The following is a 109,828-nucleotide window of genomic DNA, read 5'->3' on the forward strand; positions in this document are numbered from 1 at the left end:
AATAACCTCCTAAAATAACCAAGTGGCAAGACAATAGCATCTTAGCTACAAACCCCCTTCATCTGCACCTGGAGAAGAAAAAGCAGGTTGGCGAGGGCATGAAGAACGTGTGGAGCAGATTTCCTGCAAAAGAGAGGACAAACTCATACAGCTGTGCTCGGTGCCACACCCAAGTGGCCTTCAGCTTCCATTGCCCTGCCCCCATAGCACAGATACTGTGCCCAAGCAACAGGACAATTATCTCCAATGGCATGCCTGAAGGAAGAGTCAGCCTTCCCACCAGACAGAAAAGCATGAGACTGGCAAGGTTTTCCAGTCATAGCATATCCAAGCTGCAGTTAGTAACCAGCATCAAGGTGTCTTGTGACCAGGAGCCTCACTTTGGCCTTAGCCTTGCAATGGCCACACATCAGTACAAGCTGCAGTACTTGATGGCTGTATGCGACGTGGCTGCCCAGCATTTCCTGCAGCGTCAGGGCAGGAAAGGTTCTCCCCATCTAACCTTTGACAATGGCTTTAGATTTTAAAGGAATTTTATATAGCATAGATAAGTAACACCCAAGGCTTTGGTGGACACTGATTAAATTGTTCAGCTTCACTGAGTGGACCTGGTGAACTGCAAACTTGGAGCTGGATGTTACCTTCATAGGAATATTACAAGCTCTTTTTTTTTTTCCTGCTGACAGCCTCACTGGCATGCTGAAGGAAGGAAGACAAAATGGAGCCTAGCAGAGCCACCCACCAGAAACCCCCTGGGCACAAGAAGCAATTGAGGCTGCTCAGAAAGCAGCCGATTAAGGGGAAAGAAACACATCCAGCAGCTTGTAGGCCCTAAGGAAGTCACCTGGTGGTCAAGAGCCCCTCGAATTCAGAAAAGATTTTAAAATACGAGTATGCATCTATTTGGTCAATAGGAGGCACTTCACACTTTTATCAGGGTAAGCTGCTTACCGCTCCTGAAAAGGGCTTGGATGAGGACCATGCACGTTAGGCTGCAGGAGCCTGTAACCAGAACAGAGGAGGACCTTGCCACAGCTTCTGCAGGTTGGGGTTGGTTGTGAGATGCGCCTTCTATCTTCTGCTCTAGTACACCTCCAACAACCTCACTTCTGAAGACAACATGAAGTTTGCTTTTAAATACGCACTGGCAGAACAGTCCTCTATGTATTTCTGATCATATAATGCATGCAATTCGACCTGCAAGATACACGGATTGTAACACTTTTATAAAACAGCATTTTACACAGCACCTCCTGCTCCTGGGAGCTAGCCTTCTCTTCAGAGCTGACAATTCCCAACATCATTGTTTTCAAGCCCTGAAATAGTGTGACAGCAATCAACTGAGTTAGAACGTATATCTGAAAATAACTATACAAATACTGCACAGTGCATCCAAAGCTGCTTTGTGAAATAGTCAGGAATTAAAATCTTGATGTATTAGCAAAAATAACTAGACCTTTAAAGCCAAGAATCCCTTAGGCTGTAGTGAAAAATCATTGAAAAGCATCTGCATTTTGATGATGGTGCAATCACACAAAGGAGAAAAACTAAAGTCGTAAACTTGTTTGTCTTTTCCTGCAGACAAAAAATAAAAGCTTTTTTACACCAGCTGCATGAAATTCTTCCTAATGAAGCATTTGCATTTTAACTTTCAGGTATTAGTGAATCAATTTCACGTCTCTGTGAAACTGCCCTGTTCCTCGCAGACGAAATAGTCGTCAGGAAGGGGGGGGGGGAAGAAAAAATAAAAAGAAAAAAGACCAACAACAAAAAGGCCGAGTCCTCGCTAGGAAGGATCTGGCAGCCTGAGAGGATGGCTTCTTTTCCAGACGGCTCGGCTAACCCGGGGTAAGGCAGCAGCCGAGACTCCACGGAGCGGCGAGGGCTCTGCCTGCCCAGCACAGCGCGGAGGCCGGCGGGGCCGGGCGGCTGCTCACCTGCATGCCAGTGGAGGGGCAGGCGAGGGCGGGGGGCCGAAGAAGGGAGAGGACCTCTTCTGGAGTTGCTGCTTGGGAGTATTGCCATCGCTTTCTCCCCCTTTTCTTTCCAGGAAAGCAGTCAACGAAGCCAGAAGCTAGGGTGTGCGCGTTGCTCCCGGAGCACCGGGGTGCTTCCCTGCCCTGCTCCCTCTGGAACGGACACACTGTCCTTCGGCGTGGGACCACCAACCGGGCGGCAGCACCCAACCCGAGAGCCCCCGCGGAATGGTGCGGGGGTCCGCAGCACCGCCGCCCTCCCCAGACTTTTTTTTTTTTTTTAATAATATTAGCAATGCACTGGGCGGTATCACTAAAATTAAAATATTTTTAATGGTAAAGGTTCACAGAGATTAAAGCCCGCCGGCGACGGCAGCTGCACGGCGGCAGCGGAGAGTATCGCCAGCGCCGCCGCACCGCCAGCCTCATCGCAGGCTGTCGGGGTTATATTCGCGGCCATTCGAGTTGCCAGTCCAGACCAAATAAAGAGAGAGAAATTTTATATATATATATATACACACACATATATAATTAGCAAACCTCCTTAGCAGGTTGCGGGGGGACAGGGAGTCGCGCAGGGCGGCGATAAGAGCCTCAGTACCGAGCCGGCGGGGGAGCCTCTCCTCAGCCGTGGGAAAGGGCTCGGCCGGGTGGAACGGGGTGGGCAGATGGTTGAGGACCGGGACGCAGTCCTCCGCATCAGCGGACAGGGCAGGGGTAGGTACTTACGGTGCGGCGGCCGGCCCTGCTGGGGGACGGGGAGCAGGCGCAGGCACCACCGTGGCGCGGATCCGCCGACACCTTCGTGCGGGAACGGCGCCCCCTGGCGGCCACAAGCTTAGCCGCTGCGCGCGCCCCCGCCACGTCCGTGCCCGGTGAGGCGGGATCGGTGGCAACGGCCCGAGTCCCGGCGTCCTTTTGGTGGCCGTCATTTGTGCTGCCCTATCCTTGGGCTAAAACGATCAATTAGCGCCGCGAAGGCAACTGCCTCACGTCGCGGCACGGCTGTCCCGTGCCCGCAGGAGGCGCGACTGCCTGCCTGGCTCCCCGGTCCCGGCTCCACTGCCCAGCCACCGCGACCAGCTCTGCCCGCCTGCCCCAGCACAGCTCGATGCGACTCTGCCCGAGCAGGGAGCCGTCCGCTGCACACACACGTACGCACCACACCACTCATCCCCACTTCCCCCCCCCCATCTGGAATCTGCAATCAAGAGCCCAATTTTGTCATTTGGAAACACTAATTATCTAATCACGCCACGCTGCAGAGCGTACTTGTCTGCCCAATTAGCTAGGACAATTATTAAAATTCGGAGGCCTAATTATGTCTCAATTTAATGCTGGCAAACTCGCGCACGGAGCAGTAATTAAAATCCTCTCCTTGCCTCTGCCTTTAGGGCAGCGGTTGATTAGGACCTGTCAGGGGCTGCGCTGCACCAAACCAGCCAAGCGGATTGTGCAACATGACCCCGCATTGTTAAGTGTGTCAACATATTAACCTGAATTCCCTTCAGCCCCCATAATCACATTTGGTAGGAGGAAGAAAAGGGGCTAAAACATGAAGCATTTTATTAAAAAAACATAAATTCTTTTTAATTAATGCTGTAAGAGATCTGACGAGGCTTGAGTTACCAAGTGCTGCGAGTCATATAAGGCTGGTGCTTCTAATTACCAGTAAAGGAAGGTTTGCTCTTCTCTGTTAAAAAGACTTCCCTCTCCTCTCATTTAAAGAAAATGATCTTTCTTTTGGCTAGTGTATTTTTTTAAACCCAGCTAGTTGGCTTCCAGTGATAAAGTTGATTACCAGTTTTTTGTTTGATGATGGAACACAAGTGAATATTGACTTCTGCGAGAATCAAACAGACGACCGGAGGCGTAAATAAAACGGTCAGGATTTAACACTTGAAAGAAGTTAATAAAGTTGAAAATTAAAAATCATAATATTGAGATAGTTTCTAAATATTTATTTTTGCTCAGCTCACAAGTTTGATAGGAAGTCAGCATTAAAACATGGACAGACAAGAACTGGAGTTAACCGTGTTGCATTCCTGCCTGGTGTAGCAGTCTTCTGACATGGACAAGAAGCCCCCAAGCCCAGAACTCCCCAGCAATGGCCACCAGAGACAGAAAGCAGACTAGTCCTGCTGGCCTTGCAGCCAGGAGCATTCCCCTTTATCACATGCCTTTTGGGTTGGAAAAACACAGTGCCATGAAAGGTGGTTTCTTCATCTCCAGTCAGTGAATTCTCAGGGGTGTGGGGCAATGGAAACAAACCTCAGCTTCCTGAGCAGGGAAGGCCTGCCTGCTGCGCAGGAGGGAGGGGCCCTCTGTGCATGCCCCACATCTTGGAAACAGCCCTGCTTCCCGCCTCCTCGGACAGCAAAATGAAGAGCAAATCTGTGTTCTGGCTTGTTCCAGTGGCTGTCAGGGTGTTTTCCTCTTGTCAGCAGCAATTGACTGGTCAGGCTCACCCTTGTACAGCGATTGTAACAGCTCATTGACAGACCAGTGACCCAGCCGGACCCGATAATGGAAAACTATTGATTTCTGTGGGCTCAGCAGATCTAAAATGAATGCCCAATATAATGTCATCAGCTGTCTTGGACTATGATAAAGAGGCAAAGTATTAAAGACATGCTGCCTGTTCTGACAATTTACTTGTTAAAAACTGCTGTGTACAAACAAAGAATGAAGTGGTCTCTTTCTGTTTTCCACTAATAGGCAATGAGCAATCAACTCCTGGGTAAACCAGGATGAAGACTTCAACTGCCCCTTTAACCCAGGAGGCTCATGACACCCCCTCCAGGTTTTAAACACTCTCCACAACAGAATAAGTATGTAGGTGAGTAACACCAAACTCTAAACGGATCTGCTAGCCTCCAGAGAGCAAGTCGTGGAGGAGGCAGAAAGGCTGCCAGGAGCTGTAACCCAACAGGAGCCATGATTAACTCCTATCTCCAGGAAAGCAAAAAAAGTGTGAACAAGCCCACGATGATTGAACTAATCACACCCCCCTCCTGTGTCAAAACAGATGCTCTGGGCTGAGGAAGATATTAGATAGTAATGAAAAATCTTAGTAAAAATTTGGTAATGCAGGGTGAAATTTTGCATTTGTACAGCAGCCCTCATGCAGTTGAGGTGTTCATGGATATAAAAGTACTGCAAGGCCAATTGAAAATTTGGGAGGGGAGAGATATTTACTGATTTGCAGAATGGTTATAAATCATACCCAAAAGGGAAGAGACACAAGCATGGCAGCCTTCTTGGTAAATGCTCAGCTTCGGGGGAAAAAGCAATAGCTCAAGGATCATTTTCTTTTCTTAGGGAGCCAAAGCATGGCCTGTCCTTCCCTAGTAGATCATTCCACTCAGAAGCAGCATCTGTTGCTTCCATATCCCTGTGGATGGCTGGAGAAGCTCAAACCTCACTGGTACTTAGGCACCTCAGGAAGTCAATGGGACATTCACCTTTGCAATGTCTGTGGGAAAAAGGATCAGACAGATGCTGTCTTTCTGTGGCATACCAAGTACTTCCAAGAGTTGTTTCACTGCTTCCCAAACTCCTCTGTAGGGTTTGGACCCTCCCAGAACTTAACTCCTTTCAGATTAACCAAGTTTCACATAAGATGTGGGTGGAGAAAACAGAGATACTTACCCTGACAGATGCCAGCATACATTTAATCCAAGATCTAATACCAGTGGAGATGAGAACAGCTTTGTGATTCCAGTGAAAAAAAAAAAATTCAAGTGACCTTAGGGAACCATTTATTTTAATTATGAACAACTGGTCAGTTTTATCACCACCTCTTCCTGAATGTTTTGGGTTTTTTTTCATCTTTTTTAGCCTTCTCTCAGTGGCATCTCCCCATATGTGCATCACACCCCTCGTACCATTGTTCTGTCCAAGACATGCACACATGTATGTATTGCCTTTACCTTCCCCTGACAACAGGCCCAGCCCTGTGATGTGCTACATACACTTATCAAGAGGAAATGACTGCACAGATTACATTAACATGACTGCAGCTGAATACATTTTGGTTTCCACACACTTCATTTTCTACACACTTCCCACTGTGTAGCCTTGGCTCCGTCTCTTGCAGACAACTCCCAGACCCATTTACCTCCACTCAAGCTCTTACTTCGTGTTCAATTTCCATATGTTGCTGTCAAGCATTTCTCTCTTTGGCATAACCTCAGGGCCTGATCCTGTGAGATTAAATGTGCTGCACCTGAGAAGCGTTAAGCAAGGCTGTGCAAATTGCTGACCGTGCTTTAGGTTTTGCTTTTTAATGATGATTTTGAATTAAATAAAATGTAAACTCTTGCAGCTTACTGTTTTGTTTATCCAAAGCAAAACGTGCTGTACAGGAAGTTATTTTGACTGAGGATCACAGTCCACCAGTATGGGCTGAGATTTTGTAGGCAACTGTCCTCCAATGAAGCCCAAACTGTGGTTTTTAACATGCACAAATAGGTTTGTGCAAATAAGTGATTCTGAGGTAAAGAAACCATGTAATCTAACCAAACCAAAACCCCTGAGCATGTTCCATTAGCTAGAATGAGGAACTGAAGTCCCTCCTACCTATCTCAGAGTTTTCCAGAATACCAGAACCTCATGGGTGATGCTCAAATCCACATATATTGTCCCTGGACAGTTTTCAGCTCTTATTCCTGCTCATTTTTTGGGCCCCCAAATCTCATATTAAGCCAACTGCAGATAACATCTACACTATTCCCTCCCTAAGTACAAGTGAACATATTCAGGGCTTTGGATAGCAAGCTCCTGAGGCTGGGATTATGCTCTGTTGTATTACTGTTGTCATATTTTCCCCATTGTAATGTTCCATGTACATTTATGTCATTTATCAAATACGATTAACAGACATATTGGAACCCACAATGTCCCAAAGAAGGGAATAATAGAAGTGGAGTAACTATGTACTTTTTCTTCCTACAACTATACTGGCTGTGATGACCCACTCAAAACCAGCAGATGAGCAGTAAAAATGAAAACAATCCTGAACATTTCAAATGTATGGTGAAGCCATCTATAGTTCATTTAGTTTAGCAGAGACTTCACAATAGGATTCAGCTTCTCCAGCTTCTCTCTGACTGAAGATGTTGACCCCCTTTGGCTTTACAGTGCACCTCACCTCTTTCAAGTGAATACCACAAAGTATGGCACTGTTATGACCTGCTGGCTCATCCAGCCACCCAGAAAGTATCCAAATATGGTCCTTCAAAATGAGCTACTGGAAGGCTTGTACCTTGCTGCTGTCCTTTCCTGAGAAGAGTCACTCTGACTTGTACCTAACTGCACCTTCCAAATAAATTCTTTAGGGGACCACCTGACCCTTGTTTACAGTGAAAAAGCATCAATGGAATATAGACTGCCATTTCTTAACTGAAGTTTCTAAATCAGGGTAAATATATGTTTTATAGTGTTTGATATTTCAATAGTATGTACACATGCCTGTCTACTCTCAGGTCTGAGCCTATCACAGCACCTCAGTGACCTCTGCCCTCCTGGGAGTTATTTTCACTGAGGATCACAGTCCACCAGCATGGACTGAGACTTTTGTAGGTAACTGTCCTCCAACAAAGCCCAAATTGTGTTTTTTAACATTTACAAATAGGTTTGTGCAAATAACAGATTCTGCTGTAAAGCGACTGAATGAAATAAAAATTAACAAAACCCCCTTCATGTTCAGATCAATCTGAATTAATACTTGCTATTTTTTTTCCCTCAAAGAAAACAAACCCCATAAATTTTGCAGTGGGGAAGATGCTTCCTTTCACCCAAAATGTTTAATTTCAGCCACTTGCAATAGGAAAAAAATGCAAAACACAAAGGAAATAAGAGGCTAGATTTGCCACAGCTGCTGTCATTCCATTTTTATCCACTAAGCCAGTAATTAGGGCAGTGACCCAGGATGTGGAAGATCCATGTTCAATCCTTTCTCTGCCCGAAGGGATTTGAATCTCCATCTCTCATCTCTGAGGAAAGCGCAAGAGCTGTGGTGCCGGGGGGGCTCCTTCTCTGCTGTCTCCTTTTGCTTGCTCCCTGCTGGACAGGTGCTTCACATTGGCTGGACACCCCATGCAGCTTGCATGCCCCATCTCACCCAGGCACAGCTCAACTCCCAGAGTCCAGAGACACTTCTCTACCTTTGCCCTGCAGCTTGGTGAGTGCAGAGGTGCTGTGTGCCAGATGAAGGACTTTCAGTATGTAAGATGACTCTCAGATACACTATACCAAAATGTGTCCATCACTGAGGTAACTCCCAATCTGGGTACTGATCTCATGAGGCAGAACACGAGTTGTCCTCCCTAGATACACATCATAATGCCATGGCTTTTCCCCAGCAAATAAGCAATTGCCAGGAGAACACCAAAAACCAAACCAAACCCCCAAAACAAACCAAGCAACCACAACCCCCCAAAAGTCTCTTTCAGATAAGTATTGTATGTCTCTAAGCCTAAATCTCTTCGAGCTTTTCTAACCACTCCCCTAATAAAGTTCTGTCAGTTATTGTAAAATTCCTGTGGTATTAGGAAGCATTGATGTTAAGAAGGGTTTCCTAAAACAAACCTATTACTTTTCTTTTTCTTACCTTTTTACCATAGCTAGTTTTATAAGCAGCCCAGGAACCATATAATATTGAGTATAGAAGTGAACATGTCAAATGTCCAGCCTTATGTATAGTTTTGCAGGGTTGCTTTGCACAGGCTTTTTTTATTCACCAATAAGATTGCCTGAAGTCCTTTTTTAATTACAAATATTCGTCACCTTAACGTTACGTTTCTCCCAACTTAAAAACTGCCTTTACTGATTTAATAATGCTATTTAAAATTGTTTTATAGTACGTATTTCTATTGAAAAGAATATACTTCACTCAAGTTTTACTCTACTGTCTGTAGAAGGTAAATAAACTATCTGGCACCTCTGATGAGCAGACTTTGATTACTGAGAAGTTCATAATTTCTTGGTATTTGAAAACCTTTTATTAGGGCTGACCTCCGGGGACTTTGCAGACAAGTGGCCACACGAAGTCACAGTTGGAGATGGGGCTTCACCCATCCAAGTGTGAGAAGGACTCCTCTGTAATGAACATTACAAAAATGAAAATCCTCCGCTCTCATTGTTCTGTATGAGCCGCTAGCACAGCGTATTGACAGAATAATAAAACAGAACTTCAGAACTTCTCATACAGGAGTAACAGGATTCTCATATCACGCTTAGATGCTCTGTACACGACATAATTTACTATATCTTGCTTGTAGCTAACATTCTCAAATATACTAAATAAAATAAACTTTCTGATACTGTTCTCATGCGATAATTAAATCATGACACAAAACTGTCCTTGTGACAATTTTTGCCCTCTCCTCTTCCCATGCATTAAACCAGTCTCAGCCTGGCATGCTGCCTGGGTGGTTCATTTGTTGTTGCCTAGTACAAATCATCATTCTGATGGTTACTAATTAATACCACGAAGAAAATGCCAGTGAAATCCCTAGTACCAAAAAGCTATGCAGATGCAAAACTAGGATGCTTTCCTGCTCAAAGAACTAATACTCTGAACACACAGGAGCTGGGAAGAAGGCACAGGGTATTTGCCAGCATAGTTATCGCGGAGCTGACTGCATGTGCAGATGGAGGGAAACCACTGCTTCCAGAATTAACTTTATCTTTTCCTTGCACTGATTTTAGAAATGATTAAAGAACTGTGAAATCACAAGATAGAGAGAAAAACAGTGACTGAATGGTTTGTTCTGGGGAATAACATGAATTACAATCCATCATAGTAACTTCAGACCTTCATCTCAGAAGTAATAAATATCTGGGATTTTTATACCCACTGAAGTTGGTGAGAAAATGCTACTGTAAATTATCTGCATTTCTTATGCATGTGTGAATGGATGTGTAAGTGTGTATATGCGTGCATATATATATGGATGTGTGTATATACATACTCCTTGTTTAATCTAATTTTTCTATCGATCAAAAATACATTACGTGGTATAGAAAAAGTTACAGCCTTTGATTGTTTGTTTTGTTTTTTCCCATGGTACTTTTAATCTAAAATTGTGCAAGAGAAATAAAAACCCAAAGATTTGAGCTATTTTGAATTGTAAAGTTAAGTGGGGGTTTTGTGATGAAGGTTCACAGTGAGTGCAAACCCTGCAGGAAGGCAGCACAGCTCAGGTGCCCTGAAGCCCAGAGATGCAGCAATAGCCTGCAGATGCCTAAAGCCTGGTACAAGGAGATGCACACCCTTCTTTAGTCTGCAACACCACGATATTACATCTGGTTCTTGTGAGTCCTCTTTGGTAAGGAGAAACACAGGTGCTGAGGAGTCATGGTGCATATTCAACCATGTCCTGCTGCCTGTGCTGGCCTGTGCCCACCCTTGGCCCAGCTAACACCAAGCAGGGTTGTTGCAGCAGCACTAGTACTGCATTGGAAGCTGTCTTCACAAACACATCCAGAAAGGAAGGAAAGTCCCACTCATCCTGCTTCCTTACACTCTTATCAGTTAGCCCAAATGTGATTTTGACATGATCCAGAATCATGGCTTGAAAACCTATCTCCAGAGTCACCAGCAGTGCATTAGTGTGATCCTACTGGCATCCTGCTTTGAAACGAGGTGTAAAACATGAATGATTTCATTGCCCAGCAACAATCCCTGCCAAGAACTTACCTGCTCCTAACCACATATGGGGTACTCTTAATTTAGTTTCACTTGGAGGACCAGATGCCCTAATTACATCATCCGGATCTCCTACAAAGTGTACTAGATGAACAAATGTTACATCTGTAACAGTGACAAGTACTATTTTTAATTGCATCCATGATGGTTTCATTTCAGAGCTCAAGAATCCTCTGTAGCAGGCCCATTTTACGTTTTTACATGACCCAAGAGCCTCAGTGAGGAATTCTTCAGATACATTCACTTGTATCTGTTTACCAAAAGTTGCAGGCACATAAGGCCATGAACATTTCTTGCCCATCTGCTCCATAAATTTTTTCTGTTAAGGCTTATTGTGGAACACAGTAAATGAGTTATAGGTGTTCAGCTGTTGCTTTCCAGTTTTGCCACAGTTGTTACTCAGTATGCTACAGATAGAACCCATATCTATCTTAGCCTGCTTGATACGATCTCTGTCCCAATGACACTGTTAGATCCAGCATCCAAATCACTATATCTGCATCACTCTTAAGAATTCTTTTATCCTGCTTATATATAGGTGCTAGCCAGGTCTTTGAGGTCTGCAAATTATTTTATTGGAACATTATAGAAAAGGGATGTTTTACTCTTAATCCTGATGACACATTTAACTGTATCTTGGGACAATTAGAAATCCAATGCCTTGGAGACTGATTATCAATCACTGACAATTTTTCATATTATCAACTGTAAGAATACAAAAAGGATATTTGTATCACTGCTTGCCTCCATCCTCTCAGAGTATAAAGAAAACTCCTGAAAAGCAGTTCTCTACCAACTTTAAGAATGGCCTCTACCAACTTTAAGAACAGCAGCAGTAACATCCAACACCATGAGTGACTGTTGAGAAATAACCCTAAGCTGCGTGTACATAGAGAGACAGAAAGCCACTATCTCCATCAGCTAGGACACACAGCTCTAACACACTCAGTGTCAGTGCTCTCATTTACTCCAGGTCACGTAGGGTAGAACTTAAAGAGCTAGACTGTTTCCTCTCTTGATGCTTCTCATTTCAGAGTATTCGTTATGCTTGAAAATCAACATACAAAACCAGTGAAACACAGGTTAAAGGGAGAAGCACAACCTAACATGAGGAAAACAAGTTCAGCTCTGAGCCATAAGCAGAGACACCCATTAAACTTCTACCAGTCTCCACAGAATAGTTCATTTCACAAACATGATTTGCGGCAAACAAAAGAAGGACAAACACCACAGTGTACCTTCTGCTCTGTAAGCATTGCCAGTTTTGCAGAATTTCAGGTCCTTTTCTTCACTCTACCTATTGTTATCTTAGCACATAGGTAGCTCTCAGTGTAGGCACTACTTAGTCTTTTGACCATTGATCCTGTCTGACCAATTAACTTTCCAAATTTCTTTATCATTGGAATATCATCTGTGACCATGACTTCAGGAATTTCACACGGTGAGAGCTTTTGCTGCATCATCCCAAGTTGCCTTGTTTGTGCTCTGAAGGAAGCTTAAGACACAAGTCAAAAGTATTTGGCTGGAATAACCCTTTGTGGTACTGAGTGTTCACAGCAGAGCTGAGAATGTGTTTCTAGAGAGCTCCAACATTAGTTAACACCTGCTTTACCAATGTATTTGTAATTTTCACTAATGGAATCATTTGGCCCAAATGAAGCCTTTCAAATGCAAGCAATAAAATATTACAATCATAATTTTGGTTGAAAAAGACTTTCAAGATCACTGAGTCTAACTATTACCTAACTCTGCCAAGTCTGGTGCTAAACCATGTCCCTTAGTATCATATCTACACATCTTTTAAACACCTTCAGGGCTTTCAATTACCTCACTGGAAAGCCTACTCCAGTGTTTGATAACCCTTCCAGTGAAGAAGTTTAAGCCTACCCTAATGCAGTTTGAGGCCATTTCCTCTCAACCTATCACTTTTTATTAGCGGGGAGAGACTGACACCCACCTGGCTCCAACCTCCTTTCAGTACAGACTGAGAAGGTCTCTCCTGAGCCTCCTTTTCTTCAGACTAAAGAAGGCATTTCCCATAGCTGCTCATAAGACCTGCTCTCCAGACCTTTCACCAGCTTTGTTGCCCTTCTCTGAACCTCCTCCAGCACCTCAATGTCTTTCTTGTAGTGAGGGCCCTGAAACTGAGCACAATACTGAAGGTGTAGTCTCACCAGTTCTGAGTACAGGTTCTGCTTGTCATGCTACTCTTGATACAGGCCAGGATGCTGTTTGCTGCCAAAGCCACCTGAGCACACTGCTGGCTCATCTTCAACAACCCTTTTCTGCTGGGCAGCTTTCCAGCCACTCTCCCCAAAGCCTGTAGCATTTCATGGGGTTGTTGTGACCCAAGTGCGGGACCTAGCACTTGGCCTTGTTGAAGTTCATACAATTGGCCTTGGCCTATTGATCCAGCCTGACTGAGGCAAGAAAGGTGCTGAGTACCTAAGCCTTGTCCTCATCCTTGACCTCTATGTTCTTCCCTGCATTCAATAAAGAATAGAAATTCTCCTTAGTCCTCCTTTTGTTGCTAATGAAAGCTATGGAGAAATAGAGCCAAATTCACTTGCCTTTGCCACTACTGCTCTTCTGTAACTGCGGATATGTGTTACACCTCTGCCTACTTTCTTGAGCAAGAGTTTGATGCTTCTCCACAGCTCCATGCTGCCCAGAACATTCCTCACTGATTGTGCTTGTGAACAACAAAAATACATGCAGAAGATTTATAGGCGCGTGCCCAAAATACACCGTCTCTTCGTTTTTAATCGCTTTTGAATGACGTACTCCCACACGAGGTAAAATCAGGGCCATATTCAAGCTTTTGTTGTGAGAAGATGCTGCGTCTATGTTAAAGCAAATTTGGTGTGTCCCATTGGGTTATGTGTCCCTTGCTGTGCCACAGCCCGGCAGCCGAGCCAGATGGCTGATGCAGAAGCCTCTTGCAGGAACTCATCTCTATAGAGGAGGATGTCGCACCGTACTGAGTGACCAGGCTGTCCCTGAATGCAGCTCCGTCATGGTATTTAAATCACATTAAAGCTTCCTTTTATTACATACCCCCTTGTGATTTTGCCTGGCTACATTCTAATTACCAGTCTTGCTGCAGCACACGCTGGTTCCACAGCTCACTCCCCTGCTAATTTATGGGAAATTATTTATCTTGCGCAATCCTAATGCACATACTGTGGTGAGATAACTCTCTCCTTTTCATGTTGCATTTCCCATTCTATAGCAGAAGTTGGGGTTTGGGTGGGAGAGAGACAACAAAATGGTAAGGTTTACATATGCTTTTAAAAACAGCAGATACATCTCTTACGGGTCCCTGACGTACTTCAATAATTTTTGCTTTTTTCCTACATGATACTTGCTCTTGAAATACCAATATATGTTTCCATGTCAGATGCACAGGTTTTTCAAAGATACTACATTCTGAATTCCTCACTCTTTGCCTGTTAACTGCTCAAATAGAAGATCTTGAAGGAGATTAATTTCACTAACTTTTGATGGCTTATTGTTATCTGCCTTTTTTGTTTGTTTAAGCAGCAGACACAATCCCTCTCTCCTATCCAGTTAGTTTCCAGCACTAATCAAGTCAGAAATCATGTGAACCTTAATGAAGAACTTCATGAAAGCTTAAGGACTAGGACATCACTTCATTTGGTGTGTTCACAGCAACATCACTTCCATGGCTTTGCCATTCTCCATTTTCCAGTTACAGCACTAACCAGACCTAAACACCATGATGATTTCACACCACCTTATTATTTTCACAGCTTCCCTGTTGAGTAAGATCAAAGTAATTTTGACTGTTAATCAAGGCAAAGTACTAACATGGTGAAAGGCTACATTTATGCTTATTTAGTTTGGTACAGAACTAGAGTTGGGCCTTGTTAACCTCTGCAGGCTGAGATCAACTTTGGGTAGGGAAATAGTTCAGATCTGCAGAGTGAAGAGGGTTAAGAAATCTCACCTTTGCAAGTCTGCCAGAAGTAACATGGACTTCTACCAAGACTTTCTCTAGTTAAAAATGACACAACTAACACCCTCCCAAGGGCAGAGGAAAGTGCCTGAGAGAGAAAAGTACACGCAGAGAAAATAGAAGCGCTCAGATATTCTCTTGATAATAAATAAGCTTTCAGTGACAGCAGCAAATACCAGTGCTGGTCTGTGGGCAGTACGTACTGCCATTTGCTGGCAGCTGGACTATGAAGCAACTGCTCAGTTTTTGTTATCCCAACAGGGTCAGCGCTCTCTCTCCATGCACAGTACTAACAGCAGAACAGATTTGTCAGCTTCAGTCAAATTCCCAGAGACAGAAAACTAAAATAAAGCACTCAAATGCAAAACCAGCCTCACTGTTTGAGGATGGAGATCTCTCACTGGCTGCTCAGATACCTGTCCAACACCAGGACACTAGCTGACTGCTGAGCACTAGAGAGCCAGGATTAACATTTTCAGTCTGTTAAGGTAGGAAAGGCAAGATAAATACCTCCAGCTTCAAAACAAAAATAATGAAGTATGCCTCCACTATAAATCTTACTCCTACAGCAGCAGGTATCACACACATCTAGTCTATAGACACACCTGTATAACATACCTGTTTCTTTCAATTGCTAAGGTAACATGAAGCAAACAGAGTCTGGACCATCACACAACTTCCACAGCCCAGCAAACATATGTTGCAGCAGGAGCAACTGAAAAACGAGGCTTTCCTTGCCTCTCCTCACTCTTTATGAAATTCTATGCCAGCTGCTGCATATTGCAGGAAATTACAGAAACCTGCAGGGTGCCTATTTTGTTTGCTGCTGGCAGTGGAGGGGGCTGCTTACTCAGTCTTGGTGCATTTCTATATCTAAATCTGAAATCACAATTTAATTTCCAAAGACTTTCATGTTATCACATTCATCATCTGCTAGTAAATGGGCAGAGATCCTTATCTCCAATGTTTTCTACCAGTTTGTAATAGATATCCTTGTTTTACTTTGCTCAAAGCAGCTAACCAGCTGCTCACCTGCAACAATCATCCAAGCAAATAGCACTAAATACTTCTAAGGTTTCAGAAAGGCTACAATGGAAAAAAAAAAGAAGGGGGGTGGTGATGTGGGGGTGTGGAGAGGAAGGAGGAAAATTGAGAGAAAGGCCACTGGATACCCTTTATTCAAATGAAACAGAAAGATTGAACAAAATGCTCATGCTACGTAAGGTAACTCATGAGAAAAGAGTTCAACTCCCAACAGCAGAGATTTCAAACCCAAAGTTCTGGGCTGGTACCAAATGTATAGCTTGTGATTTTTGTGTAATTCCTCTTCCAAAGTGGCTCTAAAATCTAAACATCTCCTTCTCCCCCCCCCACTTATTTACAGACAGCTACTGCCTTCATATAAAATGAATCAGAAATCAGGCCATGAGCTATGCTTTTAAGAACACTAAGCAGCACTCTATTTTCACAGTGATATAGCTTACAAGACTTTCCCCCCAAAAAAGCTTCATTGCTGGTAGCCAATGGTAAAATAAAGTCATAAAGAACAAGGGAGATTAAAAATGAAGAATAAAAAGCAAATGTGGATATAAGCAACAAATGAGGAAAAGGAAAGCAAACCAAGCTAGGAATGAAGATAATGAAAGCAGTCAGGTTAGTAGCCCAGTGAGATGCAGCTAAGTACTGTCCCCAGATGGGAACCTGGGCCTGAGGGCAAAGAAATGAGTTTGGGATCCTGGAAGAACACTCACGTTCTGGGTCAGGGTCTTTAGTAATTTATTAGCAGGCATGGTCAGCTGCAGTCAGAGAACACTGGGGTTTGTAGTGGGAGCTATTTTAATGAGAAGAGAATGTTATAAAAATATGGGTGCCAAACAGCAATGGAGATTTTATTTTTTTTTTTTTAACTTTTTTTGAGGCAGCAGAATGATACTTGAACAGAATCTGGAGAATTCAGATTTCAGTGTGAATTTTGTGACTGAGACCATGTATGGGAAGTGCAGCTCACGTTCCCTCATGACTGGACCAAGTGTCTATGGATTTCTATGCAGCACTTAAAAAGCATCATTAAATGTTCTCCAGATGGCAAAGGGAATGGGTATAGTCGATTTTCAAAACAAGAATTAAACCCTCTTTACCCTGTCACTGTCTATTTCTTTAACAATTTGGGTTTGGAACTTATTCTTTGGCTGTTCAGCTAAGGATAATATTTGCCCTAACCTCCTCTGTGCCAGGAACCCAAATACACCCCTGAAGACTTGGAAGCTTCGCAAATGCAGCCATCAGCTGGATTTCAGGGGCTACAAAACAAGTGTCAACCTCAGGCTTATACTGTCTTCTTCTGTTTAGTTTTTGTTTCAACCTATGGGGTTTTTGTTTGCTTGTTTTTTACAATACTTCCCCCCTCTTCCCCACCCCCCTGCTTCTTTATTCAAATAAAGCTATTTTCTTCCTCCTACTTTCACACAATTGTTAGGTGTGGGTGGGGTTTTGTTTGTTTGTTTTTGTTTTCTTTCCTTTTTTCCAGGGAGGAGACAGATGAAAGAATTACTTCTTGTCAGTGAGACTTTTACCTGGGTGACATGTAATTCCTTATTTGGTTAAAACACAGGTTAATGGTGTTAACTTGCATTCTGTTGTATCAGTCACTTCCTTTCTGAAGCTACTTCAAAAGGCACAATGGGATTCAGAGCTTCAGCATTTGTTGCTTCACAAATCAGGATGGATTTGGATGAGTTTCACATGATGAAATGTTTAAGCTTTGTTAAAGGCTAAAAAAGATGTTAAATGTTAAACTGGTTTCCAGTTTCCAATAATCAGAGGGTTTTAAAAGTGGTAGATTATATTTAGGAACACTAAGCAGGAGCATCATGCAAGTATGTCTCATGTTGGAGGTCTCTGACAGAAAACCAGAGTATTATCATCAGCAACTTGGTATGCAAACCCCAGATCTTGAGTTAGAAGGGTACTTTTAAGTGAAAATGTAAGATAGAAAGGCCAGCTGCACTGTAATTTATATATGTAGAATATAAGCATCTTGGAAACCGTGAGAAAGCTGGAAGGCTCTCTTTGCTCTGCTGCTCCACAGTAAGAGTTGTAATTTTGAGGTCTCTTGGGTACACAGTTACCAGGGATGTCACTTGTTTTACTCATCATAGAATCAATAAGGTTGGAAAAGACCTCAAAGGCCATCAAGTCCAACCTGTCACTCAACAGCTCATGACTACTAAACCATGGCTTCCAAAAAGAGTGGGCAGAGCGTGCAGGAGGAAGCAGCAGAACAAACTTTGCTTCCAGCTAAAGAGTATAGAGACACATTTATTCTGATTCTTATTTCTAGCCAAAACATCACGTCAGTCTTCAGGCAACATGTGCAAACCAGCTTTGTAACCAGGAGCACACCACAGACCCCTCCACCACCTGTTTGAGCTTGCTGGAACTACCTGCATTTAAGCTAAAGCAGCCAAAATCACTTCCCCAAAGGGAAAGCATTGCAGCCACACCACTGCAACCAGACACCAGCTACTTGGACCACAAGGTTTTTCTATTTTATACTTTACTCAAGTGCATCAAATTAAGTTTTATAAGGTTTTATAAAAAGATTGTTAGCTGGCTTATGTTAAAGTCTTAATATGGGAGGTAAGGCACTGAAGTTAGAGTGACTTTGTGGTTTGCTTTTACATATAGAAAGTTCATAAATACAAGTCCACAGTGCAAATAAGAAGGACCAGTGCCAGAGTATCCACTCCAGCAAAACATCACAGAGGGAACTCCCACTTCAGCTTTAGTTTAAAAAAACCCAACCAAACTCCCCAACAATCTTTTATGTTATCTTTGATCAATCTCTGCATTTTTATCGTGTTTTTGTAAATGGTTGTGATATGGTACTGGATCCTTTCATGATGCAGCAAGAGACTGCAGGGAATTGCAGAGTGATAGATAGGCAGCCTGAGTTTTCCAGAGTGCTCTGGGTCCGGGTGCATGTGGAAGCTGCTGTGCAACTAGTGCTGAAAGGAAGAACTGCTTCCAACTGGGAAAGAACGCATCAGTGAAACTAGATTGTGTGATAACTGGGAGAACACAACACAGAAGAGAGCTGTTACTTGTGATTGGCTTCAGATTTGCACTCCTGGCTATGGCAATGCTCCCTCCACCACCAAACTTCATTGCTGGTCTTCAGTGCTGCAATGCAAATAACCTCCCCATACCTCATCTCCCTGAATTTTCTGAAGGCTACAAATTTTTAGAAGCCAGCAAACCTGCCCTCTTTGCCTCACATGCAACTATTTGGTTTAGGGTGGGAGTCCTTGGTTTAAGCGACACATTCCATGCAGCTCATCTCCAAGAGGAAGAACACAAAGAAGCCTTTAGTGTTAAAAAGGAACATTTTATTGCAAGAGATTACAGACCTGGCACTATGGCCAAAAGTTTCCATTACATCAAAATTGCTAGCCATGTATCAGGCAACAGCACCTACAAAGCATGGTGGATTGAAATATCTGAAATCAAAATGTAAAGAGCTTTTAAAGTACCATCCTAAAAAGGTTTTTTAAAAAGACAATCCAAAACTATATAAACCATTATTTTTTGTTTTTAACCATGAAACTGGTGTTAGGTATCCACACATTACCTACAGTGATAAAAAGTGGAAGTCTATTAACCATAGTGCTCAACTAAACAGGCTTTCCTCGCAGCCCTTACCATTCAGTCAAAAGCTAGTGCTTGTTATTCACTGTTAAATCTTTCCATACTTGTTCAGCCAACATTTATCTCCTGTAGGTTTCCAGAATCAAGTACAGATGTAGATTTAATTAATAACCCCTCTATAAAGCACTAGTGACATGCAGGAAATCTGGTCCAGAAAAAACACTGAAGTCAAAATAGCTTTGCAGGAACAGATCTCCCCATCTCAGTTCCATGATGCTGACCTTTCGAAACTTTGGATGGATGCACATCTCTGAGCCCCAGATCATGACTTGCAATCCTCCTGTGATCTACTTACCTCACAGAGCTTGGTGATTTCCCTGAGTGTGGCTGAAAAGGCAGGACTCTGAATGGCACACAGCTCAAACATGAAGTCTGGCCCAGTACAAAAAACCCATCTGCAGCATTTCCCATCACTGGTGAACTAGGTACTTAATTTCCCTCCCCAAAGCCTACTGTCAGGTATTATCTGGCCTATGCCTTTTCTCCCATTGAGGGGTCTGCAGCTCATATCCTGACATCACTGGCTGGGGTAAGGTAAGACCAGACAAAGCTCAGATCTGTGAACAAAGCTAGACCACCTTGGCTTGTGGGACTAGTCCACCCAATATGACTCACAATCCACATGAAGCAGTATACAACAAACAGCAGTAAATGCCCAGGGATCTTTGTGAGCTGGAAGTTGTCATGTGCTTGTCTCAGCTCCCATTTTCCATCCATGCAGCCTGAAGACACTACCACTTGGCAGCAGCTACCACAGGCACTTTAAAAATCACCTTTTCAGGGTCCCACAGAAACATCATTTCAAGGAACTCAAACAGTATATTTTTTTTAAGATGCTTTTGAAATACCACTGGGACCAGGGAATATAGGCAAATCACCTTCTAAAGCATGAGGGGTGGTCCTCTACAATTTCCCAGGCTTCTCTAGCATGCTGATAATTCCTTTTTCCAAAGGCTGCTAGTTAAGAGACCTTTACCAGAAACTAGGGCAACTCCAGAAACACATAAGATTGTGATAGGGAACCAAAATCAATACAACAAAAATCACTATGCCACCGCAACCTTTACCCCAAAGCAATCTAGCTAATGAGAACAGACTAACCACTTGTGTTTGCATGTGCAATTCAGGAAGCCCAGCTCCTTCGCACAGACTTCCATAGAACCTACCAAAGCCATGCATCCCAAAACATGAGATTCATGTAATAAAGTGACTGACTTCATTAACTCTCTTCTACTAGATTATTTAGAACCTCTGTAACTCTGGAAAGGGGGATGTGACAGAAGATCTGGACTTCCAAGCAGTAGAAACCAAGAAAAATAGTAACTCCACTTGAGGACAAGATGCTAAAGAAAGCTTAAGGGTACTCAATAGTTATTTTTATGTTAAAAAAAATAATAAAATCTTCAGCCCACCTCAACCACATATGCAATTAATTTGATCAGAAGAGTTCTAGAACTTTTATATGTATTTCATACTATATAGTCAAGGATTGGATGCAAGCAGGGCGCAGAGCTCCAGTGCCCACCTGCTCAGAAAGCATGCTGCTGAAAACTTCTGCTCCTCATCAAAAGAATCTCATTTTGGAAACTATGAGGCCTAGAGCTCTCCACTCTTCAAACAAAACCTTGCATTTTAGTGTTACACAAAGCAGCTCACGATCGGGGTTTAATGACTTCAATAGAATTAACTAGGCTTTTATTATTATGAACCTAATAGAGTTTTTTGCTACTGCTAAATTTCACACAGTATGGCTTTACCTTACAGGCATTCTTAACAATACTAGATAAATATCATTTGCACTTAACTGATTTTCTTTTTCATCTGTTAAACAGCCACAAAATATGGCGCTCTCACAAGCACCTTTTTTTGGTGATAAGGGTAAACAAGCACTCTATTAAAGCATTATAAACATTCAAGATAACTTGAATATTTCCCTCTATTCTGTTTCAACACATTGATGTATATCTTCCATTTTCACAGCATATAGAAAATAAAGAGTCCCACAAACATCCACTTAGAAATTTGTTAGCCTGCATATACGTAAGTTGTCTGCACTACACTTCAAGATTCCAGATATCTTTCCTAAAATCTCTTCTTTCTTCAGCCTTTGAATGTACTGATGCAGACCCTCCAGTTAAAAATTTAAGAAAAGGGGAAAAGAAAAAAGGAACAAATGCTGACAAAGCTAAAGTCGTCTGTAGTAACTTGTACAGTATAACACCTGTAGCACTTACTTAACTAAAACCATGGCAGAGCTAGGATGGCCTTGTCTCAGGACTCTGTGCATTTTTAACCCACCTATTTCATCAGAACGTTATCAAGCCTTGTGTCTTAACTCTGAACTGCACACATACAGGAAGACAGACACTTGCTTGTATTTTCCACCAATCAAATGTAATGCGCCTGTGAACAAGTCAGTTTATTGCAAGTAAATGTACTTTCACTTAAGATCATGAGAAGATTCTAATCTCAAGCAAGACAAATCAGTTTCACAAACTTAATTCACACAATGCAAATAAATGCTTCACATTATAGACATTTAGATTTTCTTTAAACCTTTTTATTTAGAGATTTTTCTGGTAAGGAGATATACCATAGGAAAGCAATTTCACTGGCAGTGAGGTATGTATATACTCTACCAAAATACTCCTCTTGTTTGAGCTGCTTTTAACTTTATTTACATATAAAGAAAATATCAATGCATATCCTTGGCTTAACTACAGTATCTGTTACCCTATTTGAGCAAAATGAAATGTTACTTGCATACAAAATTGATTTGTAGAGGAACTGGATTTGATTTAAACAAAAACGTTCTGAAGACAGTTTAAATGAACAAACACAATTCAGCATGACCAAGACACCTGCACCATATTTCCATCCTCACAGCACATTTATTTCAGTAATTCTGTAAGTAGGTCCTTAGCATGAGCATAGTGTTACAGTTTTCATACATATAATCACATCCAAAACAAGCTCTAAATTTTACGTTGTAAACATTCTCTTCATATGTGGAAATATTTTATGTTCAAATTTTCTAAAATGATCAATCTTTTAAACAGAATTATAAATGAAGAGTCTACTCTAACCGTGTAGTGAGCAATGCTTATTAGTACATTTCTACAGTGTTAAATAAAAAAGTAGAGAGGCAAACTTCTGTAAGCAAGTCTGACTTTAAGTAAATCATCATAGAGAAACAAACTTCTTAACAAAAAGATGCTCTGTAATAAAGGAAGTTGGGTTGAATCTACTATGATACAAAAACATAAGGGTAAATATGATCTTTGTTGACAAGTTGGAGGTAGCATGGATCCACCACTTTATTGTCAGTGAGAAATGCAACTGAAGTAAAGAATATTTCCTTACCACAAATTTCCAGTATTATGTACATGTGTCTCTTAGAAATTTGTTTAAACAAGTTTCCCTCCACTTTTTAGTACAAAAAGCCTCATGTGGTTTTAAAAAAAACACTTACACACCTAGATAGAATAGTACTAATTGCCCTATTTGAATGAAACAGTCTCTTGAACTATGAAGTACATGGTATTTAATGCCCTAAGTTGAGTAAATTGTATTAGCAGTTCTTGGTATTATACAAAACACTACATACATACAAACAAAATAGAATAGTATCTTATTTTACTATGTAATTCTTTTTGGAATAAACAGAGCCTTGATTTGGGTAACACTGAAGAGAACGTGGGGTCGTTTGTTTTGTTTTATTAAAATTTGTCTTTTAAGTACCCATGTGCAACAATTTAAAAAATGGCTGCCATACATGTAATGGTCTGGTATTGATAGTGAACACAGTAACTGACAAAAACATAATAAACCTTAAAAACACATCTTCCACTCTATATAAAATATAAAGACTACTTACTGTAACTTAAGTATTCAGTTTATTTTGATGTTACTGTAATCCACTGCCTCTATTTTTCTGTCCTTAGCATTTATAAACATAATTTAGTGTAGCAATTTATTTTTAAAAAATGACAAAGTTATTTCAAATTTACACCCAATTAAAATTGAAAATGTTGCCTTGTTCTATGATGCTGCCTCTGCCATCAGTAGAGAAAATGAAGTTTCAGTAATTGAAGCAGGCTTTTTAAGTAGTGACGTGACTTCGACCATGCCAGCTCCAGTCCGTGGAAGATTTGCGTTAACAATGTGTCGCTGCAAGTGCTTTATCCAGTCTTCTTGAACAGACAAAGGTCCCCGAAAGACCAGACCACAAAACCTATGCAAATATTAAAAGTATTCCATCAAAATAGAATTTTTCAGTACAGTTAGATATAAAAATATTATGTGGAAAGTCGTATTTTTCTTACAAGTTTGTTTCTACCTTAGCAGAGACTTAGTTCTAAACAAGTTTGTTTAAAACCTTAGTAATTTGAGTTAATTTATAGCAACCCTCTCCAAAAATACTCTGCAGTTTATGCTACTTACACTCTTATATTTTTAACACTGGTAATAGCAATCTGTTGATCTTACAAAGGGTTCCTTTTGAAGGACATGACCAAAGATTATAGCTAGAGAAACAGTTGGCAACCTGAGTATGACCAATTCAAATCCTCTTGTTCAAATTAATTCAAATAGGCTACTGCTTCTCTCCTCTTATTACTCAATTTAATCACAAATCCATTTACAGGATAGAATCTTAAATCTTCTTCTGACTAAAATTAGCAAGTTTCTTACGAATATGTTATTTCAATAAAAAATCCTACGTACCTGCATCTGAGTATGTAAACTTCATCAGCACTATGAGGTAATTGCAGCATTTTTTTCTTGCTTCCAGATCTTGACCTTGACTTCTTTTGCTTACAGTCTAAAGCTAAGAAGAGAGAAATTTTGATATGTGAAAGTGATACTTCAATGAGTGTTAACCACACAGAGATATTTAATAAACATCCCCTATAGCAATAGTGAAAAGCGATCTACTTCCTTGTTATTTTACATTTAATTATAATGTAAATCCAAAACAATTACAGCATGCTCAAAGAAATGCAAAACACATGAAGCTTTTTTTCAGTGTAGCAGTGCTTGTTCTTTAAAAGACTAAATAATTGACACTCAGCATTAAACTGTTCTTTGAGTATCAGCAAACACCTACCAACCTACTGCAGAAGTATACAGAAGCAAAGCACCACTGGAAATTCCCTTTCATGCATGGAATGCTGTCAAAATCCTCGAACTTGTTTTGTAGTTGAAGTATCATCAGGTAAGACCACTCATGTTCAACCAGTTACAACTTCAAAAAGTTGTAGCTTTCAGCTAATACAATCAAGAGTTTCTAGTTTGAATAAAACACCTGCAATTTGTTTTCAACATAAAGCAAAAGTTTGCCCTTTTAAGAATGGCAAAATAAGTTTTCCCCTTGTTCCTGTCTGAATTCTAATGCATCTTACCACTAATTATGCATTAATCCTTGGCAGTGGGAGCTGGTTTTAGGACAACCAACAGGAATGGCAAGGCCACTTTTAAAACTGAGTTTTAGCATTTGAAACTACATATGAATATAATGTGTGGGAAAAGAAACACACAGCAAATGAATTCAGATAGCACGAGGTCTGTACTTCCCATAATAGATCTAATAGTAATCTGTAACAAAACTGGTAGATTCTAAGAAGCAGAGTTGGGGGATGAGGGGATTAAACTGAGTTAATATTGTTATGATGAAAACAGCTGATAAAGCTCAAGAAAACAATCAAGAACTTTGTGACCGCTTGAACTGAGAAGTGTATTTAGCTACAGTCTAGTCGAAAAAACAAGACACTGACACTAGAACTCCACAGAAACCTGAAGGATGGTAACAAGTGGTGCTGTTGATACCAAAAGGCACAATGCAATGCTAACAGTAAAACTGGGGGGGGGGGGGGGGGGGGGGGGGAATGGTTACACTTCTCTATGTTCTGACTCCTGTAATACAAACCAGAAGAATAAATCATAGTATTCTGAAGCAGAAGACATCATCTCATGAGGTAAAACATGCTGTTTTAGAGAACACACACTTTTAATTGCATTCTTCATTTTTCTTGCTTCCTCCAAATGAGCAGTTCTCAAGGCTTTTAACATGTACCCAAACTTTTAACTTGTAAATACATCAGACATTTCCCAGTTCCATTCCCAAATTTAAAGATCCCTACAGTATCTAAAAAACTCAGAATGAATTTCTGGGGTTTGAAGGTACCAGAGAACTAGTCAAACAAGTAGAAAGCAGATACCAACCTAATGAGACTTCCTTCAGACCCTGGGTCAAGCCATCTTTAGGAAGATGAGGCTAGACAGCACTTTTTTCTGATAGGAACAAGGAAAGTAGTCTGGATATAAAAGTGTAACTCAAGGTAGCAGGTGAGAGACAGAAATGGACAAGAGAACCTCTGGAAAAGTGAAGAGGTAAGCGGTTCTTAATGCTTTTATGCTCTCATTAAAAGTATAATCTTCATATAACTAGGAAGAAAAAAAAGCTATCTTTCAGGCTACAGGAACTACCAAGTAGTATAAATATTTTACACACCAAAACATCAGTAACATCATCATCAGAAATGTAAGGAGATAAAACACTGAACCTAGACACCCATTCTCTGAAGAGAAAGAAGCATTTGCATGAGGGCCAACCTCATGTCTGGCACAGTTACTACAGCAAAAGCTTTGCAGAATTTCACAGGAAGGAGGGGAATGAAGTCAGTATTATCCAAATATAAACACATCCATGAGTTGCATCTGATGTCAGTTAGTTGATGCCCGTTGACATGAGTTTAAAAACAAACAAACAATGCAGCAGTAGACAGCAGGCTCCTTCTAGAAAAGCCTACACACATTTGAAACAAGAACTAGCTTATTTCCTTCATGTTGGCAAACATCAAGAAATTTGATTCTTACTCACGTAGGTTCCAAGCATTTCAGAGAGCTTTCACTTTCTTTCTGGAACCGACTCAGTGTTCTGCAACAGAATTCCTGAAGCCTAACGGTTTTGTGTATGCACAGGTGTGTAATCTTGGATGAACAACCCCCCCCCCCCAAACCCCCACAACTACTGCAATCAAATAGGCAGCAACACCCAGAGAAAACTGCCACAGCATAGCAAGAGAGGTAGTTTCTTCTTCCTTGAAAGGTACCTTTTCCAAGAACGAGAAAACAAAAGAGTGGGCATCCTCTCTGAGCCATCTCATGGAGGCTCTAGGAAAGAGAAACCACAAAACAAAGAGCAGCAAATATCACGGTAGAAGACATGAAGAAAAAAAATTCAGATAGCTCAGTACATTCTGAGTACTTTAGCTATGACTAGAAGTAGATTTGCCTAAGGCAAGAAGCTGTTACAAAAGACAGAAAATACTAAGAATACTATGAAACCTGTGTTCTGTAAGGAGTATTTTTTGTTCCCTTTGTCATTTAACCTAGTCCTTCCCATTTTGGAAAGCACAAAGCACGTTTTGAAGTTAATCCAATGAACTCCAAAGACGCAGGAAAGCAGAGTGTCAACATCTACCTAGAGCTGACTGAAAACCGCATTTCCAGCACCAGCTATCAGAGACACTGTTAACTGTCACATTAATTTCATTTTCATCTATCCAGACAGTAGCAAATTTAAAGTCACATGCACACACTTACATACTCCACTGATATGACGCTTACAAGTGCTTGCAAGTACCAAGACAAACCATTGCCTTATCTGTAATAAAACGTAGCTATGTTCTGATTAGAATTGTTACTGCCTTTACTGTGAAGAAGCGTGACCTCCTCGGCAAGTACTCAGTTTTGGGAAGAAACCAAGATTATTTAGGTCTAGCAATCTGAATGGCAATTGCAGCTAAGTGCCAGGGAGAGGCAGGAACTACCTACCATTAGCGCCTACTTTGTGGCTATGGCAACTCTCAAGCTACCATCCCTCATTCTCCATAAAGGCCCAATTCTTTTTGGAAAAAGCCTCCTTCCTTTAAGTTCGGCCACTTGGTGTTTCCTGGTTGCCATTCCAAAAACTTTTTGAAAACGACTACCTACACCACTACATCAAACCTGAAACAGCATGACAAGGAAACAACCCTTTTAAAACAAAAGGCAATCAAACTTCGAAAGAATCTCCCTGAGGCACTCAAATTAATTATCAGAACACACTATTCAGAAAAATAAATACTAGGTTAAAAAAGGTGGCATATAAAAAAAACTTCTGTGACTACTCATCAAAACAGACTACAAGTGGAAGGAGACAGGAGGCCAAAATGAGCATGCCTAAACCAACATGAATTAGGGACATCACAATCAGAGGTCCTTCATGCCATCACATTTGACCTGAGGTTCAAAATTAAAAGCACATCTATGCTAACTGGCATGCTCTGTTTCTTGATGCCCCCCCGACACAGAATACTCACTTCAGGAAGTCTGAATTCAGACTTTATTCAGACTTCATGACTTTTGTCACAGCATACCTAAGGTAATACAAGTTGAATAATTACACACACAAACGGATCCAATTTATCACTTAAGCCTGCTGCCAATTAAAACGTAAAGAATCATCTTTCTTGTGTACTTATTCACTAATATTTCAAATTCAATCATTTGCTACCTATCCTCATCACTGCTGCATAGTAAAATGCATTAAAGAAAGGCCTCTAGTAGTTTGCTCCCTGAAAGATTTTATAGGATACTAATAATTATCACATTGTGACACTGGATCAGTTTTAAGTATAACAGCACAGTGGACCTCAAATTTCTGCTCTAGCTGCATATAATTCCTCAGTAAGCTTTCTGAAGCTGTAACTTTGACCATGCAATATTAGAAATTATTTGGCAGCATAATGGTCACAAGAACTGCTACCTCAGTCATACTGTTGGCCCAAAGGCCCAACTCCTTGGCTTGGTATTTTATTGTTCTCTCCCAAATTCCTGAAAAAGCAGTTTCCATCTACAGAAACAAAGATTAAAGAAGAGAGTGGTGATTCCCAGAAGATGATAGCAGGTAAGACAGTATGTGAGAACAGTCCTCAAAGAGAAAATGTAGAAAGTCAGGGTTCAAGAGAGTATTGAGAGACTTTGGGGAGAAAGAGAGGCCTAGAGAGGAGAAAAAGAAGGAAGGAAGGAAGAACCGCAGCAAGAAGAGTGAGATGCACTTGGAGGATGTTGCACAGGTCTATGTAATGCTCTTATTAGAAGAAAGAACTAAGTTACTCATGTGCTCTGAGAAACACCTATGTGTTGGCTATTAATTGAAACAGGTACAAATAGGAAATCTACTCAAAATGAGTGACCAAATCATTGGAGTGTTCAAAATGGGCCTGCATAACAGAAAATAAATTCACGTTCTAGTCAGACACTTGGAGACCATCATGTAAGTACTAACACAGAAAAGCAAGAGAATATCCAAAAGAACCCAAACACGGGTTTGCTATGCAGCGGATCCAAACGGCATTAACTTTACACACAAATTAAGTTTAACAAACACCAACTTTGAACAGCCACCATTCTAGAAAATTTCACTTCTAGAATGCTTTTCTTGAGTCCATTCTCAGTATTTGTCATTATGCTTAACTATGGTTGTTATACTGCTAAAACTATCAAGTTGCATTAAAAAAAAACCAAACAGAACTAAATGCAGTCACATTACTAACTGAAGTGGGGCATCTGTTAGGAAAGCAATACAATAGTATTATCAAAAACATGCAAACCAAAAGCCTGAGCAGAAAACTAGCACACAAGGTAATGTAGTACTAGCAAAGGTCTCACTTTAGTGGCATGCAGGGATTACATATTTCTCTTACTGAACAGTAATGCCTAGATAGTTCTCATAAAAAATGCTGAATGAAAGAATTACAGCATTCGTGTTTACACACAATTACTTAATTACAGCAAGAAACTGAGAGAAATATTCAACCACCATTTCTGTAGTTATGTTTTCTTTAGAAGGCATTAAGGCTTCATGAAAACACATTACAGAACCTGTATAAGTATATCCTTATTGTCTCCATACAGGTTTGAGGCTGAAGCAAAATTGCACACATCTTTAGATTGCTCTCAATGGTAGCCATTTTTTAATACAAAAAACCTGAGATGTCCTGTAGAACAACAATCACAGCACAATTTAAAATTCATGTGTGAGAGCTTAGTCTTGCAATAAAATAATCCTCTTCCCAAAGCTTTTTAAGTGGGATATCAAATAAAACCACTGTTTAAAAGTATATTTTCTGGTCTACAAGCCTTGCACAGAGCTTACTCTGTTACCAAGCACACATTTCAAACTTTGCAGAGTGACAATGTTTCTGATGGTAATGACTCAGTTAATAGAGATATACATGGGTTGCATAAAGTTGTAGCTACAACTTAAGCCTAACTCAGTGGTTTAAGTGGAAGACCTTTATCCACACATTGCAAGCTATTTATCTGGCTCAGCTCCAGACTCTGAAATTAAAGATTTTTGTTTGTTTGTTTAAAGGTGGGGTGGTTTTTTTGGTTGGTTGGGTTTTCCCTAAAGCTTTGCTTCTAACTTTATTTTGTTTCTAACCTAATTTTAAACAAATGTCTAGCTCTAGTGACACAAGATTCAGGAGTTGTCTTTCAGATCTCTTAAAGAAAGTGACAACTGCTCTGACAAGTATGGTGCTACTTCAGTAGCAAAATACATTTCTTAAAGAAAACAAAAATCCCTGAAAAAACCTTAACAAGCTAGATCCACTCTTCCCATTTAGCAAAACGGAAGCTGAGGTACAAGGAGCTTGTCCAGAATCCAATATTTAAGTACTACCCTGTTTGCCAAAGTGTCTCCTCTGTTGAATTACTGTTAGGATTTCAATGTGCAATTTAAATAGCTAGATATTGAAAAATATGTCATGAGTAGGTGTACGAGCAAAGTAACTCACTACAGGGCTAATATCAAATCATAGCAGTGGTAAAGGAAGTCCACTGTTATTTTTCTACCAAGTAAACATGAAAACTTTTAGAATCACTACCTAAAGGCACATACTCCTACATATTGGATATTACTCTGACTTCCTGCTAAATCCATTTTGTTATAGCATTAACTTAGCGTATCCTATGTCCTGGCAGTCACAGGCCCAGTTGGTAAAAATATTTTTTTATCTTTCTGCAGAGAAATCTGAATCTCAATTGGTCATTCCTAGCATAACAACTTATCTGCAGATAAAAAGAATGATCCACTTTTCCAAAGAACTATATGCAAGTCTGTGCTTATTGACACAGAAAGCTGGTGGATGCCCTTCTTAACTGAATACTCCAAACTTCCTATCTCCAAATTTTCTTCACTATGTACCACCTCCGCTCCCTAATTTGCTGATGATCATACAAAGTCTCACAAATGTCAGTCATAATCCAAGAAAGTAAAAAATTGCCTACAGCCAAGTAAACTGCAGGTCTGTGGAAATAAGTAAAAACATGGAAAAGCAGATGAAATTAAAAATTAAATGTATTTTAATATGGAAACATTAGCATCACTGCCAAATGCTGTACTACACTCACTCCATGACAGACCAGGCAGTTTTTGGGTTGTGAGCCAAACAAGAAATGAAACCAACTACATACAATATGTTGCTATAAATAAACTGTAGAATCACTTGCTTTTCCTATTATAACTACAGTATTCTTAATAATTATATGTACTAGGTTGCAAAAACTATTTGTGGGGCTTGAATTTTCTTTTGTCCTGCTCTCATTTTTGTGATGCTTTTAAATACTTCATTAGAAGGTCATCTAGCTAGTTTGTAATTTGCAATACTGTAGGAGAATGAATTTAAGAGACCATCTCTTAGTTTTGCTTACATACCTTAAGTGTTGGATTCAAAATAAATGAGTAAGAATGAAAATCAGACATGAGAGTGGACAACAGCAACATACCTTTTCTTACAGGTTGCTGAAGTTTTATGGCAAATAAATTGCTTATTATAAGAAGCTTCAAAATTATTTTGAATTAACATATGCTTTTGTCCAGTCTGATGAAGAAAATGTATCATAGACAGACTTGCTTTTACATCTGTAACAAAACATACCTGTCCCAGTCAAAAGTCCAGCACTCTTCTTTCGTGCATAAGCGCGTAAGTGGTTGGACAGGCTAACAGCACTTGTAAACGTCGTATTGCAATGCACACACGTTCTAAGCTTCACAGGCATACCTATCATTCAAAAGAAAACTATAATCCAGTTCTCTCTTCAAAAAATGAAATTCTCAAAGCGTTGTAAAAAGTTTTCTGCAATAAAGATGCTTTAAAATATATTCACTGCATTGATGCCATTGCTTAGTATATTAGAAGGATCCAAGTTAACCGCCATTAGTTCTCCAGGTAGTGCTTTAAGCCAAACCATGTTATTTGAAAAAGAACAGAAAGAAGGCAACTTGAGCCCATTAGGCTACTCTGCTTTTAATACCTACTATCAAGTTCCTACAGATCTCCACATTATGAAAGCTCTAATCCCAAAATACAATCCTGCAATTTGAATAGTACAATTCTCTTGAGAAATTTCAGAGCTTGCAACATTGCCAATAAAGACAATTTGAAAAGTCTAGTTGACAAAGCAGTAATTAAAAGTGTGTTACCCATAAGACCGAAGAGCTTGATACTAAATTAGGCTGCTGTTGAAGGCTCAGAGAAAAAGGTGGTAAACACACCACTGAACAGCTGTTAGACAAAACATTGTTCAGTGCATTTTCTGTTCATTACTTTAGATGCGCAATTGATAATGAAAGTTAATGATTTGAAGTTTTTTGCTAAAATCTTTGTGCTAAATAAATGATCAACAAAGCAACATGCTATTTATCACAGGAAAACAGTGAAACAATACTGAACTCCTCACTTACCAGACAAAGACACCATTATAACTTATTCTCTACTCCACCATAAAGTTTTCCCTTCATTTTACAGAGACAGATTGTTTTGGTCCACTAATATTTCAAGTTTTCTTCTAATAAATGAGACTAAATCAAAAAGCTAAAACTACTCAGCTAGAAAGCCTCTGTTTGCAGGAAAGAGAGAACGCTATTCTACAGCATCCCACAGAAGACATGCTGTTTTTTCAGGCAAGTTACAGAAGAATATCTGATTGGTAAAAAAATTTAAAAAAACCAAACCCCAAACACCAGAATTAGAACCGTTTGCCTTTTTAGGAAAAACGGAAGAATTTCAACTTGATGGTAAATATTTTCTTATTAAGTCAATTGGCACAGTGCATTAGTTGTCAAATTCCGCTCCCTCAGCCACAGACTTACAGAGGCCCATCCATAACGGTTAGTACTATGCAAGCAAATGTTTATTTTCACCTGGTTGTTCATCACAACCCAACAGGTGCTACCTAGTATACAGCAGCAAACACCAGAAAGCAACACACAACATCAGGTTTGGCAAGCTATTCCGTATCATTTTCGTATCATTATGCCTGTCAAAGATATGCTTCCTTTATTAAGCAATCTCCTGCCTTAAAGGACAACCACAGATATCCAGAACACACTAAATGTAATTCTGTTCCACTTCTATCGTGTCATTTTAGAAAGCCACCTTTGTTAAGAAATTAATTGCCACACTTTTGTAGTCCCCTGAAAGAACTTCTGAGCACACTGGATTGTTGTTGTTTTTATTTGTTTAAAGGAAGACAAGAATACAAGTGAAAAAAGTACTAGGCACTGCCAGTTTTACTAACCTGCACTGGCTAATAACAAGAAAATCGACAGAACCAAATAAAGTCGGGGTATAAAATTAAGAACCTGCTCCTCAATCTAAAGAATCCTGCAGCATCATAAGGTGGTGTCCAAACAAGAAATGGGTAAATGAAAGCTCTACATTCACATTAAAAAGAATGTTGTAAGAATCTCCCAAGACTAGACATAGCAGTTATGTGACAAGTAGGTTAAAAAATATCACTCTAAGCCCCTGCTCTACTAGTATATACAGTATCTGGGAAGCTGATTAAGAATTGTTTCATTAGCACAATTGTCAGTGGAGGGGCAATTTCTGTCCATGCCGGTCAGGGGTTGTACATTAGAAACCAACTGACTACAACTGTATTCCAACAAAGCTTGAACTAGTACGGGTCTTCACTCAGGACAGACAGGCCCTAAGCAAGCATTTCTCACAGCAGCCACAATTTTGAAACAAACAAGAATTAATCTATATTGTAAGAGTACATTTGCCTAAAAACATCACAATCAGTTGACAGTGATCCACCAGTTTGGAATATTATGCATTTGTAATAGTATCAACAGTTCTGTTAGTTTGAGTAAATGCTACTCTGCACAAACCTCAAAGATTTAAATGAAGCACGTCCCAAAACCAGGGTTTATAAGCCCAAACATTTCAGAACTGTTAGACTACCAAGTATACATGGACATTTAAATTCATTACAGTAGCATGTGTCTTCTTCCTTACTGAAGCTTATTTTGTGTTTGCTTTGGATTTGTATGCCCAAGCATATGCAGAACGGGAATGATGCTCCATGCAAAAAAAACCCTCAGTTTTGTTTTGTTTTTTTCACATTAGGAAAAACATGTTAGAGAAATTTGATGTGCTACTTCTTGCAGTCAGTGTCCTCTGGAAATGAAACAAGAATTAAATGAACCCCAAATAAAATACTCTACATTTGTATGAATTAAATGATTCTTTGGACATGTTGTCAAGACAGCTAGAAACATCATCTTACCTGACTGCATAGTCAAGTCCATTTTTTGTGGTTGATACATCAATGGACTGTCTTCATTTAATGGAAGAACACATTTCTGAACAAACCTCTTTCTTGCAGTTTGATTATGAATCTTTTGAGGAGAAATAATAGGATTCCTTTCTTCTCCTAACCTCTTATTTTTCAGGAGTTCTATCAGTGTAAGTGACTGATTTTTTTTTCTTGAATGTAGTACTGCTTTTGTTGCATCACATTCATTTAGGAAACTCAGCCCTTCTTCCTCTGATGCAGACACAGATGCATCTTCAGTCTTTAGGCCATTATGGTATGCTTCAAGAGGTATAACATTCTGAGACAAAAAGTCATCATTTGATGCAAATTTCTGAGCAACAAACGGTCTGGGAATAATGCGACGACTGTTCAAAGCCTTTAGGATTTTTTCATACTTCTCCTCGTTTTGCATCATCTCATTCAGAACACAGATCGGAGACTTGTGTGCATCCCACTTGGTTTTGCCAAGCCTCTTCAGGTGTCCTCGCACATGATTAGACAATCCAATTTTAGTATCAAACCAGCCTCCACAGAGCTGACATGTGTGCTCAGAGGAAGTTTCAGATTTCTCAATTGCTACAAAGAAAATAATGATCACATCTTTAGACAATTATATACAGCTACACATAACAACACTGTATCACAAGAAGAGAGTCTTTACAAGATAGAGCAAGTCTTATTTAGTGCCCAGTAAATCCCTTCATCCCCATTACTTTATACCCCCATTAAAAAACAGAAACAAACCGTAACAGAAAAAACACCTTACCTTTTCTAACACGTTTAACAGGAGTTCCTGTTCCAGTTCTTTTAAAATGTTGCATTTTGTCACTTGTTGCTATCTGTTCTGGTGAAACAACATGACGGGCTTCATAGCTTAGTCCAGCTCTGTGAAGATGTCCTCTGACATGATTGGACAATCCAACACCTGTTTCAAAGGTTGCTGGACAGTATGGGCAGGACTTCTTTTCAAGTGACAAATCAGTCCAATGGAAAACTGAATTATGCTTTGGCAATGCTGATCCTACATTTTCCAAATTCTGAGGATCATGCAAATCATGCAGGAAGTTACTACCCTCAGCATCTTCATAATACTCAAAATAAAAGCCATCATTCTGCTCATAACTAAGTGAAGATTTATCACCAGCTTCATGATCTTCCATTTTACCTTTGAATATAGGGAATAGGTTTAGATGCTCCTGATTAATATCACTGTAAGATTCATCCTCCATAGACTGTGTAGTGTAATCACATAGTTCAACATTATCCCATGAACTTTCATCCTCTGTTTCGTAGCTGTCTTTTTTTTCAGCAGAGTTTAGTTTCTGTAAAACAACAATAGTCATTTTATGCAGAAAATCTGGATAGCAATCCAAATAATCTCCTGTTACCAGAGCCTTCCCTCCTGGATTCTTTAACCACTCTTTTTACAGCTATAAGCCTACGATCTTTACAGCCTTCTGCCCTTTTGCAACCATTATTTGAATCAATGTGAAAACAATTATTATGGGGACTAATGATGAAGAAAACAAATGTAAAGAACTGACAGATTTGGACTCTTCCTTTTTTAAATGCAAAGGGTAAGAGTCACTAGATTTATTTTTTTAATCACACTATAGCTTTAATATTTGTGTATATATAAAAATTTACTGCTTTTTTTTTGACACTAGCCTTCTGTTTTGCTGCTTGATGAAAATATTAAGGCTTCTGGTCAATGTTATTTCTAATTAAAAGAGTCTTGTTTGTAGAATTTAGACTGCATACACTTACAGATGACTGTGAAACGCTTTTCCGAGCCTTCTGTATCCTGTAGGGTCTCTTGTGAAGTTTTGCGAAGCTACTGGACTGCGAAGTAGAGCCAAACGATCTTTTTACATCCTGCTTTAAAACAGAGTTCTTTGGAAAAGTAGAAGATTGTTTCATCAACTGTTTTGTCCTGCTACCAAATTCTAAAGAGTCTTCTATCATCCTGCTTTTTCTTTTTTCTAGTCTAAGATGGCTACCAAAGGGATCGATGCATGATGCTGGGTGCAAATATTCCATGTGTTTTTTTAAAATGCTTCTTGCTGAAGTAGTAAAGGGACACATCTTACACATATACGTTGATGACTTTTTGGAGGATCCTAAATATGGATTTTTCAAGGATGCTTTTTTCTGTGTTTTCCTCTGGGACATGTCGCCACCAAGAATTGAACATTTGACTACTGCTCCATGAGCAATCCCTCGATGGCATTCCAGTTCATTTTCTGTCACAGCCATGAAATTGCACTCCTCACAGCAATAATATCTTTTATCTTTTTCGTGGGTCTTTGCATGCTGCACAAACGTTTTGGGACAATTGGTACCAAATACACATTGTGGGCACTGTAACCGTGCACTCCTACCCTCATCCTGAAGTTCTTTCAGCTCACGTATTTCTTCCATCAGTTTCTGCCTTCTTTCTTGGTGAATTATCATATGTTTAAGAAGTGAATTACGATCTCGAAATGTCCTTCCACATTCCCTACATGCATAGGGCCTGGGGACATTAAGATGTCGGAAATGACTGTTTCCATCCAAATGGTACATCATATGCCTATGCAGATGTTTCTTCTCCCTAAAATTCACATTGCACTTTGTACAGGGATAAAATGATGGTTCATCAGTACTAAAAGTAGATGGTGATTCAGAATCATTCTGTTCACATTTGTTTTTTAAAGTGTTGGAAAGAAAAGTGCTAGTGTGAACAGGGGAAGTATCTTCTGCACAGTTACTATTAGGACTATAAATGAGCTGCTGGATGGCATCAACAGCTTCCAGCTCCTCATCTGCAGATTCAGGCTTCACTTTACTCAGTGAGTATTTTTGTGGTTCTATTTGTAGGTCCTCATTCTGCTCTAGGAAGTCAACATTTAGTAGTTTTGATTTACAACTGCTATCATCAAAACAGTCCTCAGTATAGCGTGTAATTTTACTGACATCCATTTTCCTTTTTCGCTTTTTTTCTGAGCCTACTTTACAGTGAACGGGAGACTTCTCTACTGTTTCCTCATTTGTCATAAGGAACTGGATGAACTCTTTTTGTCTATCCCAGCTGGGATCACATCCTGATCTGAAACCACCTGTACCTGAGGAAATGCCTGTTAATGTATCGACACAATCGTCTTTTACTAGCAAATTTTTGTCATCCTCACAGACTTCTACAGGGCCTACTAAAGTGCTATCTACACTAGTTCCTACTGATTTCTGTGAATCACAACCAACTGAAGAAGAGGTAGGTAGATTTTTAATGGAATGAGTCAGGCTCTTAGCATGTGCTACATCGGGTAACAAAAATAAAACTTGGTGCTGATTTGATTTCTGTGTTGTACTCTTTGCAGGCAGCTGAAGATCATGAACCACTGTTAAAGTTGAGCAGGAATCTGTGTGATGACCTACAGTCTGTCCGGTAGTTAATGAAATACTGCCTTTACTCATAATGGAAGTCTTAGTTGAGGTGGAGTGTGAAACTGGTCCATTAACAGCAGTTCCTCTAGACGAGACAAAGTCTTCGCTAGAAACAGTAGGAGCACCAGTGTGTATAAATAGAGAAGTCTGGCCTCCACTTAAAGCTTTTTCAGATCTGTCCCTTGATAGCTCCTCAGGCAGAGTCAATGTATTGTTTGTCTGAAATGACGCATCGCTCTCTTGTGGTTTAGGAATGCCACCTTCTTCCTCAGATACGAAATTGTCATCACAAAGGATTTCCTCCTCTTCTTTAGCACCAGTGACTTCAGTATTTCTCTCTATATCATCCATATTGCTGGTCTGTCCATTAAGTACATTTATACTGAAAAGAAAACAAGAAAATGATCAGGTGATCACAGAAATAATGGCAATTTGAATTCACAACTTTCTTCAAAATCACCCTTCACACAGGAATCTAAACCCAGATTTTTAACAAGTTCAAAACCTGTTTAATCGATGAAGCAATTTTACAATCTATGCTATTTTGCTATGCTATAATAATACAGCAAAAAAACCCAGTATCTCAATTCAAAAAAAGCCTGACAACCTACACGCAAGCTAGATGGGAGAAATGAGATCGTTAAAACCTGTGCAAATGCATTCTACATACACATAAACAGAGTTTCCTCTTGGTTGTTTTCTAGAAGTGAAACAAGTCAGGAATAAAGGCTACTGAGACACCTTGCTAGTCATTTAGTGTTTGTTGCTGTCCCTGTTTGTTTCAAAGGGAAAAAAAAAACAACCAACTAAGCCAGCAACCATATTTTCCTTTAAGCAGCTAGGAAACTAAAATAATCTTTACCTATCTCAAGGTAGCACTTCTTTCAGAGTGTTTGTATACAACTGACCTGATGCTACACAAAAGCCTGCAGAAGTGTTTATATTGGTATTAAAGGAGAAGACACATCATCTGATAGACATAGCAATGATTCAAATTCATTGAAAAAATTAAATGTCTTCTTACAAAAGGACTCTCCTTGCTTTAAAATAAATAAATCAGATCATGCTTATAAGTTTATCATAAATAATGAGCAAATAATGTAGCACCTTCTCAAAAATGGAAAAAGTCTTCCCATTAGGAAAAAACCCATCAGGATTTACCTACCAGAGGAAATCACCATGTTGAATCCAGAACATAACAATAATAGTATCTACTAGTACAGAGAACTACTAGATATCAATTGCTTCTGGGAGGCCTTGTGTACATAAGCGTCTTTCTACAAATGACTTTCATTCATACACAAAAATCACACCCAGTCATACTTAGTAAGCACGACAAGAAGTTGCCTACACATGAAAATTGGTGTGTAATAAACAGGAGTGTGAACTTAAGTCCCCTTGGCATTTACTTCTTATATAGGTCCTCACAAGACAGTAAGCACAAGGCATTAAAATACCCATCCCAGCCAGAAATATCTATGTATTTTACAGAAATCACATATTATGCCCTTAAAGAGTACTATTCACTTTGATCTTCCAGGGGATTTGATTTGTACCATCATATGCTTAGTTTCACTAACTAATTAACACTTTGATTAGACTTAAAAGGAATCATTACTTAGACTCTTTGAATTAAGATGTTTTAACTCACAACTAATATCCATGGCTCCCTGCAATGGCCCTTCATCGAAATCAAGAAAGACCACTCCTGACATTCTTTTTTCCTAAGAAGAGAGAACAACCTGGTTAAACAACACTCCTGTCATCTTTATGCATTACACTCTAAAGTGAGTCCAGCATTTCTACTAGTTTTTCAATTCAATATTTTGACAGCTATCCACACAATTCAGAGTTAGCTATGGCCCCATGGAAATTCTGTTATTGTCTTTGTTTTGTTTAAAATCAGCAAAAGGAAAAAGTACTTTAGCCTCTTTTAAGTTTTTAAAAATCAAACTATGATTAATTTATTTACAAAATGAGTTATTTACTATTTTGAAGATAAAGTAATTACCTTTGGAGTAGAAATACAATGAAAGGATGTTGCAATTTTAGAAACTGTTTCTGTTGCTACTCACTCATTGAACTACCTAATTCACAAACACAGCAACATTCATGTAAGATGAATATGAAATGTTCAGTGTATGAAGTATTTGGCTGTATTATTTATCTGTAACATACCTTTAAGCAAATGTTCTACTAGACACTCCAGTTTCTCATCTTCCCATTTCTTAGATTTTTGCATTTCTTTGCTGTTTTGAGATGGGTCATTTTCCACCACAACATAAACTTCCAATAAGATCACATTCAAATCTATCACCCTAAAATGGTGATAATGCACCACCCAGCAGGAGACACAGTGCAAACACATACTAAGAAGCAAGAATGCAAAAGTAAATTAAAATACATGAAATCTACAAGAATGCACAACAGCTCCAACAATTACACAACTGAATAATGTAAGCTTCATACAGTAACAGGCAGCAGAGTATAAAAATATTCACAAAAAGTTTAGAAGAAATTTAGTGAGCCAATTTTGTCTCAGATGTGCATTTTCCTTGTTTTGCTATTGCAGAGCTAGACAAACGTATGCTCAGTCAATTTGAGAGCCTGTATTAGCTTTTCTCAACAGGAAGCAATGTTGCTAACAAAGTGGTAAATTCAGTGATAATGAGTGGCTTCGCCGTTACCACCTCTGAGGTAAAACCTTCCATGTTCCAAGTTCCACCCATCTGTTATGGTGTGTGAGGTTCAGAAGAAAAATAGACACTTCCCATTTAAAGTGACTTCATTGGTACTCCCTGAACAGCGGGGAGGCAAACTGAGAATATCATGCCTGCTTGGAGACTGCCATCCTCATTATCAGGATGGCTCCAGAAAACTTTTCACAGGTTTATGTGATGACGGCAAACCCTTGTCGCTTTTTACAAGACCATACTGACACTAAATATTAGTGTTAAAGCTTAAGTTAAAAAGGTGGCCAGGGCCCCATATGATCACCTTTAAACCAATACTCTCTTCAGAGTTCTTATGAACAATATCCAAAATATGACATTACGCAATAATGTAGGAGACTCTTCTTCATATAGTGGATTTATGAAGACTGCGAACTATTCCATATGGATCTGATTAGAAGTCTTCTATGGTAATACAGCTGTCCCTACAGATTTTGGTCTTCTAATCAAGCCTGAAATTCTTACTGTATCAATAACATCACTGTTACATTTTAATAATTTTCTGCTAATTATCACACTATTTTCCACCTATCAGGGTGGTACAATTCACTATTTTATGTGCAGGGTAAGAAGCAATTTTAACAGCACTGCATTAAAGAAAATATTTACAATATCTTTTTAAATTACAGTAATTTAGAGTCTCGTCATGACACTGAGTCAGGATGCGATACCTCATTTACATTGTCTACTCCACATGCAGAAATTTATGCAGTAACAATGACAGGTTTAACTAGACACATGTGAGAAAACATTCCACATAATGCCATCCTTTTTGAGGAAATGTTATCATCTAACTTCAGGGACTATTCAGGAAGTGTAACACTCAAAAAGAAACATTTCCTAATCTGAACACTCTGAGGGAAAAACATATAAATTTTAGAAAGTCTGTCATTGTGAGAACTAAGATATAACTGAGGCTATACAATATTCTTTGTATGTTTCCATCACAGTTTTAAAAGTTCTTCTCTATAGTATATCAGAAACACAAAATTATTTATGGCAAAATATAGCCATTAATCCTTACTTATAGTCATTAATCCTTACTTAGTGTACTTGAGAAATTAAACATCGAGACCAAATTTTAAACTTGCTGCAAATAGTGCTTGTTATATCCTCTACCAGGGTAAGCATTAGACAGTTGAGGTAACTTGGTTTTAAGCACACAGTGCAATATACCTAGGAGATAACTGTAAAAATGGCAATGTTCAAAAAGCTTATCCATGTACACAGTCCCAGGCTTATACCTTTGAAAGACACTTTATCTAAAAGACCAGGGCAAATTATGTGTAATTATTTCAGTTAAACCTAGAATGAGTGCAGTGTAGTTAACAGTGTTACTCCTGGTTTACATGATACACTATTTAGAAATTATTTCACATTGTAAGTAGAAAACAACCCATTATTTAGCCAACTAAGCCACATCCCACTCCTGTTTAATTAAGTACTTTTAAATGTACATATTTTTTAGTGGTTTTTTTATAACAAAATATCAGTATCTAAAATCATAATGAGTTCTGTAGACATGATTGCCTGTGGCCAGATACAGTAAGCATTAAAAAAAGTGTAAGGTCAGACCTATCTTCAAGCTGACAGATCACAATTTAAATGCCTGAAGCTAATCTTATTGTCTCAAAAATCTTGAACATCAGTATTTTTGCAAACTATCAGCACTTGCTATAACACCCTTACTACACTACATCTTGAGGTTACTACAGAAGAAATGAGGTGATAATTGCATATTAACATAATTATTCGTTAATCCCTCTGAGCAAGCTTCCTAGGTCACTCAGTAATTCAGATTAGATACAACCTTCCTGCCACCACTTTATGATGTCCACTTCCTGTTCATTAATAATTCTTTTTGATAGAAATGTACTTAATGCCATTGTTCTATGTACACTATTAATTGTATTTATTACCAGTAGGTTTAAGGCATTTCCAAGTTCTTACCTCATAATGATGCTTGCTATGTGACAGGGTCACACACCAAGAGTATTGCCTTCACGCAACACTAGTTCATTAAATCTTACACTCCTGTTGGTAAGTGTACTATACTCCTGCCTATTAGCAGTAGTAGTCAGAGATATGCCAGTTTGTTAAAAAAAAAAATCTTGTTTTTATAAGGATTTACAATAGATTTGAAAGCACACTGGAGCTGAAAGATTAAAACTAAGAATTTGGTTGAGTTTGTGAAAAGCATGAAGTGTGTTTCTGCATTTTGATATCAAGTTTCTCATTAAATGCATAAATTTAAGGCAATCACCTAAAAGCACAAAGTGACTTAAGTGGTACATAAACTTAGAATTCATCTCCTAAATTAATTTAATCAGCCTAATGAGAAAAACACAAGAAATATAGTATGCTTCAGCAGTGCTGTAATGAAGGCAAAAATATACTTGTCCTGTGCTAAGTAACTCCTCATAAGTCAAGCTCTTTAAGCAGGTACATGAATTAGCAGGATATTGAAGGAATTATTCAAATATTCAAGAGGCAGGAAAGATGTTTCAGGTTTGCAGTTCCCATTTAGATTTTTCTTCAAGACTATTATGTAAATAGAGAACACTAACAGAACTTACCATTTTACTGACAAGTGTTCCTGTAATAAAGCTTTCTCAAATGACAGTATATTAAAGATGATGACACTGAAGTCAGATTTTTAGGCAACAGCAGACCAGGGAGAGATTAAGTACACTGCAGCACAGGACTGAAGAGGTGTGCACATCCTTATATTTTGGCCTAATATAGTCTACTCCTTTGACAATCATGGCAAACATCAAGCACAGACCTTCTATCAAAAGTAAAATGTTTAAGAAGCTTTGGAAAATGAAGGTTTGTAGAGAGTAGTAAATTAGCACAAACAAGCCACATCTTGAGAAAAAAATGGCACTTAGAGAATAGCTGCACAATATTTTTGCCTTTTCCACGCAGAAATGCACACAATTCCCACCTCCTGAGTGTTGGGTGTTAATCTAGCAACATGAATATCCAAAGTCAATAAACTAATGATATGTTGATCATTGGAAGAATATTTTTAGTTGTTTTTCCACTTCCTTCTTAAAAAGATAGGAAGATCCACCCTTCATATGGAAACCCAGCCACAGAGCCTGACAACCACAGAATGAGTCAGTGACTCACCCTCCTTCAGCTTCTACTCATGTTTGCAAATTAAGGTGTTGAAAATACATTCCCTTCTGCACAGCAGAGACACTATCTGTAAACTGCCATGCCCTCCCACACCTACTTTAAATACAAGTCTCTCACTATTAATATAACCACAGTCTGAGGAGTTCCACCGACAACAACTTAATTAAGATACATAGCTGTTCAAGTGAATACACGCACATCAGAAAATTTTTATAGCTAATCAGATTCCTGTATCCAAAATTATTGTTAAAGCAGCAAGGACAATTACTGGTACAATACTAAGTTGTATTATTCCTAAATAAAGAAATACAAAATTATGGCCAGCCATAGTATAACCTTTTGTTATACTGTTGAAAGATTCACTAAGTTGTCATACTCTCTGTGGAAATAGTTGACAAAAAGGAAACTTTGAATTACAGAAGAATCATCACACAAAAGCAGGCTGTCTTTTCAGTAAGATCATAGCTGGAAATATGAAACCGAAAGCACACTTTCAGAAAATTTACCTGAACGCTTGTTTGTAATGAAACAATTTCTTCAAAAGCTGTGTGTCAGGTAGTAAGGAAATAAAAATCCCAAGTTAAAAGTGCACATATTCCAGAAAAGATAAATATTTCTGGTCTAAAGCGTTTAAAAATGATATTTTAACATCTCACATGTGAAAGGAAAACAGTACACAACTGAAGAATGACTGTCTTACAATTTAGAGATCAAGGAAGAGAATACCATGTACTGCTACCAATCACTCTAACTTATTCCTCTAATATTGATTTGTTTGGGAAAATAAACCAGTTTGTCACAATGGGGTGCATCATGCTAAAATCCAATACTGAAATCAATAAAATAAATGATAATACAATTGAAGTGTCACAAGAATCAGACTTATGACTTAAAAAAAATACTCTTGGAGTTTTATGTGCTAATGCAGCAGTTCATTGGCAAAGACTCAAAATGAATTAGGTATTTATAAAAGACATCTAGCCAGACAAAAAAAACAACAAACAAAACCAAAGCCACCAAAACACTTTGAATCTGGTAATTTAAGAACAGTCACGCATTATCTGGCAATTCCACAGGCTTCCTTAACTTCCCCCAGCACTCCACAACTGTGCTCACTGAGGACAGGCAAGTCTCTCTGTTCCTGCAGCTGTCTATAGCTTGGGTTTTTAGCAGCATGATCTGTTTCTAATTGCATAGCTATTAGTTTCTACTAAAGATGAGAACTACAAATATTATATTTTCCTAAATGCAGGCACAAGTCTGAAAAATGACTTAACACTGTGATAACACATTCTGTCCAAAAGTGTTCCCTTACTTTTACATGCAAAGATACATTATTTTTCTTTATGTCAATCTTACACACACCTCTTTTTGAAAGAAAGTAAATGTTTGTGAAAAGGTTTTTCATCTCTTACAGAAGTCCCAAAAGTCCTGCCTTTTTTTTATTTTTCTCTTGTGAAGTACCATTTTTATCAGTGTGCCAAAAAAATGTAAGAGTTATTTAAAATACAAAGTGTAGCTGGTGGCCAGTATCAAGTGTTGTATATTGTAGTAAATACTAGGTTCAACGCTGATCAACATCTTTACTGATTACCAGGATAGGGCAGAAAGTATTCTCAGCAAGTTTGCTGATGACACAAGACTTAGAAGAGTGACTGATACAGCAGCATCTTGTGCTGCATTCAGATGGACCTCAAGAGGATGACTGAAACCTTGTAAAGTTTAAAGTAAAGCATTATGTCCTGCATCATAAATAACCCCTAGCAACTGTACATAATGGAATGCAGCTTTGCAGAGCAGTATCTGAGGATCTTGTTGGACAGCAAGCTGAACATGAATACCCTTTGTTGTGGCAAAGGTGGCCGACAGTATCCTGTTCTGCATTATGATCATTGCTAGCATAGCAGAGGTGGTGATCCTTCCGCTTCAACTTAGCACTGGTTAAGGCTACAAGCAGAGCAGTGTGTCCAGTTTTGAGCTTGCCAGTCCAAGAGAAATATGGAGCTATTAGAGGGAGTCCAGTGAAGGGCCACTGAGACAAGAGACTGGAGCATCTCATATAAGGAAAGATTGATAGAGCCAGGACTATTCAGTCTGGAGGAAAGAGAAGGCTAAAGGATAAACAATGGGTACAAACTAAAATACGTGAGTTTCTATCTGAAGACATGGAAAACTTTACTGTGAGAGTGATTGTCCTGGGATGCTCAAAGAGGTTCTAGAGCCTCACAGAACCCGCCCTTACCAGCAATGTTGATCTAACTCCAGTCACAGTAAAATATTTCACAAAGAGCACATTCCAGGAAGTACCTGTGGCAGTTTAGGCTGGGTGTTTCCTGTTGCTGCCACACAAAATACACCTCCGGTGTCCCAAATGTCCAGCCCAGTGGGTGGACACAGGAAATAGTGTATTTCATACCCATAATATCCTATGCCCTATAAATCTATCTGCAAAGTCATTCACTTCCTCTTTCTTCCCTCTCTGCTCCCGTGAGCGAGACGCTCCCTGTCAGGTAGTAGTGAGGGAGTTATCTCAAGGCCTCTTAGGCCTGGCTAGACCTAATGCCAGGAGAAGAAGGGGGAAGGAGCAGTCTCAGACCTGGCCAGCTGAGACTAGCCTAGCGGGGGGTTGTGGGGTGGAGGGAAGAAAGAGCCCTGGGGGTTTTACATGAGAAGGGGAATGTTGGGAGGCTTTTGGGAATGCTGTAAGGGGACTCTGTATGCTTTGGGTTTCTTTTGTCACTATGTTTATAGCTTTCTGTAAAACACTAATTGCTTTTCCATTTAAACTTTCCATCAATTCTGCAGTCCATTTGTGTGAGTGTCATTCTTTTGCCCCCTTTGGGGGCAAGAGAGGATCTGCCTGGCCTCAAACCAGGACAGTACCTACATTCTTCCAGGCTCTAGTCTCACCACTATAGCTCTTACATGTGGGATAACAACAAAATGAAAGACCTGCTGTCACTGCAGATGATTTTGGCTTGCAGAAAAGAGGAAGTAGCCTCAACATGAAACCATATGCTGCCAAATTGCTCTGCTATATACCAGAATGTTTTTTTCTTTGCAGCTGAACCAATTTAAGTAACTCCTGCCTTCCTCCATTTACCTACATTCCTTCTTTCACACTTGATGAACAATTTCATTATCCATCTTTAAAGGCCAGGACCCACAAACTGCTGAATTGGCACAATTGAGAGGCCAAAACTATGAGTAAGTGCACAAACTTCTATGAGATTCGCTGACAGAAAGATCTACCAGAAAAATCTATTTTCAAGAAATTTTTAATCAACAAATATAGGAAATTGAAATGCTGAGAACATTTCAGAAGGTGAAAAAGACTTGGCAGTCCTCTATTTAGCTACAAAAGACAACACTCTCATATGAAGAACACTACCACAAAAAAAAAACCAACTTATGTTCTAAAATGACTTGAAATATACCTCTCAAAGTAATATGCTAGAAGAAAAGGTAAAATAATTCAATTAGGGGACATTAACTACATCTTCTGAGAATACTATTAATACAAGAAATACTCTTAAATTACATATGAGACATGATAGATAGTTTTTCCATAGAGACATGCAAACACCAATCCTTCCAGTAGATTAAATAAAAAACATTTTAATTTCTAAAACGTATCACTGACTTTCAGAAATTTAAATCCAAATCTGCTCCCTCTTAACCTATGGCTGTACAAAAATCAAAGTCACTTTATCTGCTCAAAACCAAGTCTTTTTGAAGCCAGGTACTGCCACCAAGTGGTGGTGAAATTCTGTATGCAAATCTAATTATTCCCCATGTACAGAGTACACAGAACTGAAAATGCCTCCCCCACTGCCAAATGAGTGATAATGTACTAACATAAAGACATTTAAAGTTATTTCATCAAAGCAGAACCTACAGAATTTGCATATCTAAATGTAAAACTGACCTTCAATTTAGAAACTAATATTTTTCCTGTAACTCTCCTTTTGTTAAGACTTTAATGTGCAGCCAGGCAAAGAACCCTTTCTTTCAATATGAATCCAATAAATAAACAAACCGACTATAAGAATTAGCTGTTTTTCATAACTCTATACAAATTCCCACAGATTACAACTACATGGCTACAGAGGTCTTATTTTTATCATAATTCCAAATTTCAGGAAAGGACAACTCAGTAATTGAAACAAAAGACCTCTTAAGTCACAATCATTACATTGAATAGCTTATCCAGTTCACAAGATGACTACAATTTGTAAAGATCACAACCAGACTAGGCACTGTCAGTCCTACATATCACAGGTGAAAACTTGCATGACAACACGATGCTGCACAATGGATTTACAGTCCAACTTTCTTAAAGACAACATTAAGAACAGTCTAACCCATTTTATTGGGACAGATCTTTGACCATGACACACCTTTCAGCTTTGGAAAAATCCTGACCTTTTTCCTATTATATTTAATAAAACTGTAATCCATTTTTATCCACCATAATCTGAAACATATCTATCAATTTCAACATACTTTTTTTTTGTTGTTAACTATGTGCTATACATATTTTAATAATATCACAAATGTTATTCCTTTTGCTGATGTAGAGACTTAAGTGCTAAAGCATGCTACTTTTATCAATTATACAACTACTGCCTGAAATGAACACTCTGCTTTCATTAATTTAATTTAGAACCTTAGTGTAGTGAATGACATTGGTGGTATTTACCCATCCTTATCAACAAACTAGCTCTCATCATCCTCTACATTCTTTCAGTGGTCAAGGCTTAAAAGGCTAGTAGTTTAAGTAACAGTGCCAGGCACAATCTAAAAAAGTATAAAATAGATTTCTTTGACTAAGAACAAAAAACTCAGTCAGCTTTGAGAAAGTTATTATCCTTGTTGATGGACACATGAAATAATAGCTCTGTACATGACCAGATGAACAGATAAACCTTAATTTCTAGTGACAAGAAAAGTTAAGGTCACTCCCCTAATAATTGGGTTTTGGTTGGCTGGGGTTTTTTTTGGTGTCTGGACTGAGTTGTGGGAATTAAGTTCATTACTTATAAATCTACGGGATACTGCAGCCATGACACTTGAGTGGAGACAGACAACAAAGACAGTTGGGAAATGCAGGTTATTTGTTAATTTTAAGTGTTTCAGTTGTCCTTGATGCCCTTCACTGAACCTTATTCAGCTCTGCTATGTTGTTTTTCAGTCACTACATTAACACTCAAGGAGCAATACACACCACAATGTGATGCACCTATGGTGTGTCAGAAATCTGAACAACTGGATCTGGGTTTTGTTTTCTTCTGTTCCCTGATAATATCTAATATTTTCATTGATCTACTAGCTATTGAGTTATTTTTACACAAATTCCACAACCTCAAGATCTCCTCTAAGAGTAACAATACTGATCAAATGTCATTATACTATTTCTATGTATTCTTTTACACACTTTCTCAGATAATAGCTTTTTTGTATTACATATAGCTAACCACCATTAAGATGAAAGGTCTTCACAGTTTCATTCGGGAGATTTCAAGCTTAAAGAAAATGCTGTTGTGTATTAGACTTCTCAACTAATTTTCTGTATTTAAACCACTAATGAAATAAATTAAGAAAGAGAACATAAAACGTAAGCATTAATTACTGAAAGCATTAGAAGGCACACAATATGAACTAAATATTATTCTGAATTCAAGTTCCCATCCTAGTCACAATTCTTGTTTTATACTCATCCTCAGTGAGAGAAAAAGGTATTTCCTCCTGCAGTTATATTTACTCCTTTTCTCAAAGCAGTACACTTTAGAAACCTACAAAATCAGGCTAAGCCAGTAAACACCCTCTGTGCATAAGCACATGCATATTACAGCAGTACAGCTTACTTCTAATTGTTCATAGTTCAGAAGACAATTCATAATTGAAGTTCTGAATCAGCTACACATTATACAAAGCAACACTGAAGACTTGTTTTAAGATTCCCCACAACACATTTCATGATAATCACTATTTTGAAGTTGACAGCAGTCAGTCTTAGAAGAGCAGAAGATACAAACAAAGCAGTTCATATCTATTTTAACATGAACACAGTACATTTTCAGAGGTACATTAAGTCTACATATTAATTGGATATTTGAAATCAAGAATCAGCTTGTCTAAGCAAGCAGAATCTCACTCTCACCTCCTCAGAACCCCAAGTTACCACAAGAAGCTCTATTCTGAGATGTCATGTAAGTCAAACAGCAATCAGGAAATGAGAAGCCAGTTTTTGTTCATTACGGAAGCCCATGTACAGGAGTCCATCACATCCTGTCTCCACGGCAGAGAATTTACCAAACTGTGGGGCCTTATCTACTCTTGAAAGACTCAAGCTAAAACAGATTAAAGCACACTGCTCATTAAGTGTTTCATATAATTCAATGGAAATTGGTTTTATAATTTACAGTATTCCTAGAGTAGATTATCAAGTAGCACGAAGAAAGATAGAAAGAAAAAAAGCTGGCCTTAGCCAATTTTTTCTCAAAATAATGGTGGGGAGGGAGAGGTGCCAAAGTTACAGACAATTTTCCTAGAAGAACACTTTGCAATTGCAAATAGACACTTAAGTTCTGCAGCTCATGAGTACCAGCAGTAAATCTTCTAATACTTTTTTCTTTCAAATAGTTCCCAGAAGGGTTCCTAAGGATAGGCAGGGAAGGGGAAAAAAAACAACAAACAAAACAACCCCAAAACCACAACAACCCAAAACACCCCACAAAAAAACACCAAACCCACAACAGAATTTAGTTATTAAAAATCTGAAATGTTCTTCTGGTACAAATTTCCCATACAGTTGTTTTTCAATAGAATAAGTACCAGTTTAACATGCCACTTTGACAATGCAAAGTACACTTCCAGTATTTTAAAATCAGGTCGGCAATATGCAGAGGATCAATTCCCTTTGAAATATTCCTAATTCTGGCTCTCAACAGCCAGCAGAATGGTTTGATAGCTTTTTGACTATAATTTAGGGAAGAAAAGCATAATACTCACCATAATCTTTATTATTAAGGGAATGTGCGGTTTGTTCCTATTTTGTGACCATGGAAGTAACACTATGCCCATAAATTACAGTGAGCAAATACCAAGTCTCAATACAAGTTTCACTGACCACTTTTTCTGAGTGTTGAGCAGTATAACATAGAATCAGAGTAGTTTGGGTTGGAAGGGACCTTTAAGATCACCTAGTTTCAACCCCACTGCCACAGGCAGGGACACCTCCTGCTAATCCATGTTGCTCAAGATCCTATCCAAACTGGCTTTGAACATTTCCAAGGTTGGAATCTCCACAGCACTTCTGGGCAACCTGTTCTAGTGCTTCATTACCCTGATAGTAATGAATTTCCTTCTAATGTCTAATCTAAGTTTAGCTTCTTCCAGTTTGAAGTCATTAACCCCATACTGTCAGTATGTGCCTTTGTAAAAAGTCCCTCTCCAGCTGTTCTGTAGGCCCCTTTCAAATATTGGAAGACTGAAACAAGGTCTTCTCTAGGCTGAACAACCCCAACTCTCTCAGCCTGTCTTCACCAGAGGTTCTCCAGCCCTCTGATTAGCTTCATGGTCTTCCTCTGGACCCCTTCAAAGAGTTCCATGTAATTCTTGTTTTGCAGGCTCCAGAGGTGGACACAGTACTTCAGGTAGGGTCTCAGAAAAGCAGAGCAGAAGAGGAGAATCACCTTTCTTGACCTACTGTCTAGACTTCCTTTTGATGCAGCCCAGGATATGTTTTCCAGGCTGCAAGCACACACTGCCAGCTCATGTTGAGCTTCTCATCAACCAGCACTCCTAAGTCCTCCTTCTTAGGGCAGCTCTCTATGCATTCTCTTCCCAGGCTGTATTTCTGATTGGGATTGCCCCAATCCAGGTGCAGGACTTTGCACTTGGCTTTGTTGAACTTCATAAAGTTGGCACTGGCCCAGCTCTCAAGCCTGTCAAGGTCCCTCTGGGTGGCATCCCTTCAATCCAGTGTGTCAACCACACCACACAACACAGTGTGAATGGCAAACCTGCTGAGGGTACACTCAATCCCAGTATCCATGTTGCTAAGATGTTAAACAGTTCTGGTCCCATTACTGACCCATGAGAAATCACACTGACCATTACTCATTGAGTGTGATCATCAAGCCAATTCCTTATTCACTGAGTGGTCCGCCCATCAAATCCATGTATTTCCAATTTAGAGACTGGGATGCTGTGGGGGGACAGTGTCAAATGCTTTGTACAAGTCCAAGGAAAAAAACTAGTCCAGGTAGTTATGGTATTTTAAAAGGATAACAAAACCTGTACTCACCTTTAATTAAGCTGCGAGATCCACTTCCACATTAAAACAGATCTGCAAAATAAAACAAGAACTTACTGTACAGCTAGCATTGCTTTCTGCTTGTGTTCTAGACTATCAAATGACAAGCAAAACACAACGAAATCCACAGATACAGAAGTATGCTATCACTTTTGACTCAGAGGAGAAATACCAACATTTCAGTGGTCTCCTCTCAAATATAGGTAATTTCCAAATAATGCAATGTTGATGCTCTAATGAAGAAACCCACCAAGAAATCCTATCAAAGATACACGTTATTAAACTAAGCAGACAGAGTAAGGGGAGAAAAGTTGCATGGTAAGAAAAGCTCTGCTACATTTTCTGCTAGTGCCTTCAAAGTCAACTGTCTTAAGTTTCCTGAATGGAAAATGAAGCACAGAGAGGAAATGGTTACATACGAAAGCTTGGGGTTTTTTTTTTGTTGCTTGCCTTTTTATAAAAATCTTGCTGGGGGTTTTTAAAAAAAAATGTCTGAGATTAAGTGTCAGAGAGTTTTAAACCTGGGCCTCACAAATTCCTTATCTTTCCTAGGACAAAACTATGTTTATTATTTTAAGGCTAGATGGCCCATTTAAAATCATCACTCGATCTGCCTGCATGAAGGCTGATTAATGTCAGATTAAATGCTCTAATTTCAGTTTTGTTCATGGATCTTCAACAGAATTACACACAGAAATTTTCAGTTCATATGTGAAGCATCTGTACTAAATTAATGTATCCACCACCTAAATTTAACTCTGAAAGAGGTATCTATCCTCACACGCTGCCTGAGATTCTTTCCCTCAGTTTGTTCACAAACAGCATGTTGATCCTGAGTTCCCCAGTCTGCCTGTAACTGCCTCAAAGACACCCATTTAAATTACAAGGAGGGTAAGAAAAAACACGTCTTTCCAAAAAAAATCTTGCTGGGCAATATAAAGCAACAGAAGACAAATAGCCAAGTCTCTTTCCCTAGCTCCAGGATCATTTCTTAACCGTCACATTAAACCGCAGCACTTAAACATTAATATTGTTCAAATGATACGCTCATTTATCAAATGTATTACAGAACATTTAAAAATTCTTCAGTCAAGTTTCAGACTCATATTCGTGTGCCTAGAAAAGCAGAAGTTTTACTTTCAAACAGCAGCAGAGCCCTACTGTACATTACAGAAGGTAAATGTAAAGTTACAGGTAAACATGCCCACAAAATACAATCTGCAGACATGAAAAGCCAGACCACCTTTCACAAAAATGTGACAGAAGGTCTATGCAGGCTTTACATTGCCAAACACTAAAATCAGCAGTAAGACAGACGTCTCAGTAAACCTCTGCACTTTGACTGGGCAGAGTCAACCCCACTTGTCTCCCTGCAAGAATTACATCAATGACCAACTCCATGTAAAATGGTCTCAGAATGCCACTGTAGCAATTCTCACATCTTCTGAACACTGCCATTAGCTAAACAGTAGCAATAACTGTTTCAACATAGATTTGGGGGACTGCAATTCAAATGCAGATAGAATCTTTGCATCAAAGGATTAAGCCCAACCAACCATACATCACTGTGGTAATACAGCAGGTTGTCATAGGATCCCTTACTTCCATAGAAGCAGATTACTTTGGACCAATCAGTTCATTCTATTGACATAAAATGGGAAGTCTTACCTTACATTCCCTATCTGGAGGGCATGTACTCTTGTACTCAGTGAATTTGCTCTTTATAGAAAAATAAAATGCAAGTACTTTTGAATTGAAGCATTCTTTGGTTCACAGAGAGCTCACAGATCACTTTGGGGATAAATTTTGGGGTTATTTCAATCCACCACTATCAAATTAACACCTAATATTCACTTCAAGACTTTTAATATTTGGATAACTGAGTACCTCAATTTTTTCCCAGTAGATCCAAGACAGGTAGATCTCCAAGACTCCTCATTGAAATCAGTGATTTTGAAATCACAATTGCTTTGGCTCCCATTTTTCCTGTCTTAATTCTCATTATCAGGAAATGAAGTGAGAATGAAAGACACTCTCCCTCACCAGTTAATAAAGACAATATCAAAAGGGACTCAGATGCAGGCAAGAAATGTAGTTAGAGAATGTTCACTTTGAGACAGCACCATTCAGAGTCAAAAGGGGCCCATGGCCAGTACAAGAACTTTTGCAAAATGGTTAGGCTTCTGATCACTGATAAACAGCTGCCTGTTATGATAAGGGCAGAGAACAGGAAGTGGAAGGAAAAGTGCAATAGTGGAGTTGGGCGGTATCTCAAATGCATCCCCAGTGATGCTAAAGAACCCAGATGGATTAAAAGTTCTTAAAAGAATAAACATTTAACATTGACTGGTAAATGAGAATCAAAGCTGGTTCAGTGCTAGCAATGAATCACCTTGACCAGTTACAGAAAAACCCTCCATGCCAATGATATGTCTTTTCATGTGATACACAAAAAGACCCCATTGTAGGCACAAGTAGTTCTCCGTCATGTATAAAATGACAAAGTGACATTTGTGGGTATTACTGAAAGACAGACCCCCCCCAAGGGTATGAGCAACCAAGAAATAGAAAGATATTCTCAAAAAGCATTTAAAAATAATTTAAAAGGCTGTATATACAGGCTGTAAAATAATTGTAACATAATCACACTAGCCTAGTTAGAATTTTTAACCATTCTAGCTAGCTAGAGATCAGCTACAAAGGCTTTCATACTACTACTTTCCCAAGTAAACAACAGCCACAGTCACTATTTGAAAATTCAGGTTCATAAAGAATTAAGTTAACTACCTTCACATCTATAAAGACAGCAGCAAATACTATTCATAACTCTTGTATGAAGTTCATAAACATTCAATACTAGGTTTATATAGACAATTAATCTAATTAAAATGTGAGTTACTACAGAAACTTCACCTAGCTGCTTCTCTTGTCATTAGCCATCATCAAGACTGAATTTATTTTTATTCACTATTTATGTTATTAGGGGTCTAATTATTTTATAAACTATTTCCTATCACATCCCCCTCTCTGGGGGAAATGTTTAAGAAACACTAGAATGCAAAGTTGTATGAATCAATAAAATTTGCAGTAATCCTGACAAGAGTTTTGAACTATTAATCATAACTGATATTTCTACACGTCTCTGGGGAAAAGATACTTGAACATCTTTAACCACCAATCCCTTTCTCCTGCAATGGTTACAGTCAGGAATTTCATTAACAAAGAAGTTTTTTGGGAGCTTTTTTAATTGACTGGGTGGGGTTTTTTGTTGTTATTTTTAAAACAGAGTTATAAAGTAATGCAAAACTAGCTTTAGCCCCTATAGCTGATTATACTTGTGGGGGAAGGAAGAGGAACAAACAAAGGCTAAGATAAACTATACTATAGAAACTACTTTTGTTGATGTAAGTTGTGGGCAAACAGTCTGTTTCACCAGCTTAAATATAACACAGAAACAGGCTTGCAACTACAGTCTTGACTTCAAGTATTTTCTGGGAATTAGAAAGTTCAATTATTTGGTTGACAGTGGCATTTACATTTATCAGGGTAATACCACCCCAGTATTAAAACCTGACAAATTCAAGAGTTGGGAGCAGAAGAGGGAAAACATTCTAATATCTGTGTAGCTCTGGAAAATTTACTTAATCATACAGAAATCAAACAATCCTAAGAATCAATATAAAAATCAGAGTAATCTGAAGAAAAGGTTATTACAAGAAGCCCAGAAGAAGATCCAGCTAAAATAGTATACGCAACTATCAAAGGTAAAATAATTTCAGAAGAATGAAAACTTAGCTGACAATAGTCTCCCAACTCACGTAACACAGCTGAAAAGTTCTTTAAATAGAAGTCTATACTGCCATTTTCCCAACAAATAGTCAGTGATGACCTTGTTTTTACAAAACATAGTTTCCTACTTTCTATTTGTAGAAGATTTGATGTGTTGATTTACATTCAGTACCCACAAACATTTAGAACACTCAATGCAGACTAATTTAAATCATCACTCAAATTTAAACATGAGGTTCTCTAAAATCACAAAATTAATCCCCTTTGAGAATTTGTGAAACTCCACTTCTCTCAATCTATGTTATTCTAACCTTAGCTTAACCAACTGAATTATAAATGCCCCAATCAAATCTGGCAAACTACAAAACCCCAACCAAACCCAAACAAAATCCCAACAATCACTCTCCTTACAATAGTTAATGCAAAGTGATATTTAAGTGTAGGTACCCTACCAAAGCTTAGTTATCCAGAAGTCAAATTAAGCAAAAAGTTAACACTTCACAACACAAAGAGACAAAAAGTTTAAGCCATTTTACATGAGATGCTTCTGACTTCAAAGACCATGCAGTGACTGAAAGACAGTAAGCAAGAGACTGCAAGAGAGGACTGCCTCTTGCATTTTGAATCTCCTGCTAGATTTTGAGCTATCTGAATGTAGTTCAAAGACATTACAGTTCTTCCTTTGTCTATGCTTCACAGTAAATGCCACATGCACAGTTCCCAAAGCTGTGGTAGGGCTTTCATATGGAACTTTCATATGGAATCTCTCATTCTTCTACTATGAGAAAGTTTTGCTTTTTGACAACACCCCATATGGGACAGCAAAGCACTTCAAGGAAAGTGTGACAGCACAGGAAATGCACACAGTTGATAATGCCTCAGACTGTGAAGCTGTTTCAGTCCAAACAAGATTACAAATAGATGAATGCAACATTAGTAGAAATATCAAAGCAGGGAAAAAAGCAAGTAACTTCAATAGGGAAAAAAAAACACAACACACCAAACCAAACAATTTGTGGTTTTACCTTCAATTAAGTTAAAAAATTGACTGAATTATTATTTAAAAAATCTGTATTACTTAAATGTAAAAAACCAAAAAGCCATCAGAGGGCAAAATATTCTAGGTAGACTGGGATATGGACTAATGAAACATTGGTCAAAAAGCTTGCTTGCCTTCTCCATCACTAAAACAGGTAAGAATGTAAACGTGCACAATAGGCACACAAAGATGGAAAGATACCTACAGAAAAGCAAGGTGAAACAAACACAACTTAAGAGCTGCTTACTTTTAGTGTACAGTATCCAGCAGGCAAATATGTAACAACACACAAGTGAGAGCATCTTAAAAGTACTAAACTGAAGCATCAGTTTAAAAGATGGGAGAAACAATTCACCTTCTTTCTGTATCATTTCTCTATCAGTTTAAGCTACAGATCAACATAAAACTTGCTCTAACACCTGGACATTTTAAGTCACACTTCAGCCTATTCATCTTGACCATACAAACTAGCTCTTCACTTCCTGCCTTTACGTATCTTAAATGTTACAGGTTCTCTCAAACAGGAAAAACCTAACGTACAAAATGACACAATCATCTCTCCATTTTGCTCCAGACTACCACTGGCACAGTACATAATCTTGGCATCATCTTTGATGTTGAACACTTGTCTTTTCATTATGTTGTCAGCAAAATCTCTTCAATCCATTACCTGTTCAAGAACTGCCAGAAAGCCAAATAACTACAGAAAAGTGGGATCTGCTACAGGTATATACGACATAGCACACATATGGGCTTCCAAAGAAGAGCAACCAGTTTATTCCAATCAATCTTCAGGTATTCACTGTACTTCATGTCCCTTTCCTGATTTACTGCATGACACTGAAATCATTCTATGCAATTGTACTCTTCCCTATAAACATAAACACCTGCAAAAAGTTTACTCCACAGTACATACACTTACATCCTTACAAAATAAAATATAATGCAGATCCTCAAGCAGATTCCACTCTAGAATCTAATCCTTATTTATAGATCTTCAAACAAGATTTAGGTTGGCTAAACTGTACTTCATTTAACACAAAATATAAAAGTATCTTAGAAGCTCTGCTGTATAAAAAAGTCAATGAACACATTAAGGGCTTAATTTCAGAAAGTCAGAACTACATCACCAGATAAAATAAACTATACAAAACAGTATCAAGCTGTTTAAAAAATAAAACAAACTACTAAAAAGATCTATATTTTCTACGGTTGGGGGGCTTCTTCCATAAAAAGCATTAAACAATTTTCTGGGGGTTACAAAAAGCAGTAAATAGAGAGTAGTTTTTCCAATATATAGATTGCTATTGTAAAACAAGAAGTCTGATGATATCTATGAATATTTAAATCTCTGCTCCCATTAAGGACACTTTTAGCTAAAAGCAGTTATCTTGCACAACATTTCTAATAGGTAAGGCAGCACATTACTAGTCAAGCCATGTTGTTACTGTAGCAACAATGATTTCTAATAGCCATTTTCTTTGTACCTTTAACACTGTTCCAAAGCAAACGGTCCTTACTGCAATTTCTGTTCAAACTCAAAAGCACCAAACTGCTTGGCAGTTTTCTCTGGCTGCTTACTTCAGATACTTCCCTCTAGACTATCTTCTTCAGTTTAGCGTCCTTACCTAACAGTATTCTCTGATGTTGGACTCGATACAATTTCCATTTACACCAATCAAAACACAACAGCACGGCAGTCCACGTTTTGGTTTTGGTTTGTATTTATTTTGAACCACCTATTTTTAGGACCTTAAACAGCCTGCAGGACACTGGAAGAAGAGAGATGCAACTCATTATTTTAACTTGCAGTCTCTATGAACATAGCCCAAAGTTTGGGCCATTACACTGACAGCAACCACAGAGAACCTCCTCTCAGATTACAGATTAAAGTATCAAAGCAAGTGCTATAAGCAAGAGCACTCTCAGTAGAATTTCTGTATTTAGAAAATCATTTTAAGACAAAACTAGCATACACATTCACTTCCAACTCCTCCTCTACATTTTTGCAGTCTTAAAAATTACTCCTGAAACACTTGCCTGGCTTTTTTAAGACTGAAATGCAGTTGTTGTTTTTTTAAACTTGAACCTAAAATCCTACACCTCAAAATTGGTGATAAATGACATTATTTCCACTTCTTTAAAAAAAAATACAAAAAAATTAAAAACTCACTTTCTTGTATAATGATAGCTTGAAAGAAAGCAATGGTGGGAAGGCATTAACAAGAAAGTAAAATACATGACCATTTGTAACAGCGAAGGGTGGAAATACTGAAGAAGTATTAGTGTGTCAGTACTCCCTGCAAAACAGGATCCTAAGTCCAAATTCAGTTCCTCACAAGTTCATTCCATTTGAATAGGTAGCTGTGCTGGGATCATGAGCTCTAAGCCTGCTGTTGTCTGTCTAGACAGCATTTCTGACATTTCCTGTACACCATGGCAAGAAAGGCAATATCCTGCTCATAGCCTCAGAGGACAGGTATTTGCTGTACATAAAATGTAAAAACAATTTCCAAGAGAACTCACGCTCACTTAGAATTCCGTATGTACTTGTAAACCTCTGCTTATAAACTACTAATAAATATCTTATAACTGAGGCCTTTAAGCTTAAAGTGAAGGTAGGTATATGCAGAACTCTGAACTGGTATGGCTGAGACATTTTACTCTGATATCCCCACAACAGAAACCTCCAGCAGAGGACAGATTAGACACTCCAGAGTATCAGAATCTTTAAGCATCACTTCAAACTCCCAAAGAGCATGCTTGCTTACCAGAGGACAAAGCTGTCGCTGCAGCAAATGCTCCAGTATGAAGAAAACAACCACATAAAATAATCACCTAAACCCAAACTCTAGTACTGGCATTCTTCCTGCAATAATTTTGTCCAAATAAAATATAGATAAATGTCATACAATAGGATTCAACTACAACTTCTCAGATTTGAAGTGAAGCTATAAAATACTTTGCTTTCTAATTGGTTATCTATACACTCTTTTACTTATGATATATGAAAGATGATTTAGGGGAGTCATATACATAAATAGTAATGAAAAATTTGTCCATTTTGAAGGAGACTGCTTTTTTTACAACAGATTGGTTTTGATGAAGGAGTCAAGTTAGAATATGATGCCAACATTATCACCTTAACAGTTGTTGAACATGGTTTTTTAAATAAGTAAAACTCCATTTCCTCACTGAGCTATTCAGTGTTCATTCTTGATTTGGTGGCATTTTAAGCTTCCAACACTGTCCATCACCTACATAAACGGGAAAAAAGTATTTCCTGCTTTTTCACATCTTCATGCTAGATAGCTGTTAGGTCTTTTTATTATTGTTGTTTAAATAGGAATGACCCCCATTTTACAACCCACATTACACTACCACACCTGGCAAACAAACTAGGGCAAATGCTTCCATGCACCTCTTTGAAAAGTACTTCAAGATCACTAGTTACAATTTGAACATACCATTGAACCAGCCACTCATCACCAGAACCACGGATCATATCTGATACAGAATCACAGAATATATATGATTGGAAAAGACCTTTAAGATGATCAAGTTCAACCATCATTCAACTCTACCAGGGCCACTACTACACCGTATCCTTGAGCACCATAACTAGAGAGCTTTTAAATACATGCAGGAATGGCAATTCCATCACTTCCCTGGTATAGAAGCTGTTCCCAGCTAACCTAAACTTCCCTGGTGTAACTTGATGCCATTTTCTCTCATCCTATCAGTTGTGACTTCCAAGACTGACACCCACCTCTCTACAACCTCCTTTCAGGTTAATTGTAGAGTGATAAGATCTACTTTTCTCCAGACTAAAGAAGCCCAGCTCCCTCAGACAATCCTCCTAAGATTTCTTCTCCAGACTCTTTGCCAGCTTCATTGCGCTTCCCTGGAGCTGCTCCAGCACCTCAATGTCTTTCTTGTAGTGAGGGCCCCAAAACTGAACACACTGCACAAAGCACGGCCTCACCAGTGCTGAGTATAGGGCAACAATCACTTCCCTGCTCCTGCTTGTCATACTTGTCCTCATGCATGTTGTCCTTCTTGGCCACTTGAGAACACTCATGGCTCATATTCAGATAGATGCCAATCAAAACCCCCAAGCCCCTTTCTTCTGAGCAGCTTTCCAGCCACTCTGCCCCAACCCTGTAGCACTTCATGATGTTGTGACCCAAGTGCAGGACTCAGTGCTTGGCCTTGTTGAAGCCTGAGCCCATCCATCCAGCCTGTCCAGGTCCCTTCCTACCATCCAGCAGGTCAACACTCCTACCTAACTTGGTGTCTGCAAACTTACTGAGTGTGCTTTCAATCTCTTCATTAAGATAATTGGTAAAGATATTAAACAGGAGCAGCCTCAGCACTGAACCCTGGGGAGTACCACCTGTGACCAGCTGCCAACTGGATTTAACTCCATTCACCACCATTCTCTGGGGCTGGCCATCCAGCCAGTGTTTGATCCAGCAGAGCATACACACATCCAGGCCTAGGGAAGTCAGTTTTCCCATGAGGAAGCTGTGGGCAAGAGTACCAAAAGCTTTACTAAGTCCAGGTAAACAACATACACAGGATTTCCTTCATCCACCAAGTGGGTCATCTTGTCATAGAAGCAGATAAAATTTGTAATGCAGGACTTGCCCTTCGTGAACCCATGCTGACTGGGCCTATATTGCCTGACTGCCCTGTAAATGGCACTCAACTGTATTTTTTCCCATGATCTTCCCTGTCTCCAAGGTCAGACTGATGGGTCTGTCTGTAGTTATCCAGATCCTCCTTCCAGCCCTTCTTGTAGATGGACATAATTTTTGCTAATTTCCAGTTTGCTGGGACCTCCCCTGCTAGCCAGGACTGATGATAAGTTGTAAAGAGTGGCTTGGTAAGCACATCTACCAACTCCTTCAGCACTCTTGGGTGTAACCTATCTAGCCTCATAGTCTTATGCCTAGGTGGTTCAGCAGGTCACTCAACATTTCCTCTTGGATTATGGAGCTGCTCTTCTGTTTCCCATCCCTGTCTGGCTACTCAGCAAAACACTAGTCCTGCTATTAAAGACTGAAGCAAAGAAGGCATTAAGTATCTCAACTTTTTTCTCACTCTTAGTCACTGCATTTTTCCCTGCATACAATACAAGATGAAGTCTCTTCCTAGTCCTGCTTTTGTTGTAAATATATACAACACCCATGTCTCATTAGCAAGCTCCTATTTATGGTCCCTGTGTTCAGACTGTGTACAGTAGTTGTACTACTAGCACAATCACTACACAGGACTGTTTACTACATTAAAATTTCCAAGTGTTTTGTAAAGTTACAAAGCCTCTGCTCAAAAACTGTTATATGAAAAGCATTTTGCCATCAAGCAGACATTTTCAAGATCTACTCAAGTTATGCAACCTGTGTTCCACACTATTTACTTGTACAGATTCTCCATGTCAGATTGCAAGATGATGTAATAGTCCTAGGCAGATTTCGCTTCAAGGTTAGGGCTTCTCTCTTCAAACACGAACCCTTTCAATGCTTGTGAACTTTGTTCCACTGTTCATTTCCTTTTGCTTAGCCATCAATGGGGCAAAAACTTTCTTTAACTGTTTGACTTATTTATTCCAAACACATGACAGCCAATAGACAAATTCAGTCCTTCCAACTTGTATCTTTTTAGTAGTATCTCGGATTTCAGCTGTAAGCATGCAACATGTCATGCGAAGACATACTTCTGTTCATTTACATACACAATGCTAAGTAGACAAGTTTTTACTGCTTTGTCACAGCTACAAATATCTATCTTCTGGCCTAGTTTCCACCAGCTAGCGACAACAATGCACAACCAAACTGAGGCAGGGCATACAGGGTCTAATATATATTTAAGAGTCACAACATACCTGCCACAGCACAAAAATGAAAATCCATTACACTGTATGGCCACTTCATTGCCATCATTTTGGTCCTATGACACACATTGCTACTCATATGAAATACTGATCAAGTGATAAAAGTGCTGATGCTCTATCTGATGATGAATTACAGCAGTGAATATTCTTGTTCAGGAAAGCATCCCGCTGGTATGCTCCTGAAAAAGTTGTAAGGTTTTCAGAAGACAATGGCAAAAAAGCATGCCAGGGTGGTAATTTTACCTGTGAATCCCACTGGCTGTCCTTAGGCACCTACTCTGGTCAGGACTAAGAAGAAAAAAAACAAACCCCAAAACCCAACACCAAGCCACCACCAAAAAACCCAAACAACCTACCCCTCCTCCCCACTACCCCTCCAATGAAATTATTTTTTTTTTTAAAATCACCATTTGATTTGTCAATTTTCCTGATCAAAATAGATTTTCCAACCAAACTTCCAAAAGTAGCCCAAGAACCAGAAAGGCAAGACACACACTCTAGATGTGTTCCATGTGCCTTACATTGGCCTACAGGGATAGTGCAAGAAAACTGTCTCTTCATAGGCTAAGGTTGTACAAGACCAAGAGAGGCAGTTAGCACAAGCCACTCAGATGACTGTTTCAGAATACAGATACAAACCACAGGCTTTTAACAGGGGCAAAGAAACCTGTATGTTTCCCAGGCCTCCCTTGCACCTTAAAACATATCCCTGAAACAGAACTACTTTCTTCTAGCAAGTAAACAGCTCATGTTATTTGCACTAACAACAAAGTTTCTTAAAGCAAATGAAAGTGAGCACTTAAGATATACTTTGTCTTAAATATCCACAGTTAAAAGAGACTACTAGAATACCTCCTGTAAAGGTTTCATAAATTCACCTATTGACTAGTATGTCTCAAAATCACCCACATCACTGAAGGTCCTGTACCTATTTTTAGTCCCACAGTGTTAACTATTTGCTTGCTGATGGACCCCAGAGCTACTAATATTACCTTTAGCTTATTACTGGAAATTTTGTAAGTTAGATTTTCAAGGCTAGCTCCAGTATTTCATGTGTATTTTTGACTGAAACACTGAAGAAACTATAATCAACACTAAATGCTGTATGTGTTTATGAGTATCTATGAATGTGAGATCTTCTGTTTTAAATTGATTAAAAGAGAAAGAAGAACTTTTCCTTAAGTTCATGGACAACATATAGCAGCATAATTAGAACAATTCTGATAAAAATGTTCAGAACCTACTCTATTCATACTTAATCAACTTCAAGCAGCTTCAGAGAGAACAAGAGCCATGAACTACTCTCCAGAACTCTGTTAAAAGTACAGAAATACCTAAGGTATTTCTAAAAATGTAATTTAAGCAATAATCTGGGTTTATGCTCTGATTCACAAGGCTAGAGAAAATTCAAGAAATAAATAGAAAACAAGAGCAAGTCACAGCACAGAACAAATCAACTTCTCCAAAATTAGACTTCAGAATACCATAACCAAAGCAACTCTTTGAGTGTATTTAAGTCTATCACAAAATTGATGGGAATTTTCAGTATTTAGAGAAAATGAACGTGGTATTTGTGTCTTTAACCTTTTTATGAAATATCGGCACTCATCTACAACATCTGTACTGAAGGCAAGGCTGAAGCAGCAGCAAGGTAGGGTTGGGGCGGGGGGGGTTGGCTTGGGTTGGGTTTGGCTTTTTTTTGTTTTTGTGTGTATCTGTCTTGGTTTTGTTTGTTTGGTGGTTAGGGTTTTTTATTTTTTGGGTTTTTTTGGGATTTTTTTTTTAATTAATAGGATTGTGAAAAGTACTGCTAAGAAAAGGTAACACTAATTTTTTTTTTTTTTATTCTTTCAAAGAAGATGTTGATTAGCATACAGTTTTGGCGTTTATTTATGAATAGTAACATCTCCTTTAAGGTCAAGAAGAAATGCTAAAGAATCTACAGTGACAGAAAACGTGAAGAAAAAGGACAACCTTAAGACTATAAAAAAAAGTGCACTATCTACTGCTGAAAATGGCATTCCAGTTAAGATAAACCTGGTTTTCAGAATGAAATTGAATTCACAGAGAGATCAGTTTGAAAAAAAAATTACCCTGGGACCTAGAATTAGTATTGTGCATTTAGAAAATGACTTTGAGAACATGGAAACCACAATACATGGGACCACTAACTAATATTACCTCCTTTATAGTTACATCATTTGAAAATAATATGTATCAGCATGCTTCAGGATGAGCTTATTAGACAGATCTAAAGCCAAGTTATTTGAAATGCATGAAATAGAACTTAATTTAAAACAGCACCCAACATTCTACATATCAAAATGATCATCCAGCAGAAGCCAAACAAACCCATTTTTCTCTAAATGGCGTAACGGATAAAAGAAAACCCAACTCACCATTAATGCTCTAAATGATATGAAGAAATATTCTCCTGGGATACTAGAGTACTTATTATACAAAAGTATAAACCATTCTCTCTGATTCCCCAATGGACATTGCTGAACTTCTGAAAAGATTACAGAACTTGGATGTCTTCACAATTTTACTATATATCAATGTATTACTCTACAGGTCAATACATTACCCTAAAGACAGCCTTAATTTAGAACTTTTAATCTTGTTTCATAAGACACTACTTACATTGGAAAACAACAGATTATTTTTGTTACTTGTTTCTATATAAATAAACATCTGGATAGACAGACAAACAAACACATAAAGTGCACTCACACCAACTCCTGCAATGACTACAAAAAAGAAAACTCTTCCCATTATGATATTGCAATTTTTTGGTTTGTTTTTGACACAAATACTTGCTGGACTACCTCCTGCACATCATCATCTCTGCTTGCCGCTGCTAAAACTTCACTGGACCTAAAAATGGAAGGCAAATTCCCAAGTTGTTTTTAGTGTCTAAAAGACATTTCTAAAAACGAATTACCAGAGTACCTGTACAGTATTTTTAGAAATATTGTGGCACTTCAGTCATTGAGAAACCTGAATGGTTTCTCCAAAGTTTCATTTCTATTTTTGGTTCTCTCCCTTGTGCAGAAATGTTATGCCTGTTAATGCACATTACTGCTGGTAAAATTGCACCAACAGCAGTCTTACAATCACAATAGAGAGGTAGCTGTGGGGAACACTTTTTTTCTGGACAAGCAGTTGCTCTTCCTCTGCAAGCCTCTCAGACAAAGAAATTAGACCTCTCATTCAACAGCACTTTCAGTCATGTCTACAGAAGTGAGAATCACAGTGAACTTAGCCAGCAAGACCATCCACCTAGAAAGTTTAAGAACAAGGAGCTTGTCATTTACAGGAACATGACATTGTATACTAGTGATGCACATACCTTCAAAACAGAAAAGGAAAGATCTGTGAGAATCTGTGCTAAAATCAGCTCATCAGCAAGTCTACCACTTCTCATCACAGTGTGTGTCACTACCATCCAATACATTCCAAGGCTTTATAAGGACACAGAAAAAGACAACCGCTATTGCAAAGCACTTACAAAAAAAAACCAAGTCAGACAAAACAAACCTTCAGAGGTTTCCCCAAAGCAAAGATGTAGAAAGAATATACAACAGATAGTATCTACAGTCCTCTTAGCTTATGTACCACACAACCAACCTTTCCACCTCAGTTTCATCAATATTTCAGTCCAGTTTGCATACTGGACATGCAAGCTCTACTCCCTCTCATTACATGATTGTTTCAAAGCCTCTGAACTTTTTCATCACAACTTATCTAGGTTAATTCACCATCACATACTCCCCCAACCTTTCTTCCTCCTTTTTCCCCAGAAGAAAACGGACACAACTTTGTTTTGTTTGGTTGGTTTTGGTTTTTGTTTTGTTAACTACCTTAATAGGAAGCACTAACTAGAAGATGAAAAATGGCTTTTTAAGTAACTTCAGAGGTGTAACAGTTGTTTTAGTTTGTACACAACCAGTTATTTTCATTATATGCCACAGGTTCTCTCTTTTTAAGCATTGCTCAAGAATAGAAAAAACTATGGGATTTTACTCTGTGAAGAAACAAAGCATTTGGAACTTTTAAGAAAAAGGCTGCCCTCTGTTGAAATTATAATTTCTAATACCAAGCCAACTTACAGTAACAATGAAAAAAAACTTTCAGAAACTCCCCATCTTGCTCCTCCTCCCCAGTTGTCACAGGGAACACAGAATCTGGTGAAGCCCCCTAAGAATGTCTGTAAGAATACAGTTTCTCTGCCAAAAAATTATCATAAATACTTTAAAAACCTACAACCACTATTTGCTGTGATCCTAACTTTAGGATAGCAATTCTATAAAGATTCTATATTTTCTGACTGGAAAAGAGAAATAGGGAAAATTAGTACTAGTTTCTGAATTCTGTGGCCTACATTTGAAGATGAAGAAAGGTATCAGCCACAAGCATTAAGGGCTTTTTCAAAAAGTAGTCTCAAGAATATTCTAACAACAGCCACTCATGAAGACAAAAAATGACATAATAAAAATTTTAAAAAGGCAAAAAGAATACTCTGTGAAAAGCAGGAAAACAAACAGCAAAAAAATCTATTAAAAAAAAAACAACCACCACCACCCCAACCACCACCACCTATCACCCCACTGACTGCAGTCAGACAAAAACAGATACCCACCATATCCTACCAGCAGCAGTATGAAGCAGCTTCAGAGCTGCCATGCTTTAGCGTACGTAAGTAACAGTTTTCCAAAAACAATCCCCTGACTGCCTGTTGTATGCCTTTACTGGAAAGAAATCTTGGGTGGAAAACCCAATTAAAGAGCCACACTAGGAAAGCACAAGGGATAAAGCACAAGTCATGCTCTCAAATGCACTAAACTGTTATATCGTGGAAACACAGGCAGGAGGAATTCGCTACCAGTTTCAACACTGCAATAATTAGACTTGTTAAGAAACTTCTCATGTGTTTTACTGAAACTAAAACAGGACATGCCAGGTAAAAGCCTGTAAATAAAGGTGAATTATACAAGACATATACTTTGCCCCTTGTTTTGCTTGTGTTCTATCACTTTGTTAGGGGAAGTACTTTTACAAGAGTGCAACAGCTGCTCCAGAAAAACAAGTTACAAAATTATCTCAATCCTTGTCTTCAGCTACAATTGGACAAACCAATACTGCACTGGTAATTCCTTCCATCGTTTCCCAAGATGCATCCTTTCCCCAGCTCTAGCTGCTTTGTGAAGACTATAACAGTGTCAACTACCCATTTAAGGGAAGCAAAAAAATGCAGTAATACAAATCACTGAGTATCACTTTATAAAAAAATCACATTAAAATATCTGAGTGTAGATATCTCAGGCCACAACTTCTACCGTTTTTTATTTTCACTTGGAAAAGAGTAAGGCTGTGCTCCAAACAGTCTCCAAAACTTAGAATCTCTTGTAAGTATGGTAAACATCTAACTTGCAATGTTAAGCATACTGAAAATAGTTACCACATGCTAACAACAGGCCTGAAATATTTCAAAGCCCAGCAATTCCACCTTTATTTTGATTTGTGCAGGAATTTCACATCCTCTGGATTAAGTTTCAAGGAATATTGAAATACTAAATACCCCACTATCCTTCATCTAGTTGCTTGTATGTAAGATTGAGCACTCGGTATCAATCAATAATTGTCAACTAGAGATTCACCATTTTCAGTAGCTGGATTTCGTCACATCTGAAACTGGCAAGTCCCATACCAAGGGTATCAATATAATCCACTTAGCTCAGAAATATTGTCAGTTAATATTTAGAGTAATGAAAGCATACATATACGCTGTTAAGCCACTGTCTTCCCTGCCTTTAACCTCACTGGCAACATACGGGCATTGCTGCAACAGTTCAACAGAACAGCTGCTGCCTACAGTTGAAAGGTGACAGAAATGCAAAATGATTGGATACTCATTTTTATTTGGATTATTTCCTTACTTTTATATTTAAAAAAAGCTCGCTCTCCTTCACCAAGCCAATACCACTTATGAGTAAATACCATAGAATTCAGGGTAAACTTTGTACTAAGATGAAACACTCATTACATGACGCTGCACTGTGTACAAGGTAACATGACCGATCCCATGACTACTGTGCTTTCTTTTTCTTGAGAAAACACACATTAGAAGTCTATGTAGACTCATTATATGATCTTTCTTGACAAATGGCTGATTTGAGCATCAAATTATACTTCACATTATTAGTGTTATGTAGAAACACACTGTATTTGTTTCTGCTTTTTAGGCAGCCAGGGAAGTCAAGAGTGACCGTTTCACATTCTTGCCTACCCAAGACAAGGTCTTCTACAGTTCTGTGACCATGGGCATAACTTTCCTACCATCACTGCTTGTGTGAATGTTTCCTATTAACTGACACAAGTTTTGACTTAAGAGACAACTGTACAGAGGCATAAAAAGTGTATGTGCTATTTATTAAAACAAAACCAACAAAGAAGAAACTAACATAAAACTAAATATGTAAAGGACATTTTTCACGGTACTACAAACTACAGAAAATCCTTTAACTCAGACAACCCAGTAATACCTTTACGTATATCAACCAGAATAATCAACATTCACAATTTCCTTGGGCAAGGTAATATTAAGCGTGCAAAGGATTATAAAAATTCAGCCTAAATCAGTGTAAGTTTGGAGTGCTCAAGAAGTGCTAAACAAACATTTTTAGCAAAGCCAAACTTGTTTAATTTCACCAGGTGTATCTTTACACTGAAGTTGGGTGGACTCTACTTTCATATGAAGGAATTGAGCTTTATAGGCTGGATCAACTTAAACCAGTCTCAAAGTCAATTTAGGCGAGTGCAACACTGTTTGGGTATAACCCCATTTTTTTATGTGATTTTTCCTCCCAATCCCTGAATGCATAATACAGTATAGTCACAATCCAGAACACAGACAGCATGAATTCAATTTGGTTTAAAATAACTGTAACATTAACAGTGTGTTTGATATTAAAAAAATAGAAGTAGTACACCAAGTATTTTAAAGCAGTCCTCTAACACTTGCATCATTTGACTCCTGCAGACAAGTATTTTTTAAAAAAATATAAGAACATGAGGAAAGTGAGTTACTGACCAGCCAAACAAATGCTGACAATCAACAACTGTTCAAAGAGCTTTAATTCAAACCAACTTCAAGTGACAACTGCACAGCTAGTGACATCACCACTCCGTATTTTTTCCAGTTTTAATTTCTCAGATGTTTTGCAAGCTGGTAAGAAACCTGAAATTGCTTGAAACTACTAACTGTGCATGAGCATGTGTGTGTGTGTGTGTTTTATTACTATAGAGAATCTTATTACCTTTTTGGTCCCATTTTTTCCCAAGTGACTTACAAAATCCTGAATCAAAAAGAAGGTATATATGCAGGTAGGTTTTGCTAATACTTTTAAGTATAAGGCCAAACTATTACACAAAATATTCCATTGACAAGCCCGGAATTCAGTGTCCATATTGAAATTCAACCCACCCTGTTAAAGTGGAAGGCATTGCCCACTATTGTTTAACATCCTGTTTATTCGATTGCTGATGCTCCTATTTCAATCAATTGTTGCTGTACTAAATCACCTCTCAAGGATGCTCTATGTGATCAGTGCCTTTTTCTCCTAGTAGCCAGGTTACCTGTTGAGATTTCAAGACATGAGCATTATCATTTAGCTTTCATACACACTTTCCTAAATGTATTCCTTGTAGTGCTACTTAATGCAAATGAGATGTTAGGCCATGAAATATTATAAAAACCTAGAGTAATACACCTTTGCTCTGACTTTGCAACACTGTTTGCTAATGTTTTTTAAAATTAAAGAAACACCATAAAGAATAAGCAAAAGTAAAAAACTTACCTATAAAAAGACAAGTTTCTTTGGTGACTTTAACAACTCCCCCCCTTCGCCCTACGAAATTCCTGTTATGTGGCTAACTTTTTCATTGAAAAAAAATCAGTTTCAATGAATGCTAGACATCAGAAATGTCTATTGCAATTCTTGTGTATCTTGCACATCCCTCTACAGTTACATCAGGTTTGCAACATCAGTTTTTTGTAAGTGTAATAGCACATCACTGCTCCTCCATGCACTCTACTTAAAGCCTTCTCCAATAAGAAAATTGTTGCATTTTCTGTGAATCTACACGACCCACTAAAAGCTTCTCGAGATCTATTTTGCATTGTCTAATCAGCCCATTTATTCTGCCCTCAAATCACTTGTCTTGAACAAGTCAGGTAGTGAAAGATTCTGTGCAGAGGGATCAAATGAAGTTACCAAAACTCTGAAGCACTTCACTCCTAACTGTAAAGAATCTTTTCTATAGATTTGCTTTATAACTCGAATTAAAAATTACTTTGCAACTTGTTTAAAAAAAACACTGGCCAAACGTCTCAGTAAATGTGGATGCTTAAAGATGCTTATCAGCCTTTTAAGAGCGTTTGTTCATGTGTTAATTCATTAATCCACACATGAAATGGCTTCTTACTCTAAAATCTGGTGTGCATTCATTCCCCATATGTGTCTGAAAGCTAAGTTCCACGCCACAATCTTCATAATTAAATTATGTGCTAGAAAGGGGGAGGCAGAAATTAGAATATCGCTGCGAATGAGATTTTGCTTAAAGGGCTAGAGTTGTACAACGCTGATGGAAACTCATTTTAGTATATCACGCTTGTTTTTCGTTATCACCATGACTTGTCAGTTTACAGCCCATGTCACCCCAACGTATTTCCAATAGACTAAAGGTTACTATATGCCACAAGAAAAAACAACTTTCTGGATTTCAGGTAAATTACCTTGGTCATGACAACTCTCATCACTGCAACCTGATGTAACCCAAACTTTGTCAGAAATACCACCAGACCCTGAAGGCAGATGGTAGTCCAAACACAGGACTTCGTTACCTGAACTGTTAACTTTTCCTTCTCTGTTGTAAACTACCTCATCTCCAGGAATCCCGCGCACTGCATACAGCAGCACTGTATGCTGTACACAGGGCACATCTGCCGCCCCCATGGCCGGTCAGTAACTTGCCGGGTCTTTTGCAACAACACCGTGCACTTCGGAGCCGCCCTGCTTCACACCAAGAAGGAATGGAATGAAGGGGAGGGAGAGAACTGCATGTTACCCCTGCTCCGGGACATCAGCAGGCAGCCTTGCCCGCGCTGATCATGAGTCTGTGTGGACAGCAAGTATCGCGACCTCCTCTAGGGAGGCGAGCAGCAGCAAAACGGCAAAAAGTAGAACGCAGGTCGGCCCAGCAGGACCCAGGAGGGGACCGACGACTGGCGGAGTCCCCAAGGGTGACCCTGGCCACTCCCGGCTGTCGGCATCTTCCTGCCTTGGCCACCCCTGCCTGCCGCGGCGCGGGGCATTACCTGGCTCCCCACGGCCCTGCGTTGCTGGCGACCCAGCCCCGGGCGGCTCTCTCCGCGCCCTAGGCCCCGTCGCGGCGGCACCGGGCTGCCCGGCTCCTCCGCGCTTGGCAATGGCGGCGGCCCCGCTCCCCACTCCCAGCTCCGCGCTCACTGGCTGCGCCGCTTCATGTGACCGAACAAAACCCTCCTCAGCACAGCCCTTTGTGTCCGGCCCGGCCGGGGCACCGGGAAGGCCGCTCGCCGGTTCAGGGCGGGGGTGAGAGATGACGGCAGGGACGGAGAGAGGCGACAAGAAGGGCCTTGAAACAGAGCGCCTCACCCGCCCTCTCTCCGCCGTGCCACCACCACCGCCGCCGCCGTCTCGGCCCGGCCACTTACCGCGGCGCGGGCGGCTGCGGCCGAGTCGCGATGCCGCACCAGGTCGGAGGCGACCGCCATGTTCCCCGATGCGGCAGGATAGAGGCAGAGCCACCTTCCCCGACAACCGCCGCTAGGGCGGCCGGCGCGGGTCGCCGCGCCCGCCTCAGACCACGCCGCCCCCACCCGGCGCCACGCGGAGCAGCGCGCGCGCGCGCGCGCGCACCCCCTTCCCTCCCCTCCCCTCCCGGCAGGGGATGCGGGGGGGAAGGCATTTAAAAAAAAAAAAAAAAAAAAAAAAGCATAACGGGAAACTCACGGGCTCGCCGGGGCCTGCGTCACGGCGGGGTTACGTCCTGCGTGCGGCACCATGACGTCATCGCGCAAAACGACCGACTCGGCCACTGCTTTCTCGCGCACACACACAACGCCCCACACACGCAGGCGTCCCGGGGGGTGGAGCACGCATGCGTGTGGCCTTTCCGCGCCAGCGCTGCCTGGCCCCCTCCCGCCGCTGGTACGTGCGCGGCCCGTTCGGCCACGCACGCCTGTGGTTGGCGGCCTCAGTTCAGTAGACCGGCTCCAACGAGTCGCTCCCTGCAGGCCTCTGACAGCAAAAAGGAAATGCCCCCTGCAGACGGGAGGACCATTTTATGAAAGTCCTTATCTCAGAAGGCGGACTGCCAGCGCGGTTGCTGCCCGTCCGGTACGGCCGCCTCTCACCTGCGCCACGGCGCTCAGTGCACTCGGGAGCGGAAACTCGAAGTGTCGTTTGGCTGGCGGTGCCTTTCCACAGAAAGTGGCAAACTAGGTCAAGTGCTGCAGGAGCTGTACAAAGGCGCTTGCCATGCTAGTGAGAAAAGCAGGCTCCTGCGACAAGCCGCGGCTGAGGAACGATGCGAGGACAGGAAACCTGAGACCAGAGAAGAGACCGGAGGACAGAGGAGACGGCCCGGGGATTGTCAGTCCACCTGAGTGGGGACGGGAAGGGGGAGGAAGCTATGAGGTGACACCGAGAAAGAACTATTTGTTCACTGCCATTTTTTCTTCAGATTAATGCTTCTCATGGCAAATCGCGATTTCAAGGGGCAGGGATTCAGGGGAAAATAGTAAATGCATAAAGTTGAGACTGCTTTAATAAACTACTTGGTGTTGGTTGTGTGGGGGTTTTTTTTTGTTGTTGTTGTTTGTTTGGTTGGTTGGTTTTTTCCCCCTTCGAATTGCTATGCCTGGAGAATTTCACCTTAGAGTGAGAATGTGATTAAGGCAACGTTAACAGGGGTGAGCACATGTCCCCGAGAGCTTGCTAAGACAGCTAAGATTTCAGGAGAGAGGAAAAGGGAAAACACAGCACATAAAATTCAAAAGGGAGGAATAGGTAGTGCCAAGGACTGTTAGTCATTCCAGCCTCTATTCCCAGAAAAGTATTGATGCAAATAACCACGTCTGTAAGTATATAGTAACTAATGAAGTGGTAAGTTATAGCCAACATAGCTTTGTCAAGAAAGTCCTATCAAGCCAAACTCCTCTCATGCTGTGACAGTATAATAGGAGTAGTGGCAAATCTGTATGCCTTAAGTGAGGCTTTTGACACCATGTCAGAGAACTCTTAATTAAGCAAGGAAACGACACATCATAATGAAATTACTCTGCAGTGGAGCAAAAGTACATCAGCAGTGCTTCACTGTGATAAACAGCAGGATATATTGAATACGGTTTCTGGGAAGTGGGTATGTCCTGTATTTGGTACCAAGCCTAATTATATGAATGACAGTACAGTTTACATTGATTGAACTTGCCAACAATGCCAAACTAGCAGAGCTGGAAGCATGTTGCAGGGCAAGAAAAGAATTCAAAACACTCTTGACAATTTGGTTGCAGAAATAGGATGCAATTGAATAAATACAATTGCCAGCTTAAGCGTTAAGCAGGAAAATAACAATTGCACAATTGCAGTAGTGGGAACTGAAACACCAGGTCTTCAGAAAATGGGTTGACGATCACAGTAGATCACAAACTGAACATGCATCAGCACTGTCACACCTCTGTGAAAAAAGCTGTAGTACTGAGAGATGTGTTAACAGAACTGTCATATCTAGGACATATGAAGAAATTACCATATTCAATGCTGTAAAGCCTCAGCTGTAATACTGTATTCAGATTTGGGCTATGCATTTCAGGATAATTTCCATTCAAAGAAGTCCAATAGAGGGAATATGAAGAAGTGTGCCTGAAAGAAATAATTTTTGAAAGACAAACCTAACTAAAAATCAGAATTCTTAGAATTTTTTAGTCTAGAGAAGAAAAGACTAGAGGGAGAAAAACATATTGTTCACTAAATCTATTGCAGACACTAAAATTTAATAGTTTCCAACTTCACCCAAAGAAATTTAGGTTAGACACTAGGAAAAGTTTTACTATTTATTATATGGACATACAAAACTGGCATATGTTCTCTAGAGGGTTCTGGAAGTGTTCTTAATATTTTTTAAGACTATGTTAAATACCTGTAAGTAGATGAGAAGCATTTGCTGTGAAACAATGGAGGCAGACTAAGCAATCATTGTTTTCAGCATTTAATATGTTGGTGTGATCTAATGCACAGGTGTACATATCCCACCTTTGGGAATCTTTGTCACATTACATTCTGTATAGCTGTGTGGTAACATATGCTCAGATAATTTGCTAATCTATAAACTTTCTATAGCCCTATAAACTCCACAGTTACAAACAATATGCTTGTTAGTGCTCATGTAACTACTGTGAATCAGGCTTTTGCTTTTCTTACTCTTTTTCCTGGCACCAGAGATTAGTTTTCCCCAGAATGCATTACAATTTTGGGTTTCTCTGGAGCTTGCCAGTTACCAAAAGGCAGTGTGAATGGTTTATGTTTTGGGATGGAGACCCACCAAACTCATCTCATTAGAAATAACTAAAAGACCTTAAATAGGCCAATTTTTAATCTCCACTGAGTTAGACTGAGTTCAAACTGATAGCCCACAGGAAGAAGGCTATGAATTTCATTAACAGTACCCTAAAGCACACAGTCCCCTAATGAGTGCTAATATTATTCGAGAATTAACCTTGTTTTCTGAAAAGATACATTTGTAAAATCAAGTTCTGATATTTTAGATCATCTACAGTTTTCCACTGCTCTTAAACACAAGAAGCATTATCATCCCATGCAATGCACAAACTTGTATGACTCTTGATTGTATGTGCTCTGTGTTAACCAAAATACAAACTGTGGTGGGTTGAAAATTCCCCACAACATTAAACTTGCCAGACCAGACCAGTTGGAAGCAAATGAAGCTGTATTTACAAACAAAACTACAATCTACAATGAAATGCAATGAATATGTACAAAATATATGGTATTTACAATATTGACAGGTATTTACAATTGATAAACAGCACAATAACCCCCCTGGCCAAAAACCAGGGGAGCTAATAGCTTCTCCACTCCCTGCCCCTCTCCCTTACCTCCCTGGACACAATGGGACAAGTGAAAGAGAAGAGAGACAATAGAACTTAGCCAAAATAATGCAGCCAAGGTCAAGCAAGTGCAGGGTCCTGCATCTGGGTCAAGGCAACCCCAGGCACAAATACAGGCTGGGCAATGACTGGCTGGAAAGTAGCCCTGAAGAGAGAGACTTGGGGGTGCTGGTGGACAAAAAGCTCAACATGAGCTCTCAGTGTGCACTTGCAGCCCGCAAAGCCAATCAGATCCTGGGCTGCATCAGGAGAAGTGTGGCTAGCAGGTCGAGGGAGGTGATCCTCCCCCTCTACTCAGCCCTGGTGAGACCCCACCTGGAGTACTGTGTCCAGTTCTGGAGCCCCTATTACAAGAGGGATGTGGAGGTGCTGGAACGTGTCCAGAGAAGGGCCACAAGGATGATCAGAGGGCTGGAGCACCTCTCCTATGAGGACAGACTGAAGGAGTTGGGGCTGTTCAGTCTGCAGAAGAGAAGGCTCCGAGGTGACCTAATTGTGGCCTTCCAGTATCTGAAAGGGGCCTACAGGAAGGCTGGGGAAGGACTTCTCAGGATCTCAGGTAGTGATAGGACTAGGGGGAATGGAATGAAGCTGGAGGTGGGGAGATTCAGGCTGGATGTGAGGAGGAGGTTCTTCACCATGAGAGTGATGAAACCCTGGAATGGGTTGTCCAGGGAGGTGGTCGAGGCCCTGTCCCTGGGGGTGTTTAAGAGCAGGCTGGATGAGGCTCTGTCCAGCCTGATCTAGTGTGGGGTGTCCCTGCCCATGGCAGGGGGGTTGGAACTAGATGATCCTTGTGGTCCCTTCCAACCCTGAATGAAACTATGAAACTAAGCAGAAGCAAGTTAGTGTCAGAGGGAGGAAACCAAAAGAGATAAAGTTTACCAAACTAATTCTTATGGTAGATATCTCTCCAGTGGGATTGTTTAGAGCTATCATTATTTTTCTTTTTATATCAAATAGTAATTTATTTACATTCTACCACTTCTGTTCCAGATCTGTGAAAATTTTTAAAGGTATAGCCTAAAACTACCACACAAACAATAAAAGCATGAAAAAAGGAAATATTAATACTACTTCTAAAGCTTCTCAAATAATATCATATATTTTATCATGCCAAATGATTTTAAGGTCATCACACTTATGTGTATTTTGTCCTCTAGCAGACAATTTTAATCTGTACTGTGCTCTCTAAAAAATGCACATAATCTGTGGATCCAAATTAAAATCCACATCTGGTGTGAATTCGTAGAGCTGCAACATTTCATCAGAATGGCAATGCAATAAAAGCTTATGCCTGATGGTGTCAGAACTCTTGTTTTGATTTCTAATTCCACCAGCTTTGCTACTATTAGACAATCTTAAAGGTCGCATGTTGGATTAAGAAAACTTAAGAAATACACACAAAAATTATGTAAAATTGGGATTGCATGAATAGAAATTTTAGGACCAGCCTCCAACAAGGCACTCTTAAGATCAGTGAAAGAATGTGTGCAGTCAGTAAAGGACAATACAATAAGATTCTTGAAAATTAAGCCAGATACTGCATAGTTGGCTTTTTGCTTCCAGGAATTCTGGCTGTGTCCTATATTACCTCTCCACCAGCACAGACACCAGCCTAATAGTGGTTAAACTAGCATTTGAAACCTCTTGAGAGAAGGTTGCTACCTAGTTCCTCTTGGTCTTCAACATGGTTATAAAAAGCTTAAACCAAGGCAGGATCTTTCATGTTAGCAGCAAAATATGATTAACTGAAACCAATTTATAAACTGTTTCTTCATATAAACATTTCTGTAGCTGAAGCTGCAGGGGGAGAGTCAGAGCAGGTCTAAGCTGAAGCATTTTGAATGAAAGAAGATTGCAAATGCCTCCTTGTAAAACGCACAGCAAAATCCCAAATGCCTAGAGGGAAAAACCTTCTAATGATAATTTCTTACATTTATATAGCACCTTTTATTCCCTAGGATCCCAAGCACTTCATTAACTCTATGCAAAAAGCTTCATCATGGAAATAGAGCCACTATATGCATCATTTTTTAAAATATTTCAGTTCAGTTGATACATTTCTTTCAAGAGCAAAATATTCTGCTTATCCTGTGCATAGCAACCAACAACAGATAAAGTCTAAATTATATCATTTTGAGTTGCAGAACAATTTAAGCCTATATGATTTTCAAAATAGTAGTGCACTCGTGTAATAGGGTATTTATTGCATTTATCCCATCCATTTTCACCCTGCATTTACTACTTTGATCTCATTTTTATACCCTAGCCTTTGGTAGAAAATTTTGTCTTCCACAACATTTTCAAAATGTAAATGATCCTTGATATCTGAATTTCAGACAAAAATGGATTTTATAGGGAAAAGTAGCATCTTTTATTAAATCCACTACTATAAAATGAAAAAGGTTGAGCAGTTTTTGAGCATCCAAGCCATAATGCTAGTATTTTTCAGATAAGATGGTTGTTTTAATAAATGTTCTTACATTTGACTATAGTTTGCCTTGTCTTTGCCGTTAGACCCTCCTAACTATAAAAACAAGGTCCTAGAAACATGAGGTGAAAGCTATCTGTATACTATTGCTCAACCTGCCACAGAGATTTTGTTTTCATCCTACACAGAAGTTTCTGGTGTCTTGGCCTTTCTTAAAAAGATACAGTACTCATTTCACCAATATGAAAAAAATCCAGCATTTCCACTCACATTTTGTAAGAATGGGAGCGGTTTGATTTATTCCAATATTGTAAAAATGGAAAAGAGGAAAAATTACTTTGTGGTGTTGTTTGAGCTCTTGATTCATATTTTGTTGCCGGCATGTTTCACAGACTCTTTTGAAATACAGTTGTCAATGTTAATTAAAAAGAAATGTCTATTTTTCAGACAGAACAAAAAATCTACTATATTTAGTCTCTGCTAGAATTCAAGACATTCTAGTAATCTTTTCCAGTATCATTTTTAGGATTGCCTGTAAAAAGTTAAGAGAACAGTAAGAATGTACAGGTAAAAATAAAGGCATTAGTCATTTAAACCTGTGGTTCTCTTACCAGTGATCGCAAGATAAGCTTAGTCTGGAAACTCAGGGATATTTAGAAACTCTGCCTAGGAAAATACTACTGCTTGCCACCGTTCATTGCCTTTAGAACTGTTATACTCTTGCAAGTGTTTTAAGTCTCCCAGCTAGGGTAAGATTTCCCACATCACATAATAAAAGACAACTGGCACTCTGTTTTCCCATTGCCAGGCTTCTGCCCATAGGCACCATTGTGTCTGTTGCTTAGACCTGTTTCCCTCACTCGACCTGCACTAACAGTTACAAAATCGTTTTTGCCAGGAGGGCAGAGGCTCCATATCCAGCCTCCCACAGTTGTCTCCAGTTTTCAGTCTCACCACTAAGAAGTGTTTCTGTCATCTGTCAGTGATCAGAGAGGAGCCAGCTGTGGGGCAGCACTCTGCCTGGCACACGAGGCTCCATTCTTAGCTGCTCCTCAGGTACCACCATGGTAAACATTATCAATGAACAAATCCTGTATTAGTTATCAACAGTAATTAATAAACCTTGGTCTTTATGCTTATTTTATTTTATCTTGTGTTATCCTAATTCATCCCATCTTTGTTCCCTTTGGGAGGATCTGACATCCCTCTTCTCATGTCAGAGTTACTGAGCTCAAGTCTGGCAGAATTCAAAGACCACAAGAAAGCAGGTAAGTGTAGGAAAATACCACCATATATTATAGCATTGACCTTCTTAAAAGCTACAATGTATTGCCTTGGAGGGTTGCCATTTGCATTATTCACAGGAAGTATTAACATATGAAAATACATTGTGAGCAACAAAACCACAACAAATTTCTTCCTGAGTCTGTTGATAAATTATAATTTAGTGGGAGAGAAAGAAAGCTGTGTTGATAAACTGGCATTCAACAGATGATGAATGCATATATACAGATATATACCTAGATATAACAGGTATAAACTAACATAGCTCTGCTTAACCCAGCCTGGTAATTCAGATTACATTAGAGTGCCAAAAATGACATGCAGGGAGAAGATGACGATAGCAGTTTCAAGCTCCCTGTCCAGGTGTCACACTGCTAACCTTAACATATCCCTGCAGAGGACAGGGCATAAAAAAGCCCAGCTCCTACCACTCCTGATCACATGCTACACTTTTGCTGTGATTATCCTATGCAACAAGGCATTACCAATGGGAAGGAAATTGCACTAGACCTGTAGAGTGCCATGTTCTGGTCTCCTTCTACTTATGTCACACTCCTCCCTAAACTCACTTCTGTGATTAACATTAGAGTCACACCCATATCTACAGCATATATTCAAGACCTCAGTAATGTTAGCATGGGCAATTAGTGGCAGTAGTCTTTCCAGGCACACTCCATCTCCAAATTTGTGACTTCTGTTCCAGTGAGGGGCACAGGTAGCACAGCATGGGAAAGTTACCTCCCTCATCCAGACACCATTTCAACACCCTTACAAAAAGGAAAAGGTTTTGGCAGCCAGCCCCCACCATTTCTGTATTTAAAGCTCATCTGGCTAGATGGAAGTCAGGGCAAAGGCCAAAGTGAAGACATCTTCACCAAAACCTTTTGCCTTTAGAAGAAAGTGCCATACATTTTAGCAGCACTTGAAAAATCAACAGTATCTCCCACTAGTCAATGTCACTGCCAGTGCATTAGTGTAACTACATACCAGGCAGGATTTCAAACTGCCTTCTTTTCCCCACAACTTCCTATTGTTCTGCCCAGTAGGCAGTGTTAACGTCAGCATTGTGATTTCTTTCATTAAGCCAGATGGTCATACACCCTCTCGTTCTAATGCCTGACACAAACAATTATGTAAATCTTTATGTTTGTTTGTGTGTTTGTAAAGCACCACAGGTTTGTGGATGGGAAGACATAATAATCATATTTTTAAAGTAAAGACAGCAAAATAAGCACTTTATTACTATTAATGTGGAAGTGCTGAGGAGCTTATTTTGTGTTTAGGTAAGATCACAGAACCAGAAAGTCTTATTGATATGCCATACCTTCAGTTTGTTTCTTAATTGTAAGGGGTTTGGTTTTGATCAAGACAATTAATTATGAATATAGCTGAGTTCTCTAACATCAGAAATAAAGCTTTAAAAAAACCAAAATAATTTCTAGAGTATGTTGTACAGTATAGATAAGTATATAACTTCAGGACATGAAAACAGACGTTGTTGTAATTGGATCCTGAAATGAAGGGGAGAAACAAAACTGTCATAGTTTTACACAGCCTTAGAGTTAATATGCAATTTTGGAAAACTATTTGCTAGAGTCTGTGACTGTACAGAATCTGTAGAGGGTACAGCACCTTCACAAAAATTAAAAGAAGAAGTTACAACCTTCAGTTATTACAATGTTAGTTATATGCCAACAGAGAAGAAGCATTTTCAGCTTGGCCACATTCATTACCAACTCATCTGCCAAAAGGTACCTTCAATGCAATGATCAAAGCTACATTAAAACTTCTGCTTCTCTCTTGTTCATCCTGCTTAAACTCTCAGATGAATTATTTTGAATAGCAGTTCATTTGCCATCATCCCATTCATGAAAGACTGTCTTAGGTTTGGGATTTGCAGGCAGAGCCTGTGTTACAACTCTGCTGCTTTTAGTGTGAAGCTCATAGGAACATAGAATGTCTCATTATAAGCTCAGTGAAATAGTTGCAAAGACTTTAATGAGCTTTCAACCAGGCTGAAAGGAAGAAAATTGTGGCACTAATTTTCCTAGTAATAGAAATCTAAATATTTAAAAGAACTGTAAAATACTTATTTCAGTATCATGGAATGCATGCTGAGTAGAGGTTTCTCAGACAAAAGAAAGAAGAAACTTAGAATGGTTATGTTCACTTTTACAATTTGTCCCAGTTTCACAGCCCTTGCCTTTGGTGGTTTACAGAAATGTGTTCATAGGTCAGTGTGTGGAAATGGACTCATGTAAGACTGGAATGTTATTTCCAGTTAGGCCATGCAGATAATTCAGAGTAAAAATGGGGTATGGTAAAAGCAGAAATAGTCACTAGAGTAGTTTCAGTTTGGGAATTTCAGCGAAAGAAACTGTATCTGAATACTCTAAGGAAGCACTCAAATCTACTAGTGTATGAGATGTGTTTCTCTAATTTCATCCTAAGTATATTAAAATTCCTTTTTAAGAAGGTATGTGAATTGTTGTTCAAGTATATCTGTGGCTTTGAGTTACCATGTTTATATTCTGCTTTAAAACAGCAGAACAATTTTTACTTACTCTGTGCAAAAGCAAATCCTGATTTTGAATGCTAACAGGAGCCACATAATGGCGGTTTAATATTTCATGTAGATGTCTTAATCAGCAAGTCATTTAACCCAATCAGTGTAAGACAGAGAGTACTTTTAAAAGAAGTATCCCATTTACAAATAAGCAATAACCATGTTTTGGTCACATTTTATCAATTACATGTTCTATAAGAGGAGGGTATCATTACATTTGTGGTGGTACATTAGGAAGCACTGCTTTTCACAATGACTGTTAAAATGGTACATGCTGAGGAAAACTGTGCTTATTAGGATTGATTTAAGACAGTGGGTACTCACTAAGCATGAATTGTATATGATTACTTTCCTAGTTAATGCATTCTTTAGTTTATATCATTCTTTAAAAAGAAATAATTATACCTTGAGAATTCTTTCTTTTCCTGACAGAGTTGACAGAATTTAAATTCCTGGCCCAGGGAAGCAGAACAGCAGCTCAAGGCATGCAGCACTCCCGTGCTGCAGCAGGACAGTGCAGTGGGCAGTTCAAGCCAGCAAGCACTGTGAGGAACAGCAGACAGAGCCAGCAGATCAATAGCTGGCTCTGAGCCTGGTGTCACCTACAGGACATTGAGTTCTTTAATAATGGGTTAATTTACAGGACACCAGGCAACAGACAGGATATACCTGTCACAAAGGTGGAAAAGGATCCTAGCTCAGGAACTAGCAGGGCTCATTGAAAGAGCTTTAAACTAGATTTGAAGGATAAAGGGCACAAACCTGGGCTTGATAGAGAAAAGCCTGGGGGCAGCATACCAATGTTCTGAGGAGGGTGTGCTAAAGAGGTCTGTTGGTCTGCCATTTCAGCAGAGGCAGGCAATAAAGACCCACACAGCAACAGACACAAGGGTTATTGATGGGTTAGTAACCACAGGAGCACCTGAAAATAGTCAAGCAGGAATTAGAAGTTCTCCCTGCAGAAAGGTGGTAGGACCTTTAGACCAACCATCTACACTAATGCATGCAGCATGGGAAATGAATAGGAGGAACTGGAAGCCGTTGTGCATCAGGAAAACTATGACAGAATGGCCATCACAGAGACACAGTGGGACATCTCACACAACTGGAGTGTTGCAATCAGTGGCTACAAACTCTTCAGAAGGGATAGGCGAGGATGGAGAGGTAATGGGGTAGTTTGATTGTCTTGAGCTTAATGATGGTGACAGTAGGGTTGAGTGCTTATGGGAAGGCCAACAAGGCAGATACTGTGGTGGCAGTCTGTTATAGATCACACAATCAAGATGAAGAGACAGATAAAATATTCCATCTGGGGCACAGCAGTCACATCTTGTTGGGGCCTGTTCTCTTTAATATCTTCATGAATAATCTGGATGAGGGGACTGAGTGCACCTTCGGAAAATTTGCACACTAAGTTGGGAGGGAGAATTGATCTGCTTGAGGGAAGGAAGGCTCTACAAAGGGACCTGGTCAGACTGGATCATTGGTCTAAGGCCAACTGTATGGGCTTCAACAAGGCCAAGTGCTAGATCTTCCACTTGGGTCACAACAACCCCCTGTAACACTACAGGCTTGGGAAGAGTCGCTGGAAAGCTGCCCTGTAAAGAAAGATGTGGGAGCACTGATCAGCCACTAGCTGAACATGAGCTGGCACTGTGCTCAGGTAGCCAAGGTAGCCAACAGCATCCTAGCCTATATCAGGAATAGTGTGACAAGCAGGACTAGGGAAGTGATTGTTTCCCTGTACTCAGCACTGGTGAAGCCACGCCTTGAGTAGTGCGTTCAGTTTTGGGGCCCTCACTACAAGAAAGACATTGAGGTGCTGGAGCAGCTCCAGAGAAGGGCAATAAAGCTGGTGAAGGGTCTGAAGAACAGCTATGGAAAGTGGGCTTGTATAGTCTGGAGAAAAGGAAGTTCAGGAGAGATCTTCTCAGTCTGTACAACGGCCTGAAAGGAGGTTGGAGCCAGGTGGGTGTCAGTCTCTTCTCCCTAGTAACAAGTGATAGGTTGAGAGGAAACGGATTCAAGTTGTACCAAGGAAGGTTCAGACTGGGCATTACAAGAAACTTCTTCACTGAAAGGATTATCAAATACTGGAATAGGCGCCCCAGGAAGGTGGTTGAATCACCACCCCTGGAGATGTCCAAAAGATGCATAGATGTATCACCAGGGACACGATTTAGCACCATACTTGGCATATCTGTACAGCAGAGCAAATGGGGCACAGCTATCACACGGCATCAGCAGAATCCCATGAAAGGCCTTTCTAGTACTCGTGGTATCAGTGCATTTCTACCACATACCCCTACCTCTATGGAAAGAGCCTTCACCAGTTGCCACCCTTCTGATCTTGCTGCAGCAAACATTCTGTTAATCCCTTCCCTGGGCAAACAGCACCTCTGTGGTCTCTCAGTCCATTCTGTGATGACCCACTGCAATGGTGCGGTCCCAGAGAAGCAGGCGGGAGGGGGAAAGCAGTGGGGGAGCACTAAAACTGTAACAGCCACTGAAGCCGTCGCTTAAGAAAAAGATGTTGTGGTGCTCTATTTTACTCCACAGACAATACAGAGAAGGGGATCACCCTTCCTTCTGGGAAGGAATGTGGCTGATCCTCATTTGTGTATGGGAAGATTGAGTAAGCCAAAGTACTTGCAGATGACAGCCCAGGGCCAGGTGGAGGGGCCTGAGGTGGTAATGAGGGCACATCACTGCGAACCAGAGGGCTGCATGGCCAGATGGTGCTGAACAGGTCTGAGCAGGTATGGCATGAGTACAGGTGCAGAGCTGCAGTGAAGGGCCAAGCCATATGGCTGTGTTGGACAAGTATAGCAATGCTCCAGGGAAAGGCACTGAAGAATGGAGATGATCCAGACTATATGTAGAGTGGAGCAGGGGAACAAAGAAAGTTTCTAAGGAAATCTCCCCACAGCATCCTGGCCAGAGCACTCCCAGGGAGCCCCAAAGGGCATACAATGCTCAGGCAGGAGAGTCTTAATGGTGGCACAGAAGCCCTTCTACTTGACAGGAGGACAAAGCTAGCTGGCCTCCCTGCATTTGGCAGTTCTTTTATTCTGAGTGAGATGAGTGTGTTTTCCTTGCAGGGAGACTGACTGAACAAATCCCATTTCCCAGTAGGAGCAGGAAAATTAAATGGCTTGGGGAGTTCCCTACTGCTTATTTGAAATGCTATGTGAGTGATTACCTGTGCACCTAAAAGGAAAAATAAGCCAGTATAAAACATAGTATGTATCAATGTCAATTACAATGCATCCCAACCACAGGATCCTTTCTCCCAAAGGTTATACAATTTTCAAAAACATGCCTTTGAGGCTGTGAATGGTGAACAAAAATAATCTCAAGTCCCGTATTTCATTTAATGTAGAAACTTTTTCTCTGCTTCTTTTACACTGTACTGGGTTTGAAGAGACTATGGGAATAGGTACTATCATGAAAGAGCTTGCAGAAGAATCCAAAATTTCTCCTTATTTTTTACAGTACTTCAATGAAACTGTAAGTGTAAGAGGGCTGGCTTGGTCATAGAATCATAGAATGCAGTTGGTTGGAGAAGACTTTCAGAGGTCATCTAGTCCAACCCCCCACCCCCAGCTACAGCAAGTTGCCCCATCAAGGCCTGATTTTGAATGTCCCAGGGATGGGGTCTCCACCACCTCTGTCAGCAACCTATTCCACTTTCCACCACCCTCACAGTAAAGACCTTCTTCCTAATGTCCAATATAAATCTACTCTCCTCTAGTTTAAAACCATTGCCCCTTGTCCTTTTGCTACATGCCCTTGTAAACAGTCCCTCCCCAGCTTTCTTGTAGGCCCCCTTCAGATTGTTCACTCTGATTTACGTGAATATTATTTTGATTTTTATTTTACTACTATTTAAAAGCACTTGCTAGATAGAAGTTCCCACAGCTGTTTGGTCACGTAACAACAGACAGACTCTAATATCTCATGCATGGCACTCAGCATGGTGTGTCAGAAAAAAGGCCCTAAACCTGCTCTTGCATTCTAATAAGTGTGTATGTCACTTTGTAGGAGATCCAAATCCTGTCCAAATTCTGCAAAGTCTAATAGAACAACAGTTGCCAAATGACAAAACCTATCAGAAGAAACACAGTAAAAAGGCTCATCTTTGTTTCTGATCTTCACAGCTTCAGTACAGGCAAGATAAATGTCAAGGTTTCCAAAATAAAGCCAGTTAACCACTGTAACTGCTATTAAAATATAAACAAGGACATAAAAACAGAGATGTTGGAAGCTAGGATATGAACATTTGAAACAACATCTATGTATACAATTAGAGTTTTGTTAACATCATCTGCTGCTGAAGCTGTGCAGCTCCACTGGCTGCCACTGTGCTGAGAACAGAGACATAGACCTCTGGGGCCCACAGCATCTAACCAGCAATGGGGAATCCCCAAAGTAAAATGTTTGTGCACTGATGCTGTGGTGTGGTGGGAGGAGAAAAGGGACTACAGAGAGGTGTAGCTTCCTCCTCTTTACTGTCATGCAGGACACACATTACCCAAGGAAGTAGCAAAAGTACCTTAATTGTATGTGAATTTGAGTAAGTCCCCGGAGGTGTTCAAAAGACGTGTGGACTGGGTACTTCGGGACATGGTTTAATGGCCATGGTGGTCTTAAGACAGGTGGATTTGATGGTCTTTTCCAACCAAAACAATTCTATGACTCTATGATCCTTCTCAGTAACTCCTCATCTTAGTTCAGGCAAGCAAGCTAGTTGTTTTAAAAGCTCTGCCAACATGCACTGGTAGCTGAAACCAGGGCAAATCGCTTGGATGATGATAAAGAAGAGAACTTAATGGGCATTGGTAAGTGTGTTTAAAATATCACCATTTTTCTTGTATAGACACAGCTGTTGAATAAATGCACTGTTTAGCACTGATCATCGATATGACAAGGTAAATGAAGATGACACATTCCTAAGAAAGAATTATGGTTCTGCCTATACACAAAAAATGGATCCATTCAATTTAATCAGTAAAGAAATGGATGCAGCACAGCCAACACAGACACAAAATGTAAAAATGACATTGCATACATCTATTTAAGACTGAGCATTTTAGCAACCTTCTTTTCAGTAGGTACTATGCTAGCTTTTTTTCTCTGAACACAACATATAATGATCAAGATTCTGGATATGAAGACGACGACTGTGATCCATGACCCCTAGAGCCCATGCTCATCTTTTGGGAGCTGCTAGAAGAAGCCAAGCAAGATTGCTCATCTGCAGAATTGGACTGAAGAACAATACAAGATGTTGCTATCTGGGAGAGGGTAGGAGGTCTCTGCAGAGGGACCTTGACAGGCTGGGCAGATGGGCAGAGTCCAATGGTGTGAGATTTAACACATCCAAGTGCCGGGTTCTACACATTGGCCACAACAGCCCCATGCAGTGCTACAGGCTGGGGTCAGAGTAGCTGGAGAGCAGCCAGGCAGAAAGGGACCTGGGGGTACTGGTAGATAGTAGGCCGAACATGAGCCAGCAGTGTGCCCAGCTGGCCAAGAAGGCCAATGGCATCCTGGCCTGTACCAGGAACAGTGTGGCCAGCAGGAGCAGGGAGGTCATTCTGCCCCTGTACTCAGCACTGGTTAGGCCACACCTTGAGTCCTGTGTCTAGTTCTGGGCCCCTCAGTTTAGGAAAGATGTTAACTTGCTGGAATGTGTCCAGAGAAGGGCAACAAAGCTGGGGAGGGGTTTGGAGCACAAGCCCTATGAGAAGAGGCTGAGGAAGCTGAGGTTGCTTAGCCTGGACAAGAGGAGGCTCAGGGCAGACATTACTGCTGTCTACAAATACCTGAAGGGATGTTGTAGCAAGGTGGGGGTTAGTCTCTTCTCCTAGGCAACCAGCACCAGAACAAGAGGATACAGTCTCAAGTTGCACTAGGGGAGGTTTAGGCTGGATGATAGGAAGAAGTTCTTCATAGAAAGAGTGATTGGCCATTGGAATGGGCTGCCCAGGGAGGTGGTGGAGTCACCATCACTGGAGGTGTTTAGGAAGAGACGGGATGGGGTGCTTGGTGCCATGGTTTAGTTGATTAGATGGTGTTGGATGATAGGTTGGACTCGATCTCAAAGGTCTCTTCCAACCTTGTTAATTCTATTCTATTCTGTTCTAACTACTGGTCTATTCCTGGTGCTTCAGTTATGCAAAATAAATACACTAATTAATTAATGTCATTAAACAACTGCAGTGTTGTACATACATTGCACTTGAACCTAATAAATGATGACAATTCATTTTTTCAGCTTTATGACAATACTTCTGTGGTAAATATTTCTACAAATACTAAAAGTAAGATATAAAAAGCAGAAGTCTGTACACTATAAACTGCCACGAAACTGAAGACTTGTCAAACCAAAATGAGCTATAAAACCAGTAATATTCAGGCAATGTCACTCTCATTAAACACCTAATGATGCCACAGGCATTTTAGTGGCCAAATGCTCATGAGGAATTAGGAGGGAAAAAAACCACAAAACCTACAACAAAAAAAACCCTGCCCCTAAAAGTGCTTGCCAAGCTGTTTGTACATTCTGCCACAGGCGGTTTCTTGAAAAAGATGGAGATTTAAATGGAGACAGTCAGTGACTATTAGATGCCCATGATGGTGAAAGCAAGCAGAAGAGCTGATGCTTGAGATTAAGGGCTTCATTTTGCTTTCAGTTGTGTTTTGCCTGTGTCAACATTTCATAGTATTTAAATGAATCTGTTACATAAGGCATTTCTCCTGTCTGTGCTGCTGAGCAGCCATATTCTCCTTTCTGGTATGGATTGTCTTGGGAAACTTGCCAAGCTGTGACAGAGCAGCGCATAAAAGGAAATCATGTTCATAAGCTGGGGGTGGGGAAAGCTGCAGGTGAACAGATTCAGTGCAGCAACATATGTACAGTCTCCTGTCTCAAAAATCCAGGGTTTACTTCAGATGGGAGCCACAATACTTCTTTTTTTAAAAGAGCACACCGGGCTGCTAGAGACCCCAAGCCATCCCATTCCCTTGCTCCTGGGAGGGTGTGGCATGGTGCAATACAGTGGCTCAACACTGCACTGGCTGATCAGAAGAATGAACATGTATTTCTTCTTAAGATGCTAGAAAAGCCACATTAAGTTCTGAAGTCTATTCCTGACATGTGCCAAATACCTCCTTCAGACTTAGGAAGGATCTGGACCTTTTAATTAAGAACAGAGGGAAATTAGGGTGGACCCAGCCTCTTGTAGGAGTTAAGTTATTACCTGCCTGCCAGGACCTGCCTGAAAGGCATTTCCTATGGAATTCAGTGAATTATCTCCTTGTTAATATTTATTATTTTATTTACTAATACTCAAGCTCTCAAGTAGTTGTTGGCCTTTAATCTCTAGACCTGAAAGTGCTTTACAAAGGGGAGCATTATCAACAAAGGAACACAGACATTTACATTTGGCTTTGTCATGTAAAGAGCATCTCAGTTCACCTGTAAAAGCATATTTGCCAGTTGAGCTTTACTCTGGTCACCCGCCCAGGAAACAATCTCCAAATCCTAAATGACTGGGGGCAAAGGAAGGGATTTTCAGCTGAAAACAAACAACTGTAGGGGATTGGGCAATCCTGCACAATGCTGCACCTAGCTGGAAGATGTGGAGGTCAGAGACCCAGCTTGAAGTCTACAACACTGGAGCAACCTCCAAGCATCTCTAGATCAGACCAGGGTTCATTATTACAAGGCACGGGATTACAGCACTGAGTGCTTTTAATTGCTCCTTCCCTGAAGAAAATATTTACTATCCTTTTGCCATCTTTGGTTGTTATAGTAAAAGGCAAGTGAAGAAACGTGCTTGGGTTGATACATTCTTGGGCAGATTTGCACTGCATACAGACTAGAATTTTTCATCTTAATGACCTGCAGCTGAAACACATGTTTTGCTTTAGTGTTTTAAAGCACTTCACAAAACTTAGCACTAATTTATTCTTTCACAGTGCAAGGAAAAAAAGAAGTTTGGTATCGTTACTCACATAACAGAACAATGTGAAAAATGGAAACAGATGTTTCTCATTTAAGCATGAATAAGAAGGAAGTGAAAGGAAAAAAGTTGATGTAGTAGTAGTTATTAAGAGAAATATGATGGCTTGGTTAAGTCAAGACAATTTCTTATGGATCCCCTGTCAATCCTCAAAGATCTTTCTAACAACTCGGTCCCTGATTTGGCAAGCACATGGAAGTGATTAACTTCAGCTGTGGAGGCTGTCGGAGGCTGTCCTGCATGCTTCATTTATTGTATTTTTAAAAGCTGTATAGCCAAATGAGTACTTTACAGTTAGAAGTTGAGGAATCAACAGCATTGTTCCTGTAGACAGTAAAGCACTGACTGTTTTCACAAACTTCAGACACCTACATTTGAATATCAGAATAGAAATAAAGTCAGACTGAAAATACATTGTTTCCTGAAACACAAAGAAGTGGTTTAATTTTACTGCAGCACAGACAAGAGCGTTGTGAGGCCCAAAAGCAGCAACCAGGGACCCACTACATGTGCCACACTGAGAGCCCCAGCTTTCCCTGACACCTGGAAGGAAGGACCTGATCTGCTTTGGCAACTGCTTCTCATTCCTCCCTGTCCCATCAGAAGGAAAACTCCCAACTTCAGCTGCAGGGCCTTTTCCAGTAAAAATCTTTCAGGAACCTCCAGTGCCATAGGATTCACCGAGGGAAATGCAACCAACACGGAATTTGGGTGCAGACCAAAGACCTCATCTTTCATTGTTAGTACTACTTCTTGTCTTAGGCTTTTGGAAGACAAAGGATCCAAGCAGGGCAGTGCAGACCATGAGGTTTAGACAAGATTGTTACCCTCTCTCCAGAGGGCAGAGACCTGTCCCTGCCCTAGAGTCATCCTACTCCAGTTTCCACAAGTTTCCAAGGTGCCCTAGGGCTCACGTGTGTGGAAGACAGGACAGATCTACCCCACCAACACTCACTATCAGGAGAAAGATCCCTGCCACAGGAGAATCTTCCTGCCAATTCCATCTCACAAAGCAGCTGCTCAGTTTTCAATCTTTGTTATTCCTGAGAAAATTATGCTCTTTCCAGCCCCACTGAATAACTTCTTGTCTATCTCTACCAACACATAGCTAGGTTGCCTTGGAAAGGGCAGAATAACTGGCAGAAGTGTAACTACTCATGATGTTCCCAAAAAGGAGGAAAAGCAAAAGAAATGTTCAGATTCCCTGTGGATTACAGCAGTATAAAATTCCTTTTACAGAGGACTTCTTAGAAAGAAAAATTTTAAATTAGGCTTCAAATCCTCTTGTTTGAGTTTTAAGGCCAATACTTCAGTTATAGGAAACTCTCCCTTTCCACTCAGCATTTTTAATATGAAAGTAACATTTCTGAAATTGTCCGTGATTGTTGCTGGGAGAGATTTGCCCCTACGTGCAGTCCACAGACTGTGCATGCAGAATTAATAATCTCATTAACATTGCTATATGCAAATGCTCCCAGGATACAAAGAGAAATTTGTATTTCAGATTAATATTTTATGGGAATTTTGTGTATACACGATAAATGAATAAATGGAGGGACACAAGGGGACATGAAGAACATGTGCATCATGTGTGAGAAGTGCTTTAATTCTTAAATGTTTGCAATGGCCACAAGATGGTTAAGGAACAAAAAGATTTACTGTAATTACATAAGAGAGAATAAGAAAAAAAAGGAAAATAAAAAAAAAAAAGAGAGAGATCAAGGGAACCATTTTGTTTTATAGTTTATTCAACTGCAGAGCTGGCTTGAGAGGTTCTCCAAACCCTCCTGCCCTGATCCTTTCCACCCTATTTGCCTTCCCATTACCATCCTTCTAATTCTGCCAACTGAGCCCTTTGCATATTCAAGCTTTAAACCAGCTCTAATGACAGCATGGAACCACAGCCTTAGTCTGCTTGCTCTCATTCATTTTCAGCTGCTACATAATGAGGGTCAATACCATACAAAATCTCAGCACCAATACAGTGCTGTGGATGCTTTATTTAGAATAAACCTTTATTTAGAATAAACCAAACCAGGTTGGAAGAGACCTTCAAGATCATCGCGCTAAAAACCCAGGCACATCAGGGAGACTGAGAACAGGTCTCAGAATCTGAGGGTTAAAAAGGATAGTTATTTGGAGAGAACTACCACTGGTTACCCACTGTTTTGGCTTCTGGGTCACCCCCTTTACCACCTCTCTAGCTATCCTTACTCCATTGCAGTTTTATTGCTACTCTGGAGTGACATGAAGCTCTCTCATGCCTTACCTATAAGAAATGTAATATTGTATTTGTCCAAAAACCTACATGAGTAAAAGAAGATCCCTGAGGGGATATTATTAACTGCCTGCTACTTATCACTGATGGTTATTCTCTGAGACAACTCTCCTGTTTAATCTTTATGCTCTCGACAATAACCCTTCTCTCTTTTTGATCAAGTGTTTAATTTTCTTGAAAGATTTTCTGTGACTTTAGCTATTATTGAAGAGGATTTTAATTTTACCCCAACTCTTTAATGGCTAAATCTTGCATATCCACTATTTCAAATAGGGGTATTTCAGTTACTCTAAGTAAATAGTTCAAGGATTTGGTTTTGATAGGTAGCTGGAAAATTTCAAATCAAAACAAAATTGAAATTGCAGTTTCTTTTCCACTTCAGAATAGAGTTTTTAGTCTTCCTGAATGACCTGTCAGTGTATTAGAATGAGAAATGGGTAATGCTAGACTGCTACAGAGCATACTCCAATGTCAGCAGAGCTTCATCAGCATGAGTGGCAGCCCTGTATGGGAATTCAGTTAGCTGGTTATTTCATCTGCAGATGATCAAAGATAAACAAGATAAAAAAGACAAACAAAGGAAAATGCTGATGTACATTCCTAGTCTCCATAGGCAATACAATTGCTAAATTTCCTCTAATTGTTTATAGTAGAACTTTAAAGCATGATAGGAGAAAAAAAAATTAAAAATCAGTAGAGATTCAGCAGAGAGCAAAGCTGAGAAAACCTTGAAACCTCTTGCTTTCCCTTCTCACAAGCATTCTCAATCCTTCCTCATTGTCATCTCCACAGCCCTGTGGAAGTCCAGATCATGAGTAAATATATGGTAAGATAATAGTTACATTTAGCACATCCCATGGAGTAAGGAAGGACTGTACCATAGGACTGAGAGGTCTTTTTTAGGAGGCTTGTTTTGTTATGTCATACTGGGCACTCCAACTTCCAATGACCTTGTTGTCCATGATAACTACAACATTTTACAACGGTCCCCAGTTCTGAACCCAAATTTGGCTTATGATTTTACAGCTGTCATTTGTATCCCCAATATTAGCTAATTGTCTACTTGTCCAAATTAAACATGTAAGTGGAAGCATGGAGTCTTGATCTGCTCCCTCCTCTGCAGCTGCTTTCTTTTCCTGGTTCCCAAGTTCAAATTGGGAACTCAGAACTTCTGCCTTACAGCCTGAAGGAAAAATGGTCATTCACTCATCTTCCTTGCCCCTTTTCCACAAGAAGCCATCCTTACTGTTACCCTCCCTCCCAGCATGGGCTTGCTTACAGGATTCAATCAGAGAGGTGCCAGGAGCTCTGCAGGACACACAGCTGCTCCATGACCAGGAATTCAGGTGAGGAAAAGATTCAAGTGAAAATGAGCAGGCAGAAAGCCTACTTAGCAGACACCAGAATATACAGATATGAATGTATACATCTAAGCCTTAAGCTGCCCCATTTATTAAAAAACCATGTTGAAATAGTCCCCTGTTTCTCGAGAAAGTTACTAGGGTTAATAAATGAATTATACTTACATAACACCATACTGTCAGAAAGATCTTTCCCTAAATGAACATTTTCAAGTATTTCAGCTGATGACAGAAATTAATTTCATAAACAGGTACAACACAGACTACAAACAGTGACTGAAAATCTCAAAATGATCCCCTTAAGATTAATCCAATTCTGCAAAATCTTTTAAAGTATTTATTTCTGGTTGCATTTCTGTTGAGGCAGTTTGACTCGGCAGTCGCCTTTGCATTTCAGCATCTGATGCCAGAGTACACAGCAGTACTGGTGGAAATATCACAGCAAGAGAGATGTATTCACCAAAGAAATGGAGCAACAGACTTAAAAAGAGCACAATTCTCACAGCAGGTCAGCTGAAGTGGCAGCTGTGCATTTCTGGGCTAGTACCAAGTGTCCACTAGCACCTTCTAAGAGCCTTGTGGCTTTAGATTTTATTCCTGTTGACTGAAATTCATAAATCATAAACAGTACTATTGCTTTTCAGAGTGCTGGTTCAGCCCTAGCATAGGACGAACTTTTTTGCCAATATTTATCTGTCTGATATCCAAGGCTCAAACAAGAGGAAAATCTTTGTGTGGTACCCTTCATACTTGCATTCAAATCTTCCCTGTTTTAATAAGCCATGGGCTGTTGCTCTGAAACTGAGGACATTAACCGTTCAGAAAAAGTAAACCCCTGCAGATTATCACCTGGCTTCTTCCCAGGTTCAAACAAGCAGAGAGTGCAAAAGCAGAGAATCTGTATAGTCTGCCTTAACAATAAGCACAGTAGCTAATCACTTTGCCTGTCTTTGTCAAGCATATGAGTATTTTGTTTATGTCACGTGAATACCAGAGGTCTCCAAATGTCACTATATTCACAGAAACTAACTGTGCTGCTATTAAATGATTCTCTTAGCATTCCCCTTTCTCTGTGGCAGTGAAATAATACCTATTTCATGCTTCTAGATTTTTAAAGCAAATGTTTTATTGCTTTCCTAACAGCATTTAACTGCTAGGTATCACTTCTGAGTCCACCACCCAGTAATCCTTACAAAGAAAAGGATCCCAAATCTTGAGAAGTACACTTTGCTAGCAACTGGCCACTGACCAATGGTATTCCTGCTCTTTAGTAAATCACTAGTAGATTTATTGCTACTTAGCCTGGTCATTCCATTTAGCACTGGAAGAATAGTTTGAAAAGAAGACAGGAATAAGTGTTGGCCAGAAGGATGGCAAACCCATCAAAAGCCCTTTGCCAAACCCTGAACGTAGCATAGATGGGACTAAGTGCTTCAATTTACTGGAAACACAGAGGAAGGGAACAGTCAAAAGAGTTGTGCTGTCAGCTCAGAAAAGACAAATGGGATAAGGCATTAAACAGTTAAACAGACCTGAACTGCTACAGTTTATGTAATGACAATAACCTCCCCATCACCATAATCCACCTTTTCACCCTTGTCCACCCCAGCTCCCCATGGTTCAGGAGACTTTTTGAACAGAGTGATTCTAGCATAACATGAAGGAAATACCAGCTCTATCTTTTGATCATTTCTTATTCATCTTCTTTCTCTTGTTGGGTCAAATCTCAGTCTCACTGAACTCCTGATTTAGCCTATTAGTGAGGAAGAGTAAACTCCCATCCTCGTTGCCTTCCTTCACATATCTTCTAGCTCACTTCCCATGTTTCCATTTTTGTAGTCCTTAGAGGATACAGGAGTATGCTGCTTTGATTGCCTTTACCTTATCCTTCCTATAGGTCGTGCAGGTCAGTGGCATATCTGGAATAAAGTAAGACTTATTTCAACCATCAGTCATGCTTCAGCTGGAAGGCACAGTCGTGTTAGCAGGGAGGCTGAAGTGCTGCAAAGCAACCCAGAGGACAGTAGTGTCTTTGATGGCAACTGTGTGCTTCAGCTGCCGCCTGCTAACAGGTATCCATGGGCACCGCTGTTCCCCTGGCTCTGTTTCTCTTTGATCATGCTGTGCTGCTATTGGAGCATTTCAGTAAACAGGCCCCAGAGCAGGGTATACACGCTTCTGTAACCATGCACCACAGGCAAGATCCTCCACAGATTAAAAATCAGAAAACGCCATGGTGTTTTCCTGAGCTGAGGATTTAGCCCTGTATGCTTAATATTTCTCTGCCACTGAGCAGGGCCTCATCAGGCAAGACACTGAGCGGTGTCTGATTAAAACTAGTGTGAACAGAGCACACACAGCACCACAGATTCATCAGAAACAGCTCTTTACAAAGAACTACCTAGATTCTACAAAATGAGCCACATATGGCACTTCAAACTGGACACCTTTGTAGAACTTCAACCACTACTGGGGTCACAAGCCGTGGATTTGACCACATTCACCACTTGTTCAAAAAGGCAAGAACTCTGCTGAGAGCGATGCAAACAACGTTTGCTTTACGACAACGCATAAAGACTCTGTCTGAAGTCTTCTGAAAAAGTCTTCCTTTTAGTGGCATGAGAACAGTGCACACTACATGCTTTAAATGGGATCCGAGTCACTTTTTTTCATTGCTACTAGAGCAGGTACTGCTAGAGATAAAAGCGACTGTCTCGGAAGAGCAGGTATGACATCTGGTACATAGCACCAAAAATAAATCTTTAACTTCCTCTCATACCTGCCAAACCTGCTCCAAGGAAATAAACCTGGGAAACATTACAAATACACACTTCTCTCAGATTTCAAAGGAAGAACTGACCTATTTTTTCTTTGCCGGTTTTAAACGTTTCCTATGACAAAATCAGTTTGTTAAAACAATGGGCTCTGCTTGGAATAACCCAAATCATAGGAGAAAATTGCATGCATATAAAAAAGGCAAGTAGCCTGATGTTTGCCTCGGAGATAATTCAAGCTAATACTGCTATTTATAGTGCAGCAGCACCTCAGGGACCCAGTCATCCTCAGCACACCTACCTGGTAAGGACTATACAAACATGAAATTGGATAGTCTTTCCCGGTAGTATACTCATACTTGTGATTTATGGAAACTTATTGTGTAATGCCATATAATTTAGGAGCAGTCCTTTGTTTAATTATTTTCTCTGGTCATATTTGTGTACTCAGCATTTTCCATATCCTTTCAATAGCTGACTTGGCTTGCAAGAAGACAAGAGATTTGTCTATTGGCAAAGATGACCTACTTAAATCAGGAACAACTGAAGCCCAGGTTCCTATTTACAAGCTTGACTAAGAACCACACACACACAAATCAAACTGAAGTAGTCATGGAATACTTCTTAGTGCTACAGTTCTGATCATATGGGAGAGTCTATGGTGGGGGCAGGGGATGGTCAGAAAAGGAAGTGCATGTGATTCATTATTAGCAATGTAAATAGGACACATTTGGAGGTTGCCACCATCCTGATCGCTCATCTGCTTTTATTAGCCCCCATTCTTTATTCTTATTGTCTTTGGTTTTCTGTGCTTGTTGTTAGTTATGTTATAGGAATCTGTTTAGCATATTCTATATGAAAATGCAAATGGAGATGAAAAACAGTAAAATAAATACATGCAGCTTCCCTGTCATGTATATCTTTGATAGAAGCACATCAAATACAAAAGAATAGTTTCACTTCAAAAGTCTGCTTGTTCATTACGTGTGTTACTTTTTTACCAGCAGATGGCAGTTTACCATTATTTTAAATAGGTCCTTTTGTTGGTGTCAGATGTTTTGAAGTTCTGAGAGGTTGGTAAAAACCTTTGAGCCCATTTCAAAGTTACTTTTTAATTCCATTTCCTTCTGCATCACCCCCTCTAGAAAATGCAATTAAGCCTGAGCTATTTGTTTCAGTTTATACTCCTGCTGCTGATAGAGGCTAAACATTATCTTACACAGAGTTACTTGACAGCAACTTCATGCAGCACCCACGGCTATTACCCAGCTTCCAACACTCACTGCTGCCACCCGCCCCCTGAGGCACACTTTACATTCCCTAATGCCAAATCTGTGCTTGGGGAGTTGTACACAACATTATTAACAGGACCAACATGAAGGATAAGACTGTTCAAAGAGTCCTGTGGTTTATTTACTTCTGTGTTGCTTGGACACTCTTTCAGGTAACAGATTTTAAACTACCATCCAATCAACACTGCACTGCCTCCTGCACTGCATCTGAGGACCAAGGCTGCAGAGAGTCTGTGCCAGGAGATGCAGCCTGTAGCAGAAATCCTGCTGCTACTCAAGGCTACCCTTTAACCCAGGCAGAGGCGGAACTATTGAGACCATTGTCCCTGGACTAACAGAGGGCTGCAAATGAGAGCTTTTCTACTGAAAAACTCCAGCAGGGAGCACAAGCAAAACAAAGGCCTGGGTCTGTCAGTCATACGCTGCTTTAATACCTAAATGCCGGGTTATTCTGCACATCACCTGACGTGCAGCCCTCACAGGCACAGCAGTGCCATCCCCATCCCAAGGCACCAGGGAGAGACTCATGCACCAAGACCCTCACACCCCACTGACCGTGGTGACATGGCTCTAGTCTGTTTGAGCCCATCCTCCTTTACTGTCCCAACAATTGTGTCACTAGTGGCATTCAGGCTAGTCTGATGAGGCAATGCCATAGGACACTGCGAGGTTTGTTACCTCATTAAACTCTGACACCACTACGGCACACAACACTCCTTTTGGCAGCACCAGCCATCAAGATTTCTGCTGAACTGAAGTAATCACTTGAACCCCCACTTCTTGCAGGAGCAGCACCATAAACAGAAACAAAGAGAACTCCTCTCACCTTATACCACAGGCTTGCCAGCTCAGCTTTTCATAAGGGGATGGTATGTCAGGCACACATTTCTGCTAACTCAGCAGCCCCTGCACACAACAGTGGGTTGAAACATGCTATACAGGGAACAGGTGGGAGGAAAGGGCTTTCCTCACCTGCCCACCTCACAGGCTGGGGACAGACTGGTCTTGTGGCTGGGCTGGGGCTTGGTCCATTTGGATTTTTGTTTCGTGTGCATGGCAAACTGGCCTTTCCCTAGGGCTGCACAGGTCCTTTCAAGTCCTGCAACTTTTGAATTTGTGTTCCTTATATTCTCACAGTGAAGCAGCAAATGAGATGCAAAGATCATTTTGCATCTGTTAAAGAACTAAACGCTGTAAGTTCCCAATGAAAGAGTGATGATACACAGCACTATCCTATCTTGGGAATGCAGCATTTTCTTTTACAAGCAGTCCCACATAGCCTCTTTTTAATGATCTGCAGAGAGACTGAGAAATTCACCAGTGGTATTAAATTAGATGCTGAAAACAACAGAGAGCAGATGCACTGTACAAATGGGCAAAGAGAGATGAAAAACATGGGAAGGAGAAAGAAAATGTGGCAACGTTTGGGAAACACGGGAGAGTATTACAGTATGGGGAACAATAAAACACAGGTATACATGGTATCAGGCACAGGTTGACCACAGCAGATCAAAAATGTGCCAAGAGGTACAGTTCAGCAGTAGAGGAAGGGAGACTAACAGGTCTTTTCTCTCTAATGCCTAAGATTCCTGAAGATGGAGGTTCCTGGGAACCCATCATGGTGAAGTTCTCATGAGGAGACCTGTGATATAAAATAAGACTGATAACTGGAACAAATAGCAAATTCAAGTATTTATGAGTCACAGAATGACTTTTTAGCCTTTGATAGTTTCTAAACAATGAGAGTCAGAAAACACATGCTGATCAACCTCTCCTCCTCACATTGGCAATTGCGTAATTAAAGCAGACGTCCATGTGAACCTGACACCATCCTATCAACTTTTGTTTCCAAGAAGTACTTTAAATAACATTCAAAGTAGGTTTAACACCAGTTATTACTCTGATTATTGCATTCCTAAGTTAATGGATTTCAAAATTGTATTTTCTAGTTGAAGATTAAAGAGCTACTTCTAGGCTTCTTACCTTCTTTAATAAAGACAGACTCAATCTAGTCTTCAAAGTCGAACATTAATATAGAGGAGATTTGCTGTCAACTTAGTACAAGGAATACCAAATGATTACTGCTCACACTTGCTTTCTCATCCAAACCTCACCTACTCATGTTGAGAAGCAAACTGGATTTCTTACACACACATACCACTTTCATCTTGCAGATACTCAGGGATGCCTTCCACTGCTGGACCCCAGCTTTTCCTCTCTGCTTCAGAATGAAAGCAGGTTTGTGCCTCAGGGCAGAAAAAGGGCAGCTTCTCACACCTGTGATGCACAGGTACCCCACATACCTCCTGGGCAGCCTGCTCCCCCTCCAGGGGGGTTACCGCAAACTGGGGAGAATGCTGCTGGCTCACCACACGGCCAATGTGCAAACAGCATCTACCCATATTTCATGCTGTGGTATATATTTGGCAATGGAAAGCACAACACATTCCTCCAAAGAGCAAGACAAGCAGCAAATCGTGCTTTGCAACTGTCACATCACACACATCAATCAGAGGAAGTCCATTCAGCTACTCCTACATTTCTCAGATGCACATTATCACCTTCATGTTGCAAGCAGAGTCCCAGAACTTCCCTATGACTACAGCACACATTCCCAGAAAGGTAAAGAAGGAAGAGACAAGACAATCTCTTGACAAGGTGCAGAGCTGAGCCATCTCAATCTCACCTTGCAAAGCCATGAACATGTGAGCTCTTGGCCCTGTTGCTGGAGAAAACCAGGAAAAGTCCTGATGAGAATCTGAAGTGAAATTATGCCCTGTAGATTTCATCTGAGGCGCACTGCCTAGATCAGGTCTAATTGCCACACAACACAGGATGGAGAATCTCTGAATTGTCCTGGAATCTGTCTTGAAGACTGAACACTCTTACCTGCTTCAGAGTGTAGTTCACTGAGTTCTATTAAATCAGTAGCAGGACTCAGCCTCGTTTAGCACTGTATGACTGTGCATTGCATTGGGAGGGTGAGTTGCAATCTGAGCCTAAAAGCTTGGGTGTGGATTTCCACCCTCTGCTTTCCCTGGCTTTATGCCAAAAGCAGAGCAGCAACCAGGTGACTTACTTGTTGTCAGTACCTTCTACTTTTCTAAGTTTTCTATTAGGGCACAGAAGCAATGATGCTTAAGAACTACATCATCTCACTTTGCATTAGATTTCCCACCTTGCTTTGTGACTCACAATGCCAAAATTCTTTTGTCATTTGAGCAATATGGAAAGCAGGGGATGAAGGCTCAAAACCTGAAGTTTTGCCTTGAATATGCAGCAAATGGCTAATTAGAAATTAGTATTCATGCGCTGTGTTCCTCTAGTACAATTTGTTCTGCCCCAAAGTATCACTAGAGGGTCACTCAGAAGCCAAGAAGGGTTGAGGTGAAGTCTTTCATTAGAGAAACACAGCAGAATACCATGTGGAGAGCAGGAGCAGGCTGAAGGCTGACCGTGCATGGCTCTACAGAGATGCCGGCCTGCAGGACAGGGACAGACGAGCCCACGGACAGGAGAGCTTCAAGACATTAAATACCTGGTGGCTGAGAGCTGGTGCAGCTGCAGCAACCAAGAAGCGTTTGTCTTCATCTGCTGAGCAGGGCTGTGGGCTCCTTCCCGGTGGAGGCGGACGTGGGTGAGTCACGTGTAGCCGTGTCCCTGGAGTCCAGCTTCCTGCAGCGTGCTCTGCAGAGGGCAGCAGCTCAGTCAGCACAGGGACTGAAGCCTGTGGAAAAAAACCACTTCTCTCACAAAACGAGTTATCGTGAGGATGTCCCTGAGCAACGTCTCTGCCACTGCTTGTTGTTTTCTAGGTAGAACTAAGTCCTAGAAATTAATGTCTCAACCCTGGCACCATAACGTGGAGCTTCCCAATAACTGGATGCTTAAAAATACAGCACAATGCACTTAACAAAGTTGGGAATAAAACATATGTCAGAAATTCAGGATCTGACTCTGTGTCATGTCCCATCAGAAGCCAGCCTATGATTTAAGATGGGAAGAAACAAGGCTTGAGCATCTACAGAATGGAGAATACCCTCAAATGAGGCAAATAGCTGAAATGATCCATTAGAACCAAATCCTCAGGCTGCCTAGCAGTATGTAAACACACGATGGCCACACTTGGGCAGAACTGCTGGGTTTGCAGCAAGTCTCCTCTAAGAACTTGTGGGTTTAGTCCAGCATGTGAGGAAATCTTGAGCCAAGCCGCACACTGCTACTACTTTGCTGGGCTGTGGACAAATGCAAGACTAATTCTTCAGCCAGGGTTCATCTACTGTGGCAAATATCATTAATCTTAATTCTTAAATACACTCACCAGGTCAGTGGGTCCTGTGAATTATAAGTGGTGTGAGAGCTACTGACAAAAATTGCAGGATATACTGAGTTTCATTTATGGCTTGTATTACTGAAAGTATCCTTACCCAGGAGTGAATTTTGCTCAATGAAACTCAAAGTTTAAGTAAATGCAAATAGCCTACACTGAAAATGTGAAAAATAAACAAAATATCATTTAATTTAATTTGAGCACCCAAGCAAGTCATTTGCAAGTCTGTTTAATGTTTAGGAAGAAAAAAACCTTAGTTCAGTCTCTACAAATGGTTTTAGTTACTTCTGTGACTTTCCATCTCTTGAGGATAATCTACTCCTAATAAGGACAATTGCTTAGATTTATTATCCCACCGAGGTCTTGTTAAAGATCTAAAAAAAAAAAAATTCCTATTTAAATGAAAAGGACAATAGAATATTTAAAGTCAGGGTCGTGTTTAATTAAAAGCTGAACCAGAATCCAAGTCTTTATGCATAAGAAAAGCAAAAACAGATTTCAAAGCTGTTAAGCTACATATAATTGGCATAAACTATCCATTGAGCCAAGGCAAAAAAAAAAGGGGGGGAAAAAAAGTAGGCTATCGTATGGAAATTACAGCCTATTAATAAATAACAAACCTGATACATGTGCATAGTGCCATACTTTTGCATGCACTTTTTAATTTGCCTAATTTGCTAGGCATATTTCAAAGCAAACACGAGACACACTAGCTGTTAGGTTGAACAAATCCAAAAGGGACAAAAAGCCTGATTGAAATCAATGTATTAACATGCACCAGCACTTAAAAAACATTTCATAACGTTCCCAAAGAGAGCATGTAAACTGCAGCAGCGTCAGTGCAAAACTGCTGTAATCTGTGTTCCCATGTAGTCATTATTCACACATGGGAGTATACAGTTCCTACAGCCGTTTTTCATGCATGAATAGTTTAAAACCCCAAATCACTGACATAAATACGCAAGGGACACCTCCTTTTTGAAAGATCTTTCAAACTTTGAAAAGAAATGTGAAGATAGATACTAGCCCATGTATTGACACAGCCCCACTGCCACCACAAACACATCCAAACCTTCCCCAGGCTGAGAATCACCACAGGGTTACTTGGCTCCCAGCTCCACAGCCAAAGCCAGTAAGGTCAGGGCAGAGGAAAGTCTTACCACTTCTCCCTTCCCTCACTGGCATGCAAATGGGGCCATGCATGTAGGGAAAGCAGGTCACCCCAACAGCTACTTTGGGCATCCTTTTCAGGAAATAATTTTTATATAAAAAAACAACTCCATAAAGTATTTCCGGATTAAAGAACTGGCACTTCCCCATTTTTTCCACATGATAAAGGATTATCAGCTGGCTGAGAGCAGGCAGACATGCAGTTGGGCTCTGCACGGAGAGGAAAGGCACACTGGAGAGCTCTGTGCAGCAGCAGAGAGCGTAATACAGCCGCTGGAGAAGGTAACAAAATGGTTGCCCTCCCCTCCTATCTGGCTCAGCTTGCACCAAATTACTAAGAATGACAAAGCAAAAGTCATCAGGGAATTCCAGCTCCGAGGTGAATCACACAGCTCACTCCCTCGTCCGGAAAAATCCAGAGAGCAAATCTCTGCAGTGGCAGTCCCTTGTTTAATGATCTAATAAATTTCGTTGAAACACGTGTCAAGCCCATGGTAAGCGGCCGTCATCCCCACTTGCAGCTCCTGTGGAAGCAGCCGCTGTAGCTGGTGCCTTTGCTTTTAAATTGCATTTCTGCACAAATACTCAGTATTTAAGGTCACCTAAATCCATAAAGTCCTGCCAAGGGCTATCTGCGTGCCCAACCAGCAGGTCCCTCACAGGTCTAGGGAGAAGGTGGTGGCAAGCCTGCATCCCCCCTGGCAGCTCCTTCTGTAATCCTTTCCCACTGAGAGCTGTCTCTTCCTGCGGTGGGCTGAGTGGGTTCTTTGCATAAAAACAACGAAATACAGCATCTCTGTTACAACACAAGCTTTGCAATACTTCAAACTCACCTTGCACCTGGTGCTACTAACACCAAGGTGGAGGGCTCAGTAACACGGGAGTGCCACCGGTTACGTTAGCCCCGCGCCAGGGCTGAGGCGTACAGCCCACTCTGGGCCGATCACCCGCCCGCAGGAGGCGCGCAAAATGGCTGCCGCGCGGGGCCCCGCCCGCCGAGCGCCAGTGCGGACCCGCCAGTCTCCATGGCGGCGCCCGCGAGCAGTGGAGGTCAGGGAAATGGGGCGCGCCAGGCCTGGGCCGCGCGGGCTTGGGAGCAGGGGGAGGCCGGTCCAGCCAGAGCGGCGGGTAACGAAACTCCAAGCGTGTTCCCGGCCGAGGCCGGGACGCTGCAGCCGAGCGCAGGGAGCGAGTTGTCTGGCGGCGTTCCGCCCAACAGCGCTGCTGAACTCTCGTTTGTATGCATGAAAGGCGCAGGAGCGCCGTGATAAATGATCGCTCGTTTCCACGTACGGTTTTTGCAAGGCAGATGGGTGATTCCTGAATGTGCCCCAGGCAGGCCATTGTGAACATAATTAGGAAGGGGAAACGTCCAATACAAGGCCTATGTGAAAGACATATTAAAACACTTAGTGTGCGGTGCATCCTGGGGGTTGTATTCCTCAATGACCTTTGTAAAGAAATATGTTCTGAAATCTCTTGTCATAGAGTCTGTGGGAAGGCACAGATGTTTACAGATGTTAACTAGTACTTGAAATTATATTACTGATTCCACTTGGTGGCAAAGAGCTCATTTCCCATTCCATCTACATAGCAACTGGAAATGTAAATTTAATGCTGCTCTTTTTCCAGCTCTTTCATTAGAGATACACAACCCAACGCAGTTTCATTGTGGAAGGCTGTGAAGCTGGGATGGAATTTTGGAGCATCTCAAGCGCTTTCAGCCTCTAAAGCTAACAAGCAGAACTACATTTTGGTGAGTTACTACTAAGCTACAAATAAAAAATACAATTGAAAATACATTAATGGCTGCCAATGGCAATTCCAAGCAGGATTTAAGATCTGTGTTTTATTAATATTATGTATGTCACTTGTGTATACATGAAACAAAGGCTATTTTCCAATTTATGGTTGAGTGAAATATAACCGTGGAAGATAGCATTTTAATCTGCTTTACATTTTGCACACATGCACTTACTGCAAGCAGTAACAGTATTGCCAAGAGATAAGAGGCTTCTCAAAAGGGAGCTGTGGTTTGTGGAGTTTACTCACACAGTTATTTTAACTAATTTCACAGAACAGCTGGTCTGTACAACAGCTGGGCAGCACAGGGCAGGAGCTGAGCTCAGCAGCCAGCAGCAGCAATGACCTTTTCTGCCAGGACATGCTTAATACAGAATAACACTCTCAGTGAATGTTTTCATTACTGCTTGGGTTCCCATGTCTCCACAAGCACACCCCAGTCATACTAACTTCCAGAAATATCTGACCAGTCAGTGCAGAGTAACCTAGCAGTAGAAAACATGGCATCTGCATCAAGTTTGTCCATAGGATAGGCAGAGCAAAATACAGTCAATGAAGGTAAGGAATGTCTCAACATGCCTACCTTGCTCCAGAAGCCCCAGTGCTTCATGTAAGCAACAGATGGTTCCTAAAGCAGCTCTCCCTGTAATGGAGGCAATACTTTCTCCACCTTTTTATTTATTGATTGATTTATTTTAAATGAGAGTTACAAAAGTAGAAGTCTTAGGTCAGATGCCAGACTCTTACAGTAAAATTTGTGGAAGGTACTTTTTCATATAAACACATCTATCAGAAAATTCCTTAGTAAACTTAACGCTGTTGGGGAGAAGTTTTGTTGTCCTTGTCTAGGGCAAGCTGCTCTGAGTAGGCAAACACTGCATGGTATGTGGCTGCTCTGAGTGCCTTTCTTGATCCCCAATGCTGGGACTTCCATTGCAGGCCTGTATCATGATGTTTTCATGTTTGACACCAGCCCTACCTATGGCTGCAGTTGCAGGTTTTTCAGTGAGCACCTGTGCAGCTACAGCATGTAACACTTATATGTTCTGGAAGTGGTAGGCTGACATGAAGATTATGGAGGAATACCAATAAAGTACTGTACTTCCTTCTGTGTTCTGGAAAAGAACACAGGGTTTCATGTAAGGAAAAGGTGTGGCCTACAATTAACTAAGCATTAGCAATACAAGCATTTTGATAATTACTTCAGTGTTAGCACCTGAAACCTTTAATAGTCGATGACACATTTTAAAATCAGCTTTGGAGTGACAAACAACCCAAAGGAGGACAATATATAGCTACTTTGGAAAGCATTAATGCAGAGTGAATCCAGACAATAGCAGAAGTTGGAATTACTCATAGCAGAAGTCAGAATTACTCATTAACTCTTCTGGTCCTCAGATCTGCTTTTCCAGAAGAAAAGCATTTTAACAACGAGACAGACACTTTGCTTTGCAGCGTACTCCAGTCCTGTAGAGCTCATATATATATCTGACTGAGCAGGCATATTCCACATCTGTTACATTTTAACCATTTATACAACCAGCAACCCAACTGTGTCTGTAAAGGTAAACCTAAATAAAACCAGAAAAAGGACAAGGTTTAAGAATAGTCAGCTCCTGTCTGTGTGGATTCTGAATTAGCAATTATCTTTAGGGAGAAGCTTTTCCTTCTGATAAGCACACCCACAGAACTAGGATTTCTAGGAGCAAGTGTTAACAGAATGTCAGGACAGAATTACTCTTGTAGTCATGGTAAGTCTGATCTTTTTAGAGCTAGGTTATACATGAAAGCTTGAAAATCCATCTCTCCATCGTGTGACTGCCAGGTAAATCTTTGTTTCCAGTCTTACTTTCAATATGAACATACCTAAACGGTTCAAAAAGCACCACAGGCCTCCCCTCCCCCCCACCCTACTTGGGAGTGTCAGATGTCAGTCACTCCTGAGCACTGCTTAGTTCCTCAGAGGTGGTGACATCTGCCTCTTCCCACAGTAACTCAGAACACAGGAGGCAAATTGGCATCCTCCTTGTAGCCTTCTTCAATGCCCTGCAAAAGTCTTAGCCACTGAGTACAATAGGCAGTACTTCTGCAGTAAACTAAAGTTTATCAGACACAAGCAGGGAAAATCCAGGACAACTGAAGAGGGTCTTGGGCTTTTCTTTGTGACAATCCTTTTTGTTTACACAGGCTGTAGAAAAGTCAAGCTTTCTTGAGCACAGTTGGATTAAAAAGAAAAAGGTTTCTTTGTTCAAAATTCAAAGGAACACTGAACTGCACTAAACCCAAACATGCTTTTAGCATTTTGTTAGACAAGCTTCTTCTACAGTCACTATTAGCCCTATCTTCCTGTCACCTTTCCTCCGTTACTTGTGCTGCATTTTAAATGCACGTCCGTGCAACAAAGCCTCTACCCAGCTTTGAATCTGCTTAAACTGACAGTTAAGCCACATGGTACACCTGTGAGTAGTTGGCAATTCAAACAAACAAGACCAGAAAAATAATGTACACCAGGTCCTGTAAGAGTGTTCAGAAAAGAACTTGAAGTAATACATCATTTCTTTTCAGGTTGCCACTTGGTTTGCACTGTATTTAAATACTGAAAAATGCTGGCAGGACAAATGTTTATGTTGTTATTCTTACAGTGTTTCTCTAGGCCATAGGACCATTCTCCAGAACTTGTGCAGAGGTAGGGTTTGGTGATAGAATGCATTTTAAAATGTTGGCCAGATGGTGGCACAGTAAATGCCCTTCCTTTGAAGGGCTATACACGTCTATTAGAAATATTCCTTGTTCCATATGCATATCACAGAGGATTACACACACATGCACTCCTCACACAGAACCACCATCTCCCAAAACACATGTCAGCAGAGTATTTACTGCCAAATCCAGAAGGAGTCTGTGATTCTAACATTGTCCCCATTAATGAGAAAAATGTCAGTAGACAAAAGCTCTATTTTTTTCCCTCCATCTTATCAAATCCTTCAAGCAGCTGATAACTAGCTTTTATAGATTGGAGAGTCAGATAAAATTCTGAATCTATTATTTTACTAAAACCCCAGGGGTCAACTTATCACCTGAAAACTATTTTACATGGACAATTTGACTTTCATGTGGAGTATCAGAACATACCCTAGATGGAAATCTAAAATAAATTATATGGAATACTGCCTTCTCTGTGCTGAAATTTATTGGTCCCATACTACAATAATTTTGAAAATTGTATCCCTTAAGCTACAGTGTTGAGGTATTATTAACTGCTTGAACTGAAAGAGCTGTTCTGATAGGCTGCTATAAAGTCTATGGACAGAGACTAATTTCTATTGAGCCACATGCTTATCCAAAGCTGTTTTCCACCATTCCAAACTGCCAGTTTTATTTTCTTCCAGAACACACAGCCCATTTTATTACTATCATCCTCAGTATGCACTGTCATTTCAGTAATTCTGTTCCAGAAGCTAAGAATGCATCTAAGCTTCTGCTAATATGGTTGCCTGAGACAACTGCACCCAAGAGGGAAGGAGAGAGATCCAGTTGTATCTCCTAATACAGGTTATTTTCCTCACTAAGCAAGCCTCCAGCCTCTGAAGTGCATCTCTGTGATATATCACAAGATAAATAGATGTATTTCATGGTCAACTCTTTCTTAATCACTTTTACTGCCATACTTGTGGAAATGTAATTATTTGATAATGTGAATGCTCCTTTCACATCTATTAGTATGATTTTTAGAAACTACCCAACTGACCTCAGAGTCAAAAATCTTTATAACTGAGGAGGTACTGAAAAAGTTAATGATCCAGCTGCTGGGTGACTGTTCTTTGAGTAGAAATTCCCATCCAGGCAGAAAAACCTCCTCTAGGCATAACATGCAAGATACAAGAATGGAGCTCTGGGATGAAAGCAATTTATTTCCTGCACCCAGCAACCTAAAAAGTCTGGAGTACAACAGCTAAAATATTACACTGACAACAGAAAAAAAAAAAGTAATAATCAGAACCCTAGTAATAAACCCTACTGCCTCATTTTAATTCAGATTAATAGCCCTTATGAACAGAAAGAAATTACTAAAAAGGAAGTTTTGACCTCCACATCCAAGTTTCTGGGCAGCACTACTTTCATTTTTTCTTTACTAAACAGGATCAAGCCTCTCCAAGAGGCATTTGGACTCATGACAATTGACTGTGGCCAATCAATCTGAGTAGACAACCTATGGCTTCTGGCAATGGCATTCAGATCAGTAAGGCTTTTGTCAAACAGGGATTTGAAAATCAGGGTTTGGCAAGTCTCTTCCAAACTCTTTACTGCCTGGCTCTCCCAACATCTTTCTTTTATGTTAGGATATATCTGTGAAGCAGCAGGAGCCTGTCAGTAAGTTAACAGTCCATCACAAAGCCACAGTCACAGCCTTGTGGGGAGAGAAGTGGCTAGTTGACTGGAATCCTCTGTTTGCCTTCTCTCACATTAGCTGACTTCCTAGGGGTATTCTCCTCAAGGATCTGGGGGAGCTCTGCCAGCTTGCCTGTGAGTGGTAGGAGTCTGTTCTGCAGAGCTTGGGTTTGCTGGCACCTAAGCTCTGTATGAGTACTGGGGCTGAAGCTAGCTGAACAGTTTAACATCTGAGTTCAGCAATTAGACAACTACTGCACTGCAGACTGTTCATTATAAAAATCATCTAGAGTTGTACTTCTGCTGAATTGAATATCATATTTTAGAGAATTTGTGCAGTGAGATGGAACAACTGAGATAAAATGGCATACATAGCTATAGCTTTTTTGTTTTGGCCAAGCATCTCATTTGATCAGTGGTGGCCTATGTCAGGCAGAAATTTGAGAAAGCTGAACTTATTTTACTAGAAAAAGTAACCTGAGGAAACTATTTGGGACAGTAAAATCAGTATCT

The 109,828-nt window shown here is 40.2% G+C and overlaps 1 protein-coding gene across 14 annotated transcripts; it reads right to left on the reverse strand.

The window, feature by feature from the left end:
- Nucleotides 1-19,034: 19,034 nt before the first annotated feature.
- Nucleotides 19,035-101,272, reverse strand: ZNF644 (zinc finger protein 644). 14 transcript variants are annotated; one of them, XM_068141237.1, is made up of 10 exons: nt 72,131-72,320; nt 69,860-70,011; nt 51,641-51,682; nt 39,105-39,177; nt 35,798-37,835; nt 34,797-35,352; nt 34,001-34,606; nt 31,363-31,485; nt 24,101-24,203; nt 19,035-23,609 (listed from the first exon to the last, which is right to left on the reverse strand). In XM_068141237.1, the coding sequence occupies exons 5-10, from the start codon at nt 37,802-37,804 to the stop codon at nt 23,417-23,419; spliced, it is 3,588 nt and encodes a 1,195-aa protein (XP_067997338.1). In that variant the 5' UTR covers nt 37,805-37,835; nt 39,105-39,177; nt 51,641-51,682; nt 69,860-70,011; nt 72,131-72,320; the 3' UTR covers nt 19,035-23,416. The 14 variants fall into 14 exon arrangements, with proteins under 14 accessions (XP_067997338.1, XP_067997337.1, XP_067997333.1 ...); XM_068141236.1 differs by lacking the exons at nt 69,860-70,011; nt 72,131-72,320 and adding an exon at nt 72,429-72,489; XM_068141232.1 differs by lacking the exon at nt 69,860-70,011.
- Nucleotides 101,273-109,828: the final 8,556 nt, after the last annotated feature.

The sequence above is a fragment of the Melanerpes formicivorus genome, unplaced genomic scaffold, assembly GCF_026170545.1.
Source record: "Melanerpes formicivorus ecotype bairdi unplaced genomic scaffold, bMelFor1.0.p_v2 SCAF_7, whole genome shotgun sequence".
Taxonomy (NCBI): Eukaryota; Metazoa; Chordata; class Aves; order Piciformes; family Picidae; genus Melanerpes; species Melanerpes formicivorus.

Excerpts from the sequence above, each read along its gene's own strand:
- ZNF644 (XM_068141227.1), bottom strand. The coding sequence starts at position 72,481 with ATGGTGCCGCACGCAGGACGTAACCCCGCCGTGACGCAGGCCCCGGCG. Across the intron at positions 35,353-35,797 it reads AAAGCGTTTCACAGTCATCT|AAACTAAACTCTGCTGAAAA; the intron begins GTAAGTGTATGC and ends GTTGTTTTACAG. Across the intron at positions 24,204-31,362 it reads TGGACTTTTGACTGGGACAG|CTTTAGACTGTAAGCAAAAG; the intron begins GTATGTTTTGTT and ends CTCTCTTCTTAG.